This window comes from Miscanthus floridulus, chromosome 16 (genome assembly GCF_019320115.1).
Source record: "Miscanthus floridulus cultivar M001 chromosome 16, ASM1932011v1, whole genome shotgun sequence".
Lineage (NCBI taxonomy): Eukaryota > Viridiplantae > Streptophyta > Magnoliopsida > Poales > Poaceae > Miscanthus > Miscanthus floridulus.
The window spans coordinates 89,138,404-89,282,582 of NC_089595.1; the positions used below are offsets into that span (position 1 = coordinate 89,138,404).

Below are 144,179 nucleotides of genomic sequence, written 5' to 3' on the forward strand. Positions count from 1 at the left end.
CCATAATCAAATGGCCTTGTTGAGAGGAAGAATAGAACACTCATTGATATGGCAAGGTCTATGTTTAGTGAGTTCAATGTGAGTCAATCTTTTTAGGCCGAAGCTATCAACACGGCTTTCTATTGTAGCAACTGCCTCTATTGTCACCCATTAAAAGAGAAGACACCATATGAGCTCATGAATGATAGAAAGTCCAACATTATATATTTTTGGGTCTTTGGTTGCAAATGCTATATCTTGAAGAAAAGCACTAGATTGGGCAAGTTTGATAAGAAATATGATGAAAGATTCCTACTTGGATACTCAACTACTAGCAAAGCATATAGAGTTTGAAATTTGGATAGTAGTACTCTTGAGAAAGTTCATGATGTTGAATTTGATGAAACCAAGGGTTCTCAAGATAAGAATGAGAACTTAGAAGATGTTAGAGGCATTCAACTTTCAAAAGCCATGAAGAACATGAATGTTGGTGAATTGAGGCCTTGGCAAATGAATGATGATGAAGATGATCAAGTGCAAGTGCTCTCTAACATAAATTTACAAGATGATACAAATCAAGCTAGTACAAATGGCTCTCATGACAATGAATAAAATCAAGTGGCTAGCACATCATCTCAACCCAATGATCAAGCAAGTGCAAGCAATCAAGTTCCAATACTCTAACCAACCAATATTGCAAGGGATCATCCATTGGACACTATCATTGGTGATATTTCAAGAGGTGTGCAAACTAGATCAAGATTGGCTTTATTTTGTGAGTATTTCTCATTTGTGTCATCCATTAAACCAAAGAAGATAGATGAAGCATTGAAGAATATTGATTGAGTGAATGCTATGCATGAAGAATTGAATAACTTCACAAGAAATCAAGTATAGGAATTAGTAGAGAGACCAAAGAGACACAATGTGATTGGAACCAAATGGGTCTTTAGAAATAAGCAAGATCAAGATGGGATAGTAGTAAGGAACAAAGCAAGATTGGTAGCATAAGAATATACACAAGTTGAAGGTCTTAACTTTCGAGAAACATATGCCCCGGTTGCTAGATTGTAAGCAATTAGAATCTTATTAGCCTATACTTGTGCCCATAACATCAAGCTCTATCAAATAGATGTTAAGAGTGTATTTCTCAATGGTTACATTAATGAAGAAGTATATGTTGAGCAACCTTCTGATTTTGAAGATGACAAGAAGCTCGACCATATGTACAAGTTGAAGAAGGCATTATATGGCTTGAAGTAAGCACCTAGAGTATGGTATGAGAGATTGAGGGACTTCCTACTCTCTAAAGTGTTCATAATGGGCAAGGTTGACACCACTCTTTTCACCAAGAAGATTGTTAAAGACTTATTTGTGTTGCAAATCTATGTGATGACATCATATTTGGATCAACCAATCAAGACTTTTATGAAGAATTTAGAAAGAGTATGGCTAATGAGTTTGAAATGTCCATGATTGGAGAGTTAAGTTACTTTCTTGGTCTTTAAATCAAGCAATTGAAGAATGGTATATTCGTGAGTCAAGGCAAGTATATCAAAGACATGCTCAAGAAGTTTAGCATGAGTGATAGCAAAGCCATTAGCACATCAATAGGGACAACTGGCAATGTGGATAGTGATGCAAGTGGCAATATGGTGGATTAAAAATTGTATTGGTCTATGATTGGAAGCCTACTCTATGTGACCGCATCAAGGCCGGATGTCATGTTTAGTGTATGCATGTATGCAAGATTTCAAGCCTCACCAAGAGAAAGTCATTTGAAGACTATAAAAAGAATATTGAGGTACTTGAAGCATACACAAAATATTGGTTTTTGGTATCCCAAAGGAGCAAAGTTGGAACTAGTTGGTTACTCTAACTCAGATTATACGGGATGTAAGGTTGAAAGAAAGAGCACCTCGGGCACATGTCAATTGTTGGAAAGATCACTTATTTTATGGTCATCAAAGAAGCAAAATAGTGTTGCTTTATCAACCGCCGAAGCCGAATACATATCCACCGGTAGTTGTTGTGTACAAATACTTTAGATGAAGGCAACCTTGAGTGACTTTGGAATCAAGTTCAAGACAGTGACATTGCTATGTGACAATGAGAGTGCAATCAAATTAACCAACAATCTGGTTCAACATGCAAGAACAAAGCACATTGATGTCCGCCACCATTTCATAAGAGATCATCAACAAAAAGGGAACATTTGCATTAAGAATGTAGGCACCGAAGATCAATTTGCTGATATATTCACCAAGCTATTGGATGAGAAAAGGTTTAGCAAGCTAAGGAATGAGTTGAACATATTGAATTTCTCAAATATGTGTTGATGCACCCCCCCCACTTATATGACATGCCTCTCCTTCGAGCAATCTAAGGTAAAAGTTGATTGGCATGGAATATATCCTTGCTAAGGACATGTTTAGTGCATCTAGTCATCTTTCACTTTTAATAGGCTCATTCATGAAAATCAAAAGATTTTGATGTTTGTATGGTACCACTATTGTTTATATGCTTAATTTGGTCTAGTGGTAGCATATGATATGTTTGTGGGCTTGTAAACCTAGTGTTTGATTTAGAAAATGAGCTATAAGTGTTTAACTCAACATGGTACAAGATAACCCTTATTTGGAGGTGTGAAGAAGCTTGTCCTTAGATTAAACTGAGTTAAATATCTTTGACAAATGTTCTAGATTAAACCAAATTTGAGAAAATGGTCCTCACCCTATTGATTGACATTGATAATCTCAACCTATCTATATTTTGAACCTTTGTGGTCATTGATGACAAAGGAGGAGAAATGGTGTACAAAGATAGTGAAAAGACAACAAAGGGGGAGAGAAACAAAGATATAAGTGATAGAGAGAGATAAGGAGAGATATAACAAAGGAAGGGGATCAATTAAAATTTTAAGCACACAAGTAGGGGGAGCAAGCTCATGATCTTGTATGGTGCATTTGAATATGCATTTCATATATTTGTTTGCATGACACAAGTTTTAAATTTCAAAATCCATGCTTATGTGGTGTATGCTAGTTGTATGTTTGAATGATAAAATGAAAAACTAGCATGCATAGATTAAGAAACTAGACTTATGTTCATTTTATGAAAACTAGACCCTTGCTTCTAATATTGATCTCATGGGGTATTCTAGTTTTTGTGTATGTCTAGTTACTAATGGTGCTAAGGATGGTATATTGGTGCACTCCGATTGGTATCACGCTTCAAAGGTCCATGTCTTATACCTTAGCATCATTTAGTAGACATTATCTCCTATATTTCCTATCTAAGCATATGTGCAAGATACAATCTAAACTCTTAGCACATATGTAGGGCGTGCAATTGCTACCATTTGGGGTTCATAAAACTTGTCCATATCCTTTTACACATGGTAAATATGCTTGGGCAAGCAACATGAATTCAATTAAATTTCAATTCATATATTTATGAAAGGGTTGTCATTAATTACCAAAAAGAGGGAGATTGAAAGCTCTAGTTTGGTTTTGGTGAATTGATGAAACCCTATGTGCTAACCTAGTTTATCAAAGTGATTATGAGATAGGTGGCACATTTCAAGTGGTGAAGCAAATGAAGATCATGACATGATGATGGTGATGCCATGGTGATGATCAAGTGCTTGGACTTGGAAAAGAAGAAAGAGAAAAATAAAAAGCTTAAGGCAAATGTGAAATTGATAGGAGTTTTTCGGTTTAGTGATCGAGACACTTAGCGAGTGTTATCATATTTAGGATCGATAGCCGTACTATTAAGAGGGGTGAAACTCATATTGAAATGCGGTTATCAAAGTGCCACTAGATGCTCTAATTCATTGCATATGCATTTAGAATCTAGTGGAAAGCTAACACCCTTAAAAATATTTGTGAAAATATGCTAACACACGTGCACAAGGTGATACACTTGGTGGTCGGCACATTTGAGAAGGGTGGAGAAGTTGGTGAATTGAAGGGGGTGTTTTTCACTGTCAAACAGTGACCGAACACTCAGTTTGATGTGACCGGACTTAGGGTTCCAGCGTCTGGTCAATTATAAAATAAGGTGGTGCTCTCGGGCTCGATTTGCCCTATGACCGAACTCGGAGAAGAAAAGTGACCACACTCTGGCTGAACACTGTTCAACATCCGGTCCTGCTAACATGGCGATGCGTAGAGAAGAGGAGGAGGAGCAGACGCACCGGCGCGTCCGGTCATGGTGGACCGGACGTGTCTAGTCAAGAAAAACTGGCTCTAGTGCCTTACTAGAAATGACCGGACTCCAGTGGTGAAGCGTCCTGTCACTTTAAGCAGTGCATCCAGTCACAATTTAACACGTGGCATGAAGTAGACTAGCCGTTGAGATCAGGCGTTTAGCATTTGAAACTAATGACACATGGCGATCATTAGGCGACCAGACGCAGGGGTCCAGCGCGTCTGGTTAGCCCGAATTTTAGAGTACTGAGGGGCCAACGACTCTATTTCATTGGGGGCTCTATTTAAGGCGTGTGGCCAGCTCTAGCTCACTCTATTGGCCATTTGCATTGACATAGCAACCTTGTGAGCTTAGCCAAAGCCCTTACACTCATCTCCATCATTGATTCATCATCTTTGTCAGATTAGAAGAGAATCCAAATGCATTGCTTGAGTGTTTGCATCTAGAGACACTTGATATTCGTGTTTCGTTGCGGGTTTAACTTGTTACTTTTGGTGGTTGCCGCCACACTAGACGGCTTGGAGCAGCGAGGATCATCGAGCAAAGGTTGGTGATTGTCTCTGGCTCCGATCGTGGTGATTGTAAGTGGTTCTTGACCTTTCCCCGGTGGAGAGCCAAAAGGTACTCTAGTAAATTGCTCGTGGCTTATGTGATCCTCATCCTGTGTTGGTTGTGCGGCACCCTATTGAGGGTTTGGTGTGTGATACCAATTAGCGCGTAAACCTCTAAGTGAGTGAATCACCACAACAGGGACTAGTTTGTTGGCAAGCAACTGAATCTCAGAGGAAAAATCATTGTGCTTTGATTGTCTCCTTGGTATTCATTGATTGATCACTTGTCACGGTGGTATATTTCTCTACTACTCTCTTGTATTTCATTGTATATTCATTTGTATAGAGCTTGTGGTAGTCAAGACTAGATAGTGTAGTACTTAATTGTATCACTCTTGCTAGATTGATCACATAGGTGTAAATTAGAGACAGCCTTGTTGTGATATACTAGAGATCATATAAAATAGAATTGGATAGGTGGTTTGCAACCCTAAGTAAAAATGCTAGCGTAAAATTCGCTTCGCCATCTTATTGACTAATCATTTGTCTTAGTGTTATTGTAGAAATTTTTAATAGGCTATTCACCCCCTCTAGCCATTAAGACCTTTCAGCGGGCCGCTGTGCGTGCGTGCTGAGTCGCGCGGGCCGCGCGTGTGGCCCACGCGGAGAGATTCGCTTTTCGTTTTCATAAGGAATTAGAAATAGTTTTCTAATTTAATTTCTGAGCTAATCTTTGGTAATTAATATAAATTCGTGTAGTTGTCCAAAAATTACAAAACAAATTTTGTTAGGTTCCTAAAATTATGGTCTATCTATTGGTGTATTTAGTTCATACTTATATGTGTTGATATTAGGAGCTATTAAATTATTTGAGGATGCTTAATAATATTAAGCTAATTATTGTAGGAATTTTTGCGGTAAATTGGTGATAGCTTTAGTCCTAAATTTTTTATGGTAGCTTCATTATATTATTATGTGCTCACTGAAATTTTTGTAGCTTTAGAATAGAATAAGCATTAGGGTAGTTAAATGCTCTTTGTTTTATTATACATTAAATCATCAATAGAAATAAAGATATATCCTTCATTTGTAAAGCTAGGTGTTTATTAGTTGAACCCAATACTTTGCTTCGTAAAGATGATAGTTAGCTTAGTACCTTGGTCATTAGATCTAGCTTAGTAGCTTAGTATGCGTATTCTTAGTCTAAGAGTTGCTATTGCCTAAATGCTAAGTGTTGCATCATCATCGCATGCATGTAGAGAACGAGTTGGCGGAGATCGTGACCACCGGCGATCACGAGTTCGAGGATATCATCGAGGAGTACAAGGAGAAGATTCTCGTACAGGAGGAGGTCTCAGAGCCACCATTGACTGACTCAGCTGACACCGCACCTGCCCAAGGCAAGCCTCGATGCATAACCTCTATTTTATAATTCACCGTATATATATGTGCTATACATTTATGTTACAGGAATTTTATAAAAACTACATGCATAGATATATATGTCCTATGAGTCTTACTAGTGCAGGTTCGAGTAGATGCTATACTTAGGTCATCGATAGCGTGAGTAACCTGCCGTTGCTCACAATAGGGGATTATTATTACTCTTATAATAAAATGATGAAAGGAAAAATAAAGACCGGGCAGGGATATGGTATGTATATTGGTGGGTGTAACAGGTTGTGTCCCGCGGTCAACGGGGCTTAGCTTGGTTACATTGTTTTTCCTGTTCGTGTCGATTAAGGACCGTCCGTTGCTGTGGATGGTAGTCAGGTCACAGACTTATTATCCTGAGCACATACTTGCTTATGGGAGCGGGAAGGCTTGTTACGCTCTTATCGTGGGTTCCGACTCTTTTCGGACCGACTGATTGAAGGCGGGGAAAGGTAGAGGTCTAAGCACCATACTGAGACCGGGTCTCAAGTGTTGAGGTATGGAGTCCAAGTTTAGACGGGGACATAGACCCTGTGACAGGAATGGAATGGGTTGGCCTTGTTTGTGCCAGGGGTACAAACGGGGCGTGTGTTTTAGGGTACTCAGCTGAGATACATTGGTTCGCAAATCGCCGTTTCCGTAAGACGGTACGACTTGGCTATGGTCTAACACTGTAGTAAAAATTGAAAGATGAAAGATGGTGAAATGGTTCTGATTGTTTAACCCTTGCTTGAGAGTAGAACAGGTGCTTACCTAGAATGGTTAGCTAATGAAGTAATAATGACTGCTAATTAAACTTGATCTTAAGGACGTACTTCTAGTAATGCTTTTCGCAAACAAAAAGAAAACAGCAAACCCACTTTACCTATCATATCCTTGAGAGTCGGAAAACTATTCCCACTAATCGGGTAAGTCTTGCGAGTACATTGTGTACTCAGGGTTTATTTTACCTCTGTTGCAGGTGCAGCTTGAGGAGTAGCTCTTGTGTGGAGGATTCTTCTGGTGGGCACAGACGGATCCTTGTATCATTTCCGCTAGATGTTTTTTTTCATTCCGCTGTTTAATTATCGCACTCTAAATTCTGGTATTATAATAAATAATTTCTAAGAACTCTTGTTGTATGAAATGTACTAAGTATTGTAAGCTCGTACTCATTATTGGATTCTGGATATAAAACGTGAATGGTTTCGAGTTCTCCCTTGGGATATGCTCGACGGAATTGTTCGATGTAGCTCACTTTCGAGGTACTTAGTATCTAGTGGAAGACGAACGTCTCCAAAAACGTGTTATTTTGGACGGTTCTGCCACACACACATATATATATATATATATATATATATATATATATATATATATATATATATATATATATATATATATATATATATATATATATATATATGTGTGGACCCATCACTTCCCGTAAAAAATGTTCAAAGAGAACCTTTAAGATTAGGAATCTCTAAGATAAGATAGTTATGTTTTTTTCCTCCTGACTGTCTTGTTAGTTCTTAGTCTACTCTACCCTTGTGATCCTATATCGTCGAATCTATCTTTGCATCAAGTTGCTCCACTACATCAACTAAGATTGACATCCACAAGGCTTGATCGCCGGACCGAGTAACAACGATGTCGGTGCTATTGATACCGATCTCGCTTAATAAAGGTAATAATATTGTGTCATGAGTTATTTTGTTTATTTATTTATATAAAAATTAAAACAAGCATGCTTAATTTGTTCAAGTACACGTATGTTACCGCATAGTTATATTTTTGAAATTTAATTTTGCGAGCCCATAATATTCCGACATCACTTTTGTCGGGCATCCGGCACCGGTCGATGAGCTGGAGCGGTTCGAGTTCGATGGATCAGACAGAACAAACGGTGGCGGCGCCGTACGCGTGATGGCGAGGATACCAGCGCAGCCCAGTGAATATGCCGGATACTACCACTCGCGACGGGTCAGCAGCAGCGTACGATTTCCATGGCTCTGGCTCGTGGAACGCAGACGAGAGGATCTTATACCTCGCGGCGTGCTTGGCTCAACGCCTCAACTTCAACCGAGAGAGCAGCAGCCATCCATGGTCCTCCATACGCGAACGGCGAACCGCAAAGCAAGTCTCGGTTTCCTTCTTTATCAGCCCGCTTGCACTGTTGCCTTATTGGGCGCTTCAATTCGTCGTTCGCACAACCGCACGACGACGGTACGGAGTACGTCCTAAAATTGTCTTCTAAATACAGTGCAGTAGCATATAAAAGCGCACGTACAAACGAAAGACCTTAGGCAATTCCATCCACGTATGCTTCGTCGCATTGGGTGTCTCATGCGCGTACGCAGTACGATCACATGGGTGCGTGGCACGTACGTATACGGTATACGGCCATTCAAGTCAGAAGCTAGGCCTAGGGGGCTGACTGGTTGGCATGCAAGCACCAGCTCAGCATCAGCGGCTGCAGCGTTGGCGTGATGGCCAGCGGTGCAGCGGAGCCTGGCTCCGTGGAAACGAGAATGGATTCCGTTCTCTCCGGGCCTGGCTCGCAGGAGCGCGGGTGCGTCTGGTAGCGGCTACGTACCTGCTGGGTACAACAAACCTATACCCGTGCCTGCGAAGAAAATATATGCCCGTTAAAAAAGCCATGCCCGCAGACGGGTACAGATCTTCTCCCATACCCGTGCCCGAGCGGGTAGCGGGTACCCGCGGGTGGGTTGCTCGTGCCCGACAAACTGCAGGCTTCGTTGCCGTCGTAGGGTAGACGAGGCACCGATTTTTCACTGCCTGCTGTGGATCCGAGGGCTGTAGGAGCACTGGGCGCAGGTGTAGTTGACCCTTGCTTGCCGGCATCCTTGGCGACGGGGATCTCGGCCTCCGGATCAGCAGTCGCAGGAGGGTTAAGAGGAAGAGGAAGAATTGAAGCTAGTTGCTGCCATGGCCGACTACAAGGCACAAGCTAGTTGCTGCTTGTTAGCGGAGGAGCGGAGCTTGGGAGAGTCGCGACTAGCGAGTTTGGGAGTTGGGTCGGCGACATCTGACTCGGGTGCTCGGGCGCTCGCGTTTTGCAGCGGCGGCCGCCTGGTGGACTGGGGAAAGGGACAGCACGTGAGGTGCTCTAGGGTTCCAATCCAATTTATACATGTTGTATCCTGGGCTGAATTATAAAACATGGGCTAGAATACACAAGACAGTACAGAGCGGTGTAAAATTTACCCATGGGTTTGCGGGTATGAGTACGTACCCGAACCCGCAAACCCGATGGGTAAGAGTTTTTTCCCATTAACAAACCCATAGGTATGAATATTGACCCATGCCCATGCCATAATAGAGTAAAAACCCATCGTGTTGCGGGTACCCATTGCCATCTTTACTCGGTGCGAGAGAGGGTCAGTGCACCTAAAGAACAGGCAACCAATCAAAGATTCCTTGCAACCTGGCCTCGGTGAGCGCGTGAACCAATCACCAAAGCATGCTTCTGCGCAGCCTGGCTCTCGCGAGAAGACTGGAATGAAAAGCGTGCCATGCATAAATGATGACCCAGCGTGAGTTGCTGCTTCAGTTAGTAGTCGCAAATCGCACAATAGTCTGATGTCTCGCACATAAATGATGAGAGTATGGGACAACCGGCATCTACAGACTGTACTGCTAGTATCTATCAGTCGCCACTCCACTCCAGTTAAAAACCGAGGCTTCCATCCAGTACTGTGCCACGGGACATCTCATCTGATAAGCTAAACGCCGAAGAGGAAAAAGGACCACTTCCGCCCATCAGGAGCTATAGCTAGCAATGCGAAACACGTACGCAGTCTTGTTAAGTAGCTAGGCTCCACCGTGGTCCATTGGCACGATCGAACCTATCTTCAGTAGCTTGCATTGTCCTTTTCCTCGTGATCAATCAAAAGGTGACAAAAAGGAAGCCTCTCATATGTACAGCATCACTAGCTGGGTTCATGAACCAATGCAAGTGCGTGGCCCATGGCGATCGTACGTACGTGTTACGTGTCCATGCCGCGGATTAATTGAAGCTCGTGCACTAAAGAGTTTATTATTCCGTGCGTGAGGATGATTGATACATATAAACTTTTGCGAAACATTTCAGAGAGGCCATGTTCAGGTTCAGGTTCAGCACCGGATTTGTTGCACCCCTCGTGGTTTTATCTGACGAAACCATGGGCATAAGCATAACTCCCTCAGTCTTTCCTGTAGTCTCATCGATCCTTCGTCATACACGATACGGGGCAGAACAAACGAGGCTGACCATGCCAAGTTGCCAACCGGCCCAACCCTTCTAATTGTGTGCTTCCGAAACCACGTGGTGCGCCTAACCCTTTTCTGTTTCCACCCGGTCGGGGCGGATCTCGAGTGAAGCACGAGCATCCCCCCAGTCTTGGTAATAACTGCCCAGCACTGCGATCGCGACGGCGAAAGGGACCGACCCGAGACAGTGTAAGTTCACACAAGCATAAACGGATACAGGTCACATGGAAACTTTCCACAGTTCGTTTTTGTGTTTCGGACAAACACAATAGGAGTTCGATCTCCACACTCGGGAGTCGCTTTTTCCGTACGTAAAGGTGCTGCACGTATGACATGATGGAAGCCAGAACGTACGCGCCGTGCGGCGAGGCAGTTACGAACTCACGCCGACGCCGACGCCGACTCGCATACGGAGCACCGCACTGTCCGCGCAGGCCTAAAAACAACCGACGGATCTGACCCCCACCTTGCGCGGTCGCTACGTTCCTGAATCCTGACGAGGCGAGCGCTGCCTGCCCTGCCAGCGCTTTCCCTGGCAGACCGTGGCGCACGCTTCGACGATCCGACGCGATCGCACAGCCTCGCCGCGGGCGGGGCGGGGCTGGGCCTCGGCCCTCGGGCGACTTCGGAGTGCAGACACCTCCTCGCTCGCGCGCGGGCGCGGCGGTTGCCAAGGGCAGGCAGACTGTGCCGAGACAGAGACCGAGCGGGCAGGGCAGTGCGATCGCGAACCAAACCACCACCGGTTTCAGTTGCTATTTCCCGGCCTTTTCTCCCCTTCACTCACTAACCTTGCCTTCCTCTAGTCTCCCGCCGCGGGGTTGCTATTCTTAGCCTGACGCGCCTAGCGACGGGCGCGCGGTTAAGCGAGCCCGGGACGCACACGGTTCCATGGCCGCGGCCGCGACGACGACGTCCACGGCAACCACCACCTGCTCGTCCTCGTCCACCACCACCACCAGCCCCGGCCCGCACCGCAGGCGCCAGCACAACGACATCGAGCGCGACGACGACTCTTCCTGCTCCTGCTCCTGCCGCGGCACCGCCGGCGCCGACCACCACTTCCTCCACCACGCCTGCGCGCACGACGACGCCGAGTGCGGCGGCCTCCACGGGCACGGCGCCGCCGCCGCCGCCACGCCCTGCAGCAGCGGGACGAGGGCGCTGCTGTTGGCGCGGAGGAAGCGAGCGGCGTGGGCCGTCGCGGCAGCAGGCGCGGCGCCGCCCCGGACGGCCTGGATGAGGGGCGTCGTGCTCTGCCTCCTCGGCCTCGTCGCGGTCATCGGGTTCCTGGGCTCGCACCTGGGCGGCGGCGGACGACGCGCGGCCACGGGCGGCGATGGCGCCGACGGCGGCGGCGGGAGGCTCTTGCACAGGGTGGAGGTGGCCGCCGACGCCGACGTCATGGAGTGGACGGAGGAGAACTTGACGGCCCTTGCGCGCCGCTCGCCTGAGCCGCCGGTGAGTACGTGCGCACCTTACCCTCGCTGTGCCGTTGATCGCTCGCTCGCCGCCCGCCGACTTGTTTTATTACAGCGATCATGCATCAAGCCATGTCAACTTAGTACGCGCGCACCCGTTTTCTCTTTGGGCAATAACCACTCGTGCACGTACTCTGGCCATTAATTGATGCATTACATGCTCCATTTGTGCACCGAAAATAATCAAATTCGGACTTTGATTCGTTGGTCCGGCGCCGTCGACGGAACGTCGTCGGCAGTCCTTCGAAGAAGAAAACAAGGTAACAGACACACATGAGTTAGACAGGTTCAGGTCGTCAGTATAACGTAATACCCTACTCTTTTAGTTTGGTTTGTATTAGCTATCGTATGATATTGTGTGAGTTTAAATGGTTCCCTGTCCGCTTTATATAGTCCGGGAAGCAGAGTTACAAGTCGGTTAGATCTAAGAGATAATCGGAAAGTAATAACTGATTACAGGAATCTCAGGATCATACATATCCTAACAGATCTCGTAGTATCTTCAGGATATCTTCCCGATGTCTTGCGGAGGGCGCCGAGCAGAGTCGTGCCTCGCAAGGCTTCGTCTTGTGGGTTGGACCACCCCTAGGGGCGCAGCCCACGTGGTCTGTCGTGGGTATCTGGGTCGTACACCCCACAGCTAGTCCCCGAGCGCCTTGTACCCGTTGTGCAACGCCGTCTTGAGCTCGTCCAAGCAGGTGCGAATAAAGTCGAGCAGTCAGACTCATGGTCCAACCACCATGATGAGTTGCCGAGCAGTGTGACCTGTCGTCGTGCAGTGTGAACCGTCGTCGAGCAGCGTGACCTGTCGCCGAGCAGTGTGACCCGAGTACAGCTTGCCATAAGGGTGTAAGGAGCTCAAGTTCAGAATCAAAAATTTCTTCGCAGTGGATCAAGTGTGCCCACATAGAGTCCGACCACAGTAGTAGGAGTCAATCTTCTTCTATAGGCATGTAGTCTTCGAGAAAAAATCTCGCACATTCACTGCTAGGTGAAGTGTGTCCACTTAGTCTCCGAGCCTGATAGTAGATGATGTAGTCATGTGGTGTCAGGGTCAGAAAGTAGAAGAATAGTATAAAACCAGCCGAGCAGGCAGTCAGTCCCCGGGCGTGGCCCAAAAAGAGACAAAGCACATTCACCACAAGGTGAAGTGTGGCCACTTAGTCTCCGAGCCTGACAGTAGGTGACGCAGTCACGTGGTGCCAGGGTCAAAAATAAAAAAACAATCAAAGACTAGCCGAGCAGGCAGCCAGTCCCCGAGCTGCAAATAGAGATATCGGAGGAATCAAACTGTGAAGAAAAAACCGGGGTAATGGCTGTACAGTGTCGGTTACTGAGCCTCAATAAATGGCGGAGAAGTCAGCGATTATTCGGCGAGTAGCAACTGATAGCGGCGATAAATGGGTGACGCGGGCTGTGGTTGCACAAGAGCCCACGTTACGGCCCACCTTGCTGTTACGAAGGATTCGGAGAGGAGCAAATCGCGGGAATGGTTTCCCAAAAACCCTCGACTGCGAAAAGGCGGGGAAAATGCTTTATAACTACGCCGCCGCCACCTGGGCTCCCACCTTTGTCACTTCGTCTTTCTCCAAAGCTCTCACATTTCTAGATTCGCATCCACAGTAACCTCCGCTACCAAACCCTAATCGATTCCGAGGGATGGCGCCGAAGAAGGGAAACACCAAATCGAAGAAGACGAGCCCAAAGAAAGCGGGAACCGAAGCACGGCATGACGAAGAGTGGGTGGCGTCGCGTACGGGAGAAGCGGAGTTGAACAGACTGGTGGAAGTCAGCGTTCTCCCTGACCGCGTAACCGTCGGATGGCGGCTAGCCCTTGGTGAGCCCTTCCCAATGCCTAACACAGATGAAGTTGTAGTCTTTGAAGATTATTTTTAGCGTGGGTTGGGATTTCCTGTTCATCCATTCCTTAGAGATTTGATGGAGTTTTGGGTGGTCAGTTTGTGCAATCTCCACCCAAATACCATATTGCACATCTCAATCTTTATCCATTTCTACGAGTCATTTCTGGGGGTTCTGCCGCATTTCAACCTCTTCAGACACCTATTCTGGTTGAAGAAGAAAGGCGGCGGTGGCTCTAAGGTGGTCGGTGGCGTCTACTTGCAGCTCTGGGATGGAATGGCCAACGAGTATATCAACGTACCGCTGAGCACTTCTCTGAAAGGGTGAAATTCCAAATGGTTCTACATGAAACAGAGCCACCCTGCAATCCGCTGCGACGTCCACCAAATCTCGGAGAACCAGGAGCTGGTCAGAGAAACCGAACAATGCTAAAATGGAACAAGTGACGGAGCTCCTCGACCTAATTAGAGGCGTGGAAATTAGAGGCGAACTGGTGGCAGCAAGCTTCATAGTGCGCCGCGTCCAGCCCTGCAAGGAGAGGGCCCACCCAGGTTTTGACCACAGAGGTGATGACGATGGGACCCGGGATAGGCCGGAACGTCTGATGAAGAAGGATGTCATGGGGCGGGCCGTAGAGCTATTCGCTTCCAACATTTCATTCGTCTGGCCAAAGCAAACGAGAGCCTTCAATTGCTCATATCCACCCTCGGAGGTAATCATCTTGATTTGTATTCCCAAGACTTTTAATCATGAAACATCGACCAGCTATGAACTGATTTACTTATGCAAAGATCCATTCACAGGAGAGAGCGGTGTACTTCTCCGGTGTTCTGAGGGTTGATTGGGTGAGGGGAGTAGATGTCCGACGATCAGCTCGTTCTGAAGAAGATGCGGTTAGCACCTCATCAGAATCCGGAGGCGCTGACTCTGTTCGGATAGAGACTTTTCCCCTGGTGACGGAGAAAGTACGGGGAAAGAGGGCAGCGGCAGACGAGCCGACCCAAAAGAAGAAAAAATGGCAGCTGCCGCTCCCCGCAAACTGGGTGGCATCTCGCTTGGTGGCGACCAGACCACTCGACCACGAAGGACCATGGTGCTCGAGTGGTCTGATGACGACGAAGATCCAGTTGCTCCTCCTTCGAGCACCCAAGCACCTCCAAGCAGTAGACACATGGAGGAGCAACCAAGGGGAAGCAAAGAAGTCCCCGAGCATTAGGCGACAGAGGCTCCCGCTGGGCAGGCAACGAGAGTCCCCGAGCAGCAGATGGAGCAAAGGTCGACTATGGAGGAGGCGAGACCTTTACCCCAGGATAAGGAGGTCAACCCCACAGCAGCGCCTAGGGGCTCGGGCAGGCATCGTTGATTCAAAAAATTGCATCGTCAGGTTAGTATTCTCGTGTTGGAGTTACTATGCTGTCTTGTCTTAGCTGTTTTGTCGCTTGACCAAATGATCTGATGAAGTGCAAGGCAAACGGAGGACCCAGACCTATCCGAGCAACCTCGGGCTGATTCCAGAGCAGAGGTAACGCCGTTAGCTCCCATGCCGGGGTCCCCGAGTGCTCGACAGCTAGCGGAAGATTTAACCACTGCTGTGGGAGGACTTGGACATGGCGAGAGGTCGACGCTGGCAGGGAACGAGTCAGCGACAATACCTGAAGCGATGGTGGTTGCTGCCGGAGCCAGCGAAACACCAGAGTCTGGGTCGACCGAACCGATGGCCCCCTCCGAGCTAAAGGCTCCCCCAGAGGCGTCATGGGGCGTGGTCAGGCCCTTTGTTCAGCCATAGAGCCCCCCGACAGTTTCTCCCGCTGCTACAGAAGAAGAGGACGAGGTGGAGGAGATCGTTCACGCTGAACCCCCAAACCCAATCCGTCTGAATCCTCCATAGGCACGGTGAGGAGGTGGTGGTTGTGGAAGAAGAGGACACCCCCAAGGAGATAAGGAGGCTAAAATCCACCCTCGCTAGAGTAGTAAAACAAATCGAGGTTAGTATTGAATCCGGATCATTCGTTGTTGACGTTGGAGATCGAATACCATTATTATCCTTGTGAATTTCAGGGAATAAATCGGACTACCGAGCAGCGGCATCAGTTAATAAAGAGGATGGAGCCTCTCACTGAGGAGAATCAAAAACTCAAAGAGGCGATAAAACTCTCAGAGAAACACACTCATAGGGCCCGCGCGTGAGCGAGACCTTGCTGAATCCAATGTGCGGGACTTGGAGCACCAAAAGGGAGTCCTATCTGAACAGCTGACGATTGCAAAAGAACAACTACAAAGCAAGTCCGAGCAGCTGGACACTGCCTCCACACAACTGAAGGATGCTGTCGAGCATTTGGAACAGCTGCAGAAAATCTCCGAACAGAAGAAAGGTACATGTGATCGATGAAAGTGCTCTATAGAGTTGAATACGCTTACTTTTGGTGCTGACTGTTGTACTTGTAGAATAAGATGTAGAGCTCGGCCAGCTGCGCCAGGCCCTCGAGCAACTCCAAGAGGAGAAGGTGAAGGAGACAGGGCGAGCTAGCAAGCTAGCCGAGGAGCTAAACGGCGAGTATTCCCTGGTAGGAGTTACCACTGAAGTAACTTCCTCGCATGATGGAACTTTGTAATGCTTGCAGATTACCGTTAGAGGGTCAAGGCACAATTTGATGTGCTAGAGCAGGATGCCCGGACCCAAAGGGACAAGTTTGACACCGTGGTTGCCGAAATCAAACCAGTGCTCGACTACGTTGAACTAGAAGTGGCTTCTCAGCCCGACGGCAGGCCGCTGCGCCCGGACATCATCATCGAAAGGTGCAAGACGGCGTGGGAGAGCTTCAAGGGCTTCAACCATGATGTCGTTATTACCGCCGCTACCCACACCCTTGCTGTGGTTCGGTCCCACTATCCAGCCACTGACCTTCAGGCGATAGGGGGCGGGTTCGTAGAAGGACTAAACGAAGCGGAGACCTAGGAGCTCGAGGATGAGGTGGAGGAAGCAGCGAAGAAGTTGGCAAGCGATATAGACTTGTTCGGCAAAATGGACGGCGATGGCGAGGCACAATGATCCGCCTGGCGGATATCACCTGTAATTTCTGGATAGTGTAGTGAAAACACGCGAAGGCGTAAAAAACACTTAAATATTATAAGGTGCATGTGTATGCGGTTAGATTGTACTTCGGCGAAAAAAATCTTCGTAGGTTTAACCACGTAATGTAAGTAGAGTCCGAGCAGTTGGCTCGCTATTGACCCATATGGCCTCGGCTAGCCCGTAGTCTATGGTGTCGAGCGCGGAGCCCGTGCACGCGTAAGAGGAACAAACATGACCAAGGAACTGTAGTTGTCCGCCCATGACGCAAGGCACGGAGCCCGTAGCACGCATAGGGAGAAATAAAAAACTAGGTCTTCTCCATAGAGAAAAGAACGGGACGTGTGCTGCACGTCGGTTATCAAGATAACTTGGAGATACAGGTAATATAAACGACGTCCGAGCAATGCATTCTATGCTGAACTCTCGGCCTTGGCTAACCCATAGTCCATAATATCGAACGTGGAGCCCATAGACATGTAGGACAAACAGGCGTGACCAAGGAACCCTAGCCGACCATCCATATCGCAGAGCGTGGAGCCCATAGCATGTATAGGGAGAGATCAGAGACTGGGTCTTCTCCGAAGAGAACAGAAAAGAAATTATGTTGCTCACCGATCAGCGAAATATCTTGGAGGTTTGGAGAAAAGTGTTCAGCGATTTGGAGAAAAAATGTGGCGAAATTCATTGGTGATTTAGAGGAGACGTGCTCGGCGATTTTGGAGAAATCGTGTTCGCCGATTTTGGAGAAAACGTGTTCGGCGATTTTGGAGAAATCTTTCGGTGATTTTGGAGAAAACGGGTTCGGCGATTTTGGAGGAAACGTGTTCAGCGATTTTGGAGAAATCTTTCGGTGATTTTGGAGAAAATGGGTTCGGCAATTTTGGAGAAAACGTGTTCGGCGATTTTGGAGAAATCTTTCGACGATTTTGGAGAAAACGGTTCGGCGATATCGCCGGAGATTTGGAGGAACGTGGTTGGTGCAGTTATGGCGATTACATATTGGAGTTCGTTATGAAGTAGCATAGAGCTCGGTGACCGTGATTTGATATTAAACCACAATAGAGACAAAATGGAGACAAGTTATGGAGACCAAAACTTTATTCAATATAAAAGTGGAGAGTATATATCTAGAGCGTTTCAAGGATAGAAATATATAAGGTGTTCGATGTGCCACGAGTTGGGAACATCGACTCCTTCTAAGTCACTAAGGCGATAAGACCCTGGTCGGGTAACCTCTCTGACGACATAAGGCCCTTCCCAAGGGGAAGAGAGCTTGTGCATCCCTTCAGTTTTTTGTTTTCTACGGAGAACGAGATCACTGACAGCAAATGAACGACCTTTGACGTTTTAGTTGTAGTACTTCTGCAAGCCTTCCAGATATTTAGCTGTGCGGATGCAGGTGATTAGGCGTTCTTTCTCGGCCCTATCGACGTCCTCTGACCGAACAGCTACGGCCTGCTCTTCATCATACTTTTCCACCCTAGGTGCTCGGAAGGCAATGTCCGCTGGTAGTATGGCTTCTGAGCTGTAGACCAAGAAGTATGGAGTCACGCCAGTGCTGTGACTAGCTTGAGTATGCAGTCCCCAGACTACAGCTGGAAGCTCCTTGAGCCATCTGGCCGGGTGCTTTTCTTCTTTCTGATATAGTCATTTTTTGAGGGCATCAAGGATCATGCCGTTCGCCCGTTTGACTTGGCCGTTGGCTCTTGGATGGGCAATGGAGACATATTTAATGGAGATGCAATGGTCTTCGTAGAAGTCCTAGAAGTGATGACCAGTAAATGTAGTTTTGAGGTCGGTGATGATGCTATTTGGGAGGCTAAATCTATGGATGATATCTTCGAAGAGCTCGACTGCTTTCTTCGCAGTAGCCAAGACAAGCAGTTTATATTCAATCCACTTGGAGAACTTGTTGATGGCGACATATATGTACCGGAAACCACCTGGTGCTGGTTTGAAGGGCCCGATCATGTCCAGCCCCCAGCATGCGAAGGGCCAGGAAGCTGGGATGGTTTGTAGCTCTTACGCCGGCATGTGTATTTGCTTAGCGAAGAATTGGCATCCTTCACAATGTCGAACGAGGTCTTCTGCATCAGTGACGGCTGTGGGCCAATAAAAACCAGCTCGGAAAGCCTTGTCGACTAGTGTTCTTGAGGCCACGTGGTTGCCGCAGAAGTAGCTTTACTCCCTCCTCTTGGGTGATGCATTTCTGCAATATTCCTTCCTTGGCACTTTTCCTCATCAAGTTGTCGTCCACCAGCACGTAATGCTTGCTTCGACGAATTAGGCATTTGGTTTCAGTCTTGTCGGCGGGTACCTCGGCGCTGGTGAGGTACTTGATGAATTGCTCCCTCCAATTGGCGGCCGACGAAGCTACTGTAAGCACCAGTTTCTCGGTGGGGGGAACTTCCTGAACTTCCTTATCTTCTTTGATGGATGGCACCAGGAGATCCTGAACGAAGACCCCCAGCGGGATCGCGGCGCGAGAAGAGCCCAACTTGGATAAGTGATCGGCGAGTTGATTTTGGTCGCGTACCACATGATGGTACTTGATGCCGTAGAATTTTCCTTCAAGCTTCCTGATTTCGGTGCAACATGCGTACATCTTCTCGTTGGAGCAGACCAGTCTTTGTTAAGCTGGTTAATAACCAGCGTAGAATCCCCGTACACCATGAGGCGTTTGACGCCGAGCTCAATGGCTATACAGAGTCCGTGAAGACATGCTTCATATTCAGCGACGTTGTTAGAGGACGAAAAGTGTATCCAGAGAACGTATCGGAGCTTATCCTTGCTCGGCGTAATGAATAGAATGCCCGCTCCAGCACCGTTGATGTTAAGAGCGCCGTTGAAGTACATCACCCAATGCTCGGGGCAAGGGACAGTGATAGGTTCTTGAATCTCTGTCCACTTAGCGATGAAATCAGCGAGCGCCTATGACTTGATGGTAGGCCTGCTTCTAAATTCGATGGAGTAAGTACCGAGCTCAATAGCCCACTTGATGATGCGGCCGTTAGCCTCCTTGTTGCAAAGAATGTCCCCCAGGGGGAACTCAGTGACCACGGCGATCTTGTAGTAGTCGAAGTAGTGTCGGAGCTTGCGCGACGTAATCAGGATTGCATATAATAGCTTTTGTACCTGAGGATAACGAGTTTTGGGCTCATTAAGTACCTCGCTTATAAAGTACACCGGACGTTGCACCTTGTAGGCGTGCCCGGCTTCCTCATGTTCGACGACAATAGCTGTGCTGACGACGCGGGAAGTGGCGGCGATGTAGATCAGCAGAGTTTCATCTGGTCGTGGAGCTGTCATGATCGGAGGCTTTGTTAAAAATAACTTGAGTTGCTCGAAAGCTATGTCTGCTTCCTCTGACCAAGAGAAGCGTTTAGAGGCCTTGAGGAGCTTGAAGAAAGGCAGCCCTTTTTCGCTGAGGTGTGATATGAAGCGGCTTAAGGCGGCCATGCAGCCTGTAAGCTTCTATATATCCTTGACACATGTCGGCCGTTTCATATTGGTGATGGCAGAGACCTTATCAGGGTTAGGTTCGATGCCTCGAGCACTGACAATGTAGCCCAGCAGTATACCGGATGGAACTCCAAAGATGCACTTTGAAGGGTTCAACTTCCATCGGTACTTGTTCAAGTTGGTGAAAGTTTCCTCAAGGTCAGCGATAAGATTGTCGGTGGCTTTGGTCTTGACGACCACATCATCGATGTAGGCTTCGATGTTGTGGCCAATCTGTTGGTCAAGGCACGTCTAGATAGCCCTTTGATAGGTTGCTCCGGTGTTCTTGAGTCCAAAGGACATGGTTGTGTAGCAGTAAGCACCGAAGGGCGTGATGAATGATGTCTTGATCTGATCTTCTTCCTTCAGGGAAATCTGGTGATAGCCGGAGTAACAGTCAAGGAAGGAGAGGAATTCGTAGCTAGCGGAGTCTACAACCTCGTCTATCCGAGGCAACCCGAAGGGGTCTTTAGGGCAGTGTTTGTTAAGATCAGTATAATCAACACACATTCTCCATTCTTTATTCTTTTTTCAAACAAGAATAGGGTTTGCTAACCAATCTGGATGATACACTTCTTTTATGAATCCGGTAGCTAAGAGCCATTTTATTTCTACCCTAATAGCCTCCTTCTTGTCTAGCGCAAATTGGCGGAGTTTCTGCTTGGTCAGTTTGGTGGTCGGCGAGACATTCAAGGAGTGCTCGGTCTTCTCCCATGGTACCCCCGGCATGTCTGTAGGTCTCCAAGCAAACACATCGGCGTTGGCACATAGAAAGGAGATGAGCGCGCTTTCCTATTTGGGATCAAGGTGAGCCCCAATCTTCACAGTCTTGGAGGGATCGTCGAGGCCGAGGCCGACCTCCTTGACTTCCTTTGACTTACCAGAGGCATGGGTAGGCTCCAGCTCTGGGATCTCCATGTCTTTGGTAGGCACCGACTTAGCTTTGGTGACCACGCTAGCCATATGAATGGAGAGGTCGGTAGCTTCGGCGAGGGTGAGACTCTCTGTCTCACAAGCGTAGGCGATGGTGAGGTTGGCTCACAGAGCCAAGACTCCAGCAGGCGAAGGCATCTTCAGCACCAGATAGGCGTAGTGCGGCACAACCATGAACTTGGCCAGAGCTGGCCGACCAAGTATGGCGTGGTAGGCGGTGTCAAAGTCAGCGACGTAGAAGTTGATATGTTCGACATGGTAGTTGCTTGCCGTGCCGAACTGAACTGGTAGGGTAATCTCTCTAGGCGGTTTGGAGGCCCTGCCTGGCACCACACTCCAAAAGGTGGAGTCGGAAGGTGTGAGATCTGACAAACTGAGACCCAGCTCTTTTAGGGCTCTGGCGAAGAGGAGATTCAGAGCGCTCCCACCGTCAACGAGCACTTTTCTGAAGAGCACCTTCTGTATGGTTGCATCGAGGACGAGGGGAAAACGCCCTGTGTAGGAAATATCCGCCCACTCGTCGGCCCTGCTGAAGGTGATGGGGACCTCGAACCATGGGCGATAGATGGGGTTAGTGGTGGCGTCTTTCGTAGTGACGGAGAGCACCCGCCATGCTATGAGCTTCCGCTCTCTTCTGCTCTCAGTGGAGGTGAGGCCCCCGAAGATGGTGGCGACCACCTTATCATGGTCCTAAAAGGCATTGTTGTTGCCTCTAGGTGGTCGGCGACCTCCAGCTCCATCGTTGGCGTCGTCGTTAAGCCTCTTGTCCTGGAACTCCTTAGCCAAACTAATGCAGTCCTTCATCTTGTGTTTGGCGTTCTTATGAAGAGGGCACGGGCCATCGAGGATCTTTTGATATTGTTCATCGTAGTTGTGCTTGGCATGAGGTTGACTGACGGTGGTGATTTTGGCCAGGCTTGGGTCCTCCTATCCGATCACGGCCGCTGTCGCGATGGTAGCTGCGGTCGTCGAGGCGGCAGTCGCTGTGGTGCCGGTCGTCGGGGCGGTCGTCGTAGTGGTGAGACGGGCGATGAGTGCCTGCATTCTCATTGAAGCGCACCTCGTCTTCCTCAGTGTCGGCATACTGATTGGTCGTAGTTATCATTTCGCCGATGCCAGTGGGCGGCTTGCGGTTGAATTTGGAGCGAAGCTCGCGATGGTGGAGTCCTTGGATAAAGGCGGTGATGACCTCAGCTTTCGTGATGTTGGGAATAGAGTTCATCATCTCGGAGAAACGTCGGATGTAGCTACGGAGGAGCTCGGATGGCTTTTGGTTGATACAGCTGAGATCATGCTTGGTGCCGGGTCGAGTACACGTGGCCATATAGTTGTCAGTGAAGACTTTCTTCAGCTCTTCCTAGGATCCGATGGAGTGTGGCGCAAGGCTGGTAAACCAGCTCATGGCGGGTGGCGTGAGCATGACAGGGAGATAATTCGCCATGCCGCTGGTATCTCCTCTGGCGGCGCGGACAGCAGTGGCGTAAGCCTGCAGCCACTATGTCGGATTCATTCTTCCTTCATAGGGCTCGACCCCAGTGATCTTAAAACCGCGGGGCCACCGAAGTGTTCGGAGTGCCCTTGTGAAAGCTAGAGGCCCCTCAGGGTTGTCGACACCGTCGTCTGCAGCGTTGCGGTCAGGGATAGGCTCGAGGGCTAAGTCTGGGTTGCCGTAGTCCTGCTCGTACTCCTGGCGACGACGCACTTCATCTTCGTGGCGACCGAAGCAACGTTGCTCGATACGCCGTCGCATATCCCGGAGGTTGCTGAGGTGCACTCGAGCGTCCTGTTCGACCTCCTGGTCATGTTGGCGATGGTGTTCGGCGCGATGACCCCTGGCTCCCCCCTAGAGAGGTAGCGACTGGTCGGCGAAATGACTTTGACTGGGGCGGCGATTGGATCTCGGCGTAGTTGATCGGTGAATCGTGCTCGTAGAGCACGAAGGTATTTGATCCTCGCGAATCTCATTGACCTAACAGTGAGCCGCTTTAAGCATGGCGATGATCTTGGCGAGCTCGGGCATTTGAGGGAAACGAGCGAGCTCATTGGCGGCTACTGCCAGATTGGCGCTTGGAGTCTTGAAGACGTCGTGGCCGTCAACGCGGAGAAATTCTTCATCGAGGTCGCAGTGGAGCGGGAGCGGTCTTCCTTGTGAATCGAGCCGATTATTCCGAGCAGCCTCGGCCCTCGCAATGGCTGCCTCGTTTTCTCGGCGCTGCGCGCAGTTGACGTTCCGGTTCTCCCGAGCAACGCGCTCCTCCACGATTTCGCCATTCCGAGGAGGGCTGTCGATGCTGACGTTGAAGATCGCACCACCCCAGAAGGGTGGAAGGAAAAGTTGCTCGGAGAAGGTTTCGGCGAGGGTCTCCGTAGAGCCCTGAGACTTGGAGTCCGGAGTTTCTTTCGGGATGGTCTAGAGGGGCACCCCGGGGCTCCGGCCTAAGTGTAGCATGTTTACGGCTGGCGGAAGCTGGACGGCGACCTGGTCGACGAGTAGATGGGCGCACTCCACCTGGTCGGCGAGTTTGCCCCTCAGGGTGTGTTGGTAAGCGGCGGCGGCGTTGGTGAACCCGAAGGGTGAGGCCGTAACCCCTAGATTTTCCCGAGTAGCCTCTGATAGATCTGGATCGGAGAGTGGTCGGCGCTGAACCAGAGTGTCCAGAGCCGACTCGGCGATGGAGAGACAACCGACGAGCTTCAGTCCGACCCGATCGATGGATTCGATCAGATCGTCATTGTTGATCTGCCTCCTCTGGTAGCGAGGAAGCGGACGGCGAGTTGTTGCTGAAGGAGACCTCGGAATCGGCTCCGAGATCGGATCTGCAGTTGCAGGTGCGGGGGTGGTCGGCGCAGAACCAATCTGTCCCGGCTCGAGGAGCTCTCCGACTCCGTTAGCGTTGATGACCCATGAGATGGATCCGACCGTGAAGATCTGGTCGGGCTACGGAAGGGACGAAGAGCTTGCGGAAAAAGTCATCTTGTTCGACAAGGAAACAACACACACACCCCTACCTGGCGCGCCAACCGTCGACAGAATATCGTCGGTAGTCCATTGAGGGGTATCCCGCGATGGTAGATTTGTCGGTAGAGGTGCGCGTAATCAGGAACCAGATGGTGACACAAGGCGCAGAGACATCGATTTATACAGGTTCGGGCCGTCTGATCGACGTAATACCCTACGTCTGTGTCTTTGGTGTATTGTTTTGATCTGGACGACCAAGTAGCTTGTCCGCTAGGGGACCCCTGCCTCTCCTTATATACTCTGGAGGGACAGGTTACAAGGAAAATAGTCTTTTTGGTACTATACAATATCTTGCGGTGCACGCCGAGCAGCGCCGTGCACGCCTTGATCTTGTGGGCTGGACCATCTCTGATGGTGCGGCCTATATCTTGTCTTGTGGATACCGGAGGCCATACCCCCACGGTCGGAGTTTCATGGTTCCCATTTTGGGACGTACGGAGTATCATAATTCGTCGCTATTGGAATCAGCTTCAGGCTTCCAGTAAGTCAAAATTGGCATAAAACCAGAAATACGAAAAAAATGAGGTGCCCAAAAGTTTTTTAAACGTGGTGCCAAAATGTTTAATGTTTGCGAGAAATGTGAAACATGGTGAGTTCTAAACAGAAAGCACAACTGCTTGACAGCTTGAGAGAAATGATATAGGGAGATGTTTCTTCCATTCTCTGAAAAAGAGAGGAGCTTTTGGATCACTGCTCGTCGCGGTATGAAGTATTCATATGGGAGAAAATGATTGGTGATAAGGACAGCGATTCATTCCACCAGTATTTGTTGCTAGCCTGAGTCACTGGAACCACAAGAACACGCGGTACATGACGTGAGTTCCAGAGTTAGCTGTTTATCTCTGTGCTTTTGTGTTTTCTCGAAAATGGTTTTCGTGTTCTTTGTTGTATTTCACCGTCATTACATGCGAGATACATCACTATATTTCTTCACATCTGGTCGTTTTTTTAGCTATTGAGGTCCAGTTGGACCTGAAAAAGAAATGTTTAGAGCGCATTGGGTTGGTGTCATCGAGGTTGCTTTCCATTGTAATTGTCAAACTTTCAAGTAAGAAAACAAAGAAGGGTTAAGCGGATAAGTAACAGATATTTTAGCCAACTCCATTTAATTTCTTATTTAAAGAAAAGAATTATTCCTAACCTTCCACTAAAAGTTTTGTGGAATTTGTTATTTTGCCATGTTAAACCGCTATCACGGCGTCCTTAAAAATTCAGCGTGCTGATAATATTGGGAAATCAGAATTTGCAATATTATACATAACATCATCGTGGAAAGATGAATTAAAATCCAATGAGGCCCAAAGGTGTGGCTTTGCAATACTCGTCTTGTAAAGTGGTGACTTAATTTGGTAGGGACAACAAGCTTCAGTTCAGGAAAGTTTTGGTACCCTGCCAGAGTCCGCCAGAAAAGCTATCTAGTGTTCGTATTCAGCCAAAAATTCACATGCACGATTCATAAAAGCAAGACATTCATTCAGATTCCATGCCATGCTCACCTTGACTTCACTTTTTATGTTATAATAAGAACTAGATGTGATTGATGTACTGAAGTTCCCTTTCGAACACGGACAGATACCTGAGATATGGATGAAACCAGACAGTGAGGGTTACAGCCAGTGCATTGAACGGCCGAAGAATCACCGCAGTAATTTCCTCCGGTCCATCTTTTGCTTTTGTTTCCTTTCAGCTTCAGATTCAACTACACTTTCTTAATCAGGACATGCTTGCTTCAGGGAAAAACAATGCAACTGTCGGTTACCTGATCGTTGATGCAAACGGTGGCCTGAACCAGATGAGAATGGGAGTACGTATACATTTGTGCTAATGTCATGGCAATGTCTTTCAGCTAACTCTCATTAATTCCGTCACAATTATTCTTACAGATAAGTGATATGGTTGCAGTGGCGAAGATCATGAACGCATCGCTGGTGATCCCTACTCTGGATCACCAGTCATTCTGGACTGACCCAAGGTCAGTAACTCTTATCTAGCTGCTCTGAAATGAATCGACCTGAAGAAGAAACTGCAAGTAGTCAGACTGACGATTAGTATTTTTGATGATATATATATATATATATATATATATATATAGTGATTTCAAAGACATATTCGACGTCGATCACTTCAAGGAGTCATTGAAGGAAGACATTGTGATCGTGGATTCCCTCCCACCAGATTACAGAAGGGTGAAGCCGTACGTGAGAGCACCCACCTCCTGGTCCAGGGTACGAGTCAACACTTGTTGGTTCTACTGGATTGCTTAGAGAAATTTCAGGCGTGTGATGAGTAAGAGTAACTGAATACTGAATAGGCTGATGGATCGTCAGCTCCGTTTTCCAGGCTTCCTTCTACAGAGACTTTGCCAAAATCCTGAGGAAGTTCAAAGTGGTGAGGTTTACGCACACGGATTCGCGGATCGTGAACAATGGCCTCACTCCTTCTCTGCAAAAACTTCGGTGCCGCGCGAATTACAAGGCGCTCCAGTACAGGAAGGAGATCGAAGAGCTCGGCAACACTCTGGTTGATCGCCTGAGAAATGGGTCCGAGCATTACATCGCGCTTCACCTGAGGTACGTAGCTGAAACTTCACTTTCAGCGTTCATTCAGTGATCGGCTGATCACGCGATTTTAAATTTTCATCGAAGAGATTATTATCCGCAGCTGCAGATCAATCAATGAATGAACTTCCATTGATTTGACTTAATCGTCAGGTACGAGAAGGACATGCTGGCCTTCACCGGGTGCAACCACAACCTGACGCTGCATGAGGCAGCGGAGCTGACGGACATGCGGTTCAAGGTGCGGCACTGGAAGGAGAAGGACATCAACAGCGAGGAGAAGCGGCTGCAGGGCGGGTGCCCCATGACGCCCCGCGAGGCGGCCGTGTTCCTCAAGGCCATGGGGTACCCCTCCAACACCAAGATCTACATCGTGGCCGGCGAGATCTACGGGGCGCACAGCCTGGACGCGCTCAAGGCCGAGTACCCCAACATCCACACGCACTACAGCCTCGCCACGGTGGACGAGCTGGAGCCGCTGGAACTGTACCAGAACAGGCTCGCCGCCGTGGACTACATCGTGGCCCTGCAGAGCGATGTGTTCTTGTACACGTACGACGGCAACATGGCAAGGGCCGTGCAAGGGCACAGGAGATTTGAAGGCTTCAGAAAAATCATAAACCCTGACAGGTCCGGCCTTTCTTTTCCCTAGAATATATAGTTTGGAATGCAGAAATTTGCCTGAAGATAGTACAATCCCCACAATCTCGCCAAATTTACACGTTTCAGAGACGACGTTAGATCTTGATTCTAGAACCTGATGAAACATTTTTCTTTTGTTTGTAGGCTGAAGTTTGTGGAGCTTATTGACAAGCTGGATGAAGGTTCTATGTCCTGGAGTGAGTTCCAGATTGTGGTGAGGAAGCACCATGAGAATAGACTCGGAGGTCCGTATGAGAGATTGCGAGGTGCAAGTCCAAGGCAGGAGGAATACTTCTACTCAAATCCGATGCCCGGGTGCCTCTGCAAAATGGTTGAGAGGAGTAGATGATATGGATTCAAAAAGTAGATGATATGGATTTATCTGGATTCAATTGAAATTGTTCAGTCTTAGAAACATACCGACAGCATCAGCAGCTGGAGCATGGATGGAGATGAACCTTCCTCCGCATGGCAGGGATCACCCCGGTGAGGGAGAGCTAGCAAACTGACTGATACTAGCAATTTCGATTATTTTCCTAGGCTGACAGACAACACATGCAGCTGACTAGCTGAGGTCTGGAGAGGGCAGAGTGCAGAATGTGAGAAGTGCATTGTCAAAGAGTTGTAAAAAAGCAAGGAATGCAGGTGCAAGTAATAGGACGAGTCTGAATGGAAAAATGTTTCACAGTGGCTGCTGTTTGTAGTTCTTGGTATTTCCGATTAATTCGGTTTAGAAGGTACCATACCTTTGGATGGATTCATCATTACCTCTTCTTCTTAAGAATAATGTATAATGCTCTCTTTGTAGGCCTCTTGAACCAGATGTGTACATAGTAAAGAATGAACAACTGATAGTTTTGGAGTAGTTTAGTTCCCACGAAAAATCCATGTAATCCTATCTAAGAACCTGTTGACATATCGCCATCAATTACAAAGGCAACAGAGTGTACAGCAGCAGAAAATATTCCCAAATTTCACAAGAGTATACCACCTCAACCTCTTCTTCTTCCTCTAGTATACCACCTCCTTTGTAAGATGCTCCGGTCGCTTATATCAGAGTCATTTAATCCCCACCACCAGCAGTAGTAGCCATGGTGACTGACGAGCAGCTAGCTATGCTCTTGGTTGCTTTGGAGAGCAAGCGGAAGACACGACGTGGTTCGTGAGTGCCTGGCCACGGTGCAGCGGGTGGCGAAATCCGCATCCACGATCAACGCTGCCACCGACCATGACCTCACTGGATCAGCCTCCGGCAAGCTGGCAACCATGACCACGGCATCCTCATTGGCTTCCTCCACCTCTACGCTAGCACCAGAAGCAACCATCACCAACCCTGTTGCAGCACCCGAGCTTTCTCTGATGGCGCACACCAAGTGTTCGATGCCAGGTTCCTACAATGCTACTCGCGTTCTGGTGTCTGCGGCAACATCCTCGGCACTGTCAACGGTTTCTTTGGAGTACACTCCTTGCCAGGCAGTTGCTCGGATCATCCCCATCGCCACCATCGACTACCAGACTGTCACACGTTCCAGGTGTTGGACGCCAGACAGTGTCAAGCAAGAGGTTGCGTCACTTTGCAACCAACCTACCTGTCATGATGCCTGCAAAAGTATTTGATGCTGTGCCATGTTCCAACGAAGCCAGTCTCCACTCCACTACTTCTGAAATACTGCCTTCTAGATAGCAAGAGCAAAATGGTCAGTACATGCTTACTGCAGAGCCACTATACTTGTTTGAGGAAATTGCTTTGCAGGATTTTCGCACACTTAGTAGAGCTAGGATAAAATTGTTCATGTTACTTGGTTGTTGCAGAGGTGTCGAGAACTCGAGATGCCTATGCTACAGCCATGTCTGGCGCCTGCGCAAATGAAAGTTCTGGCAAGGGAGGTAGAGATACACTATAACCAAGGGCCAGTTTGGATGCCAAATTTTTTTGCAAAACGTTACTGTAGCGTTTTCATTGTTATTTGGCAATTAGTGTCCAATCATAGTCTAATTAGGCTTAAAAGATTCGTCTCGTGGATTTCGTCTAAACTGTGTAATTAATTTTATTTTTTATTTATATTTAATGCTTCATGCATGCGTCCAAAGATTTGATGTGACGGAGAATCTTGAAAAATTTGGTGTTTCTGGGTGGAACTAAACAGGGCCCAATGCCATGGCCATCATTATTCATCTATCTTGCACAAGTGTAGTTACTTGTTCGTTGGTTGGTTTCTGAGCTGATAAATCCGGCTGATGCTGGTTTGGTGTGAGAGAAAAATACTGTATCATAGCTGATAAGCTCTGGCTCAAGCGAAGAGGCTGAGCCATTATTGGTAGTTTGGTACTACTAGCTCCACCAAGATTTTTTTTATTTTTAACATATTTTTTAAATTATTTTTAAAACTGACACTGTTTAATTTTTTTTTCAAAACTAACACTTTTGGACGCGTCTGTTTGCACGGCGCGGCAAAACAACTCTGTCACGTCATGCATGGCAGCACGACAAGGGTGCGTACGTGGCAACGTCCCGCCCTGCTGGTCGCTGACGTGGCAGGCCTTGCCGTGCCACCGATCAAGGCCCGGCTGTGACGTGCCACCCGTCAGGGCGCGGCAGAGCTAAATAGAGGCCCGTGGCCCAGTCCCTTTCCTTCCTCTCTATTTCACTCCGCGCTGCACAATAGCCGCCTCCATGCCGCCCAGCCCCACCGCCGCGCCTCCCAGCCCGCACCGCTGCGCCATCTACCGCGCCATTGCCTCCCGGCTCCCCCACGACCGGCCGCCGAATTTCCCTCCCTTGCCGCCCCCTCCCTACCTTCCCCGAAGCTCCTCCTCGGCCTTGTCAAGGTAATGAAGCTCCTCCTCGGCCTTTACGGTGGATCGAAGGATTTGAATGAGTAATTAGGGTATGAAGGAAAATATGAGTTCGTTAGAACGTTGGATTGAAGGATTATGATTAGGATTGCCAATGTTAAGGTTAATTGGTTAGTTAGAATTATGATTACCATGTATTCTAAGGTCAATTTTTATATGAATTTTGCTTGTTTGAGTTTGCATCTCAACTTTTATATGTGAATAAATATATGGACACACTGTTGATGTACTCAATTTTATTTTTTACTGAACAAAGTATAGTTTTTAAATAGTTTTCATGTTTGCATCTAAGATAGAGTTTGCACCGTTTTGTTAGATGCAAGAAATATATCGGGAGGAGTTTTGGCGAAAACAGGGTCGTCCTCGAGAAAACTGATCCACCAGTACAAGTCTCCTGCAAGGCTCAGGCCCTCTTCAATATTGCAGTAGATGCCATAGTAGGAAATGGTGAGAAAATTCGATTCTAGACAGATAGATGGTTAAACGGTCACACCTTGACTGAGTTGGCCCCCAACCTGTTTAATGTTGTCCCCAAACGTACAGCCAAGAGACGTACTATTGCTCAGGCACTCCAGAACAGAAAATGGGTAGATGACATCAGGGGAGCTCGCACTGTACCAGCCCTCATCGAGTACCTGCAGCTCTGGGACTTGGTGGATGGAATTTTTCTGCAGCAACAGGTTCCAGATCAATTTACTTGGAAGCTAGCCCAATCTGGTTTATACACAAGTAAATCAGCTTATGCTGCCTTCTTTGTGGGAGCCATCAGGTTTGGTCCTTGGAGAAGAATTTGGAAAAGCTGGGCGCCTCCTCGTTGCAAATTTTTATCTGGTTGGTTTTCCACAATCGGTGTTGGACGGCCGATCGCCTTGCGAAGAGGGGATTGCCCCAGCCTGAGGCTTGCCCTTTGTGTGATCAAGCTGAGGAGACTATTCATCATATCCTGGTTGGTTGTGTATTCACTCGTCAATTATGGGCTCGAATCTTCCAATACTTGGGTCTCAGTTCTCTATCGCCAGAACCTACAGCATCTCGTTTCTCTAAATGGTGGTGGAAGGCAATATCGTCAGTGCCCAAGGCAGAACGGAAGGGTCTCAACTCCCTGATAATTTTGATAGCCTGGGAGGTGTGGAAGCACCGTAACTCATGTGTGTTTGAAAATGCCACGCCAAGCATCTAGGAGGTTCTTAGGGCTGTCAGCACTGAGAGCAATCTTTGGTGCAGGGCTGGAGCAAGAAAGCTCCAGGAACTCTTGGTCAGGGAGCCGGCCGTGGGGGTATAAGGCAGGTGGTTTTTGTCTGGTCGACAAGAATTTAGTTTGTGGCGCGCCTGTTTTAGTTAAGTGAATGGGTGTGTGTTGGTGGTGTTTTGTACTTGAGTAGGGTCTATTTAGACTCGTGTATTTTATTTCTACCTTAATGAAATAACGCGCTGCTCTCCTGCGTAGTTCGAAAAAAAAGATGCCTCATCCCTCCTGACCTCCCTGTCCCTAACTGTGACTGTGGTTTCCCGACCGACGTGTTTCAATCGAGACATCCAGACACAGCGACGCGTTGCTTCTACACATGCAGTTGTTTTAATGTAAGTAATTATTTCCGCTATCTTTTTTCTCCATTTGTGTAAGTAGGCTACTAATATTTTGTTGGAATCTTGTTGTGTAGGCCCATGAGAGGTGCTTTTTCTTTCAGTGGATCGACGGTGCAGACAAGTTTGACCCTATGTACCTCCTTTTTGACGATTGGTGTAGAGGGAGACATCCACGTGAGCACTTTAAGCGATGGGGTCCACCCCCCCTAACCCCCACCAATGACAGCTAAGGAGAAGCACCTAGCCATAGTTAGACGACTCGAGGAACCTCCTATGTGCGAATGCGGAGATCGAGCTGTGATAAACCCTGAGAATATATTTGAGTTTGTGTGTCTGAACAAACACGAAGTAAGTAGAAAGTGTATCTGTTTAAATGTTTATCTCTATATGTGTGCGTGTACTAATGTATTCTCTTGTAGCGTTATGGATTTGTGAAGTGTCGTTTCAATGAGTGGCTCTACGGTCCTAAGAATTAATGGCTAGAGCCACCAAAGGCAAAGGAAAAGAAAAAAGAAAGGTTAATTTACAAAGCATCTCCAGTCAAGTGCGAATGTGGTGTTACCCGACGTGTTGGGAAATAGGAAGATGCCTAAGAAGTGCCATAGCCACACCCTAGCATACCTCTCGATCCTCTGCTCTAGAGCATTTGGGTGCAGCGGTGCCCCGAAGTTTTCTATTATCCAGCTCAAACTGACACCGAATGTTTTCCTGAAATATTTTACAAACATTAAATTAGAGCTGACACCGGATGTTACATGAGAGCTGAGGGGACAAAAACAAACATTAAACTAGACAAAGACAATACGCATCATAAAAGTTATGTACTACACCCTCCATGTAAATAGCAAAATAATTTGCAGAATATGTGCTGGTGTCAAAATGGTAAATGTTTGGAATGTAGAAATTCTTACTTTGCTCTCTTAGCATCCTTGTCCTCGGGTGGTCTTCTGCCACAAAACTGCTCCACCAAGTCCATCCAATGATCATTATCAAGGATCCTAGTCACTAGAAGACCCCCCAACCGCAGACACAGAATCATCTTCATGTCCTGCATCGTGATAGTCAACTCGCCGCACGAAAGGTGGAAGGTGTGGGTCTCTGGCCTCCACCTGTTGTTTTTTAATTCAATACAAAAAGTTTTTTTAATTCAAACAATGAGACAAATCAATGCTTTGTACTATCACAAACGTGTATCAAATCATACCTATCGATAGTAGCAGTGAGAAGTGCAGGGTCGAGGATCGATAGCCCAGTGTTGAAGACCCAGACGATCTCAAGGAAGCCGACACGCTGTATGTACGGCTGGTATCGCTCATCCTAGCAGTGTGGCTAGTGCATGCATAGTCTAAGAGGTACCAAGTCCTCCTGAAGCTCCGACACATGCTTGGCTCGGTGGTCCTTGTCGTAGTGCACCTCAAGAATGGGGTACTATGGATGATGATCCCCCATCCTGGTTCAAATTTGAAATGGATATGTTAGAACAAACATTAAGAGTACTATAATATGATGGAACATTAGTGCATAAAAACAAAGTAAATGTAAAAGGAATAAACTATTATGCAAAATTAGAGAATAAACATATATCATAATAAACATAGCTCCAAGGTTCCAATGTACTAACATAGTAGTTTTAAATAGCATAGCAAACAATTAACATTAATATAATAAAATGTATGCTATATGCACCTACTGCCCTTGTCTTCTATGCCTGTTAGCCTTGTGACCAGGTTCTTTGCAAACAGAGCAAATATTCCTGCCACGGGTCTCGTTGAAGTCTCCCCCCCTCCATACATGTCTTCATCGTACCCTCTCATAGCGTCCATGTTCCCCTTGAGTCGCTACTTCTTCCTCCTACCCTTGCCTACCTTTATTAGATCCGGATGCGACACATAGTCATAACCATGATAAGGTGGCCACTGTGTCGGGTCAAGGTATGGCTCGAAGCTCCTCTCCCAAATACTAACAATGGATTATATGGATGCCTGGAATGGCAAGGAGATGGTGGATTCATCACTTGAGCAAGTATGTGTTTTCATTCAAAAATTTTCTTATTGCAACTCCTATTTTGTCTGTAAATATGCTTGCTCAGTTTTGCTCTCCTTTCTTTTTTTCATTATCTCTCTGCCTAGTAGTCGGTGCTAGAGTACAGGAAGCATGCTGCTGCGCTACTCCTTCTATCAGCACGTAATATGGTTAAGCTAGATGACTTTATGAAGAAGTATGATGCTGAGGAGACCTGATCAAGTTGATGCTATGTACCTTAGGAGGTGTCAGGAGAACGATGTGCATTAAAACACTAGAATTCTTGTAAATATGGAGTGGAGTCCTATTATGCTATGTGGCAATATGTGAATGCTTATGATCTTAGGTCATCATACCCTAGAAACATCCTGGCATGATGTTGATCTACTTTTGGTAGCAATTAAAGTCTGCTAGTGTTGCAATGTTGTGTGACGTGAACATCTTTCTAAAAATATTGGTTAGTTCTTTAGCTTGTGTTGCAATATTTCTTTTTCTATTGGTCCATGCTTATCAATGTTTGTCCATTTTTGCAACAATGTTGACCATATGCACGATCTAGTAGTCAACCTTTACTTTTGCATATTCACAATTTCATATGTAACAGTAGTGAGGCTCGGCTGTTTTATTAGAGCATTTTAGATGTAACAGTAGTCAACCTTTGCTGTTGCATGGCCACATTTTTCAGATGTAAAACTCCGTTGTTTCATTAGAGCATTTCAGATGTAACAGTAGTGAATTTATGCTGTTTCATTAGAGGATTTTAGATGTAACAGTAGTGAGACTCGACTGTTTCATTAGAGCATTTCATATGTAAGTGAATTTTTATTGTTTCGTGACCACATTTTTTAGATATAATAGTAGTGAGACTCGGCTATTTCATTAGAGCATTTTAGATGTAATAGTAGTGAAATTATGCTATTTCATGACCACATTTTTTAGATGTAACATATGATTCAGGTACTTGCAACATATGATTCAGGTACTTGCAATAGACCGCTACTTCCAATTCAACATGGTCGATTACTATGGCAGAACCGCTCAAAATAGCACGCTTGCGAAGGCGCTTGTCTTCCACCAGACACTAAGCACCTCGAAAGTGAGCTACATCGGATGGTTCCATCGAGCACACCCCAAGGGAGAACTCGAACAGTCCATGTTTTTCTACAGGATCTAATAATGAGAACGAGTTTATAATACTTAGTCCATTTCATACAACAAGAGTTCTCAGAAATACATTATTACAATACCAAGTTCAGAGTGCGGAATTTAAACAGCGGAATGGAAATAAACTTCTAATGATAAGATACGAGGATATGTCTATGCCCACCAGAAGAATCCTCCACACAACAGCTACTCCTCAAGCTACACCTGCAATAGGGGTAAATAAACCCTGAGTACACAATGTACTCGCATGACTTACCTGACTAGTGGGAATAATTTCCTGACTCCAAAGGATATGATAAGCTTTATGGTTTGTTGGGTTTCCTTTTTGCGAAAAGCCTTACTAGTAGTAAAACCTTATGTATATTTCTTATTAGCAATCATGATTAGTTCATTATCTAACCATTCTATGTAAGCATCGGTTTTACTTTCAAGCAAGAGTTGAGCAATCAGATCTATTTCACCATCTTTTATCTTCCAGTTCTTACTATGGTGCTAGATCATAGATAAGTCATACCGTATTATATGGCGATTCATGAATCAATGTAGCCCAGCTGGGTACCTTGAAACACATGCCCCGCTTGTACCCCAGGCACAAGCAGGACCAACCCACCACTCTCCTATCGAGGAATCTAGGTCCATGTCCAAACTTGGACTCCAAGCCCCCACACCTGAGTCCTAGACTCAGTGTGGTGCTTAGACCTCCACCATCCCCACCTTCAATCAGTCGGTCCAGAAAGAGCCAGAACCCATGACAAGATGCAACGAGCCTTCCCTTCTCCCATAAACAAGTATGTGCTCAGGATAATAAGTCTACGACCTGACTAAAATCTGATGCAACGACCGGTCCTTAACCGACACAGACAGGGAAAATAGTGTAACCAAGCTATGTCCTGTTGGCCACGAGACACAACCTCTTACACCCACTAATACCCATACCATATCCCTGCCTGGTCTCCATTTTCTTTCACCATTTTATCATGAGAGTGATAATAAAATCACCTATTGTGAGTAATGGCAGGTTACTCATGCTACTGAAAAACCTAAGCATAGCAGCTACTCGACCTAAGCTAGTAGGACTCATAGGTAGGTATCTATGCATATGGTTTCAACAATAAGCATGTAACGTAAATGCACGTCACATATATATATTTAGTGATTATTCAAAATAAGGGTTATGCACCGAGGCTTGCCATGGGTAGGCGAGGTGTCAGCTCAGTCAGTCAGTGGTGGCTCAAGGACCTCCTCCTGCATGAGGATCTCCTCTCCTCGATCGCCTCCTCAGACTTGTGATCTCTGATGGTCACGATCTCCGCCAACTCGTTCTTTACATACATGCGATGATGATACAACACTTAGTATTACGACAACAACTCTTAAAATAACAATACATATACCATGCTACTAAGCTAACTCTAATGACTAAGATACTAAGCTAACTATCATCTTCATCAAGTAAAGTGTTGGGTTCAACTAACAAACACCTAGCTTTACAAATGAAGGATATATGTCTATTTCTACTAATGATTTAATGTATATTTAAAACAAAGAGCATTTAACTACCCTTATGCTAAGTCTATTCTAAAGCTACAAAAATTATTCTAAGAGGTACCAAGTCCTCCTGAAGCTCCGACACACGCTTGGCTCGGTGGTCCTTGTCATAGTGCACCTCAAGAATGGGGTACTGCGGATGATGATCCCCCATCCTGGTTCAAATTTGAAATGGATATGTTAGAACAAACATTAAGAGTATTATAATATGATAGAACATTAGTGCATAAAAACAAAGTAAATGTAAAAGGAATAAACTATTATGCAAAATTAGAGAATAAACATATATCATAATAAACATAGCTCCAAGGTTCCAATGTACTAACATAGTAGTTTTAAATAGCATAGCAAACAATTAACATTAATATAATAAAATGTATGCTATATGCACCTACTGCCCTTGTCTTCTATGCCTGTTAGCCTTGTGACCAGGTTCTTTGCAAATAGAGCAAATATTCCTGCCATGGGTCTCGTTGAAGTCTCCCCCTCCATACATGTCTTCGTCGTACCCTCTCATAGCGTCCATGTTCCCCTTGAGTTGCTACTTCTTCCTCCTACCCTTGCCTACCTTTATTAGATCCGAATGCGACACGTAGTCATAACCATGATAAGGTGGCCACTGTGTCAGGTCAAGGTATGGCTCGAAGCTCCTCTCCCAAATACTAACGGTGTTCGAACGGAGATACAAGGGTGACATATATGGTAGATCCTCATAGTTATACCCGCGAACCCTACATGTCATGATCATATGAGAGCAAGGGGCATGCATGATCCGAGGGACATTGCAACCACACTCTACTTTTTCAAGATCAACTCGGTAGTTTTATCCACCATAATGTTCACCGCTCAAGCTTGTGCCACCCTTTCCTCGTACACTAAAGATATGGCGGCAGGGTCCATACGGCTCGGCGGTGTGCTGCTTGGCCAATTCCTTGGCCTCCTTCAAATGTTCTGCTCCGGCCTTTCCAAAATGCCCCTTCTCAGCTATATTCCTCTGCGCAAGTTTCCACCTCTTGACAAAATATTTGTTGCACTTATGAAAGGAGAACTCAACAATTTTAGACACAGGCAACGATAGAACTCTGATGAATACACGATTGAAAGACTCCAAGGAATTAGTGGTCATGATGCCATACCTAAACCCCCCTCATCATATGCTAATGCCCACTGAGCCTTCTGTTCCATTTGCGCCTCTAACCAGGCCTTTCCCGCTTCATTTAGCATCTTGTCTAGTTCTCTCTTTGTCTCTTTGAACTGGTGCTCTGTACGTACACAACATAGAGCCTTTACCTTGTCACATACCTCCTTCTTCCTCTAATGCCGCCAAAAATTAGCGGCAAAGTGTCTCATGCACCATCTGTGCACTAGATGCGAGAACCCATTTATATGCTCAGCTGCAGCATTAAGAAGCCCTGGGTGACGGTCCAAGATCAAACATATAGTGCGAGATGGGCCAAGCACATGTACACGTAGAAGCCGCATGAACTATGACCATGATTCATTGTTCTCTCCCTCTGCCAAAGCAAAAGCCATGGGTACTATCTGGTCCTCAGGATCAACAACAATAGCCATCATTAAGGTGCCCCTATACTTTCCTGTCAGGAAAGTGCCATCAAGTACGACTGGCTGACAAAACTAGAATGCATGTTCCGTTTGCGCGAATGACCAGAACACACGATAGAGGACATGCCTCAACGGGTCCCAAAAATACATCCCTTCGGTGTCCACAAACCATTTCAAGCCAGGGTTGTAGTAATGCATTGCACATAAGACGCGGGGCACCCTATTGTACGCTTCCTCCCAACTACCCCAACGAATCGTCAGGGCACCCTATTGTACCATTCCGATTCTTCTTCCATATCCTCAAACATACCATCTTCTCTCCTAACACTTCCTCCATAGAAAACTCTAACACAACAATCCATCTACAAAAGCGTTTCAGAAACTTCATTAGGTCATCAAAATCGTCATGCGTACTAACTAACCGACTATGCCTATACTAACTAACTATACTAACTAATCTAATATTAATACCTATACCAACAATTCTAACTAACAATACTAACTAACTACACTAAACACACTAATATTAATACATATACTTACTATACTAAGTAACTTTACTAATTATACATATCTAGCTAACTGCAAAACTATACATAACTTATATTTACTAACTTCACTAAATATCTTTGCTAACGAATTATATAAATATCTATCCAGTCAAACTAAATTTGAATCCTAACCCTAACAAAAAAAATTGACAGAGATGCAGAAGAGCATTACCTCGACAAAGATTATGGGTCACCACAATCCACCAATGGAAATGAGATGGCCACCGACAGCAATGGCCGGTCGGCAGCGGCCTACTTCTGGAGCGTGGCGGCAACGGTCAGCCGGCCGACGGCAATCCCCCTTCTGGAGGACGATGATGGGGATGGGCGGTGCGCGGCAGTGGGGAGATGGAGGGGTGGCGGTGGAAGTAAGGGAGGCAACGAGATAGGGGCAGATGGAGATGGAGTCAGGGAGGACTGGTACACGGCGGTGGGCACGATGGGGGCGTGGCGCCCAGGGTCGCGACGGGTGGGAGCGCCGGGTGGGGCACGGCGGGCGTGGTGGCCGTGGGCTCGCTGGGTAGGCAGGGCCATGGCAGGGCGTGGTGTGGCATGTCGGGCGCGGGTGCGCTGGGCGAGGCGTGGTGGCAGCGCGGCGACGCTGGGTGGGGGTGGCGGGGCACGCTGGGCGGGGCGCGGCGTGGTGGTGGCCAAGTGAGACAAAGAGAGAGAGAAAGGGAAGTGAGGCCGGGTACAAGGGGCTACCACACCGTGATGTGTGGTACGGTAGCCCCGCGCGCGTGATGCATGGCGCGGTAGACCTGCCGTGCCGTGACGGGTGGCCAAGTGAGGCGCGGCAGCGTGAATTAGCCACGCCGTGCAAACAGGCGCGTCCAAAAGTGTTAGTTTTGAAAAAAATAAACAATGTCCGTTTTAAAAATAGTTTAAAAATGTGTTAAAAATAAAAAAATCCCCACCAATCAGTTCATGGATGGAGTCCTGCTTCCACAATGAGAAGATCTGGAAGCGCATGGAGCTTGGGCTGGGGCTGGGTCTACTTAAAAATGCAAAACAAATTGATGGTTGCTACAAGGGAGAGGCAGTTGTTGCATGCCCAATTAACAGGTCAATTCTCAAGTTGCAACAAACATTGTTGTTGTCACAAATAGCTAAACAAGGAGATATGACAACAAAGGGTCTAGAGATGATGCTACTATCACAACCAGTATACCAAGACTTCTACCGGGCAGAAAAAAAATTTAAGACTGGTTCTTTAACTTGACAAAAGGTGTCACCTAAGTCCCTCTACTCTTGAAATGTTATTTCTAGGTCATGAACTTGACTTTGGGTATCATCTAGGTCCAAACGGGTCTTAACATGCTCTGTACACTGATGTGGCACGCTGACTATGCATTGACGTGGCCCCTACATGTAAGGCCGGGCCTTCAACTTGGCAAGGGGTGTCACCTAGATCCATCTACTCTCTAATGTTATTTCTGGGTCCATAAACTTGGCTTTGGGTATCATCTAGGTCCAAACAGGTCCTAACCCGCTCTGCACGCTGACGTGGTACGATGGCTTTGCATCGACGTGACCCCTACATGTGGGACCCACATGTCAGGTGGAATATATTTTTGTTTTATTTTTTCTTGTCACCTTTTTTTCATGGACTCAGAAATAGCATTTAAAAGTAGAGAGATCTAGGTGACACCTCTTGCCAATATTAGCAAAATTTGTATCACCAAATAAGTTTATTAGGAAAATATATTCAGAGATCTATCAATGATACTAATTATGTACAATAAATAGTCATATTTTGTTATATATTTAGTCAAAGTTAAAGATAGTTGACTCCTTGGGAAACGAGAATGACTCTTTTTATGGGACGGGGGAGTACATGATAAGGGAGAATAGAAAAAGAAAAAAATAAATAAATAAAGAAATTAAAAAATCTACTATATCATCAGAATTTATTTAACAAATATCTGGAAATCTTCCCATTCAGCCCCGTTTGTTAATTCGAAACATTTTGGATTCTTAGCGAGAATTAGTAGAATCGCTGCCAATCGAGTTTAGATTAAAAATGTTTCACTCAAGAATCACTAGAAACATTTCTCGTTTTTATGCCTAGCTTGGAGAGACGCCTTCTTTCACATTAGCAACAATAATTTTTTAGTTAGTTCTTCTTAAGTGAAATAAGTTAAAATATGTTGTATTTAAGTTGTTCTTTGCCCACAAAAGTTTTGAATTTTTAAAGAATATTTGTATTTATATGTTTTTTTGTAAAAAAATTATTTTTTATCAGAATCCAGCCTAGCATCCAAATAGTTTTACAAGGTGATTCTGATTCATCACCAGAAACATTTCTCGAAAGAATGAAGATATGAAACGTTTCTACAAAAATTTGTATCCCTACCAAACGCACCCTCATTTGACACCGAAATCATTTCAGAATTGATTCTTACCTTGTCTGCACCTTGCTCCCTATCAAAATCACTCCTTCGAAGATTCAAGAAGTGAAACTATAGCCCTAAACAAAATAGCTTCAGCTACATCAATAAATCTACTTGTGGAATGGAAATGCTTGATGTAAGGCATCCAGCCGAAGCGCAGCCGTCCAGACGCCTCCTCGCTAGGCCTGCAGCCTCCTTGGTGGGCTTTCGGACAGGCGGCCCAGACAACCTCATGCAATGGCATCAGTTGTTCCCCACTCGTGACGAGTTTCTGAATTGGCATTTCCCCTCACCCGACCACGGTCGCGTCCGCGTCCACCTCGCCGTGGAATCCCCCATCGCGTCATAAGGTGCTTCCACTACACCATCCGCCCACCACGCTGGCCTCCACCGCGCCACCCGCCTCTAGCACACCGCCAGCCTCTAGCGCGTTGCCCTCCTCCACCGCACCGCCTGCCTTTCCCGCTCATCGTATGCCCCCACTACGGTGTCTGCCTACCGTGCCCGGTCCACCATGCTGCTCCACTCTGCCCCAACCTTCGCTGATCACCTCCATAGTCCCATTCTCCCACTGTGACTACCTGCATCACACGACCCGCCTTCATAGAGATTGCGACGGTTGCCTGTCACCCCAACCCTAGCGGTGCAGGTACGATGCCGGTTGCCTACCTCCCGCCCACTCCTCCTTCTCTACCACAACCAAACACCAGTTCCGAGTGATGCATACAAGATCCGGCCGAGATGTGTTGCCCACTACGGGTGACTCGCCTAGTAGCACCGACGAGGAGGCAGATGTTGGGCGGGGATGTGGTCATAGGCATCTGGCAGTGAGGAAGGTCCCCAACAGCAGGGCATGAGGGGGTCTAACAGTGAGCAAGGTCCCCAACAACAAGGCAGGATAAGCATCTTGGAGCAAAGGATGGAGCAACATCTCTATGAAGAAATCTATAATGAAGAAGGTCCTAAACCAGGAAGGTATGACGTCGAACATGTAGCTCCTGGGTACCTGAAGCATCTCATATGGACATTTTTAGAATTCATAAATGTAATACATAGGATGATAGTGTTTTCAATGTATGTTGGTGGTGCTTGCAACGCAGTAGATGCATATGTCCAATGACTGTAGATATCGAAGGAATATAATTGAAATCTTAAGATCAGACATGCCATTACTCTTTACTACATCTCCAATGGATTTTCTGTTTATCATATATAATCAAATGTACGTTGATTCCTGCTAGGGTTAGTGTTGGATAAAAACTTTGAACATGTTTCATTATACTGTCCTACGTTGTTTCACCATGATATGTCCAGTGCTTCATGCCTTCTTCACATATATTTTTTGCAACAATCAGCTATAGGGCATCTATATATTGGCATGTTTTTATTTTTTAAATGTGATGTGTTATCAGCACATCTATGCTGTCCACCTGCTTGTTGGAACATGTTGCAACTTGTGTCTACTTTTTTATACATTATTATGATCTGTGTACCCCAATTTTTGGATTTGATTTTAATATGATGTTTCTTTGTCTTTTTTACGCAGGAATTAATGCTCCCAAAACCAAAGGCAAAGGCAATGGCGACCCCTTCACAACAAGATTTTCAGTCCACAGGATCCGTGACCACGAGTTCAGTCAAGATCAGATAGGGTGGATTGAAGAGGCTGATTTTTGTGCTTTACTTGCCATGTCTGAGTTTTCCATCCCTATGAAGCTTGTTGCATGGATCATGAAGCACATTGATGTTGATTTGAGAGAGTTTAGGCTCAAACATAAAGTCATTGTATTTGACAAGCAGCTTGTTTGCAACATTCTTGGTGTGCCTAGTGGAGAAGAGCCTATTAAGCTTACTTCCACTGTCAATCAATATGAAGCATTCCAGAAGATTCGGGAGCCTTTTATGGATGGATTCAAAGGGAAGTGGCCCAAGTGCATGGAGGTGTTGACTAAACCTAAGGACAAAGACTCTTTTATGAGGGCATTCATGTTGTTTGCCTTTGGGTCTATACTCTACCCCGGAATAGATAATGCAACCACCCCACGGTACTTGTACAACTTACAGGATGTCTCTAAAATCAAATCATTTGACTGAGCTAGGCACATCCTTGATGAGTTGATGAATCAAGTCCAAAAGTACCAGACCCATGATCCTAAAGTTGAAGGTGCTACTATTTTGTTGCTACTACCTCATGTGTTGTAGTAGCTATCTATACATGTTTCATTACATGTGTTTCCATATACTGCAGCCCTGATTTCCTAAATGTCGGGCCTTCATGTTTTTTTGTAGTATGTAGATTGCGTACATGGACCACCTTGACATACCTCACAAGATCAATTATTCTATCCCACGCATTTGCCATGTCACCAACAATGACTTTAAATTCGTTGAAAGTGTTGATAGGAGTAGGCTGCAGCTTAATACATATGGGCGGCAACCTATGAGTTTTATGTTTTTTATCTTCATTCATCTTTAGTCATTACATTATTTCTTGACATAATATATCATCATTCATTGTTAGTTCCAAAAGACCAGCCTCTACCCTACCCCAGTGCCCATGACTGGTTACATTCCACCTCCACCGCTAAATCCTAAAGAAGAGGCCATGGGGCCACCCCCACCGCCAATGCCTAAAGAAGAAGAAGAGCCCGTACAGCCAAGTCTTAAGGACTGGTTGGATTGCCTAGGCACTTCCAGCCACCATCCAGTTGATACTCCTGCGGTTGCCATTGAGGTGATTTTGTCAAAACCATCTCATAATTTCCATACATGTTGCACAATGTGCGTTCATATGTTGCAGTGTAATTTTTCCCATGTTTCATTTACTCTACTTCATATGTTGCTGTGTCATTTGCTACATGTGTCAGTGACCCTATTTTATATTTGTGCAAATATATATGTATATATATGTTTGCAATTTCCTATGTTTGACATTGCATATATTATTTTATTGTAGTCCCTTCCTGAAGAATACCAAGTTCTATTGGCTTAGCATAATTCTTTGGTGGAGAAAGATTTTGATGAGCTTGTGCAAGCAATGAAAGAGCAAGGAAATGTGATCATGGCAAAGCATGGTGCTAAGTTGGCTTCTAAGTTGATCCATCTGAACAAACATCTAAATGATGTTGCTGATTTGGCAAGTAAGATGAGCCAGCTAAAGAAACCTTTCAATGACAACACCAATGTGCATCCTCCACAAGATCCAACAGCTTCACCTACTGAGTCACCCAAAAAACCATCTAGCCCACTAGAGAGTACATGACATGTAAGTACTTCTAGTGCACCAATCCCACCAGAGGACAGAACAAATGAACCAACTCCTTCCCCTCCACCAATCCGACCAGAGGAGAGTACAAAAGGTCCAATTCCTTCCCCTCCACTAGTCCCACTAGAGTAGAGCACAAAAGGTCCAGTTCCTTCCTCTCCACCAATCCCACCAGAGGAGAGTACAAAAGGACCAATTGCTTCCCCTCCACCAATCCCACCAGAGGAGAGTAAAAGTGGTCCAATTCCTTGCAAGCCATCAGTCCCTTCATATGTACATGATATTCCTTCATTTGACCTATTCAAACCTGATGAACCAGATGAAAGGTCCTTGTTTGGTTTTGGTAATTGGGTAACAACTTAGGTGGACTAATTGTGTTTATATGAGATGCACAGGTGATTAGTCCACAGGTACATGTGTGTGAGCAACATATGCCATGAAGGTGAAAATGGCTTGGAGATGTTGCAAAGCTCACACATGTGATGATGAAGGAGCTTAAATGCACATGAGACATGACATTGAGTCATGTGATCAAGGTGGAGAAGATTAAGACAAGACTTGGCTTGATGGACCGGTTGCAAGTGTGAAGGGCAAGTCAAAGGCTTTGGAGTGATGGACCGCGTGGCGGTGAAGCTTGAGCAAGACTTGGTGCCGATGGATGAAGGCAACGGTGAAAAGCAAGTGATGTCAAGATCGATGAACCAATATGATCATGTGATGATATGAAGTGGATCATATCATTGTTGATCATGTTGGTGCATGTGTTGCATCAACATTGGAGGGGATGGAATGGAATGCGCAAGGCAAAGGTATAACCTAGGGCATTTCATTTCACCGGTCATAGGTGTGTAGAGAAGTTTGTGACCGAGTTTAGGATAGATGGCCGTACTATCAAGAGGGGCAAACTTGTTTGCATATCGGTCATCTAGTGCCACTCGAGTGATCTAACTTTGCATCATCGCTAGGATCGAGTGACGTGGCAAGTTGAGTGGCTAACATCCTTTGGGAAATGATTGTGAAAATGCTAACACACATACACATGGTGGTGTACACATGGTGGTGTTGGCACATTTACAAAGGAGAAGAAGTTGGAGTTGATGTGGATCAACTTGGTGAAGAAACTCCACCGGCGGAGTGTCCGCCCATAGAGTGCGGACAGTCTGACGGTGCCACCGGCGCCCTACACAGAAAAGACAGGGTCTCACAGAGTGGACTGGACGCTGGTCACGTGGTGACCAGACACTGGGGTCCTGCATCCGGTCAGTGGTGGCTGATAGAGTGCTGCATCGGTCGAGTGACCGGACGCTGGGGCTACGTCCGATCGAAGGCGACCGGACACGTCCGATCACGGTCGGTGCCTTACTGGAAACGACCGAACACTGGAGGCTCAGCGTCTGGTCAGTTGTTGATTCTACGTCCGGTCAAGGCAAATGATCGTTGGAATTGGGACACGTGGCTATCTGCGGACGACCGGACGCCGAGGTCTAGCGTCCGGTCAACATGACCGGAGCGTCCGGTCGTCCCGAATCTTGCCCAGTGAAGGGGTAACGGCAAGTTTAGCCCATGGGGCTATAAATAGAAGTGTGCCTCAGCCATGGCAAGTGCTAAGCACCTTGGGGGACTTTGTGTCCATGCTTGAGAGTGCTTGGGTGCCCTCCATCTCACACATACTTGATAGTGATCATCCGATTATGTGAGAGAACGATTCTAGTGCGATTGCATCGTGAGGTAGCATCGAGTGGCACTAGGTGATCGAGTTGCAAGCCGGTGGTGCTTGTTACTCTTGGAGGTTGCCACCTCCTAGATGGCTTGGTGGTGGTCTCCGTGGAAGCCCGCACACTACAAGAAACCTATTAATACATGATGGTTCAATTCCGTCACCGATCGCTAAATAACCGTCACAAAATAGCATCCATGATGGTTTTAGGTATTGTCATGTATTGAGCGTCATGGATTGATGTGCATGACAGTTATTTGAAAACCATCATAGATTAACACAATCCATGACGGTTATAGACCATCATAGCTCAGCCCGAGACCCACTTAGCCCAACCCAAGCCCAATGTTTGTGATAGAATATAACCGTCATAGATTGAATAGCCACATCATCATTTATACAATGACGTGGATGTTGACATCACAACCAATTGCCACGTATTTAGCACATCAATAGTATAATAACATTCATCACAAGATACACCAATCATACAATAGACATTTATTTATTCATATAATAATGAATAGATGTATACAATGGTAATAATGAGTTGATGTATATAATGGATTCAGCATATACAAACTTATAGGCTAAAAAATACAATATACATGATAGAAAAAATAATAAACTTTCATGTACTTCATCCTTCGACGTGATGCATTGCGTTGAACGCGATGACAGCCGTGGACATATGACTTATCCACAACAATAAACGATCTTGCCAACCTGCAGGATATTTGGCATACTTGTGAAGCTCGCAGCAAGACCACCGATGGGACAAAAATCATACAAACAAGAATGATGGCACCAGGGAAAATTTGTGCTATTGAGCAGCAACAAAAAAGATCATCCATTATAGCTTCCACTATTAAATAAATGAAATTAACTAGTTAAAGAAAAAATGGTCGGACAAAGAGTATCCCCTCTAACAAATAATTCTTCTAGACTTCCCATTTCTACAAATATGACATGAATGATATGAGATTGCAGCTTTATTTTATTCAGTCCATCACGTTTCTTAAATATTATATTGCCATCATTGGACTAACAAAAAACCATCGTTGGACTACCTTAATTGCACTCTTTCAGTCGCTCAGACCATTCATTAGGAAAAAAAATTACCTCAACACTATCTCACAATGCAACAACAGATAATGATCTAAGAGTAACAAATGCTGGTTTGGAATGAACAAATTGATATGTTCAATTTGATGGGTGTGCATAATTTTTATCTCAATGGAAGAACCAATCCCAATAGCGATTACTTTTGCTCTACCAACTACAACAATGGTGTCCTAGGAAAACATACAAGTCTTAGAGCTGGCAGAAAGATAAATGCAGAGGTAGCTAACTAACCTAGAACCAACAAGTAAACCACTGAACCAACAAATAACTAAAATAACCCATCTACATCTAGAAAGGTAGAGTTGATAGTGACCCTATAGGTTTTCAGTTTGAAAAATACATACAGCAAGGAACTGATCTCCCTGCTGCAGACCTGCTTCTAGAACTAACAAGCTGCAGAACAAAATACAAATCAATGTGGTCAGGAGCAACTACTATTGTCAATTGGCAAAGGAAAAACAGCACATAAATGCTACAGACCAGAGATAAAGCTTGAATAATCACACAAGCAAGGAACTGATCATTAGCTAATGATTACATGAGAATTAATTCACCGTTTCACCTTGTAGCTTGAACATGACATTTCACCTATGTGAATCCACACTACCCTACATCATGAGATAAAAATGCTGCTGCTCAAACCTGCAGAAAAAAGAGCTAAGCTATGTAGTGCTAAATTGCTGCTTATGCTGCCCAACAGTGGTCTAGCTGATGGCTTCAGTTGCTCTGAATTGCAGAGGTAAAATATCATGGAGGCAGTACATACCTTTCTACTCTGTAGGCTGCATCTTGGACCTTCCTATGCAATGTCGCTTCCTTCTTTCTAGAGAGTAGAAATTATCATCAATAAAATAACTACAGATTAATATGTGTGTACTATACAAACAGTACAAAAAATTAATTCTACTTCCAAGAGAGTGGCCTCAGAAATTAATCACAGTCACACCAATGTCTCTACAGCAATCACAATCTCTGAAAAACTTAAACTATAGTCCTAGCTTGAACATATGTTGATTGGTAATAATTTAATAAAAAACACTAGACACATTCAGATTTGAACGCCACACATCACAGGTATAAGTAAATCTATTAGTGAATCTGCTATCCCATTGCTATCACATTATGACTATCATTACAAATCTGAAGGCCTTTTGTTCTCCTCTCTTTTTTTATACATGTAAATCAGCTCTCTTCCCTGTTCTCATGTAAGCATGAGTAAAACAATATGTTCCATCTAGGTTGGTTTGAAATATACTTAGATGGTTTTGTTATAACCTTGTGTAGGTAGCATTCTAATTTAATCATTCTAACAGTTCATGTGGCTTTGTTTTCAAAGAATACAGTTAAGAATTGAGAGTGCAGCCGGTGGTGTGTAAGCTCGAAACTTTATCTTGAAAGCATACAGGTCATTGTCTTTCCAAATTCTAGCCGCCAGCTGATTTCAAGTACAAAAATTTAAGATAATATGCTGCTACTGAAACTAAGGGAAGAAAATGATAAATCTGTACTTGATATTTGCTTGCAAGCAAATTAAATGGCACTACATAAGAAAGAGTCAAATGCAATTAGTAGTGAATAAGCACAAAAAAAGGAAGGGGCAGTATTGGTATTTGGTAATAAAGTTATACTAATCTGCAGTCCATTGCTCATGTATTAAGAAAATGTAAAGATCCCATGTGCAGTTAGTCTACAGGTCTATAGTTTACACAAGAGCAGAAGAAACAGAGCTCATGAAATCTAATTAGTACAGATCAAAGTAGCAGGGAATATTCATATGAATTCAGTGTGGGACATGTATATGCATTTGCTCAGAATTCAGTAATGTGGAACCTGTATATGCATTGGCTCAGAATTTAATTACAAGTTGAGAGCTGCACCTTTACTGAATGTTGATGTCGACCTGCTTGTTTCCCTACAAACTGTCAATCAGCACTCTTTGCAATTCTACAAATGGTTTGTTCTGAAAGAATGTACAAAGTAAATCTGCTAAGAAATAAATAGATAGCAAAAAAAAGAATTAAACAGATAGCAAAGTAAATCAGCACTCCTTGCAATGCTACAAAGTCAAGATATGAACAAAGAATTAAAGATATAGCAGAACAACATGTGGCTCTTAACACAGGCCCAGATTGATCAAATATAACACAGAAATCAAATAGAAAGAGAACAAACCTGTTCTTGATTTTCTTTGACAGGGTTTCCATGTCATGCTGCTGCCCAAGCCATGCCTGCTTCCTCCAAGCACATATGAGCATGTAAGTACAATTGTCAATAGGTTCATACACCAACTGAACTTAAATCTATTTAGGTGACATGAAGATATGCTACAGGCTATTTATTTTCTTTAGCTACTATAAGACTAGACAAATCTGGCTCGTTTTTAGCTTAGAAACAGTACAAATATCAATAAGCAAGTAAGACAACATTTGAACAAAGCACTCTGTTCTCTTCTATGGTAAACTATCTACTGATCTACTCTTTCTTTCTGTCCTCACTACTAAACACAAGTAATGAAACAAAACAACTGAACAAGTAGTTCTGCATTTTCAGAAATCAATAGAGAATATTGTTAGTAACTACATAATTATTTTGTAGGTGGAGTCTGACAAAATACTATGAACATACTACTACCTCCTGTCACATTCATTTGACCTTCAGGTAGAGCTTACAAGCACGGTTGTTACAATGTAGTTAGAATGTCTAGCTTCTCTATCCCCTATGATCTCTATTAAATTGAAGCCTCACCATCTATTACTCTATGTATTGCCTATTGATATTTTGTAAGAATAAGGATCTTCATCAACCAAGACTCAAGATCCAGAACCTACCAAGACGCCAGATCTAGAACATCGGTTCCTCGAGCAGGCTGAGCATTGCAGGTAAAGAATTGAGTTCCAAAGAGGCACACACAGTAGATGGATGAGGAGGGAAGCGGATGGGTGGGCACTTACGCTGATGTCATCAATCTCCTTGCTAGACCTCTTGCTGAACCAGTAGCACCACGCGCCACCCAATTTGCAGCCCCACGCCACAGCGTCACCGCTTCTCCGTGCCACCGTAGCATTGCGCCACCTCTGCTCCGTGCCGCCGCAACCTAGCTCGCTATTCCGCATCACCACTACTCCACGACGCCAGCAGCCACCGTGCCGCCGTAGCCCCACACTACTACTGCTCCGTTTCGGGAGTTTGAGGAGAGAGAGGACGCAGTGGCCGGGTGGTGGTAAGTGAAGTTAAGCGACTCATGGAGGATCGGGAGGTAGGAGACAGAGGGAGAAGTATCGACTGCGGATGGAAGGACTGAGAAGTGTGCGGCTGTGGGAGACCGGGAGGAGTATTGGGCTAGGGTTTGCCTTTGTTCTTATACTCCAACGCTGGTAGTGGGCTGGAATGGGCCTTAGTAACCGGTAGTGGTACGTGTTCAATTACTTAGTGACGTTCTTATAATTCATCACGAAGAATCCATCATGGATTAAAGGATTTCTTGTAGTGGCAAGAAGCTTGTGCGGCGCTCTGGAGAAGTGCTTTGTGAGGGGTATTGTGCTCGCCCCGTGGGAGCCACGAAGAGCAACTCTAGTTGAGCATGTCATTGAGCTACCCTCACTTTCGGGGTAGGTTCTTGCGGCGCCCGACATGCGGGCTTAGTGGGTGATGCTAATTAGCCACTGAACCACCAAGTGAGCGGTCGACACAACGGGGACTAGCGTGTTGGCAAACATGTGAACCTCGGGAGAAAAATCATCGTGTTAACCTTTTCTTCCCGTTGGTTTGCTTCCCTTTACACAAGCTTGCAATTACTTTTACATATATTAAGCTTGTGTAGTTGCTCTTATAATTAGATAGCTTGTGTAGCTTGCTAATTACCTTCTTGCTTGTGTAGCATAGAAGTAGCTCCCTTGCGTGGCTAATTTGGTTTTAGTAACCTTGTTAGTCACATTGCTTAGTTTGTGTAGCTAAGTATTTGCGCTCTCTAATTAGGCATTGATTGCCTTGTTATTGAGCATTGCTAGTAAGCTTAGTTTGCTTTGTGCTTTTGCTTACTAGCATAGGTAGGAGCTCCCTCATAGCTTAAAGTACTAGTGGCATAGGTTTGTGTGACCTTGCTCCTATAATTGATTAGGAGACCTCTAGCTATCCCGGCACCTTTGTTGCATAATTGTTATCTTTGCAAGGTGCTAGTGAACATATATAGAAGGGTATAGTCTTGGCTAGACCGATAGTTTTAATTCCACATTTGTATCGGTTAGCCGACGTGATTAAGTTTTAGAAAAGACTATTCACCCCCCCTCTAGTCCGCCATCTTGACCTTTTACCAGAGTTCAAAGATATCTATTAGGAAAGATCCAAAAGCCCTACGCCTATTGGTAAACACTCTGATTTTTTCATCCATCTCATTTTATGTGTTCAAATATGGCTTCTTTGTTTGGCACATCCTTTTTCCCCTTTTTGTCTTATATTCTTTTGTAGTCCCATTGTAATAATTTTGCTAATCTGTTTCATTAGCACCACCTCATGTGTTGCAGTAGCTATCTATATATGTTTCAGTACATATGTTTCCATATACTTTAGTCCTGATTTTCTATTGTTTTATTGGTACTACCTGATGTGTTGCAGTAGCTATCCATATATGTTTCAGTACATATGTTTTCATATACTTTAGCCCTGATTTTCTACTATTTCATTGGTATTACCTCATGTGTTGTAGTAGCTATCTATATATGTTTCAGTACATATGTTTCCATATACTTCAGCCCTGATTTTTTGTCCAAGGGACACCACCATTGAGGCTTCCAAGGACAGACAAACAGGCTCAAGCATAATTGAAAAAAGGAATAGAAAAAAAGAGGAAAATAATTTATGTTGGCCTTGGGCTAAAGCAAAAAAGACCCAAGGGTGATGATGATGATACCAAAGAAATTTGGAACAAGTTTTTGGCTAAAAGAGCTTTTGATTAGGGATTCAAGATAGAGGGTGAAAGCCAACCATGAGTTTACCCACTCCCAACCCCCCTACCTTTTTTCACTTTTACTTGTCCTACACTTATGCCCTGTTTAATGTGCTATCAATATCTGTTGCATTAGGCTTGCTTAGTTGTTGTGAATGCATTATTCATGTGTTGAAACTAGCTTTTTTTTGTTCCATACTTCATTCATACCTATTGCATTAAGTGATCAGTTAGCCTTTGCTTGTTTGCCACCTCTGTAGTCTTCATTTTTTAAATAAAAAATTAAAACTAGCTCTACTTCATTCATATGTGTTCAAGTAGTTGTAGCCATAGCTTTATTTAATTGTTGCAAGTGTATTTTTCAACAGTTGAAACAAGCTTCTATTGGTTTAGCACTTTGCTCATCTTTCTTCTAGTAGGTTTTGATTATGTGTTCATTGTTTATTTTACATCGGTTGTGGTAATTATATCGCCTTTTCTTTTCTACAAGGCCACCTTTTATTGAGATCGATGGCTTCCACGTTACGTATGATGAGTTCTATGACTCCTTCAAGCCAAGGGGATTGGTTGATAACAATGTAATGGCCTTGTGGAGTTACCAGTTCAATCTTGACCACCTTCAATTGTATGAAGAGAAAAAACAAGAGATATAAAATTTGCTTTCCCCAATTGGCCACGGTAATGATACAATACCTGTGACTTTCCATTTCAAATTGAATTCCTGAAACTCATCTTTTATTTAGCTTTTTTTTTCTTTTTATGTGTGCTGGATAGGACTTCATGAGTGTGGATCCAGCTTCTTTTAGACATGATGGGACTTGTAAGAACATTTACACCAAGATAAATGAAAAATGGACTATCGCCAAGATGAATCTGGTATGTGAGCTATATATACATTGTTTGGTTTCAATGAAATATGATTAACGTTGTTGTCAAAGGTGCCACATTAATTTATTTAATTTTACATAACCTTACTATATAGATGTTCTTTCCGATAGTATTTGAGAACCACTGAGTGCTTCTTTGTGTTAGTATGTTCATGAAGCAAATTGCTTTCTTCGACTCTTTGAGTGCCTCCAAGGAGCGCACATGTTTGAAGCGTGCCCAAAACTTGGTAAGTGGTTTCCTTGTTGTATCCTGTGTTTCTTGGGTGTTTCAAGTAGTTTTTACTTTTAGTTGTTGCACATTCATTCCACCTTTGTTGAAATAGCTCTCGATTACCTGTTGCAACATATTTGTGGTTCTTGGTGTAAATTTCAACACATGTGTGACATATGATGTGCATATAATTTAGCTAGCAAGCTAAAAATACCAAATAAGAGGATTCTGAAAATGTAGTGTCACTTGGTGCTTTCTAATTTGTCACTGCCTCATATACATGTTGCACATTCATTTTTTAGTTGTTGAAGTAGCTCTTGATTATCTGTTGTATATGTATTCCTGAATTGTTTCATTGTTTTTTAGATTTAGAATTTTGCAGCCACAACAATTAAATATGGGGTACTCAAAGCTGACGTGTCTTATTTTGTATGGATCTACCCTACAGGATACCCAAAACAAAAGAATTTGTATGTTTTCAATTTAGCATGTCGCTCCTTGTCATTATAGCCTAATGATTATATGTTCACATTTATTATTATTCCTTTTTCTTAAAAGGTTTGACTGTAGGCTGCACACAATGGATTATATGGATGCCTGGAATGGCAAGGAGATGGTGGATTCATCACTTGAGCAAGTATGTGTTTTCATTCAAAAATTTTCTTATTGCAACTCCTATTTTGTCTGTAAATATGCTTGCTCAGTTTTGCTCTCCTTTCTTTTTTTTCATTATCTCTCTGCCTAGTAGTCGGTGCTAGAGTACAGGAAGCATGCTGCTGCGCTACTCCTTCTATCAGCATGCAATATGGTTAAGCTAGATGACTTTATGAAGAAGTATGATGCTGAGGAGACCTGATCAAGTTGATGCTATGTACCTTAGGAGGTGTCAGGAGAACGATGTGCATTAAAACACTAGAATTCTTGTAAATATGGAGTGGAGTCCTATTATGCTATGTGGCAATATGTGAATGCTTATGATCTTAGGTCATCATACCCTAGAAACATCCTGGCATGATGTTGATCTACTTTTGGTAGCAATTAAAGTCTGCTAGTGTTGCAATGTTGTGTGACGTGAACAACTTTCTAAAAATATTGGTTAGTTCTTTAGCTTGTGTTGCAATATTTCTTTTTCTATTGGTCCATGCTTATCAATGTTTGTCCATTTTTGCAACAATGTTGACCATATGCACGATCTAGTAGTCAACCTTTACTTTTGCATATTCACAATTTCATATGTAACAGTAGTGAGGCTCGGCTGTTTTATTAGAGCATTTTAGATGTAACAGTAGTCAACCTTTGCTGTTGCATGGCCACATTTTTCAGATGTAAAACTCCGCTGTTTCATTAGAGCATTTCAGATGTAACAGTAGTGAATTTATGCTGTTTCATTAGAGGATTTTAGATGTAACAGTAGTGAGACTCGACTGTTTCATTAGAGCATTTCATATGTAAGTGAATTTTTATTGTTTCGTGACCACATTTTTTAGATATAACAGTAGTGAGACTCGGCTATTTCATTAGAGCATTTTAGATGTAATAGTAGTGAAATTATGCTATTTCATGACCACATTTTTCAGATGTAACATATGATTCAGGTACTTGCAACATATGATTCAGGTACTTGCAACAGACCGCTACTTCCAATTCAACATGGTCGATTACTATGGCAGAACCGCCCAAAATAGCACGCTTGCGAAGGCGCTTGTCTTCCACCAGACACTAAGCACCTCGAAAGTGAGCTACATCGGATGGTTCCGTCGAGCACACCCCAAGGGAGAACTCGAACAGTCCATGTTTTTTCTATAGGATCTAATAATGAGAACGAGTTTATAATACTTAGTCCATTTCATACAACAAGAGTTCTCAGAAATACATTATTACAATACCAAGTTCAGAGTGCGGAATTTAAACAGCGGAATGGAAATAAACTTCTAACGATAAGATACGAGGATACATCTGTGCCCACCAGAAGAATCCTCCACACAATAGCTACTCCTCAAGCTACACCTGCAATAGGGGTAAATAAACCCTGAGTACACAATGTACTCGCATGACTTACCTGACTAGTAGGAATAATTTTCTGACTCCAAAGGATATGATAAGCTTTATGGTTTGTTGGGTTTCCTTTTTGCGAAAAGCCTTACTAGTAGTAAAACCTTATGTATATTTCTTATTAGCAGTCATGATTAGTTCATTATCTAACCATTCGAAGCCGACACGCTGTATGTACGGCTGGTATCGCTCATCCTAGCAGTGTGGCTGGTGCATGCAAAGTCTAAGAGGTACCAAGTCCTCTTGAAGCTCCGACACACGCTTGGCTCGGTGGTCCTTGTCGTAGTGCACCTCAAGAATGGGGTACTGCGGATGATGATCCCCCATCCTGGTTCAAATTTGAAATGGATATGTTAGAACAAACATTAAGAGTACTATAATATGATGGAACATTAGTGCATAAAAACAAAGTAAATGTAAAAGGAATAAACTATTATGCAAAATTAGAGAATAAACATAGCTCCAAGGTTCCAATGTACTAACATAGTAGTTTTAAATAGCATAGCAAACAATTAACATTAATATAATAAAATGTATGCTATATGCACCTACTGCCCTTGTCTTCTATGCCTATTAGCCTTGTGACTAGGTTCTTTGCAAACAGAGCAAATATTCCTGCCACGGGTCTCGTTGAAGTCTCCCCCTCCATACATGTCTTCGCCGTACCCTCTCATAGCGTCCATGTTCCCCTTGAGTCGCTACTTCTTCCTCCTACCCTTGCCTACCTTTATTAGATCCGGATGCGACACATAGTCATAACCATGATAAGGTGGCCACTGTGTTAGCTCAAGGTATGGCTCGAAGCTCCTCTCTCAAATACTAACGGTGTTCGAACGGAGATACAAGAGTGACATATATGGTAGATCCTCATAGTTATACCCACGAACCCTACAGGTAATGATCATATGAGAGCAAGGGGCATGCATGATCCGAGGGACGCTGCAACCACACTCTACTTTTTCAAGATCAACTCGGTAGTTTTATCCACCATAATGTTCACCACTCAAGCTTGTGCCACCCTTTCCTCATACACTAAAGATATGGCGGCAGGGTCCATAAGGCTTGGCGGTGTGCTGCTTGGCCAATTCCTTGGCCTCCTTCAAATGTTCTGCTTCGGCCTTTCCAAAATGCCCCTTCTCAGCTATATTCCTCTGCGCAAGTTTCCACCTCTTGACAAAATATTTGTTGCACTTATGAAAGGAGAACTCAATAATTCTAGACACAGGCAACGATCGAACTCCAATGAATACACGGTTGAAAGACTCCAAGGAATTAGTGGTCATGATGCCATACCTAAACCCCCCTCGTCATATGCTAATGCCCACTGAGCCTTCTGTTCCATTTGCGCCTCTAACCAGGCCTTTCCCGCTTCATTTAGCATCTTGTCTAGTTCTCTCTTTGTCTCCTTGAACTGGTGCTCTGTACGTACACAATATAGAGCCTTTACCTTGTCACATACCTCCTTCTTCCTCTAATGCCGCCAGAAATTAGCGGCAAAGTGTCTCATGCACCATCTGTGCACTAGATGTGAGAACCCATTTATATGCTTAGCTGTAGCATTAAGAAGCCCTGGGTGATGGTCCAATATCAAACATATAGTGTGAGATGGGCCAAGCACATATACACGTAGAAGCCGCATGAACTATGACCATGATTCATTGTTCTCTCCCTCTGCCAAAGCAAAAGCCATGGGTACTATCTGGTCCTCAGGATCAACAACAATAGCCATCATTAAGGTGCCCCTATACTTTCCTGTTAGGAAAGTGCCATCAACAAGTACGACTGACCGACAAAACTAGAATGCATGTTCCGTTTGCGTGAATGACCAGAACACACGATAGAGGACATGCCTCAACGGGTCCCAAAAATACATCCCTTCGATTGTGGCAGAACCTCCTAAGAAATTGGGCCCACATGCACCTATCGTTGTCTCAATAGACCTTTGATAGCATACATGAGTTCCCAACAACTCAACAGGTCTATCGGGTGTCCTCGGGAAACCCGAATCATCCACGATTCTCTTTTCAAACAGGATCCTGATCATAGACATTGTAGATTGCAATAGTTTATTCAAATATATACATCAGAGTAAAAGATAGCGGAAGTCTTAAGATAACATAGTTTACAAACCAGTTGTTTTCAAACTTACAATACCATAAGTGTCATACAACCATAGTAGCGAGATAATATTACATTAACTTATTTATCAAACAGTCTAGTGCCTTGTCCAAAGGCCATTCATCACTCCTCATCGTCATTGACTTCAAACACAGACATGCAGCAGGGACCAAAACAAGCCTACGCATGCGACTCACCTGCAACAAGGGTTAACAAACCCTGAGTACAAAGGTACTCAACAAGACTAACCCGACGTAAGGAGTGTAAGACTTTTAGAGATGTAGGGTTTGGGGCAAGGTAAGGATGTAGCAAAATTCAAAGTACTTTGCCAAAAGCTTACTATTCTTATCCTATTTTCAAGTTTTACCCCAAGTCCTTTTAGTTCATTATCTCAAACTAAATGTACATTTCCCATATTCCATTCCTTCTCATTCCATTCTTTTCTCAAATTTTAGTAATTCACCAGTCCTACATTGCTTCTGTAATGAATCGAGTCTCCATATCCACGGAGCACCGACAATTCGAATTGATTCAAGTCCCAGCTGGGGATTCCTTATCACACGACATATGTAGAACTTAATCTTGCATATATCAACCTCGCTACCGGATCCTCCCATACTAAGCTGTCTCCACGCCACCCGAGAGCACAGCACACCTCCAATCCGGCCACATTCTAGCCACGAGGGTACACGCTACTCCCGCCATCTCTCCACTCCTAGTGCGTGAGCATTCATCTTAGTATCGGATTAGCCGAAGTAGGCTTACCGGAGTATGTGACCAGTACTACAAAGTGTCTCGTTCAGAAGATCCACAATGAGTGGCCTTTAAGCGACATAGTCGGCAACATTACCTAACATTCAAGATAAGTCACCCGACTAGTCTCTAGTTCCTTCTATCTTCTTTCTTTCTTTGGCCAGTATGCCATCTTTGATTGTATCGAAACTTTTACTTTGAAAGCCTCCCATAAAGCATACTAAGCATTCTACGCCTTTGTAAATGAAATCATCTTCAAGGATGGTAAACAATTAACAAGGTAGGCAATGCATCAAGTAGGTAACATTTGAATAAGTCAACTTAATGCAATAGGTAACATAGGTGATAAACTTTTCAAAGTAATCAAGGTAAAGGTTTAATGCATAAACCGGGGCTTGCCTTCGTTGACGATCTCAGGTTCCAGATCAGTATCACGATTATCGAATCCCGTGACAACCGGGGATTCTTTCAGAACTTGTTCAACTAGAATCGTTTCACTCTCGGGTTCTACACGAAACGATAACATATGCTTTAACATGATGATAATGTAAACATGATGCTTTCATGGTACATGAAATGTAAAAACACCCCATAAATGATTTTATTTCACGGTACAGTTGCAAGCCAACAAAACCAACTTGTAATCCTACCATCAAGAACCACACATGTGACTTGACCAAATGGACCTTGAAACCCTACTAGTCACAAAACATGACCAAAACAAGATCCAACACTAATCAAACACTTAGGGTTTGTCTTTATTTATTTTTGAATTAATTTGGAATTAACCCCAAAAATAAACTTGTTCCAAATGACCTAAAAATTTTATGTAAGCTTCCTCATGACAAATTAGTGTACCAAAACAAATTTCATAATTTTTGGAATTATACAGTGACCTACAAAAATCATGGAAATTGCATTTATCAATTAACGGACTGAATATTTGAACATAAAAATTTTATTCAAATTTCAAGTTTCAAATTTTTAAACCATACTAGAACATGTACAGAAGCCACACACAAAATTTCAGAATTTTTGGAGTTATGAAGAATTTCCTACAAATTCCCAAGGTTTCAGCACTATTCATAAATTCAGAAAATACAAAATTGCACTGTTCTTCTTCCTCACTCGCACTGACAGCCAGGCCCCGCTGTCAGTGACTCAAAGAAGACGCACGGCGGCGCTGTCAGTTCCGATCAGCAAAACACGCCGGCGGTGAAGCTCTGGCAAAGCAGACCGCACCTACATGACCTACTCCTTCCCCCGAACCGATCTCAGCTATCAGAAAGGAAAAAGGTGCACTGGAGACACCTCCACGCCGGGCATGGCAGACTGGGCACGACGGTGTACGGCGTAGCCACGGTGACGCTGCAGTAGGGACTAAAGTTAAACGATCTTCACATTCAGGAGCTCACCGTGATCACGTAGGTAGAGTCGGTGAAGACGGAGATGTACTGGATCGACGGGACCACGGTGAGACCGAGGATGGCGGAGCTCCGGTCGGCTCTGAAGAAGACGAAGTCGCGCGGTGGTGCTGACAGGCTAGAGGCGAGGCGAGCAGGTCAGGAATGAGCGGCAGGGCGAGGCGGAGCTTCTAGCCAAAGCAATTGGCCCTAGATACTATGGCGAGGACGAATTGCACGAGTGCGGGTAGGACACCGGCGGCGAGCAGTCGATGGGAAAACTCCGAAATGACGACGGCGTGCTCCTATTTATAGCAAGAAGGAGGGCGTGCGGTGCTGACAGCACACGGGCGAACTCACCACGGAGGTATGGGCGTGTCACTGTGCGTGAAAGCGGCGAAGAAGGTCGACGACAAGCAGCTCGGTGGCGGTGGCGTCCTGTTCCGGTTGGATTTTGAATTTTGAAATAATTACAGAACTGCCACTGCGTCCATTTTTTCAAATTACTCACAAATTTTCTAAAGAAGTTGAAAATCTCCAAAAATGAAAGTTGTTCAATTTTTCAAACTCTACAACTTTGCTTTTAGAAATATTTTCAAATTCTGCCTCCATTTCAAAATTTGAATTTAGGGTGCATTTGAGCATTTGAATCATTTCAAAATTACTCTAAATTTTATATGTAAACTTGAAAAACTTTGAATACCAGAGTTGATCTACATAAAATAATCTCCAACTTTGCTTTTTGTCTCAACCCCAAATTCCACATGGATTTTGAATTAGCCAAAAGGGGCAAAAAAGACTTTTATAAATTGAATTTGAATTCAAATTTGATTTGTCTTCCTTTTACTTAAATTTTGATTTTTGACCAGTAACATGGCCCATTAGGGTTATTTGAGTCAAATGACACATGACCTCACATGATCACATGAATTTTGACCCTTGTAGTCATGATCTTTATTTAGGGTTTTGAATCGCATCACATGAAATAACAACATTATGAAATAAAGCTTATTAGTGAATGCATTCAAAATTTTCTACTTTATGAATGTTTTGTAATGCATATGATGACATGTCAAATTTTAGTGCTAGGTCAAAACACCAGAGGTGTTACATCGGTGTCCACAAACCATTTCAAGCCAGGGTTGTAGTAATGCATTGCACATAAGACGCGGGGCACCCTGTTGTACGCTTCCTCCCAACTACCCCAACGAATCGCCAGGGCAATTTGCTTAGCACGTCAAGCCTTTTCGTACTTCACATCATATTTAATGAATCTAGATATGAACTATTGTAAAGAAGACACCGAAATGTTGTTATTGTCATCAACGAGCCCCAATATACAACGGGCAAGGTAATGTGCAGTGAGCTGCTAATACTTTTCCTTCCCCCTATTTGTTAGGCAAGTGTGGGGTTCGACTACTTTACTTATCCTCCACTTGCCATCACTCTGTCTCTTTCATGCATTTAACCTCCATATACAACCGTTTTTACATATCATGTGGTACCTCAACTCCTTGTCTGAATGAGTGATGTTGTACGGCCTATGGTGATACACAACATAGTTCTGAAGGAAGAGCTTCATCTCTAACATTGTATTGAATATCATCCCCTTCCTAAGGATTTCTTTCTCATGGTCATACAATGATTTCCTACACATCTAGAGACTGGTGTCATAAACTACCATATTCATCATGCTAATGTCCCTATAGTTCGGAACATCCCTAAAAGGTACGTTCATCAACCTTAGTTGTTCAAGCTCAGTCGTTGTGTAAGGTGGTGGTGGAACATGCTGTTGCGCTTCGCTAATTCTGCCCCATGAATCATAGGGGGTATCATCTGCTGGCAAATCTATGACTAGTCTACCCTAAGCCTGGATAGCATGCAAAACCTCAGTTGGTACTGGTAATGGCATACCATGAATAGGTACTGGCATAGCATGTCTACCTCCCTGGTCATCATCTGAATCGTCCGAATCACTGCTAACTACATCACCGATCCTGTCCTCCTCTTGCTCCTCCACTTCCAGTTTAAACTCGTTCGAAGTCATTGCTTATACAGCCTACTTGACTTGAATGAAATTGCTCCTACGTCAACTGATCATCCAAATCCATGTTACCCTGAGTTACTTCCCCTTCGACCCCCAATTCTTGCTCATTGCCTCCAACACCGTCAATGGACGGCCCGCCCAGGACACCCTACATCCTATACCCATTCTCCACCACCACCTCAGCCATGGGCACATTGGAACCTTGGAGCACCCTATTGTAGTAGGACCAGTGAGCAAGGTCACACAAGGGTATCAGTACATAGTGTGGCCTAGTCTTCCTAGTATCAAACCTCCCCTTAAGTGTGAAATTACCACCAAACTTTGCATTCAAATAGACATAAAGGTCATTGAAGCTAGGAGGTTCATCAAACCATTCCAATTCTTCTTCCATATCCTCAAACATACCATCTTCTCTCCTAACACTTCCTCCATAGAAAACTCTAACACAACAATCCATCTACAAAAGCGTTTCAGAAACTTCATTAGGTCATCGAAATCGTCATGCATACTAACTAACCGACTATGCCTATACTAACTAACTATACTAACTAATCAAATATTAATACCTATACCAACAATTCTAACTAACAATACTAACTACACTAAACACACTAATATTAATACATATACTTACTATACTAAGTAACTTTACTAATTATACATATCTAGCTAACTACAAAACTATACATAACTTATATTTACTAACTTCACTAAATATCTTTGCTAACTAATTGTATAAATATCTATCCAGTCAAACTAAATTTGAATCCTAACCCTAACAAAAAAATTGACAGAGATGCAGAAGAGCATTACCTTGACAAAGATTATGGGTCACCACAATCCACCAATGGAAAGGAGATGGCCACCAGCGGCAATGGCCGGTCAGCAGTGGCCTACTTCTAGAGCGCGGCAGCAATGGTCAACCGGCCGACAGCAATCCCCCTTCTAGAGGACGATGATGGGGATGGGCGGTGCGCGGCAGTGGGGAGATGGAGGGGTGGTGGTGGAAGTAAGGGAGGCAACGAGATAGGGGGAGATGGAGATGGAGTCAGGGAGGACTGGCACATGGCGGTGGGTGCGACGGTGGCGTGGCGCTGGGGGTCGTGACGGGCGGGAGCACCGGGTGGGGCGCGGCGGATGTGGTGGCCATGGGATCACTGGGCAGGCGGGGCCGCGGCATGGTGGTGGCTAAATGAGATAGAGAAAGAGAGAGAGAAAGGGAAGTGAGGCCGGGTACAAGGGGCTACTGCACCGTGATGCGTGGTGCGGCAGCCCCACGCGCGTGATGCATGGCGCGGTAGGCCTGCCGTGTTGTGATGGGTGGTGCATTAGACCTGCCATGTCAGTAGTCGCTGCAGCCATTGACTACCCCCTGCCGTGCCTCCATGCATGGCGCGGCAGCGTGAATTAGCCACGCCGTGCAAACAGGCGCGTCCAAAAGTGTTAGTTTTGAAAAAAATAAATAGTGTCAGTTTTAAAAATAGTTTTAAAATGTGTTAAAAATAAAAAAAATCCCCACCAATCAGTTCATGGATGGAGTCCTGCTTCCACAATGAGAAGATCTGGAAGTGCATGGAGCTTGGGCTAGGGCTGGGTCTACTTAAAAATGCAAAACAAATTGATGGTTGCTACAAGGGAGAGGCAGTTGTTGCATGCCCAATTAATAGGTCAATTCTCAAGTGGCAACAAACATTGTTGTTGTCACAAATAGCTAAACAAGGAGATATGACAACAAAGGGTCTAGAGATGATGCTACTATCACAACCAGTATACCAAGACTTCTACCAGGCAGAAAAAAAATTTAAGACTAGTTCTTTAACTTGACAAAAGGTGTCACCTAAGTCCCTCTACTCTTGAAATGTTATTTCTAGGTCATGAACTTGACTTTGGGTATCATCTAGGTCCAAACGGGTCTTAACATGCTCTGTACACTGATGTGGCACGCTGACTGTGCATTGACGTGGCCCCTACATGTAAGGCTGGGCCTTCAACTTGGCAAAGGGTGTCACCTAGATCCATCTACTCTCTAATGTTATTTCTGGGTCCATAAACTTGGCTTTGGGTATCATCTAGGTCCAAACAGGTCCTAACCCGCTCTGCACGTTGACGTGGTACAATGGCTTTGCATCGATGTGACCCCTACATGTGGGACCCACATGTCAGGTGGAATATATTTTTGTTTTATTTTTTCTTGTCACCTTTTTTTCACGGACTTAGAAATAGCATTTAAAAGTAGAGAGATCTAGGTGACACCTTTTGCCAATATTAGCAAAATTTGTATCACCAAATAAGTTTATTAGGAAAATATATTCAGAGATCTATCAATGATACTAATTATGTACAATAAATAGTCATATTTTGTTATATATTTAGTCAAAGTTAAAGATAGTTGACTCCTTGGGAAATGAGAATGACTCTTTTTATGGGACGGGGGAGTACATGATAAGGGAGAATAGAAAAAGGAAAAAAATAAATAAAGAAATTAAAAAATCTACTATACCATGAGAATTTATTTAACAAATATCTAGAAATCTTCCCATTCAGCCCCGTTTGTTAATTCAAAACATTTTGGATTCTTAGCAAGAATTAGTAGAATCGCTGCCAATCGAGTTTAGATTAAAAATGTTTCACTCAAGAATCACTAGAAACATTTCTCGTTTTTATGCCTAGCTTGGAGAGACGCCTTCTTTCACATTAGCAACAATAATTTTTTAGTTAGTTCTTCTTAAGTGAAATAAGTTAAAAATATGTTGTATTTAAGTTGTTCTTTGCCCACAAAAGTTTTGAATTTTTAAAGAATATTTGTATTTATATGTTTTTTTGTAAAAAAATTATTTTTTATCAGAATCCAGCCTAGCATCCAAATAGTTTTACAAGGTGATTTTGATTCATCACCAGAAACATTTCTCGAAAGAATGAAGATATGAAACGTTTCTACAAAAATTTGTATCCCTACCAAACGCACCCTCATTTGACACCGAAATCATTTCAGAATTGATTCTTACCTTGTCTACACCTTGCTCCCTATCAAAATCACTCCTTCGAAGATTCAAGAAGTGAAACTATAGCCCTAAACAAAACAGCTTCAGCTACATCAATAAATCTACTTGTGGAATGGAAATGCTTGATGTAAGGCATCCGGCCGAAGCGCAGCCGTCCAGACGCCTCCTCGCTAGGCCTGCAGCCTCCTTGGTGGGCTTTCAGACGGGCGGCCCAGACAACCTCATGCAATGGCATCAGTTGTTCCCCACTCGTGACGAGTTTCTGAATTGGCATTTCCCCTCACCCGACCACGGTCGCGTCCGCGTCCACCTCGCCGTGGAATCCCCCATCGCGTCATAAGGTGCTTCCACTACACCATCCGCCCACCACGCTGGCCTCCACCGCGCCACCCACCTCTAGCACACCGCCAGCCTCTAGCGCGTTGCCCTCCTCCACCGCACCGCCTGCCTTTCCCGCTCACCGTACGCCCCCACTACGGTGTCTGCCTACCGTGCTCCACTCTGCCCCGACCTTCACTGATCACCTCCATAGTCCCATTCTCCCACCGTGACTACCTGCATCACATGACCCGCCTTCATAGGGATTGCGACGGTTGCCTGTCACCCCAACCCTAGCGGTGTAGGTACGATGTCGGTTGCCTACCTCCCACCCACTCCTCCTTCTCTACCACAACCAAACACCAGTTCCGAGTGATGCATACAAGATCTGGCCGAGATGTGTCGCCCACCAGGGGTGACTCGCCTAGTAGCACCGATGAGGAGGCAGATGTTGGGCGGGGATGTGGTCGCAGGCATCTGGCAGTGAGGAAGGTCCCCAACAGTAGGGCATGAGGGGGTCTGACAGTGAGCATGGTCCCCAACAACAAGGCAGGACAAGCATCTTGGAGCAAAGGATGGAGCAACATCTCTATGAAGAAATCTCTAATGAAGAAGGTCCTGAACCAGGAAGGTATGACATCGAACATGTAGCTCCTGGGTACCTGAAGCATCTCATATGGACATTTTCAGAATTCATAAATGTAATACATAAGATGATAGTGTTTTCAATGTATGTTGGTGGTGCTTGCAACGCAGTAGATGCATATGTCCAATGACTGTAGATATCGAAGGAATATAATTGAAATCTTAAGATCAGACATGCCATTACTCTTTACTACATCTCCAATGGATTTTCTGTTTATCATATATAATCAAATGTATGTTGATTCCTGGTAGGGTTAGTGTTGGATAAAAACTTTGAACATGTTTCATTATGTTGTCCTAGGTTGTTTCACCATGAAATGTCCCGTGCTTCATGCCTTCTTCATATATATTTTTTGCAACAATCAGCTATAGGGCATCTATATATTGGCATGTTTTTATTTTTTAAATGTGATGTGTTATCAGCGCATCTATGCTGTCCACCTGCGTGTTGGAACATGTTGCAACTTGTGTCTACTTTTTATGCGTTATTATGATCTGTGTACCCCAATTTTTGGATTTCATTTTAATATGATGTTTCTGTCTTTTTTACGCAGGAATTAATGCTCCCAAAACCAAAGGCAAAGGCAATGGCGACCCCTTCACAACAAGATTTTCAGTCCACAGGATCTGTGACCATGAGTTCAGTCAAGATCAGATAGGGTGGATTGAAGAGGCTGATTTTTGTGCTTTACTTGCCATGTCTGAGTTTTCCATCCCTATGAAGCTTGTTGCATGGATCATGAAGCACATTGATGTTGATTTGAGAGAGTTTAGGCTCAAACATAAAGTCATTGTATTTGACAAGCAGCTTGTTTGCAACATTCTTGGTGTGCCTAGTGGAGAAGAGCCTATTAAGCTTACTTCCACTGTCAATCAATATGAAGCATTCCAGAAGATTCAGGAGCCTTTTATGGATGGATTCAAAGGGAAGTGGCCCAAGTGCATGGAGGTGTTGACTAAACCTAAGGACAAAGACTCTTTTATGAGGGCATTCATGTTGTTTTCCTTTGGGTCTATACTCTACCCCGGAATAGATAATGCAACCACCCCACGGTACTTGTACAACTTACAGGATGTCTCTAAAATCAAATCATTTGACTGAGCTAGGCACATCCTTGATGAGTTGAGGAATCAAGTCCAAAAGTACTAGACCCATGATCCTGAAGTTAAAGGTGCTACCACAAGCCCCTACCTTGGCTCCTGCCTTGCTATTTTGGCAGTATGTTCATTTTTTCCTTTTGTCTTATATTCTTTTCTGTAGTCCCATTGCAATAACTTTGCTAATCTGTTTCATTGGTACCACCTCATGTGTTGTAGTAACTATCTATATATATATTTCAGTACATAAGTTTCCATATACTTTAGCCATGATTTTCTACTATTTCATTGGTACTACCTCATGTGTTGCAATAGCTATCTATATTTGGGTCAGTACATATGTTTCCATATACTTCAGTTTCATTGCTACTATCTCATGTGTTGCAGTAGCTATCTATGTATGTTTTAGTACATGTGCTACCATATACTTCAACCCTAATTTTCTACTATTTTGTTGCTACTACCTCATGTGTTGTAGTAGCTATCTATACATGTTTCATTACATGTGTTTTCATATACTGCAGCCCCGATTTCCTAAATGTCGGGCCTTCATGTTTTTTTTGTAGTATGTAGATTGCGTACATGGACCACCTTGACATACCTCACAAGATCAATTATTCTATCCCACGCATTTGCCATGTCACCAACAACGACTTTAAATTCATTGAAAGTGTTGATAGGAGTAGGCTGCAGCTTAATACATATGGGCGGCAACCTATGAGTTTTATGTTTTTTATCTTCATTCATCTTTAGTCATTACATTATTTCTTGACATAATATATCATCATTCATTGTTAGTTCCAAAAGACCAGCCTCTACCCTACCCCGGTGCCCATGACTGGTTACATTCCACCTCCACCGCCAAATCCTAAAGAAGAGGCCATGGGGCCACCCCCACCGCCAATGCCTAAAGAAGAAGAAGAGCCCGTGCAGCCAAGTCTTAAGGACTAGCTGGATTGCCTAGGCACTTCCAGCCACCATCTAGTTGATACTCCTGCGGTTGCCATTGAGGTGATTTTGTCAAAACCATCTCATAATTTCCATACATGTTGCACAATGTGCGTTCATATGTTGCAGTGTAATTTTTCCCATGTTTCATTTACTCTACTTCATATGTTGCTGTGTCATTTGCTACATGTGTCAGTGACCCTATTTTATATTTGTGCAAATATATATGTATATATATGTTTGCAATTTCCTATGTTTGACATTGCATATATTATTTTATTGTAGTCCCTTCCTGAAGAATACCAAGTTCTATTGGCTCAACATAATTCTTTAGTGGAGAAAGATTTTGATGAGCTTGTGCAAGCAATGAAAGAGCAAGGAAATGTGATCATGGCAAAGCATGGTGCTAAGTTGGCTTCTAAGTTGATCCATCTGAACAAACATCTGAATGATGTTGCTGATTTGGCAAGTAAGATGAGCCAGCTGAAGAAACCTTTCAATGACAACACCAATGTGCATCCTCCACCAGATCCAACAGCTTCACCTGCTGAGTCACCCAAAAAACCATCTAGCCCACTAGAGAGTACATGACATGTAAGTACTTCTAGTGCACCAATCCCTCCAGAGGATAGAACAAATGAACCAACTCCTTCCTCTCCACCAATCTAACCAGAGGAGAATACAAAAGGTCCAATTCCTTCCCCTCCACCAGGCCCACCAGAGGAGAGCACAAAAGGTCTAGTTCCTTCCTCTCCACCAATCCCACCAGAGGAGAGTACAAAAGGACCAATTGCTTCCCCTCCACCAATCCGACCAGAGGAGAGTAAAAGTGGTCCAATTCCTTGCAAGCCATCAGTCCCTTCATATGTACACGATATTCCTTCATTTGACCTATTCAAACCTGATGAACCAGAGTTCGAAGATATCTATGGAGAAAGATCTAGAAGCCCTATGCCTATTGGTAAACACTCTGATTGTTTCATCCATCTCATTCTATGTGTTCAAATATGGCTTCTTTGTTTGGCACATCCTTTTTCCCCTTTTTGTCTTATATTCTTTTATAGTCCCATTGTAATAATTTTGCTAATCTGTTTCATTAGCACCACCTCATGTGTTGCAGTAGCTATCTATATATGTTTTTTCTCTAGGATCTAATAATGAGAACGAGTTTATAATAGTTAGTCCATTTCATACAACAAGAGTTCTCAGAAATACATTATTACAATACCAAGTTCAGAGTGCGGAATTTAAACAGCGGAATGGAAATAAACTTCTAATGATAAGATACGAGGATACGTCTATGCCCTCCAGAAGAATCCTCCACACAATAGCTACTCCTCAAGCTACACCTACAATAGGGGTAAATAAACCCTAAGTACACAATGTACTCGCATGACTTACCTGACTAGTGGGAATAATTTCCTGACTCCAAAGGATATGATAAGCTTTATGGTTTGTTGGGTTTCCTTTTTGCGAAAAGCCTTACTAGTAGTAAAACCTTATGTATATTTCTTAATAGCAGTCATGATTAGTTTATTATCTAACCATTCTATGTAAGCATCGGTATTACTTTCAAGCAAGAGTTGAGCAATTAGATCTATTTCACCACATTTTATCTTCCAGTTCTTACTACGGTGCTAGATCATAGATAAGTCATACCGTATTACATGGCGATTCATGAATCAATGTAGCCCAGCTAGGTACCTTGAAACACATGCCCCGCTTGTACCCCAGGCACAAGCAGGACCAACCCACCACTCTCCTATCGAGGGGTCTAGGTCCCTGTCCAAACTTGGACTCCAAGCCCCCACACCTGAGTCCTAGACTCAGTGTGGTGCTTAGACCTCCACCATTCCCACCTTCAATCAGTCGGTCTAGAAAGAGCCAGAACCCACGACAAGATGCAACGAGCCTTCCCTTCTTCCATAAACAAGTATGTGCTCAGGGTAATAAGTCTATGACCTGACTAGAATCCGATGCAACGACCGGTCCTTAACCGACACAGATAGGGAAAATAGTGTAACCAAGCTATGTCCTGTTGGCCGCGGGACACAACCTCTTACACCCACTAATACCCATACCATATCCCTGCCTGGTCTCCATTTTCTTTCACCATTTTATCATGAGAGTGATAATAAAATCACCTATTGTGAGTAATGGCAGGTTACTCATGCTACTGAAAAACCTAAGCATAGCAGCTACTCGACCTAAGCTAGTAGGACTCATAGGTAGGTATCTATGCATATGGTTTCAACAATAAGCATGTAACGTAAATGCACGTCATATATATATATATATAGTGATTATTCAAAATAAGGGTTATGCACCGAGGCTTGCCATGGGTAGGCGCGGTGTCAGCTCAGTTAGTCAGTGGCGGCTCTAGGACCTCCTCCTGCATGAGGATCTCCTCCTTGTACTCCTCGATCGCCTCCTCAGACTTGTGATCTCTGATGGTCACGATCTCCGCCAACTCGTTCTTTACATACATCCGATGATGATACAACACTTAGTATTACGACAACAACTCTTAAAATAACAATACATATACCATGCTACTAAGCTAACTCTAATGACTAAGATACTAAGCTAACTATCATCTTCATCAAGTAAAGTGTTGGGTTCAACTAACAAACACCTAGCTTTACAAATGAAGGATATGTCTCTATTTCTACTAATGATTTAATGTATATTTGAAACAAAGAGCATTTAACTACCCTTATGCTAAGTCTATTCTAAAGCTACAAAAATTATAGTGAGCACATAATAATACCATGAACCTACTACAAAATTTTCAAAGCTAAAGATATCACCATTTTGCCATAAAAATTCCTACAATATTTAACCTAATAATATTAGGCACTCTCAAATGATTTAATAGCTCCTTGTATCAACAAGTATATATATGAACTAAATACACTAACAGATAGAGCATAATTTTAGAAACCTAACAAAATTTGTTTCATAATTTTTTGGACACCTACATGATTTTATATGATTTACCAAAGATCAATTCAGAAATGTAATTAGAAAACCATTTAACTAATTCGCTTAAAAAGAAAAGGCGATGAGCCCAGCGCGGCCCACACGCGACGCAACGCGCGCGCGCGTGATGGCCCACATGCACGACCCATGCGAGGTGGCCCACGGAGGGGGAATCCTACGCACGCTGGCATATTAGCAAAAATGCCCCTAGACTATGAGCAAAACAACCCACAGTCCACGTTACTATTTCTACAAACAGTGACTTTGCAACGAAACCCTCATAACTTTCTCCTCTTTACAACGGCAAGACCCCTGGCCTTCCCCGCATGCTCCGGCACATTGAGCGGTGGCACTAGCGCTTGCGCCGGACACATAGGACCCACGCTGACCTATCTACGAGGTCAACGCTCACCTAAGGTTTGACACGAGATGATGGGCGGCGGTTGCATGAGCTGGGACATCGTAGAAGGACCTCTCCATGATGGCGGGCACCCTGCGGCAAAGGCGACAGCATTCTAGTGAGCCACAGCAACAACAAGGTAGTAGGGTAGTGGGTGAGCAACGACAACTCACCAGTGATCTTACCGAGAAGCCGGCTCAGCTGAAGACAACCCAAGCGAGGCTGGCCACGTGCGCGCTGCAAGGTGAACGACGGACCGCAAAGGCACAGCCATGTTAGCGGTAAGGAGGTGGCACTAGAGCTGCAACTAGCATGCGCACGATGAAGAGGGAGCCAAGGCAAACTAGTGGTGCAGAGGAATTGGCGTGGGGTGAAGTTGTGGAGGCTGGCCATGACACGGGCGGTGACAGGGCCTTAATGGCATGGCGGCGGGCAAAGGTCCAAAATTAGAGCTCAGTGTGACGCGAGTCATGGCGGGGTGGGTCGGCTAGAGAGGGGGTGTGAAGGCAGAGACACGAGCACAGGGAATTGATGAGAGGTGCTCGCTCACTGGCTTCACCATGACGTGACGCGACGGTGGCAAAAACAGAGGGAGAAAGAGGGAAAGAGAGAGACGATGCGACAGGTGGGCTAGGCTCATCCACGCCTTGGCGGGACACGAGCGGTGGGACCAAGAGACCCACGATCTAGCACTATGGACAACACGCGCCCATGACCGACCAGCGTGGCCCGCGTGCCGTAGTGCCATAAATAGCATGACAATGGTGGCTCGCCCATGTGCACACGGCAGAGGTGACATGCACAGGGCCGGTAACAGCGCAGAGGTGCAGCGGATCAATGCGGATGTGACAACGATGCTATGGCAGTGGTAGCGTCATGACGCAAGTAGTGCCGACAGTGTGGACGCGACGGCAGCGTAGCGTGGCCGCGGTGGTACCCAAGACGGTAGCGTGAGGCAGAGCAGCTGGGCATGAGGTCAGCGGCTCGCTGTGGCCGGCCTCAGCCAAGCCCAGGCGGCTTGACCGGCCAAGTGCGGCGGCATGGTTGACCGTGGGACATGGCCATGTGCATGGCATGAGAAAGCTGCACGATGACCGCGCACCCGGCGCCAACCAACCCGAGACAGTGACACGCATGAATTTTAAAACGTTCAACACGACCAAACGATTACTTTAGGACCTAAACCATCTTTACCATGCTCAAGATGGCATATGAGACTACTAAATCGAGCTATAACACCTCATCACTCCTTAACCCAATCTCTTGCAATAATTTGCTAAACACGGCAATGTTTAGCTGTTAACATACTTAAAATTTTCCTAAGTTTTTGAGCTGAGTCTTATTTCAAATTACATTTCTAGGCTAATAGAAATATTACTTAGCAATATTATTTTTTAACAGCAAGTATTTCATTGTCATCTACATAGTTTGTACTTCAAACTTTATTTAAATATCACATACATGTTCTATAGCATTTTTGCTTAATAAAAATTGGTTTTAAACCCTAAGTGATATAACGTGACTATCGAATCAACTTTCATTTTGCATTTCTATCAATTGTTTCAAGTTACAGAAATTGATCTACACACTCTATTACATGCATTAACACATAAACATGATGCTCATGACATGTTTTAGTAAATGATTTACGGTGTAACATCGAGGGTGTTACAATTACAGTCTCAGAAAATGTCATAACAAAACATCAATGTGCTTTTTGCCATACTTCACCACATGTAGTTGTCTTTTGCTACGGCTAGTCTTTAGGGTACATCCACTCAAACTTTGATACATCACATTTGAGAACACCACTTGCAAGAGCAGCAATTAATTGTATTGTAAAATGCTATAAATTAAATTAAAAATGATCTAGTGCTATGACCTAATTATGAACAAGAACCCAAACTAAAGCTTCAACTCTGTTTCTTTTATTGCTTTCAGTATCTCTTGTGCTGTTTGCATGTATTTGCATGTTTGGACGCTATGCCTGTCTTCATGGCAATAGGAGCATGGGGGAGGTTTCTTACTTTCCTTCTTCTTCTTTGATTTACTCTTCTTTATAGATTTCTCCCTCACTTGTTGCATAATGCTCTTCTTCCTTTCCACTTTATCCTTTGGCCTTCCTTTTGGATCATTGGCAGGAAGGTTGTTCACCATGGTTGTGTTGACCGTCCTTTGTTCTTGGCATTCATCTACTTCCATACTTGCTACACTTCTGGCTGCCTTAACATCTTTTCAAACCTTGTCTATCCCTTGTGAAGTAATTTTATACTTGTCAGGAGCAAAACAAGCATCTGCTGCTAGCCCACTTATTTTTCTACATAGTGCATTATATCTGAGCTTGTTGGTTGTAGGAACACCAAAACAAGTTTTAGGTGACAAGAGGTTTTCACTGATCTTTATGGTTTCTTCCTCTGATCATCTTCTAAGCAAGTATTTCTCTAGAATTTGTTCTACATCGTAGCTGGTGAATACTTTTAGAATATGGGGACATAAAAGTCCATCTTGCTCAAACATATTATAGGTGCATGAATATGCTGTTGCATTATCTTGGACTAAAACGTTGTAGGTTTTCCATGTTAGCTGACTGCATCTGCGCACTTGTTTCAATATCTCTATGGAAACACCTTCACCCTCTATAGTGACCTACCCCTTCTTGCATGATGTTGAGTCATGTAACAGCTCCTAGAATCTAAAGAAAACACTCCTAGTGTAGAAGTGAGCAGCTTGCTTCTCAAATGCATATCTCCCCCAAAGCGGTGGTTCTAAAATCTCAACCTTGTAGCCTTCAAGATTCTTTTTCTCAATCCTTATGTCCATGATGTACTCATATTGTGTTACAAATTATAGCACTGAATCTTTTGGATGCACTAGCTTCTTGAAGAGTGAATTCATACTTTCTGACCTTCCTATAGTGCTTGTTAAAGGGAAGAATGATTTCCTGAAGTATGTTGGTGCCCATATTGTCCTAGCAACTGACATGTTCTAAAATGCCTCATTCTTATGCAGGTTGTACTTCTCCTCCAAGCTATGCCACATGAGCTCAAATTCTTCTGGTGTTTTAGTATAATTAATGCAAGAATCAAACTCATTAGCAAATTCTTCACTAGAGTTGATCAGCCAACCAAGTTTCTCACAAGCCTTGCTCACTACATGAAATTTGCAGCATCTATGTATAGCATTAGGGAACACCAGCGCTATTGTAGTCTTCATGGCCTTATCTTGGTCGGTCATTATATTTCTTGGTTCAAGCCCACCCATTGCTTCTTTCAAGGTTTGGAATACCTAGACAAATGATTCAATTGTTTCATCCGGAAGCAAGGCACAACCAAGCAATATGCTCTGCATATGGTTGTTCACACCAACTATGGGCACAAATGGCATGTTGTACCTATTAACACAAAAGGTTGTGTCAAAAAAGATACAATCCTTGAAAGTCTTGTGTAAGGAAAATGGACCCTAGGCCCATTTACTTTGGATTTTGGTGTTTGATGGCCAACACAACCAAATTGGACTAATGGATTTGCAAGTAATTGTTTTGTATTTCAATAGGATGCACAATGTGACTTGGACGAAGGCGATGTGATGATCCGATGATCACCACCTCAAGAAAGACATGTGAAGATGCATAGAAGACATACAAGGTCAAGCAAAGTCCAAGCATAAAGATTGGAACCAAGCTGGATGCAAGATCACAAAGAAATGAGCCCGGCAGAAGTGACTGGACGTGGCCCTATGAGTGATCGGACGCGTCCGATCAGGTGCCAGGCAACAGCAGGCATTAGCGGCTATGACCGGATAGTCACCGAACGCTGAGCGAAGCAGTGACCGGACGCACCGATGACACTGTTCATCATCATGATAGTGTTTTCAGTGTGACCGAGCGTAGCAAACTAGATGACTGGACGCACGAAGTGCAGCATCTGATCGAGTCCAGAGAGGTTTCAGAGTGGCGCCAGTGTGACCGAACGCATCTGGTCGATGATGACTGGACTCTGAGCCGAGTCCGATCAACATGCGTGCTCCAACGGTTGGGACGACCGAACACGTCTGGTCAGGATGTGATCAACGTCTGGTCAGCAGGAGAAAGCTAGGTTTCATCCCCAATGGCTACTTCTCGGTGGGGCTTATAAATAGACCCCCAACCGGCCATTTGAGTAGTGTGGAGTTGAGGAAACATATCAAGGGTGTTGATACACCATTTTAGTGATCTCCACTTTGCATAGTGTTTAGTGATTCATTAGGTGATTAGTGTAGGTGCTTTGCGAAGTGCTTAGGTTGATTAGACCACCGCTTATGCGCTTGCTCTAGGTTTAGGCCTAGTGTTTAGTGAGGTTTGCATACCTCTTACCATGCGATGCTTACGCACACCATTGTTGTACATTGGAGGGGCTTGTAATCTTGTGAGATCACACCAACCGCATTTGTGGTGTGGGCGCCACCGTGTACCGGTGGGAACAAGGCCCATGGTGGTTCAGCTGGAAGCTTGATAGTGAAGACGATGGGGAGCGGTCCGGAAAAGGCTTGTTGGAAGGCACACCAGAGACCCACTTGCATGTGGGGAAGGCTCGAGGCTATCCACGGAGTTACCCGACCGGGAGCTTGGCCCTTGCGAGGGGCTTCAACGAGAACTAGGGGGAAGCTTGCGCTCTTCTTGATACCTCGGTAAAAATACTAGAGTCGTCGATGGACATTTGCATATCTCTACCTTACTCTTTAGCTTACGCATTTACATTGTTTGTATAACTCCTTTTGCGGTAGAGATAGTAACACACTAGCAAAAACGTAGTTGCACATTTAGATAGTTTATCTTTTTGCATAGGTTTTGCTAAGGTTAGCAAAAGAGGCCATAGTTTAGAGTTAGATTTTTAAGTTACCTAATTCACCACCCCCTCTTAGGCATCACGGTCCCCTTTCAATTGGTATCAGAGTCGGTTGGCTCAATTTAGACCTTTGGCTTCACCGCCATTGAGCCGATGCTATTTAGAGTGGTTGCGATGGATACCTCTAGGCCTCCGCACTTTGACGGCACTAATTTCCCCTACTATAAAGCTAGAATGGCTTGTCACCTTGAGGCGATAGATTTGGGTGTTTGGAGAGTCACTCGTGAAGGGATGAAACCCATTAAGAATCTCGATAATCCCACAAAGAGTGAAAAAAAAAGAAATTCATTTCAATACTAGAGCTAAAAATTGCTTGTTTAAATCTTTTAGCATGGATGTGTTTAACCAAGTGTTCACTTTAAATATGACACATGAAATTTGGTTAAAACTCCAAGAGCATGACGGCACAACTAATGTCCGTGAGCAAAAACATTGTCTAGCTAAACAAAATTATGATTCCTTTAAAATGAATGATGATGAGCTTGTTCGTGATATGTATTCTCGATTGAATCTAATTATCAATGAGCTCCATTCAGTAGGATTAACAAACCTAGATGATGCGAACATTGTCAGGAAGATCATCTCCATGCTACCACAAAAGAAATATGCAAGCATCATCACCATCCTTCACAACATGGAGGACTTGAGCACCATGACCCCGGCCATAGTCATTGGCAAGATAGTGGCATTTGAAATGTCACGCAAGATGGGTCAAGAAGAAGCCTCTTCATCAAGCAAAGGCAAAGCTCTCGCATGTAGTGAGAAAAAAAATGAAGGGCAAGCAAGTTGATACAAGCTCAAGCTCAAGCTCCTCAAGTGAAGAAGAAGATGAAGATGATGATGATGATGATTCAAGTGATGATGATCAATCTTCCTCCTCCACCTCTGAACTTGATGAAGAATCAATCAAACTTATCAACAAGGTGGAGAAAATGATCCAAAGGCTCAATGTCAAGGGTGTGCCCATCCAAATTCAAGATTTCATCTTCACCAATCAAAGAAATGAGCAAAGAAAGAAATGATGCTATAGATGCGGCGAGTTGGGGCACTTTGTGGAAGTTTATCCAAACAAGTCTACACCCAAGACAAAGAAGAAGGCATGCAAGGACAAAGCCCTCACATCAATAAGGTCATGGGATGATTCTTCAAGTGAAGAAGAAGATCATCACAAGAGGCGAGGGCACAAGCACTCATCATCAAGCACCTCACGTGTGTGCCTTATGGCATGAGGTAACAAAAAGCCTATCCCTAGTGATAGTGACAATGATAGTGATGATGAGCTACCTTCTTATGATGAAATTGTGTAAGAAAATCTTAACTTTGCTAAAGTTTGCACTAGTCAACAAAAGAAGCTTGAAAAATTAAAAGAAAAACTAGATAGCTCACAACAAGCTTATGCTACTTTGCTTGAACAATATGAAACTTTTGCCAATCTTAATCTAGAGCTATCTACTAAAATTGAGCAACTTGAGACTAGTGCAAACACAAATAATTGTACAATCAATGATGAGCAACTTATAAAGAAAAATGAAAAAATAAAGAAAAAGTTAGCTAGCTCACAAGATGCTTATAAAAGTTTGCTTGCTAAAATAGAAACTATGTGCAAATATTGTGATGAGCTAACTAATAAAGTTGCTAATCTTGAAGCCGTTGGTACTACCCCACCGAGGCACCTAAAAAGGAAGGTTCTATTTTTGACATGCCTAAAAAGGATGCCTCTACTTCTTGTAATAATTTATGTTTAGACTCATCCTTGTGCAACCAAGTTTGTGTTAAGAAAATTGTTGTAGAAACATGCACACAAGAGGTCGCAAAGGAGAATGAGCAACTCAAGCAAGAAGTGGCTCGCCTCACCAAGGACTTGACTCAAGTGAAAGGCAAGACGAAGCAAGCCTAACTTCATCAAGATAACACCGTTAAGGAAGTGAAGAAGCTTGATGAAGGACAAACCGTGGTTTGCTACGTATGCCACAAGGAAGGCTGCAAGTCCTATGAGTGCAAGGTGAAGAATGGGGGAGGAGCTAAGAAGAAAGAGAGAAACAAAAAGCAAACAAGCAAGCTCTCCAACACCTACACCAACAAGGTGGACAAAAAGGCCTCCACACCTTATCTCTTGAAGAAGAAGAAAAATGATAAGGTGGTGGCCATCAAGGTGAACAAGCAAGCCAACAATGGGGCCAGATGCATTTGGGTGTCAATGGAGATTATTTTCAACATGAAGAGCACCAAGAAAATTTGGATCCCGAAAGGGAGTGAGAAGTCCGATGGACTTCGAGGAATTTGGAGACTTGGCAAAGTATGGGTGCATTTCATGGGGTGCATCACATTGGATCATGTCAATTGCCAAGTGGGGTAGTGAACACTATGAACCCAAATTCCCCTCCTCATGTTGGATAACTAGATTTAATTTCTTGCAATCTTAATTAGCATCTAGTTACTTTTTATGCCTATGTTTGTATTTGTATGCTTAAATATTTTGTCTTGCATACACTAGGTATATCTTATGGTAGGCTTGCTCGGTTTCACTCTTAACCCTTGGAGCAAACCTACATGGTTTAAATTGTTTAGGAGCACGGCACATAGCTTGTTTTATAATTGTTCATCTAATATGTGCCAAAGTCCAAATTGTAGATAATTTCTCCCGAATATTACTTTCGAAAATAATTCTCACATTCATGTGATGTCATATTTTAAGTGGTATTTTTTATTCCAAAATCAATGTGCATGTCTCCTACAAGTATTCCATACTTGTGTGCACAAATTTAGGGGGAGGTTACTCTACAAATTGGATGCCTTGAGACTAACACCTTTTCAAGCTTATCATGTGTGCAGTAGTCTTATTACAAGGAAAATGGAGTCCCTAGAGTCTGAGCCGAGTCCGATCAACGCGCGCACTCTAACGGTCGGGACGACCAGACGCGTCCGGTCAAGACATGATTAGCGTCCGGTGAGTAGTAGAAAGCTGGGTTTCGTCCTCAATGGCTACTTTCTCAGTTAGGCTTATAAATAGACATCCTAATCGGCTATTTGAGTAGTGTGGAGCTGAGGAAACATATCAAGGGTGTTGATACACCATTTTAGTGATCTCCACTTACATAGTGCTTAGTGATTCATTAGGTGATTAGCGTAGGTGCTTTATGAAGTGCTTAGGTTGATTAGACCACCGCTTATGCGCTTGCTCTAGGTTTAGGCCTAGTGTTTAGTGAGGTTTACATACCTCTTACCACTCGGTGCTTACGCGCACCATTGTTGTATATCAGAGGGGCTTGTAATCTTGCGAGATCACACCAACCGTGTTTGTGGTGTGGCCGCCACCGTGTACCAGAGGGAATAAGGCCCACGGTGGTTTGGCTGGAAGCTTGATAGTGAAGACGGCGAGGAGCGGTCCGGGAAAGGCTTGCCAAAAGGCACACCGGAGACCCACTTGTGCGTGAGGAAGGCCCGGGGCTATCCACGGAGTTACCCGATCAGGAGCTTGGTCCTTACGAGGGATTCCTTGCGAGGGGCTCCAACGAGGACTAGGGGGAAGCTTGCGTGCTTCTTGATACCTCGGTAAAAATACCGGAGTCATCGATGGGAGTTTACATATCTCTACCTTACTCTTTAGCTTCCGTATTTATATTGTTTGCATAACTCCTTTTATGGTAGAGATAGCAACACACTAGCAAAACCATAGTTGCACATTTAGATAGTTTATCTTTTTGCATAAGTTTTGCTAAGGTTAGCAAAAGAGGCCATAGTTTAGAGTTAGATTTTTAAGTTGCCTAATTCACCCCCCTATTAGGCGTCATGGTCCCCTTTCATCTTGTACACCTCCGTTGTCCTTCCATCCACCCAAAACAGCCCCTTAACAACATTGTCACTATCAATCTTCACTGCATAAAAAAGGTTGGACTCTCAGACTACTGCTTCTGGAAATACTCCAATGTTGACTCCATATCTCTTAAATGAACTCCCTTCCTCATGTGACTCCTCAAGTTTGAAATATCCTTGCTGTTGTATGACAAGTTCCCAATCCCACCATAGAAATAAGAAGGCACAGCCATGATTTGCATGGTGCTAATGTTCCTATGGTGGAGTGTCTTCATAAGCTTATAATTTGCAAACGAAATGCGCCGATGGGACCTTAGTTGTTTCCTTCTTCCAATCTGCTTCACCAAGGGATGTGTGTGTTCTACTTTCGTCACAACCACTCTCTATTTACCATCCCGTAGACCAACTACCATATGTGTCTTGCAATCGTATTTCTTGACAGTGCTGCACTTCTTTGACGCTGTGGTCAGTACAGCCGAAGAACTCTTCTTCTTTGAGGCCTTAGCTTGTGCTACATCTTTGGTCAAGCTCTTCCTCTTTGAGGCCTTAGCTTTTGATACATCATTGGTTGCCGTGCTAGTTAAAGTGTTGTCCTCCTGCTCACTATCTGTCCTTATGGCATGTGTGCACTCAAATTCCTTTCTAATAAGCTCCTTAGGGCCTGTTTGGAATGCAGGAATAAAAAAGACGGGAATAGGAAAAACGCAGGAATGGGGTGAGTGTGTAGTGGTAAAACAGAGGAAAGAAAAAAATGGGAAATAACTAGAAGAGGTGTTTGGAACGCAGGAATTCATAACATAGGAAAAACGCTGGAAGTAACATTATTTTTTGTTTCTCTTCTCTTATTGTCTCGGTCTTCGTGAATCCATTGGTTTGGACTGGATGTTTTGTTTCCCGTGAAATGAATGGAGGTAGGAAACTTTCCTTTGTTTTACAGTTGAAGTTTCCTTCATTCCAAACAACATTTCTAGAAACCTTTCTAAAGGAATGGATTCCTATGAATTTCCTTTGAAATTCCTTTGATCCAAACAAGGCCTCAGTAACAGTATTGTTCTTTGATGATGCAACCCGGATACTGAAACCCATTTTGAATGCATAAGCATTGTAACTCTCCTCGCTTCTTCAACACTGTCAAATTCCATCCCACAAATGGCACAACAGGCTGTGAACACACAACATCTTCTTCTTCATGGTAAACTTCTTCTTCAGATGACACATCCACATCAATATAGCCTTACACATCGGTGGCATTGTTGGAGACACTCTGATTGATATCAATTTTACCTTGGCCCTACAAAACAATGTTGCAAAAGTTTTAAGCATGACACATATGCACCCTCTTAAAGGAAACTAATAAAACAATGCTTGATGTAGTAAAAAGATCTTACTTCAGCAACAATTTCACGTGATGTATGGATAATTGTGTGACTGCAATTGTTATTGTTCGAGCTTGCGGCATTTTGTGGCAGTCCAACAAATGTTTGCTGTTGCATGCTAGCACTATTTACATCCTGCACATACCCCATGTTGCAAACTGCATAAGTAGATGTTTCACGTGCTATAATTCTATGTTTCCTTGGTACAAACATGAAGACAAACAATCATGGACTAGATCAAATGAACACAGTAAATACATCATAAATTCGAGATCATCCTATTTACACCCCATGTTGCAAACTACATAAGTAGATGTTTTACGTTCTATAATACTCTGTTGCAAGCATAGGTCGGAAGAAGCTGGAAATCGTAGATCTTACCTCAGCCACACCATGAACAGATATGGGAATGCTCCTGGAATTGGTACCTACGAGATCTCCATCTAATCGACGAACTGGTAATCTGCTGCTCGAAGCAACAAATCCGTCGAATCGTTTGCAACGATTGGGGGTGGGCGGTGTGCATAGGAATGATTCTCTGGGGGAAACTTGATTTGTTGCAGTAGGTGAGACATTGGGGATCGATTGTTGCAATGATTGTCGAGCGGTGCACGGCGCGGAAGAAGCCGTGCTTGAGCGGCGTACGCGGCGCGGAAGAAGCCGCGCTCGAGCGGCGCGCGCGGCAGGGAAGAAACGCGATCCACCGGAGCAGCACGTGACAGGAAGAAAGGGAAGCGAAATTTCTAGGCCATTCGGTACACGGGTTGTATGCTAGGCTTGCGTCCACGGAACCGTCCGTCCGGGCGCCAGCGCTCCCGCTTGTGGAACCAAAACTAAAAGATCTGCTCCAAAACTCCAAATCCTTAAAATGTTCAATGTCTATTGCCATGGCAAATTTATATGAGGAAGTTTCTTGTGAGCCATTAAAAAAATCGTAATTCTCTACGAGTCACTGAAAAAGTTCGACGGACTTTAGCGTCACTGTTCTAACTTTTTTTTTTGTCCTCCATGCCACTGTCGTTAGATTGAGCTTTAACGGTGTCAAACTGCAGGTGTGAAAAGTAAAAAAATACCCTTAGGTCTAAATATGCCATTAATTTTTTTAGTATCTTAACGACTTCAAATAAAAAAAACTCAAAACTAGAAAATTATAGATCTCGTCGATATCTATAATTTTCATATAAAATTATCTTTATTTAATTCTGTAAAAAAGATATGATTTTTGTGAAATTAAATAAAAATAATTTTTATTTAAAAATTATAGATCTCGACGAGATCTACAACTTTCTAATTTTGAGTTTTTTAATTTAAAGTCATGATCAAAATAAATTAATGACATATTTAAATCTAAAAGTATTTTTTGACTTTTTACACCTACCGAGCTGTACGGAGGGGGAAAAAATAGAACACGCTGAAGTCCGCCAAACTTTAAGAAATTGTAATCTTTTATAATGGGTTACAGGGAATTCGCTCAATTTCTATACACAATCTTAAGGGCATGTTTGGTTCCAAATAAGTCACCTACTTATAAGTTAAAAAGTAAAATAAATGACTTATTTTGGCAAACACCATCAACTTATAAGTCACCCCTACTTATAAGTTTTAAGTTGGTTCACCCTAGCTTAAAACTTATAAGTCATCCTTTTTCGCGTAGGGCCCATATATTTAATGAGCTTATAAGTCATTTACAACTAAACATATATGACTTATAAATCACTAATTTTTAATGAAAGCAAACAAGCCCTGAACCCCAGGAGTTGCGTGCAGCCTTTTCTTCTCTCCCGTTCATCCTGCGTGCGCGCGCTCTCTCTCTCTCTCGTGGGCCGTGGCGTGGAGTGGGTGACCGCCGCCGCCCCCGTGCTCTCTCTCTCTCTCGTTGCGACGAGTGGGCGACCGCAGCCCGCCGCCGCCTACGCCAGGTGCCCAGGTCGCCCTTCGGCAGTTCGGTAGCGACGAGCATCCACCAGGTATGCTCACCTCTTCTCTTTCCTTCCTGCCGTGTGAAACTGAGCCCCCAAACCCTAATTTAAGCTATTTGTCCATTAGTATTTGAACTTGATCTAATTACAAGCTTATATATGCACTCCATACGAAAAAATGTACCTTTTTGCAAAAATCATCGGGGTGTGTAAATTCATTTACTGGGTCCACTCCTAGTAGCGAAGGAATTTCATCAAGACCAAACGGCCCTTGTCGAGCCTAGTTATTGAACGATTAATTAGTTTTTTTTTGTCTCCAATATATTTGGGGAATTTAGCATCAGCGATTATTGAGTCTTGGCTACTCTGGGCTCTATATGCACACTGAGGTTGTGAGGGGACCAAATTGGAGCCCAGTGAAATGATTAGTAAGTTTTTCCCTGTCATTATGTATAATTAAATTTATGCTCATGGTTGAACCATTTTGGATGACTTCAGATTTGTACATGAGTGTGATCTTCCCATTGTGAAGTCAGAGGCAATCAAGTATGGCTTCAAGGGCAATCATTAGGAGAAGGAAGTATTTCTTGGATCACATTAACACACCTGTCATTTCATCGTCCGCCTTCTCTACCTTCCAACATGGAAGACTCGGTTTGGAGGTTGAGCCAAGAACAGAACAGCGATTTCTCGAGCATAGTTCTGGGGATTTCAAATGTGAGAAGAAGCAACACAGTATGAATTTGATAAAAAAGGATCTACTAGGTCTTGGTAATGGGTTTCGGCAACGTCCAGCTTATGTGATTTCTCTTTCTCATGGTGGAATTGGAAAGAATGAATTTGGGTTGCCTTTGAGCTTGGGAGCTAGATCTTTGCTGCAGTCAGTCCGCACAGCATCAACTGCAACTGCAGGGCAGCCTAAGATGGATACAGATGATGAACAGAGTGAGGACCAGAAGCAGAATAAACAGAAAAAGGAGGCATCCCCAGAAGAATGTGATCAGGCTGTGGAAGGCCTAAGCACTGCAAAAGCTAAGGCTAAAGCTAAGCAGGTACAAGAATCTCTGAAGGTTGACCAATCAGTTATACAGAAGTTTTGGGCGAGAATTCTGGGTGTGGGTCCTGCTCTCCGTGCTGTTGCTTCAATGAGCAGGTCTCAATTCCTTTTCTTTCCTACCTGAATGCATGATTATATAAGATGAATGATTGGTCTGTTTCTTCTATAACTTATGAGACAATTTTTTGTTTGTTTGTTAAGGGCTGATTGGGCTGCAAAGCTTAAGCATTGGAAGGATGAATTTGTTTCTACACTGCAGCATTACTGGTTAGGGACAAAACTACTCTGGGCAGATGTTAGGATCTCATCAAGATTGCTGGTGAAACTTGCTGGTGGGAAGAGCCTTTCAAGGAGAGAGAGGCAACAGCTGACACGGACAACAGCAGATATCTTCAGGCTGGTCCCGTTTGCTGTGTTCATCATTGTTCCATTCATGGAATTCTTACTGCCAGTCTTCCTCAAGTTGTTTCCAAACATGCTTCCATCAACTTTCCAGGACAAAATGAAAGAAGAGGTATGTTCTTGACTATTTGTAAGTTGCAACTACCTGAAATTATGTTGCTTATTAGTTGCCATGTGTCTCAGCAAGTGAAATACTACTGTATGCTTAAGTCACGAACCATATCTAATAAACTATTAATTTCGATTCATTAGCATACCCTATTGGTGCCATTTGTATGGGAACCACAAGCACTATCATAGTGCAATCTGATTGGCTCACGGGTGCTTTTTTTTCCTGTACAGGAGGCATTAAAAAGGAAATTGAAAGCAAGAATGGAGTATGCAAAATTTTTGCAAGATACCGCAAAAGAAATGGCAAAGGAAGTTCAGACATCTCGTAGCGGAGAAACAAAACAGACAGCTGAAGATCTGGACGAATTTTTGAATAAGGTATAAGTTTCTTTGTGTGCTCTGTTGTCTCTGGAATAACTATGCATAGTGAACTACTTTCTCTATTATTGGTTGGATAATGTGCCTTGAGATCAGGTTAGGAGAGGTGAACGTGTCTCTAATGATGAAATCTTGAATTTCGCAAAGCTATTCAATGATGAACTTACTCTGGATAACATGAGCAGGTTAGATATTCCTATTCCTTTAGTAACTGTATAAATTCATATTCACAATTACACTAGTGACTAAACAGTTGGTTAGCACTATCCTGCAGACCACGCTTGGTTAATATGTGCAAATATATGGGTATCCGGCCTTTTGGTACAGACCACTACTTGAGGTTCATGCTTCGCAAAAAACTGCAAGAGTAAGTATTTAAATGAAGAGGTTAACTGAATGCTTATGCATTCTTATCTGCATATGCCAATATAACAAAATTGGTTAATTTTGTATATCAAACAGTGATGGGAACTTGTGGTTGATACTATCTTATAGACAGCTCACCTAATCAATTATCAAAATGGAAAGTTTTGTTTCTAGTTAGTTGGACTACTGATAGGAAAATTCATGCATTACTTTCAAGAAAAGACTTTGCAATGGGCAGTGTTTCTGTGGCCATGTAAACTTAGCAGACATTTGGTACCATCTTCATTTTGTTTATGTTTAACTCTCCATGCCCCGGTGTTTTTTTGTAGGACTTTAGGTTCAACACCTAGATTTGTTTTCTGTCTATATAAAGAAGTTCATGATTTCTTCTTTCTTCAGTTTAGTTGGTAGTTGTTTTTCTGTCTGTTTTGTTGGTTTTTTAGCTTCATCGAGTTCGAACTTAAAATGCTGGTGCGAAATATCTGCTTGTTTTGTTAATATTCCTTATCGTTTCAGCATTAAGAATGATGATAAGCTGATTCAAGCTGAGGGAGTTGAATCTCTCTCTGAAGAAGAGCTCCGGCAAGCCTGCCGGGAACGTGGTCATCTAGGCCTGCTGTCAACTGAAGAGATGCGCCAACAGGTTTATTGCATTATGATGTGCACATGATCTAGTGTTGTATGGCCTTGAGTAATTTGCTTATATTTACTTGTTCTTGTTTGTTTATACCTTTATGCTATCCATTCATATCACAGTTATTTGAGCCATCAGTTCTTGTTCCACACTACAAAACACACTTATCTTTTTGAGACAGATTTTCAGCACTTCTCCATTATTGCCCACCATTTAATATACCCTTCATTTAATTGCAACAACACATGCATAGTTAATTATTTCTGATGTACCTAGCCATCCCAGCAACTATGAATTTGGTCCTTTTTAACATGTTCATGCCTTAGCACACTGTGTCAAGAATTGGAATGGTACTATGATATGGAATAACACATGATATGGAATGGAGTGTTATTCATGTTGATCTAGATCACTGTTTTATCAAAGAATGCATGTTTTCTCTCTTTCTTTTTGGCTAACTTTAAGGACCTCTATAAGCTGCTCAGGGCCATGTTTGCTTCTCTTAGCGGCTGTTTTCTCGTTCTTTTCTCGTCTCTTCTCTCTATTAAATGAAATGTTATGTTTTAGAGTTTGTTTGCTCCAAAAGGCTATTTGTAAAATATGTCCCAGGTCTGATGTACTGTTGAAGGAAAGTACAACCAGCCCCAGCTTCGACTTTGAGTTAAACACATCTGACTATCTGAGTTGTATTGCTTGGCTTTTGTTTTTTTAACCATAAGTGTAACTCAATGATACTAAAATCTGGTGTATATAGCAGCTGTGTAGAATTTTAGATGCATGATAAACTGTACCAATAAATTTCATTTTGCACCCAGCTCCGAGACTGGTTGGACCTCTCACTTAATCATGCTGTGCCATCTTCACTTCTCATACTTTCAAGGTAAGTTTGGTTGATATTTCCTTCTAGTGTTATTACCGCTCGTGCTTGCATTCTTATATTTGGTAATGCTTTTAGAGCCTTTACTGTGTCTGGGAGAATGAAGCCTGAGGAGGCTGTTGTAGCAACACTATCTTCTCTACCAGATGAAGTTGTGGATACAGTTGGGACAGTATTGCCATCTGAAGATTCGGTTTCTGAGAGGAGGAGAAAATTAGAATTCCTTGAGATGCAGGAAGAACTTATCAAGGTGATATTGAACTGTAGACGGAAACATGTTCTTTTTCTTAGCTTCCTGTTATCATTATATTTGAGTAGGTCTTCTGTGGGAGTAGTGCTGTGTATCTGATAGAGAACTTCCATCCACTGAATGTGCACCTCCTAGTTTTGTTATTTAAGTTTCATCCAGTCCAGAAAGACACATTTATCTTAAGTAGTTAAGCCATAGATTAGTATTTTCTGACAACCCAACTTTATATGCACCCTGGATATTCTGATATTTTGAAATGCCAACATCATATACTGATGTTTTGCTGTGACTTTGCTGAATCACATGCTTGAATTTCTTAGGATTTCCTGTTTGTATTTTCTCTTCTGACAAAGTTACAAAGGCAAATTTCAATAGACTGATATTGGGCCCAATCCCTTCTGATTGGCAAATGAACTAAAGCTTATTTGAAGGGATTGGGCCTAATCCCACTATATCCAAACAAGCCATTAATATGCCTCAGTGGCTCAGTCCATGGTTTATGCTATTTCACGGGTCAAGTGGAACTTGTTCATTAGAAGAACTAATTTGAAAACGTTTTTATAATAGAACTCAGTTTTGATGTCTCAGTGTATGGTTTATACATTCCTTGCTCTCGATCTATTAAGCTCACCTAAACTCCTTTGAGATTCATCTTAGATTTAATGTAGAGTGTTCTTATCTTTTCTCAATAAAATGGCTGAAGGCTTGTTCAGACAAACAATTCCACATGTGGATTGGAGCGGGTGTGTGTGTGTGTTTTATCTGAGCAAGCCCTGAATGGGATCTGTTAATGCAGCTTGCTTAAAAAAATCTAGGATATGAATCCATATTTGTTTATCGTTATATAATCATTTTTATTATGTTGCAAATCTGTGTTGTTGATGTTCTGCGTATAAAAACCATTCAGGAGGAAGAGAAAAAGAAAGAGAAAGAAGAAAAGGTAAAACAAAAGAAAGAAGAGGAGGCAAAGATGAAAGAACCAGACACTGCTGAAGAAGATTTAGCTTTGAAGGAAATGACTGATGCTACTGCTAGGGAAGAAGAGCTGAGAAAAGCAAAAGAACATGACAAGGAAAAGCTCTGTAATATCAGCCGTGCATTGGCTGTGCTCGCATCTGCCTCTGTATGATCCTAGTCTATGTGTATTCTTTTATTAGTAAATGTACATATGGACACTAATAGCACCATTATTCTAGAACAATTGTCTGTCTGACATTTTTCCAACTTCGATCTCTACAATGCAGTCTGTTAGCAAGGAGCGTCAAGAGTTCCTGAGCCTTGTCAATAAAGAGGTATAGTGTGAAGTGTGATTAAAGCAACAATTATTCATGCATTCACCTTTCAGTTATAACAAATAATGCATCATGGAGGTTTAATAGGATTTAGCTGTCCAAATGTTCCAATGCAGATAGAGCTATATAACTCCATGCTCGAAAAAGAGGGTACTGAAGGTGAAGAAGAAGCTAAAAAAGCATATATAGCTGCTAGGGAAGAGCCAGACCATGATGCTGAGGTCGCTGCAGAAGAAAAGGTCTCGTCAGCGCTGATTGAGAAGGTAAGAAATCCTCTTAATGTGTGTTATAGCCATAGTTAAAATTTACAAATATCACCTTTGATGTGTTTTCTAAGGTAAGTGTTATTGGATATTTCCCTTAAAAACTATAAATAGATGTCTGAAAAGTTTAGAGATAAGACTGCAAACTTTTGCTTGACTTACAGACAGTTCTACCAATAGTCCAATATCAAATGATTGTAACTTTGGCCTATTATTGATGATACTTAACAGTTACTACCCTTTGTTTTTAAATTTCAAGGATGTCGAATGTCTGTGCATCTTAAAAAGCTGATCAAAATTTCCCAATAGAGCTGTTGTATTTTTTTTAATCTTTAGTTGGTAGCTACTTAGAGATAATAATCATATCAAATGGGTCTAGTTGGTAAGGATACCAAACTCTCTGGCTGTGTCGACATTCTAGTAGAATGCTACAAAAAGAAACATGCACCACTTGATTCTGGTGATGTGAGCCAATTAATTTATACTGTAAACCGCTGACGAAGAGGTATATAATAACATAAACGGTTCAAACTTGAATCCACTTCACATAAATTTATACTCTAGTGTAGTTATCGATGGTATTTTTGCATATTCTCCATATACTGCCGTCATCTTCATGCTTGAGGAAAATCCTGGACATGCATCAACTAAGATTTAAGTTGGTCATTTACTCTGTCTTTTTGTAGGTTTTATAACTTAATCTATGTGCTCACTTAAAATAAGCCTATAACAAACTAAAGTGGAGGGAGTATGGGTATCTAATCTCACTAGCAAAGCTAAAGCCTTAAAGGATATCTAGTTTCATAAATGATTTCTGCATTTAACCCTCACAAGGAGGAGGCGCAAACTACCAGTGGTATTGGTTATTTACGATTAAGAGATTGATTATTCACTTGCACATATGTTTTACACTTTTACTGCATTCAGGTTGATGCTATGCTTCAAGAATTAGAAAAGGAGATTGATGATGTGGATGCACAAATTGGAAACCGTTGGCAACTTCTTGATAGGTATGGTGCTTCTATGTTGAAAGTTGTTTAATGTTGCATAATAGTCAGCCAGTCCATTTTTTAGCTCTTAAGTACCCACTTATCTGGATTCGCAATATTGTTTTGTACATTTTTCAGTCGCAGTAGGTTGTTACCCTGTTGCCCCTTAGCAGCACATTTGTTTGGCCACCTATTTCTGTAATTTACCCAACCATCTCCATTGAATCAATATTCCTGTTTGGTCCATGTGGAAGTCACCGTCATAGCTGTGTTGTTTCATATTGCTGAAGCCTGAATAAGATATGCGAGACATTGTTTATCAAGCAGAACTGTCATTTAGGGTTGGGTAAAAAAATGAAATCAAACGATCGAGACTTTGGGTTATGGTTCTTAGATCGGTTCCTGCCTTTAGGGAACTGAATTTTTTCATAGATCTCAGTCTGATTGCTTGGTTACCTGAATGGCCATTTGACCCATCCCACCCCAGCACTGTACCCTAGTCCCCACTATTAAATCCCCACTCCGGCTCCCAGTCCCAGAATACTAGTCCTAGCCACCAATACCCCAAGTGCGCACAACCAGCAGCACCAAGGCACCAAGCGTGGCATGTGAACCATACAACATAGCTGGCTGATGGTCTGTGCGATGCACATGGCTCCACCTCTGGCCCACGATACACGTGGCTTTGTGCTGCTTCCTCCATACACGGTTCTCTTTTGCTCCCCCCATAGCTATGCCCCAAAGGATATACGAAAGGGAGATTGGGAGATGATTTGTTGATTTGGATGGAAGAAAAGGGGTAAATGAGGCTGGAATGGGGGTTAGTGTTGATTTGGGATGAGAGAGTGAACTTGAAGACGAGGCTAGGATGGGGTTTGGTGTTGATTTGGATGAACAAGTGCTCCTGTTTTCCTCAGTGCTCTTGGGGAAGAAGTGCTCATGCTTTGTGCTGATGTACCTACAAGTGCTGAGTTCGGTCAGCTTCAGTCTGAACAGGATACCTAACCATTCCCTGTTTTCCTGGCAAACACCTCGGTTCTCATTTTGCAAAGGCCTTACTTTTAAAAAACTGAATTACCGGAACCAAGTTGCCGGTTGGGATCCTACACCCAGCCTACAGTCAGTCCCAATAATAAACTTATGCCTATGAGTGCTTCTCCTGTACGAGGTGGAAACCTTGGTGTTTACACGTTTTGACCAAAATCATCTTGCACATGTGTCATCGGCATGTTGATCTAATTCGCCGTTCATGTGCAGGGACCTCGATGGTAAGGTGACTCCTGAGGAGGTGGCCGCCGCCGCAGCCTATCTGAAGGACACCATCGGGAAGGAAGGCGTGCAAGAGCTCATCAGCAACCTTTCGAAGGACAAAGGTCCGTTCACACCCCTGACACCTGTACACTCTGTTCACTCTAGCTTTGTAGCAAATGCCCAATTTTCTCATTATTTTCTGTCTTTTTCTATTTGTGTGCCTACAGAAGGAAAGATCCTCGTGGAAGATATTGTGAGGCTAGCATCGCGAGCAGAGGAACACAACGATGGCGAAGAGGAAGCACGGCAGTAGGTGGAAACAGGCCGAGTATCTAGATGATGGGTGGACTATTATTTCTGGAAGGAAACTATGAACATCTCAGTTACTCATGGCTGCCCCTTGTTAATCAAAAGGAAGTACAGCCGTTTTTGGTGCCCCTAGGCAGAGACCCCGGTAGAATGACTCGTTGCTGTAAAGATGGTGTGACATGCATATAAGTTATACGGTACTCGACAGAGTTGTGGTTCGGAAGGTTGTTCGCAACCGAAATTTTGGCTGGTTGCTGTGGAAGTGGAAATACAGTTCGGTTGGTCTTAAGCTACCCTCAATTCTGAAAATATTTAGTCTAGTCTTGAATCTTAAAATAGCTGGTGTCTAATGGACATAGATTAGGATGTTTATTAGTGTGTTATAGTTTTAATCCCTTGGTATTCCTTGGGTACATATGAAATATTTCTATGCCGTTAGTTCGTCTATAACGTGACGTGGGACATTCAAACATGTCACTGACACCAATAGCAGAGTCTAGTGTACGAAGACACGAAGCACCGCTGAAAGGATGTAATTTTAGATTTAGTCAAAGTAACCAACTTAAATTTGATTGAGTTTATAAATAATTTATTTATTAACATTTAAATCTACAAATAGATACATTTTATGAAAAATATAAGAATACTTATTTAGTGTGATAAGTATTAATGTTTTTTAAACAAAATGACTGAGCACTCTCCTAAGCCACTTGCCTTTTTTTTTTTTTTTGAGCAAATCCTAAGTCACTTGCGATTGAGCCAAACTATTCCAAAGATGAAGGCTTGAAAGGCCCATGTTGAATTTCTTGCCGAATAAAAGCCCAATGGTCCTGGCCCGCCAGGATGTTAGGGTTAGGATTTAGGTCTCGGCAGGGCGTGCCAACTCCAAAAACCACAAAGCTGCCGGTTTGCCTGTCCCTCGTCCAGTCGCCGCAGTCGGCGGCGGCGGTCCTCGAGCTCGGCCACAGTACGGTAATCCTCAATCCTGCTAGAAAATTGGATCCATAGTCTCAGAAGGATTGAATCCAGTCTCTGTTTCTGGTGCACCTTTCCGTTTTAATCATTCATCGGTTTTTTGCGCTGATGGAATCAACTTTTTCGAATTCTTCCATTTGTTTTCCTGGAAATAGCATCAATGATGTTACATCCATATTTACTCATCCTTGCACTATGAGCTGCGCGATGAAGAAATCAATGGGGAAAGTTGCCTGAGATGCTATCGTGTTTTCTCTTCATTTGTTTTTCTTTTTCTTATGGTGTGTTTGTGGATTGCTTACACCCATATTTACTCATCCTTGCACTAATGAGCTGCGCGGTGAAGAAATCACTGGGGAATGATGTGTGAGATGCTATCATGTTTTTTCTTCGAGTCTGGATCGATGATGCACCTTTTTTTCTGCGTTATCTTTCTGCAGCCTTTAAGGTGCTGAAGAATACATTACCTTCTGAGATCCATGGCAAAATTCACTCTGCATCAGTTTTCGGGGCCATTTGGCAGCGTTACTTGTGCAGCTTCTCCGGGAGAATCACTCCTCAGTCAAACAGATTCTCGTGGGAGCGGAGAAGAATCACTCCTGGCTCCATTTAGAGCTAAGAGCATCAACCTCTACCATAATCACTCTAAAATTAGTTCTCATGCGCTCCCCACCAGAATGAACTGAGAGTGAGAGACTCTGTGGTTCGTGAGTCGTGACCATAACTTGTCACGCCACAGCTGTACCATAGATTTTTTAGGCAGCTGTTTGGTTGAGACAACTCACGGTGGATCTCACTGAGTGTTTGATTGAGACTACTCACGGTGGATCTCACTAAGGGCACGTTCGGTTAAGCTAAAACCTAGCCAGGAATAATTGCAATTGACGAAGCCTATTCAAATTAGAATACGAAACCAGCCTGGATTATTTCCAGGGAGCCTTTCCCCTTCAACCGAACGGGCCATAAGTGTTTGATTGAGACAACTGGAACTGGTATGAAATGGTTCCATCTTCCATCCTGTGTTTTGGTTAGGGACGGATTGATGCTAAACCTAACACAACCGGGTGGGAGACTAACTAATCAAATACTAAAAGATTTTGCATAAGTGAAGCTATATGAGTTCGACTTCCTAACAGTATTGCTATCTATCAACCGGTTAATTTAGGAGCTTCAACTGATTTTTGGGCCATTCGTTTGCCGTCCGCCGATGGCCCAGGCCGTCCGATGCGTCCGGCTTTGTTAGATGTATGCATCCATCATTGATGCATGTGTAGTACGTGGCGAAAGTGGAGCAGCGGCCGCCATGCCTGCTAGCTGGGCGCGTGCACGCAGGAGATCGACGATCCAGGATAAGTCGCATGCAGTTAGCTGTTGCGTGATCCGATCCAGGACACGTCTTATGCAGTTCATCATGGACCCTTCTCGCTATAGAAAAATTTGTAAATTTGTAAGTTTGTGAACAATTTGATGATATTTATGAATATTTATGAATATATATATATATATATATATATATAGGACTACTATCCTGTAGCTGGCTACAGAATAACTTATTCTGTAGCCACTTTGAGTTATGATAATTACTATGTTAATTTACGAGATTATAGTAACTCCTTACTAAGTGGTTTAATATAACGTTATGGTAAATATCCCCATGTGTTATAGTAACTCAACTATCGTAAATATGTATTGACATTATGGTAAATTAGTATATAAAATTATAGTAAATGGAGGTGGCTACAGAATAACTTATTTTGTAGCCGGCTACTGAATAGCCTCTCCCTATATATATATATATATATATATATATATATATATATATATATATATATATATATATATATATATATATATATATATATATATATATATATATATATATATATATATTCTCTGATATTTGGAATCTATAGAAAAAATTTGTAATTTTTTTAAAAAAAATGATATATATTTGTGCTATTTCCAAATTATACTGAAAAAATCATTGTAAGTATAGTAATAAGATAGTGTAAATATAGTTAGAAGACGGCATAAGTGCATAAGAAAAATTCAGTTGACAAGAGGGACTAAAACAACTAAATGTTACCCAGACATATCCCTTCCTAATTAAAAAAAAAATCATAACAATTATTTACTGAAGTTAGGAAATGAAGCAGAAAGCGTCATTATGAAGGGACAGCTTTTAGACAAATTCTAAGACAGTACATCATCATAAATCGATGCAGTCTGATTATGTATGTAAATCATCATAAATCGATGCAGTCTTTTGATTAACTAAACTAAAGACAGTATATGATTGGTTTTACAACAAGATTGATTTTATTACCTGCCTTTTATTTGAAAAAAAAAATTACCAAATACAGTATTGGACTGTTGGCAATCAGCATGGGAAAAATATGTACCATAAAACTCATTTCTTCATGAAAACATGGAAACTCGTTTGGAATATGCATTTTGGTTGCTCGAAAAAAATTTGGAAGGTAATTTTAAACCAATTTGAATCAGAATTTTGAGTATATGGAGAGGAGCTTTAGTATCATGCAAACATGGATAATTTGAATGTGATTATGTGCGTGCATGGAGGATATAGGATATGAGATCGTCAAAATTTAATGGATATGGATTATCCACACATTTTATACATATTATTATTTGATGTTTTAAATAGGATATTCAATAATTTCTTCTCCTAATTAAAACCAAAAGAATTCAGGATAAAAAAGTTTGTTAGTCTTTTATGTTCTAATTTTGAATTTAGAACTTGATGGTTGTTATTACCTTTTGCTAGTAACTTATCATTTGTGGGCGTGCATATCTCGTTCAGTGTTAATTGAGTCAATGCGATAGCCAGCCACATCATCATAGACTGCGATACAATACTATTACTCCATCTGGCCCTAAATAAGTTACTGGAGAGATTTTTTTTCTAATTTTGCCAAAAATTAAGATTAAAAACTCTAGGAGATGCTCTTACTACTCAGACCATCTCTAAGAGTTTCCAAAACGCTTGCAAAACCGAGCTCCCCAGCGCGCAAACATACGCACAATTGCGCCTCGGCGTATCCTCACTTGCTTGAGCGCGAGTGCTAGAGGAAAAGGACGAAAGACAAGGTTTGAGGTGAGAAAATCGCAAGAGAGAAAGAACTGGTGGAAGGGCTTAAACGGATATAGAAAAACATCATAAATCTAGGACCAGGTCGAGGAAAAAAAGTGCTGCAGAAAAAACTTTTTGCGACAAATTTTTTTTGAAACTTTTAAAGATATCATTCTTTATTCCTCTTAATACTTTTTAGGAGTCGCAAAACTTCATGTTTTTAGAATAAAAATATTGGGTACTCTTGAGATGCTCTCACATCCTAAATTATAAGATATTTTGACTTTTCTGGATATATAGATTTTGCTACACACTTATATATAATATACATTATGTCTAAATATATGATAAAAATAATATAGATCTAAACAATAAAATCATCTGATAATTTAAAACAGGTGGAATAGTAGAAAGTTTAGATGATGGTGAGGGGATGGAAGGTGACGGTGATGTAGCAGCCGCACGGTCTTCTTTTCTTATTTGGGAAGAAAAACGATGTCCATCGACTCCCCCTATTTGACCCCTACTTCTAATTTAGACAGTGGATGTAAAAAAAAAAAACTGATCTAACAGACCCTCCCTACTACACTGTCTATTTTTGCTGGCCCCATACCTTTCCTCCTTCACCCCCTACTGGCTTCCTACTCCACTCCCCCTACTTTTTCCCCTGTTTCTTCTCCACCTGCTTCCACCAGCGTGAATCACGACTCCACCAGCGCGACTCGCGACCTTCACCTGGCCTGCCCCCGGCGTGACTCCGACGAGCCCCAGCGCGGCCCTGGTCCTACCCTTGGCGTGACTCCAGCGAGCCCGCCCCGACGCCGCCTGATCTCTGCTCCGGCCATCAACGTGAAGAAGATGAAAGACAATGACGGGTCGATCCCACATGTCATCCTCTGTAAGGATGGATTTGGGAGATCTATTCTAGATAGTGTTGCTAGAGTAAACCACAAAATATGGGTAGTTTGAAATAGTTAGCTATCTGAACAGAGAATTAGATGATATGTTTTAGGTAGCATTGCTGGAGATTGATGAACATCTCCTATTGTCTTCTGCTAAGCAAATCAAAACAAATGCACAATCCTTGTGCCATCGAGTGTGAAATTATATTATATTTTAGGTGCAATATCTGTACATTGGTCAATGCCTATGGGCCAACATACTAACTTACTATTGTATTATTTGTAATAAAAGGTTAAACTTTTGACTGCCACAGGCGCTTGCGTGCTTCAACTCAATTGATTTGGTAGCACCTTTCGCCGAAAATCTGATAACGTGTTCCTGCGAGCTCGGTGGTGTGCGTAAAATCGGAGCAAGCCAGCCCGATCTGTACCTTAGCCCATCGGAGAGACGGAGACCATGCAGCGACTGGTGACAAAAAGGCCCGACCGCACGTCCATACGGCTGCGTTGGTTTTTTCAGTGAGGCTTCACTAAAATAGTGCACCCTGATGGACCGAGCCGTCGTCCGCTAATAACCTGGTGAAGCGAATGCGACGACACGGCAGTGTGGCAGACTGCAAAGTGCCGATCACTAAAATAGTTCGCGCCAGATTTTAATAGAACCTATCACAATCGCCTCCCGTGCGACGTGTGCGACGTGTCGAGCCGATAGACGTCCTTTTCCCGTGAAACACAATCGGAGATACGGTGGATCACCGGCACTCTACGAAAGGATGTACTGAGAAATCTAGGGCACCTGCAGTCAGGGAGACAGAGGGGCCGGGCACGGCAGGCAGTGTGTTGCGGTTCAGAGTTCAGACCATCGCTAGACAGCGTGCCGCGTCGTCTCGGCTTGTCACACTCAGACGTGAGAGATGACTCGCGCGTGCGTGACTGTTATATAAACTCACAGCTCCTTCACCGACTCATCAGCATTCAGCACACACCAAGTACGACTCTCCAGCTAGCCTGTGCCTTTTGGCTATTCAGATTGCTGATCTCAGGCAAAGCATAGCCCGCGTCAATGGCTTCCTCCGCCGCTTTCGCCGTTCTCCTCGTCCTCGCCGTCGCTGTGCAGTCCGCTCGTGGTACGTATATCCCTGCTGCCGCTGCCACGTTAAACGGTTAAAGCCGTTTCCTTTGTTTTGCTTATCAATGGTGGATGCATGGTGCAGGTGGTCAGCTGGCGTGCGAGGAGCTGCCGCCGGACGTGTGCGCGTTCGCGGTGTCGTCAGGCGGGAGGCGGTGCGTGCTGGAGCGCACGCCCGAGGGCGTGCACCGGTGCCAGACGTCGGCGGTGGGCGGCGCGCGGGGCCTGGCCGAGTGGGTAGAGACCGACGCCTGCGTGCGTGCCTGCGGGGTCGACCGCGCCGCGCTGGGCCTCCCCGTCGCCAGCGCCACGGCCGAGGACCGCCGCTCCTTCCGGGCGCTCTGCTCGTCGGCGTGCCGGGACGGGTGCCCCAACGTCGTCGACCTCTACGCCACCGTCGCCGCGGCTGAAGGTGCGTGCACGCGCGCGCCCGCCGTATATACGATCTGATCACTACAGAGAATCGAATATGCATGCTTGCCATCCATGTCTTGCATTGATCAATTAACGGTTTAATCTCTTCCCGGAGTTGACGATTTTCTAACGTACGGTACGAAACTGATGATGGGTGTAGGTATGTCGCTGCCGGCGCTGTGCGAGGCGCAAAAGCAGGCTGGGAACCGCCGCATGATGACTGGGATGGCTCCGCTCGGTGCTCCGGTCGCCGCCCCGGTCGCCGCTCCAGAGGCTGCGCCAGCTCCTTGTGAAGAATGATGTACTCACGATTTTTACTGCAGCGTGAATATATAGTTGATGCACAGTGTTGGGGATACTACCCGTATGCAGTGTCATACTGCATACGTAGTACGTGTATCCGAGATAGTTTGCATTGTTTTTTGTATGAAATAAAGCTGTACGAGAAATATTTGTCGTCCCATTATCGATCTTCAATTGGTTCTGTGCACTCAGATCTTCCTAATTTTCCTATTGCAAGTGTTAAACTGTTTCTTCCTTGCCAAAAAAAAACACTAATGCTCCTGTGAGGTTCCGGGCCTGCGCAGCGGGCCCAACATCAACGGGCCTGTGGCCTCTCCAACCGATTCCGCTCCCCAACTCATCTATCTGCGTTGTCCAGAATATTTTTCCACTCCCGACCATCCCTTGTCGCACCCCATCCCGTGACGCCCGCCCCAATCACGCGCTGCATCACGCGGGGCGTCCACCGCCGCGTCGCATCCACCTCGCCCATCGCGGCCATGGCGTGCACTGTGCCACCACCAACCCGGCGCCATCAAGAGGAGGTCGCGCCACCGGAACCACGGTTCCCCACCAGGTTGGCCATGGCCGCGCGGGAGAACAATATGTTTCAAGTATTACAGGCGTTTCAGACTTTTTGTTTTAAGTGTTTTATCTGGATGTTGCAAAAGTAGATCTTTGATGTTGCAATGATAAAATACGCATGTTGCGAGCCTATATTTCAAGTGTTTTAGACGTATGTTACAAATATTTTATCTAGATGTTTTAAAAGTAGATCTTGATGTTGCACATGTTGTAATGGCTACACACATGTTTCAAGAGCATGTTTCAAATGTTTTATCTGTTTTAAATGTTTTGTCTGGATGTTTTAAAAGTAGATCGGGTGTTGCAGACCGCCATCTGCCTACTGCTGCTGCTGCTGAGGTGCCGCCATGGTTCGCGTGTGGGTACCTGAGGTCGGCAGACACCTTTGCTCCGCACATCCGCAGTCGGAGTAGGTGGGCGCGGGGTCACAATTCTGCCATGTGGGCACGGGATGGGCGTTGGCTGTTTTTTCGCCGTGCGGGCAAGGGATGGGCACGAGTAGCCCTGGGCAAATTTAACCGAAAACCGAGAACCGAACCGAAAGAACCGGAACCAAAAAATTCGGTTCCTTATTCGGTTCCTGATATTGAGGAACCGAAATAACCGAAGAAAATTCGGTTCCTACTCTTGGTTAACCAAATTAACCGAAAGAACCGAATTACATGAATTATACTTCACTTACTTGTATTTTGTAGGATTATGTTTGGTTTATGTGTAGTGTTTTATATTTGAACTTGTGTTGCTATATTGCTATTGTTTTCTTATATATTATTATTATTAAAAATGAATATAGTGTTGCATAAATTTGTCTTAGAACAAGTATATTTATTATTGTCTTGAGGTCTTCTGGAAAAATTCGGTTAGTTCGGTTAGAACTGGAACCGAACCGAAATGATCGAGAACCGAAATGCTCGGTTCCTAAATTTTTTTGGAACCGATCGGTTCCTGTTTTCTCGGAACCGAATTTTATCAATAACCGAGGGAACCGAACCGAGAACCGAACGCCCACCCTGAGGCACGAGGCTCGGTTCCGCCGTGTAGGCGCAAGGCGCTGTTCCAGACTCTGGATGGGAATGAGACGTGGCGCGTGAGATGTGATGCAGGCATAGGGAGCCGGAGCTGCATTCGGACACAGACCTAGTGCCAGAACCGGAAAAAAAAAGATTCACTGTACGCATCTCCGTCACCGTCACCGTCACCGTCACCGTCACCGTCACGGAGAGCCCCGTGGGCGCTCGGCCCATGTTTCTCTTGGGCTTTAGCCTGTAAATACCAGTCAGTCCAAAACAGTAGTTAACGGGCTAGACTCCTGTCGGCCCGACTTGGCCCAACTGCAGCCCCGCCAGTTCGCCACCGACTCCAATTCCTCCTCGACCTCAAAACTCCCCGAAGCCCGAACACAACCCCATCTCCGTAGGCCCGTAGGGTATAAAACAAAACCGCTCCGCGCAAGGACGCCGCCTCCGTTCCGCAAACCGCAGTCCGTCCGTCCCCCGCCAATCCCTCCGCCCAAGCACGCCGCCTCCGGTTCTCCTCCGCAGCTCCGATCGTCTGCTGTAATGGCGTTTGCTGCTGGAGACGCCTCCCGATTCGTCGGTAAGCCGCAGCTCGCTCTCTTTAGTTCGTTCCAATCTGTCCTGTCTTTTCCTCGCGTTCCGCCCATGTCCGGCATTGCGTGCTAGCCGGACAGGGCCGTGTTAGTTCGATGCTTAGATGTTTCCAGGCTTTGATACGTGTTTGCACCGCTTCTTTGACAATTTCTTGCTGGTCCTGCAGGGATTGGTATCTGTCCGGACTCGAGCGCGACCTGCCTCAGCTCATTCATAAGGTAAACGATGCTCTTCCCCACCTCTGTTTTCCAATTGCTTGGACAAATCAGCAATCTCGCCTGTGTAACTTGTGGATGCTAGGCTGGAGCGAACTCCCTCCCTGGCGCAACTGCTGTTAAGGTTTGCCGGCGGCAGAACAAGGCTCGCAATGGCCAAGGTATTTCTTGAAATATTGTCTATCCTTTAGGCTCGGTAGGCTACGCATATTCCGTTGTACCAATCTGTTATAATCTATGAGTGTTGTACAAGCCGTCTTGGCTATATTAACATCTAACAAGATCTCTAGGCGGTATCTCGTTCCGATCCACTCAATCTCACATGTTAATCAAAGCCAAATTCCTAACGCTCCGCAGACGCAACCTGGGAGAGGATGTCGCGGGAGAGAGAAGATAGCAGGTAGTTGAGGACCTGCTGATCTTTAGCCATGCACACCTCAAAGTTAGGATTGGGCGTGGGTGGAGTAGCCTTCTTGTCGTCACCTTTCGGTGGAGGAAGGAACGACGGTGGGGGCTGCGCCATCGGGCTGATGTAGTCTGTGAGTTGGGCACCCCGCAGCGCCGAGAGCACCTGGGCGCGCCACATCTAGTGGTTGTTCTTGTAGTGTTTCTCGCTCACGGCAATGAAGTTTAGCGAGGGTGCAGCAGATGCCGTGGAGGATGATGGGAGTGTCATGGATCAGTTCCGTTAGGAATATGGCTCTGATTACCATGTGAGATTTAGTGGAACAAGATACCTCCTAGAGGTCTCCTTACGTGTTTCGTCTCATGATTTCTCACCCAACTGTGCAATTAGTTTTTTTTTCATCTACATTTAGTATTCCATACATGTGCCGCAAGATTCGATGTGACGGGTACTGTGCAAAAAATTTTGGAATCTAAACAGGCCCTTAATATTGCCAAGACGGCTTGTACAACACTCAAAGATTACAACAGATTGGTACAAGGGAATATGCGTAGCCTACAAGCTACACTACCGGAAACTGGCGATTTGCCGAGTGCCGAGGCTTTGCCGAGTGTATTTTATCGGGCACTCGGCAAAGACCGTGTTTGCCGAGTGCCAAATAAAATACACTCGGCAAACAAAAACACACGGCAAAATGCATCTTTGCCGAGTGTTTTTTTCTGGCACTCGGCAAAGATGTATTTTGCCGAGTGCCTTTGTTTTGGCACTCGGCAAAGAAGCTTTTTGCCGTGTGCATTTTTTTTGCCCTCGGCAAATCATTTTTTCGAAGCAATTTTTGAGACCCTAAATGAATTCAAATGAAAAACTTTTCAACTACAAAGTTGTATAACTTCTCAAGATCTACAAAGTTTATTTTGGTCATTTCTTCATTTGACAAAGCGACAATAACGTTGTTCATAAAATCTACATCTCGCATATTAGTTTCATGAAAGTAGAAGATACATATATAAGATTTGTGAACAATGTTACTACCACTATGTCGGATGAACAAATGACCAAAATAAACTTTGTAGATCTTGATAAGTTATGAAATTTTGTAGTTGGCAACATTTTGATTTGAAACATCTTGTCATGCAAAAACGACGTTTGAATTTGAAAATTTTAAAATTTGAATTTTTCAAACGACCTCGGATGAAAAAACTTCCTAAATGAAAATTGTAGATCTCCAAAAGTTATGAAACTATGTAGTTGACAACTTTTTGATTTGAAATCATCTTATCATGCAAAACTATGTTTGAATCTCTCAAATTTAAAATTCAAATTTTTCAAACGACCTCGGATGGAAAAACTTACTAAATGAAAATTGTAGATCTCAAAAAGTTATGAAACTTTGTAGTTGACCACTTTTTTATTTGAATTCATTTAGGGCCTCAAACAAGCAATTTACTCTCAGTTTGCCGAGTGCTTTTTTTCTAGCACTCGGCAAAGCCGTATTTTGCCGAGTGCCTATGTTTTGGCACTCGGCAAAGAGGTATTTTGCCGTGTGTATTTTTTTGGCCCTCGGCAAATCAGTTTTTCGAATCAATTTTTGAGGCCCTAAATGAATTCAAATGAAAAACTTTTCAACTACAAAGTTGTATAACTTCTCAAGATCTACAAAGTTTATTTTGGTCATTTATTTATTTGACAAAGCGACAATAACGTTGTTCATAAAATATACATCTCTCATATTAATTTCATGAAAATAGAAGAGATATATATGATTTGTGAACAATGTTACTACCACTATGTCGGATGAACAAATGACCAAAATAAACTTTGTAGATCTTGAGAAGTTATGAAATTTTGTAGTTGGCAACATTTTGATTTGAAATCATTTTTCATGCAAAAACGACGTTTGAATTTGAAAATTTTAAAATTTGAATTTTTCAAACGACCTCGGATGAAAAAACTTCCTAAATGAAAATTGTAGATCTCCAAAAGTTATGAAACTATGTAGTTGACAACTTTTTGATTTGAAATCATCTTATCATGCAAAACTACGTTTGAATCTCTCAAATTTAAAATTCAAATTTTTCAAACGACCTCGGATGGAAAAACTTACTAAATGAAAATTGTAGATCTCAAAAAGTTATGAAACTTTGTAGTTGACCACTTTTTGATTTGAATTCATTTAGGGCCTCAAATAAGCAATTTACACTCGGTTTAGTATAATATATTAGGAACTGAAACGGAATCTAGACACAAGTGACAGTGTGGTGTAGTGGTAGAGGAGGTTTGTGCGCAGCGAGAGGTCTTGGGTTCGAATTCCGTCGGCCGCGTAGCCGTGAAATTTACGCGAAAAAAGCCGGAGATGGATGGGCGCTGACCGGTTGGGGCCTCCACCAATTAAAAAAAATTTCCATTTTTTTTGGGTAAAAATTCCCATTTTTTCGGGTTTTTTCGGGTTTTTTTTCGGTTCCAACTTTGCCGAGTGTCGGCACTCGGCAAAGGCTTTGCCGAGTGCCCGATAAAAGACACTCGGCAAAGACGTCTTTGCCGACTCTTTTTTTGCCGAGTGCTCTTTGCCGAGTGCAGCACTCGGCAAAGCCTTTGCCGAGTGCAAATTGGGCTTTGCCGAGTGCCCCTGGCACTCGGCAAATTCACTGAGTCCCGTAGTGCTAGATATCTACTGAGCCTAACCGACTCAAACTAATCCATCGTCTAACATTATTTACTTGTTAGATCATTATTCCATGTACCTGCAATGTAGCACACACTATTCGCACCACCAATTTTGTGTTCACATTCTTAATTTTATCATTCCTCAAATACCTGTCGTATGAAAACATGTTACTTTTTTTACACTTTCCAGTGTTCCAATCAATCTGCCTTTGGAATTCCTCCTTGCTTGGTAAAATTAATCGCCTCTAGTTCCCCCTATAAAAAAGGTTAGTTGTCTATGGTTAAATTAAATAGTCTTAGCTGTAAAAATAATATCAGCTGGCACTTGGGACATGCCCGAGAAATAACTGAAATTAATTAATTGGCCTCATGTTTTGGGCAATCTTGTTCTTTTCACTTAGGTGAACATTAAAAGGGCCTTATTTTCTATGAAGCATCGGCCAACCATTTTATGCAAAAAGGCTATTAAATTGCATGATTAAAAATATTTTTCTATGTGTAGTGCTCCATGATTATTGCTGTTTTTCATGAACTTAGCTGTACAACTAAAGGGCTTGTAATAGGAAACTTTAGCAATTTAATCTATTATTATTTTGCAGCTCGATCTATTGACAGAATAATAGCCATTTTTTTTTGCTGCAATGATAACCCCTATATGTTTGTGGAAAAAAAATGAAGCTATCAGGTGTTCAATGGCAACTGGAAAAGCACAAGGTGCAATTTCCCTGCTAATAGCGGCGATCAAAACAAGGGTGGATTGGGTGGCAAATTAAATAAGGTCGTTTTAGCTTATAGTCGTAGTCTGGATGCATCTGTCATTGTCCCATGCATGGCTCAGGTATAGATATTCCTTATTTTAATTTGGCTTTACCAAGCTTGAAGTCTATATTGATCTAACTTGTGCATGATGTATTTTTATTTACTAATTATTAAGGGAGAACTATGGTTGTGAAGTCGTCTGCTTCACCGCTGATGTTGTCCAGGTATCTAGAACTTGACCTATTCTCAGTTGTACTGTCCCATTTTAAACCGTGTGATGTGATGTCATCCCAACATATCTCTCTTTCTTTCCCTTTCTTTCTTAGTACTCCCTCCATTCCAAAATGTAGGACCGTTTTAGTTTTGTACAAGTCAAACTTCTTTAACTTCAATCAAGTTTATTTGAAAATATATTAACATATACAATACTAAATAAATGCACAATCAATATATACATTTCATGGTAGATTTCATGAAACAAATTTGATGTAGTAGAAGTTGGTGCATTTGTCTAAAACTTTGTCAAAATCTGAAAGGTTGACTTAGGGCAAAACTAAAATGACCAGGGGTAGTTGTTTTCTTGCATGTTTTTCTGCTGGTTGCATTTCTGTCAGGCCTTTCAAACAAACAATGATTTACTCACCTCTTGTCTTTGCATTGTTGTAACTTTCTAATATTGTAACTCTTATAATCTAGTCTTCTATTGATATATTTTGTTTGGTTGTCGATATGTAAATAGTTAGCATTATAGTTTGGGTTTTCTAATTCTAGCTAACAATTTGTTTAATACATATGCTGAATTCATGTTAGGGTGCCATTTAATTGGAAGGATTGGATAAGAAGGCAAAAGCTAGTGGTGCATGCCAGCTTGTTGTGAAGGACCTGAAAGAAGAATTTGTTAGTGAATATATATATACCCCTATCTGCGCGCTGGTGCAGTCTATGAAAGAAAGTATCTGCTTGATACTTCAATGGCTAGGCCTGTTATTGCTAAGGTAAAGTTGCTATCATAATAAAAAAAATTACATTGCTATCATAATAAAAAAATTTACATAGTCGCATAAAAATCGCATTTTTTACATATAATATAATCACCAAGAATGTGCATCGTTTCTTGAAAGTAGATATTGCTCATTTTTCTTGAGATCTAATTGACATTATGGATTACAGTGTATTGTTTAAAAGTGTGCAAATGCACATGTTGGAAGAAATATTATTTGTATTATGATTACTACGACATTGAAATCACTGATGTAACTTGATGTGACTTTTAGTAGCCATTCACTCTTCTGTAGAATTTCATGTCTGTTTCAGTACAGCATGATGTGCTTATATGCATAGACTTGTCAATTTTTCTTTAATACCTTTTTATTTCTTATTATTTGCTCCTTAAAACTTTCGGCTACAAGGTTACAAGCTTATGGATTACTATTTTTGCTTTTGTCGATTGATCCGCTAGTCTGCAGAGAAGGTGGCTCTTATTTGTCATTGGAATGATCTGTTCAGTTAATCTATTGTTAATCATGTGGACATAATGCAGTAGAGCTAGTAGCAGAACAAGAATTATCCCGCGGGCAGGGCGCATCAACACTTGTAACACATAAGAAACATAGGGACGACTCAAACGGGAAAAAAAAGATAAACGAGCAAACATTATTTGAGCTCTCTATCACACATATGGTGTGTTGTGCGATAATAATAATCAACAATGCAGTAAAGTTGTGTTTAATTGGCATCGCCCACTAGTTTGCCATCTGTAGCTGCGCGAGGGTTCTAGGGCTACAGCCGCAGCCGCCGCTCCCTCCTACAACCTCAGATCGGTACGAGGGAGACCGCAGCAGCATACCAACCTGGTATCGGCCATGTCGATCCCGCTGCCCTCCACCACCGTGCCCCCGCTCTCCGCGGCGGACCCGCTAGGCACCACCGCACCGCTGTCCGCGGTCTCCATGTCGGCCAGGGGGCCGCAATCCTCGCTGCAGATGGTCGTGGGTGCGTCGTCCTCCGCCGTGGGCGTCATGACGAACGAGCAGTTGACGGCGGCTATCCTTGACCTCGGTAAGATGGTGGCCGGGATTCATGGGTTCCTGCTGGGGCCGCAGCCGAACCCGCCGCCGCCGCCGCCCCCAGCGTCTTCGACCGCCCTGTACTCCTACGGGATGCCACACGACGACACGGCGACCACCACCTCACCAGCGCCATCGGTTCTCCCCGCTAGTGTGCCGATCCAGGACATCAAATTCCCTCACTCGCCGTCCCCGATACCGGCGTGGCTCATGGGCGCCTCGCCGCCGGTCTACTCCACCACGCCGGCGCGTACGTCGATCCCGCAGGCGCCCCACATCACCACGAGTTTTGGCCATGGGGGCGCTCCGGCATCGGGCACCCTCAACGGCGGCGTCGATGGGGCCCTCTTCCACGGCTCCAGCCTCTGGCCGGCCCCGGCGTCCGACGCGGCTCCATCGGTGGCCGCCCCCGCGGCTGAGTTCCAACCGAAGGGCTACAAGCTGGACTTCACCACGTACGATGGCTCCGTGGATCCGCTGAACTGGCTGACACACTGTGAGCAATTCTTCTAGGGCCAGCGCACACCGGTGGCACAGCGGATGTGGATGGCCTCGTACCACCTCACCGGCGTCGCTCAAACGTGGTTCTATGCCCTCTTGCTGGACGAGGGTATGCCCTCCTGGGAGCGCTTCAAGGAGTTGTGCCGCCTTCGTTTCGGGCCACCCATCTATGGCTCGCGGTTGGCCGAGTTGGGTCGGCTGCCGTTCCACTCCACGGTCCAGGAGTTCGCGGACCGCTTCTAGATGATCCTCGCACACTCCCGGGACATCTCCACGTGCCAGAAGGCGGAGCTCTTCGTCGGCGGTCTCCCGGAACACATTTGGGTGGACGTCGCGATGCGCGCCCCGCCCGACCTCCAGTCGGCGATGTTCCTAGCCTACGCCTTTGAGAGCCGCGCCATGGCCACGGCAGCCCTGCAGCAGTCGCCGCAGCAGCACGGCGCTCGTCCACCGCCACAGCCGGCCCTTCCTCCACGCCCTCAGGGGGCGGCCGCGGGCCCTGCCGGCGCACCGGGCGTCCCAGCACCGGCCGCAGCGGGCACGGCACCTGCTGCCCTGGGCACAGCGGCACCGGCCTGGTCGTTCCGCCGTCTCTCGCCGGCTGAGATGCAAGAGCGCCACCACCAAGGCCTCTGCTACAACTATGATGAACAGTATGTGCGTGGGCACATCTGCCCCCGCCTGTTCTACCTGGAGGCGGACGACTTCATCGACGACAACGGGGCGCCAGCGGAGGACGCTGTGGCCGCGGCCTTGCTTGAGGAGCCGCACGTTGACGGGGCCGCCCACGCTCACGCTCTTGTGGTTTCTATGCACGCTCTTGTAGGGATCAGGACCTACCACACGATGCTTCTTCCGGTGATGATCAAGGGCGAGCACCTCCTCACCTTGTTGGACACCGGCTCCACCCACACCTTCCTCTAGGGCGTGGCCATGCGCCGCCTTGGGCTTGCTCCACAGGGGGGCGACCAGTGCTGTGTCACGGTCGCCAGCGGTGAGTGCGTGCCATGCGAGGGGATCGCCCGTGATGTCCCCATCATCATCAGTGGGGCGCCCTTCTCCATCACCTACGTCGGGCTCACGCTAGGCTGTTTTGACTTCATCCTGGGCGTTGACTTCCTCGGCACGTTGGGCCCCCTTACCTAGGACTCTGAGGGGCTCACCGTGTCCTTCTAGCAGGACGGCCGCCGCGTCACGTGGTAGTGTGTGGGCGCCCCGGGCGCGCCCTCCCAGCAGCATTCGTTGGCCGTGGTCACCACGGACCCGCAACAACCACTGCTGGACGAGTTTCCACTTCAGCACAGCGCCGTCTTCGACACGCCGCGCGGTCTCCCTCCGACCTGCCCCTACGACCACCACATCCACCTGTTATCGGGGATCGCTCTGGTAGCTGTGCGGCCTTACCGATACCCGTAGCTGCAGAAGGACGAGCTCGAGCAGCAGTGCACTGCCATGTTGGAGCAGGGCATCATCTACCCCAGTACCTCTCTATTTTCTACACTGGTGCTACTAGTCAAGAAGGTGGACGGGTCGTGGCGCTTTTGCATCGACTACCGGGCGCTCAACGACCGCACGTCCAAGGACAAGTTCCCGATCCCGGTGGTTGATGAGCTCCTCGACGAGCTCCATGGAGCGAAGTTCTTCACCAAGCTCGACCTCCGCTCCGGGTACCACCAGGTGCAGATGCGCTCGGCGGACATCGAGAAGACCGCCTTCCGCACGCACCACGGCCACTTCGAGTTCCTGGTGATGCCGTTTGGGCTCTCCAACGCCCCGGCAACTTTCTAGGCATTGATGAACGATGTGCTCCGCCCGTTTCTACGTAGGTTTGTGCTGGTTTTCTTTGACGACATTCTCATTTACAGCTCGTCGTGGTCCGAGCACCTCCAGCACATGGGCCTCGTCTTCACCGCCTTGCGAGCACACGGTCTCTTTTAAAGAGGTCGAAGTGCTCCTTCGGGGCCCTCTCCGTCGCCTACCTCGGCCACGTCATCTTCGCCGACGGCGTCGCTATGGACAGCGACAAGGTGGCCACGGTCGCTTCTTGGCCAACTCCACGCTCCCCGCGGGGTGTGCGCGGCTTCCTAGGGCTCGCTGGCTACTACCGGAAGTTCATCCGTGACTTCGGCTCCATTGCGGCGCCCCTCACGTGTCTCCTACGGAAGGAGGCGTTCGTCTGGACAGCTGAGGTGGACGAGGCTTTCGATGCCCTCAAGTGGGCGCTCTCGTCGGCGCCGGTCCTGCAGATGCCTGACTTCGAGCGCCAGTTTGTGGTCGACTGCGATGCCTCCGGCGCCGGGTTTGGCGCCGTTCTGCACTAGGGGGCGGGACCCCTAGCCTTCTTCGGTCGACTGTTTGCCGCCCGCCATGTCAAATTGGCGGCGTACGAGCGCGAGCTCATTGGGCTGGTGCAAGCAGTCCGCCACTAGCGCCCATACTTGTGGGGGCGTCGGTTCCTCATCTGCACCGACCACTACAACCTGAAGTTCCTCCTGGACCAGCGGCTTTCCACCGTGCCCCAGCACCAGTGGATCGGCAAGCTGTTCGGGTTCGACTTCACCGTCGAGTACCATTTCGGGTGGCTCAACTCGGCGGCCGACGCGCTGTCCCGCCACGATGAGGAGGCTACGTCGCTGTGTGCCCTGTCCGGGCCATCCTTCGACCTCTACGCCGACATCCGCCGGGCCACCGCGACCGACTCGGTCGCGCGTGACCTGCTGCAGCAGCTGGCGGCTGGCTCCCTGGACGCGTCGTGGGTAGCCGGGGATGGTTTCCTCCTCCACGGCAAGCGCATCTACGTTCCGACCCTCGATGACCTGCGTCACCAGGTGGTGGCCCTTGCACACTCGGCTGGGCATGAGGGGGTCCAGAAAACCCTTGTGCGCCTCCGAGGTGATTTCTACGTCCCCAACGATCGCCAGCTGGTGCACGACTTCGTCCGCTCCTGCGACGTGTGCCAGCGAAACAAGATGCCGACCACTCAGCCGGCCGGCCTGCTTCAGCCCCTGGACATCCTGTCCTAGGTGTGGGCTGATATCTCCATGGACTTCATCGAGGGTCTTCCAAAGGTGCACGGCAAGTCGGTGATTCTGACGGTGGTGGATCGCTTCTCGAAGTACGCCCATTTCATCGCCCTCAGCCATCCCTACACCGCCGCCTCGGTCGCCCGCGCCTTCTTCGAGGGGATTGTGCGCCTGCACGGCTTCCCCAACTCCATCGTCAGCGACCGCGACCCGGTATTCACCAGCAATCTATGGCGTGACCTCTTCAAGTGTGCAGGTGTGAAGCAGCGACTTAGCACGGTGTTCCACCCCCAGACCGACGGCTAGTCGGAGGTCGTCAACAAGGTGATCGCGATGTACTTGTGCTGTGCGACCGGTGATCAGCCGCGCTCGTGGGTCGACTGGCTCTCCTGGGCGGAGTACTGCTACGCCACCTCATACCACTCTGCGCTCCGGGCAACGCCGTTCGAGGTGGTGTACGGGCGCCCCCACCCTCCCTTATTCCGCACCAAGAGGGGGCGGCCCAGACAGAGGCGGTGGACGCCATGCTGCGGGACCGGGACGCGTTCCTGGATGAGGTTCACGAGCGTCTTCTCCAAGCGCAGCAGTACGCCAAGTGGTACTACGAAGAGCACCATCATGAGGTGGAGTTTGACGTGGGAGCATGGGTGCTGCTCCGCCTGCTGCACCGACCCACCCATGCTCTCGCCTTGCCATCGAAGGGCAAGCTGCACCCACTCTACGCTGAGCCGTTCCAGATCATCGAGCGCATTGGCCCTGTGGCCTACCGCCTCCACCTTCCCGCGAGGTGCGCCTGCATGACGTCTTCCATGTGGGACTGTTGAAGCCCTACAACTACACCGGCTCTCCACCTTCAGGTCCAGCCGTGCTGCCCCCGGTCCAGGATGGGCGGCTGTTGTCGGCGCCCGAGCAGGTGCTGCATGCCCAGCCGCGACGGGGTGCTTGGCGCCTACTAGTCAAGTGGCAAGGTCTTCCGGAAGATGATGCGACATGGGAGCCACTGGAGGACTTCAAGGCTCTCTACCCCGATGTCCAGCTCGAGGACGAGCTGTTTGCCGAGGCGGGGAGAGATGTTATGACCGGGTTGCAGTACTCCAGGCGCCGGCCCAATAGTGGCTAATAAGCCATATTTATTAATTTTGGGATTTATTTTTATATAATTAGCAGATGACTTGAGGGGTTAATTAGCAAAAGGATATTTAGTTCTACAAATACTTTGTATCAGGATTATTGAGACTAAGCAGAAACAATCTATTGTTTCCGGCTTTCCCTGGGAGCCGGGAGTTCCTAACCCTAGCCGCCTTTACTGTTCACACGTGAACAGTGCCGCCACCTGTAGCTGCGCGAGGGTTCTAGGGCTACAGCTACAGCCGCCGCTCCCTCGCTGCAGCCACGGCACCACATCGCCGCTGGTCGACGTTCAAGCCTCGCCCTCCAATCGTTCACTCCTACAACCTCAGATCGGTACGAGGGAGACCGCAGCAGCATACCAGAAATGCAATGATCAAGTAACAGTACTGTTAGCTTGAATGTTAATATGTGAGTTCATCTTGTAATGTTACCCTTTTTCTGCAGGTTCGCTTTGAGCTTACATTTTATGCTTTGAATCCTGAACTTAAAGTGGTGGCACCTTGGAGGGAGTGGGACATCACAGGACGTGAGGACGCTATTGAGTAGGCAAAGAAACATAATGTGCCAGTTCCAGTTTCAAAGAAATCAATATACAGCAGAGATCGAAACTTGTGGCACCTTAGTCATGAGGTACATTTTGTTGTTTATTGCTTCTAGTTTTCTCCATTTTTTTTTGTGATTTCTCTTTTTTTACATGTATACATGTACACCACAATTTTACACGATGGTTACATTCCAAACTTCTAATCTAATATGCATGTTGTCATATTAATACACTACCGGAATCCAAAGATTTGTCGAGTGTCAGATTCTTTGCCGAGTGTATTTTATCGGACACTCGGCAAACCATCTCTTTGCCGAGTGCCAAACTAAAAACACTCGGCAAAGATTCTTACACTCGGCAAACTCTCTGTTTGTCGAGTGCCTTACTAAAAAACACTCGGCAAACATTCTGACACTCGGCAATTCTACTGAAAAACACTCGACAAACTCTGGCACTCAGCAAATATGGGAAAAAACACTCAGCAAATTACGGCACTCGGCAAACATCGCGCCACGTGTCCCTCCATTGCCCTTTTGCCGAGTGTCCGTTGGGCAACACTTGGCAAACAATTTATTTATTTTTTCTCATTTGACCTTGAAACTTTTTTTGTACTCAACAAACAATATAGCATAATCCATGTTAAAATTTAGCATTTTTTTGGATCTGTTTGCTAGTTTTAATTTATTAAATGCATTCTAGGAATTTAATTGATTTACGTCAAATTTGATCTATAAGTGCATGAAATAATAGAATAAAATGGGTAGAAAAATCATATTCATTTTGTCAAGTCTATTTTTTGGCCTTACCGAAGAAATGAAAAGAAATTTGAAACATCTAGGTGCCAACACTCGACCATCGACATGTAGCTTATTGGTTTTTTAATTATAAAAAATTCAAATGAAGTCTGAAAAACATAGGACTTGCCATTGTATCGTGATATGATACGTAGAGGCTATGGTAAAAAATTGAGAAGATTTTAGAAAAGTTGTAACGTACATTGCTTAGAAACCGAAGCATCTCTAAGGAAGAATTGTTGTATCTAGAGAGAATGAAACAAGTTTGAAGGCGAAGTGACGGTTCAATCATCATTTGACCTTAAAACTTTTTCTATATATTAGATTGAGCTCAAACTTTCTGAGCTTGCTATTTTTCCCCTCCTATGAAAAGAGAAAAATAAATAAAAAATAAAAAATAGGAGGTTTGCCGAGTGTCAAACAAAAACACTCGCCAAATAGGGGGTTTACCGAGTGTCACAACCAAAACACTCGGCAAACAGAGAGGTTTGCCGAGTGTCCAAAAAACAACCCTCGGCAAAGAAAAAAATGACCCACACCTAAAATCTCCCACCCGCCCCTCCCCTCCCTCACGACGCACACACCCCCTCCCCCCCTCCCAGCTCGCTCCCTCCCATCCTCTCCCGCGTGCGGCCGGCCCCCTCCCCTCCTCTCGCCGGCAGCCGGCCCCTCCCCTCCCTCTCTTCCCCGACGCCGGCCCCTCCCCTCCGGATCCGGCGCCGCCGCCTCCCTCCCTCCCTCCCTCTCCTTCCCCGGCGCCTCCCTTCCTCCCTCCCTCCTGGATTTCCCTGGATCCGGCCGCCGCGCCGCCCCTTCCCTCTAGATCTGTCCCCGTCGCCTCCCTCCCTCCCTCCTCCCTCTGGATCCGGCGCCGTGGCATGGGTGGTGGTGGAGGTGGTGGCATGGATGGAGGCGGAGGCATGGGTGGCTGTGGTGCGGCCCTGTGCGTGGCTATGTGTAACGATGGCGCTTATGCACGCGACCTCGAGTGCGCATGACCGGGAGACGTCCCGAGGTCGCATGACGGCGGTCAGCTGTCCTAACGCGCACGGCGGTGACGGCCAGGCCTATGGCCGTCGGTGAGATTCTTTATTGTAGTCTTAGGTTTAGAGTTCGACAGATTTAGAATTTGGTCATTTTTATTAGGGTTTATAATTTTGTCCAAATCCAGCCGTCGGCGCCTCCCTCCTCCACACGGAAGGGCACCATGTTGGCCTCAGCGTGGTTGCCGCCGGCGGGCGAGGAGAGGTAGGACACGGTGCCCGTCCATTAGGTACCACCACCGCCCTACGCCGAGCTTCCCATGTCTTCTTCGGGCCCATTGCCGGTGATGGAAACCCACCACACCAGGCATGCCTGCTCCTTCTCTTCCCTTCCTGTTGTGCCAAATTGAGCACCGGAACCCTAACTTGAGCTATTTAGCTATTTGTATTCAGATCTGATGTAATCACAAGTGTGTACATGTATTATGCCTACTAACTTTGATATTTATTTTATCACCCATGTCAATTGGGTCTATGGTTTAGTGATCTCTCGTTAGCTTTGTATCTTGCTACATGTATCATTGACTTATTGTCAGTTCTACTACTTATATTTTTGTCTTAGTCCATATTGTTTTAGGTCATCTATTTACCCTCCTATAGAGTTGCAGAACACTGGAATTCGTCAAATAAAAACTAAACTTTAGATGGAAACTCTGCCATGATTTTTTGTTCTTACGTGATTTTTGTGCGGCACTCCTCGACTGATGCTTCTAGGATCCTGCAGCGTTTGCTTGCGGCTCTGATGGATATGTGAGAAGGTAAATTTAAAAACGGCCACAATTCGTTTCTGGATCGTATCTTGAAGTCGCATGCTTGAGTCAAAACGTAGAGCTGATGTCCTTCTCTATATATGTCACTATGATCCAAATGTTTAGTTTTTTAGATTTCAGCATCAATAATCAGCTAGAACTGTCATAGTTTTTAGTCTATTCATTTGCGACTCGTGCTTGTTTGTAAGACTTCCAAATCCTGATACATTTTACTATTGTATGGGGCTGAGATAGTAAGAGCCTCTTTTCAGTGCTTTGTAATTTTGCTTATTTGTACTCACTATTTAACTATGAGTTGCTCATTTTGTCTCTCACTATAACCGAAGTATAACAAGGCCATATTGCTAGCGCACACTATGTCAGAATAGCACTTCACTGCCAGTTCAAAATACTCCATCACTGTCGGATTTTGAACCGGCACAACCATATCGGCGGTGATGAGGGTAAGCTATCACTGTCGGTTCCTATAAACCGGCAGTGTTCTTCAACTTCACTGTCGGTTCTTTACACAACCGGCAGTGTTCATTTCCACCAATACTGTCGGTTCATAAGACTACCCGGTAGAGTTCAGTTCCAACAATACTATCGGTTTGTGTTTCAACAGACAGTATTGTAGTAAGAATCACTGCCGGTTTGTGACAAGAACCGGCAGTGATGGCTAAGCCAACTCCGCCGATTTGTGGCTCGAGCCGGTAGTGCAATCACTGCCGGTTTTGTTGCTAACCGACAGTGATGTTTACGACAACACTGCCGGTTTTCTGATAACCGATAATGATGTCACGTTCGCATTTTATTATTTTATAATTGATTTTAATTTATATTTTTTTTGTAGAATCAGGTTTCACTTTATATACGCTACGTAGACGATAGGTCCATCAATATTAAACATTACAAATGTTACAGTTACAATTCAAATGTTCTTATCCAGATCTCGATCCCTCAAAATAAAAAAGAAATGTTCTTAGACTTCATAGATTGTGCAATGCTTCTCGGACTTCTTACAATAATCTGGCAAGCCGCTCTGGGCCATACTGGTCCTTGTACTTCACGGATTATGCAATGGAAAATACTCCATCTTTTTCCAATACCTCGGCTAAGATGAATTTTGCTAGCTCCGATTGCAGTGCGACGATCTCCATGTCTAACAGCCTTTCGTGGTTATATTTCTTGCGCTGTCGTTCAAAAAAGATGATATCCAAAAAGGAACAGTAAATCATTTTGTTGAATTATTAACAGACATCAATGAAATGTGGATTATAAACACCAACTTATCGGCTTCTTCCGATTTCCCGCCGATATAGCAAAGCATTGCCCATATTACATAAAACCCGCATTCATTGTTTCCCACCGGCTGTGATAGGTACTTCCCCTCTATTTTGACAACCTTGAATGGGACCGGTGTCCCACCAATATATCTTCTTCGGACACTGAGCAACATTAAAGGAAGAAACATTAGAAAGCGGTATGTGTGATTAAAAAATAATATGTTATTAGGACCGCTTACTAATTCAGCACTGTCACCAGTGCATCCAGATGATGAAATAGTTTTTTCTTCGAGTCCCACACCTCGATCATATTTTTGGCAAGATTAACACTAATGAAGACGAAATGGTTGCTGCAATCATAGAATCCTAATTATTGAAAAATCTTAACGAAAAAAGAAGCATAAAATTAAAAGCTGAGAACACATACTCGCCGTTGTAGGCTAGAAGTATGTGGGTTTTATTCTTCATCGTGAATTTGTCAAAAACATCAATCAATCTTTGTTTTAGGTCTTCCATGTCACATCCATGGAGGCCTAGACATGTCCTCTCATTGACTCGCAAGGGATCCAAGAAGCCTATATAATCCCATTTGCTTTTTAGAATGCAAAATTTTGTTATACACCTATATAAAATCATGGAAAGTGCTCAAAAGTTAATAATTTATGTCTCGAGAGAGTAGTTAATTATAATATCATGCGTGTAGGGTACTTACATAGTCCACAACATCAACATTTGAACATCGAGAGAGCATTTCTGGTATAGCTGGAACAAGCACTCCCACTCGACATCGAACTTCTCTTCTTCAGGAAAATGGAAAACATGTGGCGAATAGATAATAACCTCAAAACCAAAGTCATCCATCTCTGTTGCTTGAGCCATGTAATATTCATGTAACTGGCACATATATGTTGTCAGATTTTTATACTCATGATCGGGAACCAAAAGATTGCCCCTTTCATACTTCATTGCCGATGTTCCCGTCCCTTGTACATCATAATAGATGTTCGCGACCTCTTCCATGGTTAATCCTGGGTTGTCTTCGACGTACTTCTGTATGTTCCTTAAATCTTTATTGTGTATTTCTTCGTCTCTTGTTGTAGCGTATTTATTCTGTGTTTGCCTTTCAAATTCGGATTTCAATAAAAACAAAGGTAGTGAGGCACAGAGATTGAAGAAACTAACACAATCTTCCTTCGAGATGTGTGCTGTAAATTTTTCTTTTATCAAGGTGGTAACGCTGCCACTTAACGACCTTTTTCTTTTTTGTTGGTCCACTTTGGGAGCATTAGCGACCGAATCCAAGGACCTTTTCTATGACTGCGAGGATGTCCTTGATCTTGTTTTGGGCTGAGGTGGAGGAATAGGAGGAGGAGGATGACGACGAGAATTATATTTTCCTGGCGCTGATGAAGATGGAGGAAGAGGAGGAGTCTCTTTTCTCAGGGCTGATGAAGATGGAGTCGGATAAGGAGGAATAGAAGGAGACCTCTATCTTCTCGGGGGTGATGGCTCTAGATGAGGAGGGGAGTGATCTCTGTTGGGAGATGGTGAGTGATCATCGCGGGTGGGCAAAGACTCGCAGTCGTCCTCATCGTCAGAGGACAATTGATGGTCAAGCTTAATGAAGCACTTGCGCCAGGCCAATTGAGAGCCCTTGTTTTGACCAAGTTTTGGCATGTCTTCCGCTACGAGGTACTCAATGGGTATCTTGTTATACTTATCAAGTATTTTGTCAATGGTGACGCGAGCATACCCCTGTGAAATTGGGCGGCCATTAATTGTCCCCTCTGCCGTAGGCCAGGCCTGGTCAAGCGTCACCTTGTCCTTTGTCCATTCCTGATGGATGTACAACTTGACATTGACGGGTTCGGTGATGCCATCCACCGGATGAGACACATTCATCTCTTCTTTGTCGAGCGGGGTCGATCCGCAGCTGCTGCGACCCCTAAACTGTGGGCTAAAGGCAGTAGGAGTAGGGTTTTGTGGTACTCCTAAGCCCTTGGACTGCAAAATTTGCTCGACTCGCGCTTTAACAGTCGCCTCAATCCATGCTTCCATTCTGTCTTCCATCTCTTTTTGTCATCTCTAATACTTTGCCTCCTGTTCCGCTCTACCCCTCGAGTGGCTTCGATAAGTGTTAGATTCTTGGGGGAATGCTAGTTTTCAAGGAACAACACCGGTTCCTCTAGTGCGACCAGGGTGCTCGTTGGTTCCGAGTGCTTGGGTGAGCACGTCTTTCTTCCTGTTAGAAGTGTGAGTCCCTTGCCTCACCTCCTTAGTTACCTGGGAGATCCTCTAGATGAGTTCGCTCATGGGTTGATTTGTGGAGCTAAAGCTCCCGTCCTCGGCGTGTCGTACATTCCTCCCCATACAGTATATTACCGATCTGGGCTCCCAATCGGCGGTCTCAACCTAAACGCCTTCCTCAGCAAGGCGATCCATCTTTTAAAGTTTTGCTTCAAATTCTGGCATCTTTTTGGCGTAGCCATGAGAGCCAAGATGATGAGGATTCATCGCTTTCTGCGAGTTCTCCTTATTCTTCCTGCTCAGTTCTAAGTACTCCTCGAATAACCTATATTCCTTGAAATCCTACCAAAAGTCCTTCTGCTTGCTAAACTATCCACCATCGAAATCTTGCTCTTTATTTTGGAGGACAAAATTCTTGTACAATGTCCCCTTAAAATTCTTGAAGCATGTCCCCATGATTTCTTTTACTTTTTTCTTGACTAACTCCCTGTCATACTCCATTGGGAAAGTTAAATACTCTAGGATCTTGACATCCCATATGTAATTCTTCTCACTTTCAGGAACCCTCCATGGGTCATCATCTTTCCCAATCCACTTCCTGTACCTAATCGGGATGAAGTCCCTAACAAGTAACCCTAGTATATTCTTGTATTTGGTCAAAGCTATAGGTGGTGAGAGTGGCTCACCGAATTCATCGAACTCAATAATGTGCCAGTGTGCATTCCTACCAATAGGAATCTTTAACATGCCTCGCTTGGATCTGGCCTTCCTGCTACCCGAACCCTCTGGCTCCTCGGGCGGCGGAGGCTCCTGCTAGAGACACTAAGTAAGCTATGACCCTCTCAATTAATTAGCGTGTGTGGCTACATAGTCACATGATACCAAAGTTACCTGGCCATCTGATGTAGACTAGGCCCGATCTTCCGAAAGGTATGATAGCGTTGATTGGTGGAGACTCAACGTTCACGATCTAGGCTTCGAACCAAGATTGGTTTAGACTCCCACAACCGTTACACCACTGCTCCATTGGTTATCAACCACGCAAACACGATTGACCTCGCCGAGAAGGCTTTCCTGCAAGTGAATCGAGAACACAAGCAAGAACGGGATGAACGCAATCTAAAATTGCAAATAAATATGAGGCTTATGATAACGAGAAGGAGTTCAAGTCTTTATTCGAAAGGACTAATCACCACAGGCGAACAAGATCAAGAACTGGGGCCCTGGTTCACACCAAGCGGCCTTGGCGGCGACAATTGCAGCAAAACGACGTATGTTTCACGAGGAAATCAAGAACTAAACAAAACCCAAACCCTAAGGAGAGCGACGGCTGCTATTTATAGAGTCTTGGGCGTCACCCCCCTGGACGCGCCCCCTAATGGGCCCAAACACGATACACGGTCCAACGGACCAAAAGACGGTGTCGCAACACCCTGATAGATTCTGGATGCTGCCTTGTTTCGACGATTCCCGTTGATTCCGAAGGTCTTTTGACATGAAACCACTTGGGTTGACTTCCTTATCAAATTAGCTTTCCAACCAAATATGGATCGTCAAAATCGGAGTCCGGATGCGTCCTGGGTGACCAGTTTAAGGTAGACTGGTCCTAGAGGCCGAGATGGACTTGAACTTGATTTGGGCCTCCACCTTGGTGACTCGAACCGGATGAGCTTCGGGCCTCCTTCATGCTTAGGACACCCTCGCTGATCTCCTTGGTCTCCAAATGGTTCTCCAAGCATGGTCATATGTATGGATGTCATGTCCTCATCATCCTTCCTTTCTTGACGAAAAGCCATCCTCGGCGCGATTTTGTTTGAAGTCGATCCTGCACAACATGAGGACAAACAAGGTTTCCAAAATAATGGGAATGGACAATGTTATGAGAAAGAATATGACCACATGTCCAGGTTTGTAGCATGTCTTGTCCTATAGACATGTCGTCTGCTTGATTAAAATACACATGATTTTTGCCAATACTATTCCGCAAAAGATTAGTACTAACAAGAAATATATGCTCCCTTTCTTTGGATTCCACTTGTGTTTGAAAAGCAAAACTAGAGGAATATGGCATAATAATAGTGTTGATTTTACTGTCCTCTAGTTGATCATTAATTTGCACAACAAAAGGAGAATTTAGATTTGTATAAATGTAAACTCGTTGTATCAAATATTGCCCTTGGTTGTTATATTTACCAAAAACATGATATGTATGTCTAGAGAACCATGGCAAATCAGCATATGCATAAAGTTTCTCCTCTAAAGAACTAAGATTACACGGAACATCAAATTCAATGTAACCCAAAGTATTTAAAGAAGACAACAATTTCAGCTCATCAACTTCACTAGCATTATGAATAACAAGTCTCATTTTCAGCACAAATATAGCGTGATCATTCATCAATGATTGCATGGGTATAACATAAATATCATCATGCAAGTCATCTTCATCACAAGAAACATCAAGCAAATCATCTTGTGACAAAGGTAAATCAAACGAATGCTCCACTAAAATTTGCTCTATAATAGCATGGTTGGTGGAAAAATTTAGCACATCAAGAGAACTCTCATCTTCTGTGAGTTTAGCATCATGGGCATTACCTTTGCGCTCATGTTCAGCAGGAGTAATAGTTGATGGTTCTAAATTTTCACATGAGGCTACGAGCTTCTCATTTTCTATCACATCATCCTCGTTTTTTTCTACATTGTCCTGCAAAAGGTTAGGCATAGCAGGAGGAATAACAACATACTCTTCCTCTAAATGGTGCACCTCATCATATGAAGTCAAAACAGGAGGTGGATTAACAAAGATTTCTTGCATAAGAAGTTTTATATCATTCCAAGTTTGAGGCTTATCAGAAGGATCTAAAGACTCCCGCCAAGATAAAGCAGAATGTCGCAAAACACTAACTGCATTTTTTACCTTCGTCCTTGGACACATAAAGCGAGTAGGAAATATGTTATCTATGGCAATTTCCCACTCCATGTACTCATCAGCACCTATACCATCATAAGTCGGTGGATATGAACAACCTATCATTGTTAGAAGATAGCAAAAGACAACACAAAAGTATTATCCCTACCAACTACTTAGGTTGTGGACAAGGAAAAACAAGGCACTCAACTCTCAAGCGTCTTACCACGGTCTTACAAGTGTTCTTACCAAAGCAACAGGCGGTGCAATCGGTCGGTGACTGTGATACCGTTGTAGCTTGAGTGTAACAGTTGCAAGGCAAACCTATACTTGGTTAGAAGAAAGTGGAGCTTGGATAGGCACAATATAGTAGCAAGGAATAGCAAAATTCGCAACTAAATAACAAAGCTGAATAAGTATCCCAAGTACTTGTCTTAGTTGCTGGACTACTCACGTTCCAAGTACCAGATGTATCAAGTGATGTGAACAGCAAAAATATGATTAGGAACAAGGTAGAAATCAGCACACGTAAACACAGCTCAAATGGCGCTCTCTATGTGCTCCTCTAGATATTGTTTCTCTTTTGCCCCTCTCTTTTTTCTCTATTTTTGGGCTATCGTTGTTTTTTTGGGAAATTTTGACTTTTTCTTTTTTATTTTTTTGATATTTTTTCTTCACTTAGGAGCACAAAAGAAGTAACCACAGAAAATATGAGCTTAAACAAGTAAAAGACGTGGCCTGTGGAATTTTTAGAAGACGTGCTCGAAATCGACAAAGACCTTATGACCACGAAAAGAGGATCTTGTGACCACTTTTGGACTAAAATAAAAATCTCCGACCTCGACAAAGCGGGGATGGATGGATCCAAAAATTTTTTGATCGATTTTGATGTATGGAACGTCGAAATCTGAGTTCGTATGCGAAACTAGACTAGTTTTAAGAACGGACTCAGAATTAGAGGACAAAACGGGAACAATGCGCTCAAAATTGGTCACGACAGCAATGATTTGATGGAAACAGTGAAGACAAGTGTAGGAAATTAGATGGCGTAGACTAGGGTTTGATGTATACAAACGAAACTCAACAAGACTTGGAGATGTTCACGGATTATGATGAAAACAATGGGGAAAACACAAACTGGACTAAAACGATCTAAAACCAGCAACCAGAACTTGACCTAGGGCACAAACTCAACAACACGAAACAAAGACGAAGTTGCACGGCACAATGAGGCTATAGGACAGGGAATATGTGATGATGTATATTTTTTTGGCTTTTTGTGGACTATAGGTAATGCAAAAACAGTAACAATCTAAAGGGGGGAAACAAAGTTATACCTAACGGGCAACAAGGTCTCTGATACCACTTGATGTAGACTAGGCCCATCTTCCGAAAGGTATGATAGCGTCGATTGGTGGAGACTCGACATTCACAATCTAGGCTTCGAACCAAGACTGATTTAGACCCCCACAACCGTTACACCACTGCTCTGTTGGTTATCAACCACGCAAACGCGATTAACCTCGCCGAGAAGGCTTTCCTGCAAGCGAATCGAGAACACAAGCAAGAACGGGATGAACGCAATCTAAAATTGCAAATAAATATGAGGCTTATGATAACGAGAAGGAGTTCAAGTCTTTACTCGAAAGGACTAATCACCACAGGCGAACAAGATCAAGAACTGGGGTCCTGGTTCACAGCAAGCGGCCTTGGCGGCGACAGTTGCAGCAAAACGACGTCTGTTTCACGAGGAAATCAAGAACTAAACAAAACCCAAACCCTAAGGAGAGTGATGGCTGCTATTTATAGAGTCTTGGGTGTCACCCCCCTGGACGCGCCCCCTAATGGGCCCAAACACGATACACGGTCCAACGGACCAAAAGACGGTGTCGCAGCACCCTGACAGATTCTGGATACTGATTTGTTTCGATGATTCCCATTGATTCTGAAAGGTCTTTTGACATGAAACCACTTGGGTTGGCTTCCTTATCAAATTAGCTTTCCAACCATATATGGATCGTCGAAATCAGAGTCCGGATGCGTCCTGGGTGTCTAGTTTAAGGCAGACTGGTACTAGAGGCCGAGATGGACTTGAACTTGATTTGGGCCTCCACCTTGGTGACTCGAACCGGATGAGCTTCGGGCCTCCTTCATGCTGAGGACACCCTCGCTAATCTCCTTGGTCTCCATATGGTTCTCCAAGCATGGTCATATGTATGGATGTCATGTCCTCATCACCATCTTGGTCATTTTGACCTAGATCGAGTAGGCCGGACGAGGTCCATGGCTGCTCGTTCTCACCGTCCTGATTGACACCATCACCATTTGTCGGATCATGCGGCTCTCCCATCCTAGCGATATCAGCTGCTTCTTGTTGCTGATCTGTTCTTCGGCGATGGGGTAACAGGCGACGATGAGTCATGGTTGTGACACAATCGTGGTTAGTTTTGGCTACGGACAACTACTAATAGCATATGTTTATATATATATATATATAATATGTTTAATACAAAGTCTAATAATAAGTCCACAAACAACAAAGTCCACCTACTATTCTACGAAACTAAGCCCACATCAACTTCTAAATAAGAAAAACAATGACCATATCCATAAATAAAAGCATGACATCTTTCTAAGACCAAGGAGCAATTCTCCTAATCTTCACATCTCCGGCGGGTGGCTTCTCTTCAATATCCAATGCCAGCGGATGGCCATGGTTTGGAAGGTAGGCCCGATGACTATAGTAGGCCCTCAAAGCTTCAGCTTCTTTGTTATACTTTTTGTGTAAATTACCAGGGTAGCGATTGACTTGAGCATAGCATTCTTCCCAGGTTTGATAAATCCCAGGGATGTGACCAACATGCACTACATACCATGCCATGGTTGCCTATACATTTAAGTAAATTAGGCATGTGGTAAGTGGTAATAGTAACTCACTGAACTAGGGAAGCTTAAGAGTAAGAACATTGTTCGGCAATACATTGTCAGTATTGCTCATGTGCAAGATGAATAACCAAACTCTTCATTGCTCCCAACAGTCATATTATACCGATTGGTTTATGAATTTTGGAGGAAGCTGAAATTGACCTATATAGTCATATCTTAATAAAATCCACTTATTCAGGTGTCACCTATCTATGTCATGTTTTACATTGCCATTAGTATCTAAAAAAACCTCTCATTGATGCATTGGTAATCCACACACTATGATTGTATCAAGATCACACAATACATCATCATCAGTAATCATCTAAAATCTACTAAAAAATACTATCTTAGTAAGGATGCCAGAAAGCTCATAAAAACCAAGAAATGCTCTCCAAAGTCACAAGACAGTTCTTTATTTTTCGTTCCCTGAACTAACGGTGCAAACATTGAGGGATGACTCAAATGTTTGGTTAGTGTACTAAGGCATGACAGTCGTGACGAGTTTGGTCAGCGTCCGAGCCCTGGCCAGACAGCTTAATCTAGTCCTAGACATTTAAAATCGGATGCCTGGGATTCTTGCCTGAACAAACAGACATACCCTAACAGCATCATCAATGTGGGCATACACTATCAACTATCTTAAAAACTATAATACACATAGGAGTGGATGTATTAGAACTAATTTTTCCAAACACAGTGTATATTTGTCACTTTCTTCTTGTCCCAACCACTCCATATTATGCCATCTTGTGACTCGGTCACTTTACTCATCCCGTGCTCTCGAGAAAATGCAAGCTAAGCCACAACGTATAGCTTCATATGTGTTTCTATGATTTGTTAGGTGAGGCACCGACTTCTTCTGCAAGCTACTCTACTAGCAATCCACGAAGCCACCAAGGTCCCTGCTTTTTTCCTTTACCTGGCATCTAAGCCTACGTGGTCTAAGGAGACCACTAATACTCACGAAAGATGGATTTGAGATGACCATGATTATACGTGTGATGTGGGTGATATAAAAAATCAGCTATGTTACTAGCCATAGGTGGTGGAAGGTAGGAACCAGGAGGGAGAAGCGCTACTATGAGGTGCTAACACCATGGGGCATTTCATCAAACACACAGCGGGCAGTGAGCCACGCACTCACCGTGAGGGAGGGAAACCCGCTGTCAGCGCGCTCCTGAAGACCTCGGTGGTGGGAGTGCTCCTGAACGCACTCACCGAGAAGGAGAAGGGGCACGGCCAGAGTAGTGGACGACGAACGAGGGCACAGACGGTGCGGTGCTCCGGCTTGGGTCGATGGACGACGTGGGGTGGTGCTCTGGCGTGGGTGGTGCTCCAGCGCGGGGTGGTGCTCCGGCAGCACGGGGAGAGGGGTTGGTGCAGGGTTGAAATGAATTTGGATAATTTCAACCCATGCCTCTTTTATACCAGTATCTCATCACTGCCGGTTGTAAGTCAAAACCAACAGTGATGGGGGTACATCACTGCCGAGTCACTCCCCAAACCGATAGTGATGGGTGTACATCACTGCCGGCTCATTCCCCAAACCGGCAGTGATGTGGTTTAGCAGTTAGGTGTTAAGTAGGATAACTTTCTATTTTTTTCTTACTCCTCCGACTGTCTCAACGGTTAAGACCCTTCAACCAAGCCCCTGAGACCCGTGTTCGAGTCCCAGGCGACCCAATTTTTTTTTAATTATTTAATTACTTCGGACAATAGCTCATCATTGTCGGTTCTCATTATAAACCGACAGTGATGAGGGTACATCACTGCCGATCATTCCCCAAACCGACAGTGATGTGGTGTAGCAGTTTTTTTGAAAAAATGTAGCAGTTACGTGTTAAGTAGGATAACTTTTTATTTTTTTTCTGAACACCTCCGACTGGCTTAACGGTTAACACCCCTCAACCTAGCCCCCGAGACCCGTGTTTGAGTCCCAGACAGACCATATTTTTTTGTTCAATTTTATAAATTATTTAATTAATTCAGGAAATAGCTCATCACTGCCGGTTCGCATTATAAACCAACAATGATGAGGGTACATCATTGCCGGTTCATTCCCCAAACCGGTAGTGATGTTGTGTAGCAGTTTTTTTTAAAAATGTAGCATTGTACTGTGTTTTTTTATATACTGAATAAATAGAAGCATATGTATTCCTATGTCGAAATGGCTTGAAATTTTTTTGGCAAGCTTGTACACCCAAATTAAGACCCCACACAGGATCTGAGGTTTTTCTGATCATTTTTTATTTATTATATTTTTCTCTGTTTGGAATGAGACAAAAGAGGGTGAATTTCATCTTGGACCCATAGATTTTGTCATCCACCTCCACAAAATTCTTATCCCCAGGGCACATTAGAGCCTGTGTAAAAGTTTGGCACTATTTTGGATCTTTTCGTGGGTAGACTCAGTTCAACCTATAATTAAACGGTGTCGTCGCGTGGAAATTTAATTAAACCTCATAAAGTAGCAAACCATCTCCGGAAAATCCCAAACTTGGTGTTTTCTTCACACGTGGCACGTGCAAGTAGAAGAAAAAGTTCGAGATGAATATGACACCGGAATGTCTATGAACCACAGAAACATTGATAACCTATGTGTATAGCCATGGTTCCATGAAAAGGCACATGTACCTCTGTGAAGTATGTATACTCCGCCTATGTTGAAATGACTTGAAATTTTTTTGGCAAGTGTGTACACCCAAATTAAGACCCCACACATGATCTGAGGTTTTTCTGATCATTTTTTATTTATTATATTTTTCTCTATGCCGAATGAGACAAAAGAGGGTGAATTTCATCTTGGACCCAATAGATTTTGTCATCCACCTCCACAAAATTCTTATCCCTAGGGCACATTAGAGCCTGTGTAAAAGTTTGGCACCATTCCGAATCTTTTCGTGGATAGACTCAGTTCAACCTATAATTAAATGGTGTCGTCGCGCAGAAATTCAATTAAACCTCAGAAAGTAGTAAACCATCTCCGGAAAATCCTAAACTTGGTGTTTCCTTCACACGTGGCACATGCAAGCCTAAGAAAAAGTTTGACACAAAAATGACACCGAAATGTATATTTCTGGTTGCCCAACAAATGTTACATGAATTACATGCATGACAATAATTAAACACACAAAGCCGTACAAATTAAAATTAGAATCCAATTAAACTATGACCTTGAAAACAACCTAATAAACATTAATTACTATTGGAATCACTGCGGGGTTCGATCGGGCCACGCACACTAACATGCCTCTGTAGCCATATATAGTAATTGATGTCACAGATTATGTATCCGCTTGTATCGATGAAGTCCAATGCCCGTATGAGTGCACTCTCTCGTGCCTCACAATACCGAAAGAATGGTTGGCCATAGATGTAACCTACTGATCGACCACTGCCCCTGTTAGTAATCCTTATGCAGTACTGGTGTCCTTCTACAGTGAGCTGCCCGAGGTTACCATTGTAGAAGTCCCAATCGTACCCAAGTTGCTCCGTAGCTTGGTCTAGAACGGTCCATAAGCCACATGCAGCATAGGTAAGGTCCTAGAACACAATTTGCATGCAGAGAAAAAGAAACAAAATTACAGAATGTTATTACAATAATAAACAACAAATAACCACGACTCAGGTATAAGTGACCATTTTACCACATCCGCACGGTTGTAGCTCCCAAACCATTCGCTTGCTTGCGGGACGGGGATATCACCAGCATTTAAAGCAAGTGCCTTGAAGTGCGAGAAATCAGGCACATCATAGCAAACACATCGAAGTGCCTCTAAACAGATGTGCACGACACTAAATTGGGCGCTTATCATGTCCGAGCTCTGTCTTCCCATCTCGTTTATATGGTTTCGATGATTTGCACCCCTCAAAGGAATGAAAAAACTGAGTTCACACGTCCATAGCCGACCACTTGCATTAGATGTCGTGTTCTCGACGATGTCTGAGATAAAGAACCAGCTAAGTGTTGTTCGCAGCCAATCTATTAGGGATATAGTCTGCGACATATATGTATGCAACAATGATATTAAACTAATTATACTTATTTGTTAGCATAAAAAACAAAAGATGTTGGAAAATATTTCATACAATAGCTGAAACAGGGAACTATGGAATAACCACATTAGGAGCAAATGGCTCATCGCCAGGGTGGAAACCTGGTTCTTGTGTTGGGGGAGGTCCGTTGTTCATACCACCTGATCGATAAAATGCCAAAAAAATATGAACATAAAATATATGCACAAAAAATTCTTTCAAGTAAAATATGGCAACATAATTAAATATAGATCGAATGCAAGGAATAAGAATATATATAAATGTAGAATGCAAAGAAACATGAATATAAATATAGATCAAATGAATATAGATAGAATATTAGAGAAGACAACATATCAATACCATTGAAAAATACAGGAGCCATGACCAAATCACGTAGAGAGAGAGAGTGGATTTCTTGAGAAGTGAGAGTGAAACGTGAGAAATGAGACTCTGAGAGTTTGTGGGTGGGTGGGATCGATGTATGTGGCCGGCGGTTTGTTTTATATAGGGGGCATGGACATCACTGCCGGGTTTTAAGTAGAACCGACAGTGAAAGTTAATATCACTGTCGGTTTGTAAGTAGAACCGACAGTGAAGGTGCATATATGTAAAGTATATATTTATTTAGATAGTACAGTGGGAAAGTTTTAACAACAATGATATATTTATTTAGATAGTAATTAAATACATCAAAGAATAACAAAAATATTAGAAATAAATTACATATATGATAACAAAGACCTTACACTAAAATTCCATATACGATAACAAAGACCTATTTGCGTACAGGTCAATGTTGCAATCAATGTGTATCAACACATTATAATGTAACCACCTCAGTAGCATTCTTCTAGCACCACAACTAGGGTCAAATAGCAGCACCGAGGTGGTCTACGAGCTATACCGGCTGGAGATGATAAGGTGGCATCAATGAATCCACCTTGTCTGTACATGGCCTTTTTCAGATTCGCACCACAGCGGATGGATCTGTGAACCACGTGGCATCTCCAATCTTTGGCGTTGCTCTATCTTTAGTAGCATTCTTCTAGTACCTCTTGTGTGCACCATTTTGGTGGACTACGACGCATAACGATATCTGTGGTTTGTTGTGAGAGGAAAACATTGTATCATGGCTGATAAGGCCTGGCTAAAACCAATATGCATGGAGAGGCTAGCTCATGGCCGAGGGTCATTTTATAGGGGCTAGCAGTCGTGGTACATTTTTATTTCTGAACTAAAGTTGTCGGGGTAGGTGGGAGCAGTGTTCCAACTATTGTGGTCAGTGGGAGCACTGTTGGCATGTGAGGAGCATCTACACATCACTGTAGATGCTCCTACAGGCATTCCCATTCACATCTCTAGAAGCACATACATCAATGATCAATGAAGGTTGGAGCTACTACACCTTTGCTCAATGCCTACTGTGGGCTGGGCTCCTTCGAGTATTGCGAGCTGGGACTACAAACTGGTTGGGGACTAGTGGCGCCGAGGAGTTGTGGATTCCTCACTACTAGTAGTAGCTCGAAAGAGAATGGCCACCCTAGTGTCCTTCTATCAGAAATCTAGACATATATATTTATATTTATATTTAGCTAGTGTTTAAATTCAGAGAGTAAAGTTTAGAAATGTGATGTCCGGTGTCTAATCGAGTGTTTGAATAGTAATAAGGTCAGTCTCAATGGTAGTTTTAAATAACTTTCATTCTTATTAATTGCTATGATACGTCGACATATTTGCTGAGTTGGCAGAGTATTAACGAGGAGGAGAGAGGAGATGAGAGTTTCATCAGGATCAAACATCTTTCGCGGTTATGTGCATAATGATTATATAGTTAACAATAATCTAACTATCTTTATGTGCATCAACAATGAGGGCCTCATTGTGATCAAGCCGTATGTAAGTAGGTTCATCACCCTCTTGGAGGATAGGTAGGGGTACGTTCGCCCCGAATGGAGGCATTTCCTGATAGCACCTATAGTCTTCTTCGTCCATCACTCCATCGACACCGACAATTTTCCTTTTCCCTTCCAGGACTACTTTTAGCCTTCCTTTTGTCTTGTTGTCCCTTGTATAGAAGACTTGCATAACATCTCTTGCAAGGACGAAGGGGTCGTCTCTGTATGCAATCTTAGTGAGATCAACGGTAGTGAACCCTTGGCTGTCAGTGTTGCTTTCCTCGAGCTAGACCCACTGGCAGCAAAAAAGAGCTACCTTCAACAGACCATAGGCTAGCTCCCATATCTCCTCTATGAAACCATAGTATGTCGCCTGCACATTGCTGTTTTCGTCGTGAGCATCAAAACGGACACCACAATTTTGGTATGTGCTCTTTCCATCTTGCTTTTTTGTGTAAAATGTGAATCCATTGATCTCATACCCTTGGTACTTAAGATATGTACTTGAAGGTCCCTTAGCTAAGGCATCCAGTTGATTACCCAACTTTATTCCAATCAAGCAATGTCGCAACCAGTTGACAAATTCCTCTTTATGTTTTATATCTAGCCAAACCTATGACCTGCTTGGATACAGAGTTTGCAGCAATTGCCTATGCTCGTTAATGTATGGCATCACACCCTCGGCTTGCTAGAGAACAGCGAACTATGCCTGTCTAAAAGAAACAGGGTCGTCTACTATAACAGATTTCTCCCCAATCGTTCTTTTGCCACGTAGTCTTCCCTCATGACGAGATTCTAGAACTCCGACCCTTTTGATGTCTAGATAATATGTGTAGAACTCAATGGCCTCCTCCGTTGACCATCCTTCAACCATGCCCCCTTCTGGCCTAAATCTATTCCTAACATACCTCCTGAAAATTTTCATCAATCTTTCGAAAGGGAACATCTGATGTAGGTACATTGGGCCAAGGGCTCTAATTTGGTCAACAAGATGAATGAGCAGATGCAATAAGATATCAAAGTAAGTTGGCGAGAAATGCATCTCAAGTCTAATGAGAGTTTTGGCTATGTCCCGCTGCAGCTGCTCTAGCGTGGACATATCAATGACCTTTTTTGAGATCGCGTTGAAGAACAAGCAAAGCTTTATGATTGGGGCGTGGACCTTTGGGGGGAGGATACCACGCAGGGCAACAGGGAGCAGCTGAGTCATAATGAGATGACAGTCATGGGCCTACAAAGGGCCATAGTTGAACTTGAGTTCTCTCATATTCACTAGCCTCTTCGGGTTCGCACAGTAGCCCATTAGGACTTTGAGTTCATTGAAGAAAGAAATAAGCACACACTTTTCTTCCTTTTTCAAGGTCCATGACGCAACAGGAAGTTCGAACTGGCCATTCTCTAGTTCCACGGGATACAGCTCCTTCCTGATTCTGAAGTGTTGCATGTTCAGGCATGTGGCTAGTGAATCCTTCGATGTCCCCTCGGTATCCATCAAGGTGTTAAGAGTGTTAGCACACACATTTTTAGTGATGTGCATGGGATCAAGACAGTGGCATACACTCAGAAATGGCCAGTGAGGTAGTTTCCAGAAAACTGATTTTTTCTTCCAAACGCTCCCATCAGGCGCTGCTACTGCATTGTCCCCCTTCCCAAGGATAACCTCCAGTTTGTTGAGTTCTCGAAGTATCGTAGGCCCGTCTTGATATTTTGGAGCTAAGTGTTTCTCAATAGTACCGTTGAAATCTTTTATGTTCCTACAGTAAGGGTGATCTTTAGGTAGGAACCTATGGTGTCCCATATAAACTATCTTTGAGTTATTTGACAGATTTACCGCATCGGTGTCATCTAAGCACTCGGCACATCCAGTATAGCCTTTTGTCTTCTCTCCGGACAACGAACCTCGACCTGGCAGGTCGGTGATTGTAGCCATAAGTACTCCCTTGATCATGACATGTTCCTTTTTGTACTCATCCCAAACATCCGGCACACCCTTTTCAAACATCTCCACTAGTTCATCGATCACTGGTTCCAGAAATACATCGACGTCATTTCCAGGTTGTCTTGGCCCTTGGATTAGTAGTGGTATATGGATGTACGACCGCTTCATATAGACCCAAGGTGGAAGATTGTATATACAGAGCATCACTGGCCAGGTGCTATGATTGCTTCTAACCTGGTCGAAAGGATTCATCCCATCTGTGCTCAAAGCAAGCCAAAGGTGCCTTACCTCTCCACCGATGTCCTTATAGAACAAAGTATTGACAGTCCTCCAGTCATGCCCATCGGCGGGGTGCCTCATCATTGTATCTTTCTTACGCTCTTTGTCATGCCAGCGCAACAGCATGGCTGACTTTGCACATGCAAATAGTCTATGCACTCGGGGAGCTATAGAGAAATACTAAACGACCTTTACGGGACCTCCTTTGGTCTTGGTACCCTCATCTGACGGCCCTTCCTTATACCATAGAGCTTCACACTTGGGGCACTTGTCCAAGTCTTTGTATTTTTTTCATGGTACAATATGTAATCATTGGAACACGCATGGATTTTTTCAACCTCGAGGCCGATAGGGCAGATCATTTGTTTGGCCAAGTATGTCTTTTCTGGCAACTCATTTTTTTCTGGGAGCATTTTCCTTATTATACCTAACAACTGATCGAAGCCTTTATCGCTCAATCCGTTTATCGATTTGAACTCTAACAGCATGATGTCGGCTTTCAGTTTGCTCATTGGATAATCCCTATACAATGGTGTTTTGCCATCTTGTCTCATTTTCTCTAGCTTTCTCAGCTATCTTTCACTAAGACATCCGATCTCTACATTACGTAGCAGCTGAGAAATACCATCGTTATCCTCGGTGTCGTCAGCTAGTGTGTTCCTAAACACATTATTAACTGTGGTCATAGGTTCCATGTTAACACCGGGTTCCTCATCAGCATCATAGATGGCTACATTAGGCATGTCCACATCATCATCGTTTTCCTGCAGAACATTCACACCAACCTCGCCATGCATAGTCCATATCGTATAGTTTGGCATGAACCCCCTAGTAATCAAGTGCGATCGTATAGACTCAATTTGACGAAAGTTCCTTTGATTCTTGCAATCTTTGCATGGGCAGAAGACAATGTTCCCATTCCCAGCATGGGCTTTGGCATTGGTGATAAACTGGCTGACGCCATGCATGTACCGTTTGTCCGTTCGGGACAGATGCATCTACTCACGTTCCATCTCTACACAAAAAAATACTGAGATAGTAATTACAAAGAATTAATAAGAAATCGATCTTCATGAACAACAATTGTAGCTTGAAAGTACCTTTTTTAGAAAACATTATTGTACACTAATTATTGAAAAATTAAAATTGGCAGCCCCGTCCCTATAAATTAAAAATAGTAGTAAAAACAATTATTGCACAATATTGAAGAACAACTATTCTACTCTACTTCTAAGAACTAATTATAGCATCACATACTAACAATGATGATCTTGACCACCATGGAATAATTAGCTAGGAATTTAAATATGTTTATCGACACCAACCGTTTGGATGATGGATTCACCACAATTTGAGCCTTGCACAAATATCTAATTGGAAAAGTGCTATCTAAAATGGAGAAAGAACTAGAATGAGAATCAAGCAATGTAGCCATCAAAACGAAGCTAATTAAGCAACAAAATCAAAGGATTGGATGTTTGTTACTAACCTTAAAGCAAAAAGATCAAGCCATTCTTCAAAATCCAAGCGCTAGCTTCACGGTGAAGAGCAGCCGCAACAATAGAGGGAAGGGCCCAAATACGCGCCTCTGTTCTCGGGATGAAAGAGAGGAGAAAGAAGAGGACGACTGCAGCCTTTTTGTGCTGTAGACTTATCACCGTCGGTTCTTGGCTAGAACCGACAGTGATAGAGCCAAATCACTGCTGGTTTGTGGCTTGAACTGACAGTGATAAGTGGCCACAAAAACACCGTCAGTTCAAGCCACAAACCGGCAGTGATATGGTGCTTCACTGCCGGTTTTAGCCCAACCCAATCATTTTCTCATTTTCAAGCTCATAACCGACAGTAAAGGTACATCACTGCCGGTTCTCATAAATCCAGCAGTGATGATGTCGGTAGTGATGTCCAAATCTAGCGTTGTGGCAAAGGTGAATATCTTTTTCCAATGTTTTATCTTCTTTTGAATCTTACCGTACTCAGTAGACTGAATCTCAATTCACCTTTTTTACATACTGGGCCCAATTACTTGGAAGCTTTCACGATGAAACAGCCAAAGCATGGTGATTGGTAATGGCCTTCTCAGTTTACTTTGGAACTTCTCAAATACATGTTTAGCTTGCATATGCCACATTCTTATGTAAATTTGTTTATTTGCTCGGAATTTACGTTTTGAAATTCCATTGATTGAGATTTTGTCAGCACATACTTATTCTTTAATCAATGGTTGTCACTTTAATTGGGCCAATGCTAGCTTACAACAGCAATAGGTGTATACCCTGTATTCGGTAGAGTATATCATAGTGTAATAAGATTTGCTTCTTTTTTGCAATGTTTTAGTGACTGATACCATTTTTGTCCTACCGCTTGTATTTCTAATTTTATGATTAGTGATTATATGCTCATTGCAATTATACCCTGGATCATTAGTATTCATTATGTTGGCAAAATTAGCTACCTAGCCTATAACTCTGTACAACATGTATATCATTTCAGTGGCCTTGTTACCATTGATTTTGTACTAGCTTGCAGAAAAGCTATTTTTCTAGGCAGCTTGTAAGATATTTCTTTTTAAGTTTGGATAAGATTAAATTTTCTCTTGAGTTGTGAAGCAGGTGCACAAATATGCTGAGAAAAAAATTATTTTTTTTCTTTGGAAAATAGGTTTGCAAGAGTGTAGTTCCCAAAAACACTCGGCAAACAATAATGGTATGCTGAGAAAAAATTATTATTTTTTCTTTGGAAAATAGGTTTGTCGAGTGTAATTCCCAAAAACACTCAGCAAACAAAAGAATTGTATGCTGGGATTTTTTTTTGAAAAATAGGTTTGCCGAGTGTAATTTCAAAAAACACTCGGCAAACAATAATCCTTTGCCGAGTGTATTTTAGAAAAATACTCGGCAAACCACTTTTTTTTGCTGAGTGTCAAATTTGACACTCGGCAAACCATTTACCGAGTGCGCGATAAAAAACACTCGATAAATAGCTGTTTGCCGACACTGTAGATGCCGTGTGCTTTTTGCCGAGTGTTTTTTTGTCTTTGCCGAGTGCCTGTAGTTACTGTTTCCGGTAGTGATATTAATATCAATATTATCCATTAGTGTTCTGCATCTTTGCCTCGTTGATGCCTTTAACTGAAAACCACATGATTTATCTTTGATGCGAGATGAAGTGAATTGTTCTCTGTTCATTGCAGGTAAAAGCTATGTGTTTGGTAGATTGGACCGGTGCTTGAAGGTGAGCTTGTTGGAGGAGCACGTGGGTGAACCGATCTCATTGGAGGAGAGGTCCAGCGAGAGGATCTCAGAGAGGAATTGCTTGAGCGGGGAGGTGAGAGGAGGCCCATGGACGGGGAGTCGGGGAGGCCCTCTGGTCGGGAGCAGCCCACGGCCTGTGGCACACGCGGAGAGTGGGGGGAAGCACTCTTCCTCTGGAGCTGTCTAGAAGCAAATCGTTTGGCTGCTCGTTCAAAATAGGGCCTATGGAGACCCTCGCAGAGGATGGATATAATTATTACTAGAAACACGTGCGCGGCAAACACGGGCGCGGCACTAGAAACACGTGCGCGGCAAACACGGGCGCGGCATTGCCGCGCCCAGCTTGGTGCCCAGCCCATTGGAATTTTTTATATATGTCGTTGATGCTTTACTTTTGTAAAGGGTACTCTAATTTTCTGGCTATCTTTAAACGCACCAATTTGTTGCATCGGCTGATACAATTGGATTATAGTAAAAAGTAGAGATTGTTAACAGGGATATTTCTTCTTCCTTTATTCGGAGTGAATTAGTTCGCATATGTTTCATCAGTAAGAGTATTTTGGAAGTATGGATTTCACTGAGATTCTTATGTTTTTTTCTGAACTGAGTGAACTTTGCTTTGAATGGGATCCAAGTGAAAGCACTCAACAAGCAGAGTTTGCCATCTCATTCACTGCTCGCTGAACAAACTGAGATAGTATGGTCTTGTCGTCAGTGAAAGAGATCTGAACGTGGAATGAATAGTTACTGCAAAGGACTGGAGTGAAATCCAAAGATAATCTCGAATATACAGCGATGAGTCATAAAAAGGTTGCCTCTATTTACGTAGCTAGCAGTGAAGATGTCCTTTCTTGTTTTCATATCTCTAAGAAAGTTGTTGACATTTTTGGAGAATGTCTTGAGTACTAATATGTATTTTCCAGAAACAGTTTATGCAAGAAAAGGCAGGACACATATACCAATATACCTTCTCCAGTTGAATATATTGCTTACAAGAGTTGGGGTAGTTTCACATCTTCCATCTAAAGTTACTAGCTTATGATGCTTGAAAATGAAAACAAAAATATTTGTGGTGTTCATCTCTACCGATTCAAAAAAAAAAGGTTGCACCACAAGAGCATCCTACATGTATTCCCACTTTAAGAATGGTGAGGCTATGCATTTAATTATTTTGAGTAGATCAAATAATGAACCAGCATGCTAAGTTTTCTCATAACAATGTTTGCTTCAGCAAGTATAACTGTCTGAGACAGTTGCATAAGAAAAAACAAGTGTTAACTTGCATAGTACTTTATATATCTTGAGAAAACGTGTTGCTACTCTGACACGAATGCAAGTGTTGCTTCAGAAAGGTATTTTTACAATATTACTACCTTTATTGACTCCTGTAGAATTGAATTGGAAAGATAAAGTTTATAGTGCAATCAATGTATTTCTTCTAAATATAATTGAAAGACAGTAGTCATTCATGCGAACATTTCTATATTACTGTTGTGTAAAATATAATTGGAAGGAAATAGTAAACTAAATAAATCTTGCGTAAACCAATAATATCCTTGGAACTATTACTGTTGCCTGCTTAGATTTTTGAACCAGTTTAATCTTGTATCGCACAAAGAAAAACGTGTATGCATTCTCAACAACATTCTAAGTACTAATAGCCCCATAAAACATATATTTCAGTTTTTGAGCAAGCATCGATGAATGAAGTTTAGTAAAGAAAGTTGAATGTCACAGTTGATAAAACATTCTGCGCTGCAGAACTTATCCAAGTCACAGCGCTCTGAAGTCATTTCATCGAACAATCTAGTGGCGTAGCGAAGCAGCTGCAGCAGGAAAGGGGACAAGGCGACAATGGAATTGGTGGAGGTCTTTGCCGACGATGGCAATCGAGCGCGGAGGCGAGGTGAATCTGGGCGGCCATTGGCCCGCGCCTTACCTCCGCCGTGGTTGCCCCGGTCGAAGAAGACCTCGACGCCCTGGCCGTGGATGCGGACGAGCACCTTGTGCGGGTCGACCTCGCCGCTGAGCGAGGTGATGCGGAAGACATAGTGGGTCATGGCGCCCTTGATCGACGAGCGCGCTAGGGTCCATCTCGCTGCCCCAGAGATCGTCGGCGAGGCGGTGCACGTAATTCGGGATCCAGTCGATGCTGGTGCTCCGCTCCAGCGTGGGCGCGGGAGCCGCGGCCTCCGCGCGCGGTGGCTGGTCGATGACGTCCATCGGCGGCGCGCGGAGGAGGAAGGAGGCGGTGGCGACCTGGTGAGTCGCGCGCTGGGTGGCCCGAGGCAAAGGCGACGAGTTTTTGGGTCGCGAGACTTCGTGAGGTTTCGGGTCCGTTTCGAAGCGGGTAGGACCCGGACCGATTGCATCGAACGGCCCTTGTCGCGAGCTTCCTCGATCCAACCGTTACCGGGCTAACGGGCGACATGGCCCTATTGGGCGCCCTCGGTTTGGTAGCAGGACTCTTTTTAAGAGATTGCATGGAGTCCTTCGGAGTTGAGACCAGAACCCATCCAAGTAGGGTTTACCTGGAATCTGATATGATTAGTATAATTTGGGATGTTTTCCTATGATGAATCTTGAGATATTTAACAATGTGAGACTGTAAGATGTTGAGATAGCATTTTGAGGTCATGGTAAGAAAATGAAAAAAAAAAGTTAAGCATTTTATGTAAGATCCAAGTAAGTTATATGGTGGGTCTCTACTATAGTGCCTGCCTTAGTAGTTCAGGAACCTAGGCACTAGCTATCATGAGGTTATGAAAGATAGGGGTTAGTGGAGGTAACATAAGGGCAGTATAGTTTTTAAGTGGTCATGTGAGACTGTTTTTTTAGATGAAGAAAGTAAGCTTTATTTGAAATGTCATGTCAGACTGTAACACATACACGTTGGCGTAATACAAATTCTTGCTAAGAAAATATACATTCCTGTTACACTATTAACTGGTTTTGCTAATTTTCATCTTCCTGGAGAAACTTTCTTGATAAACAGTCTCACGTATGTATCACGCCTGTAGTAGACTAACATTGAGCTTAATCCGTTCAGGTATCTGGAGATTGGCATCGTCGCAGGCGTTCCTGTTTCCATCAACGGACCATCCCTCTCCCCCGCATCCCTCCTTGCAGAGCTCAACGAAATCGGTAGGAAGCATGGCATTGGGCGAAAGGATGACAACGGGAAAGTACCCGTCGGGTATCGCCGGAATGTTCTCTTCTCCGTTACGGAGAATTCATCCCGTCTCCGTCCCCGTTAACCGTCTCGGGTATAGATTCTTGCCCATCTCCGTACCCGTCAGGCATCGGTCGGGTAACAGATACCCGACGGGTACTGCATACCCGATAAACAAGGACACTTGGGGTCGCAGCTTTGCAATCGGAGACGTTTCTTCTTCACCCGGGTATAAGTGTCGGAGTCTCGGAGATGCCGAGAAGAAGGAGCGAGGTTGCGAGGAGGACGGGCAAAGGTGGCAGAGAGACCGAACTGAGGAAGCGAGGGGCACGAGCGCTCATGAGGCAGGCGTGCTTGTGCTGCTGACGGAGATGGTGAGGAAAAATTGAACTAGGGTTCCTAGAACACAAAAACTATATATATGATTGTTCAGATTTGGGCCAAAATACCTATGTTGAGCTTCTTTAGGCCTAATACTCGCATGATAGCTCAAATTGTCGGGTTCCCCAATGGATAACGGGGACGGGTAAACAGGGAACGTTCCCGTATCCGCTATATCCGTCGGGGATGGATTCTTGCCCATTTAGATGCTCGCGGGTAAAGATATGATCACATCCACGTTTCCTAATGGATCAAATACCCGTCAGGTATCAGGTATCGGGGCCGTTGCCATCTTTAATTAGGCACATCGACATGGTGAACCGCCTGGTGGGCATGAAGTCCAGCGGCGTCTACAAGACCGCAGGTGGCACCCTCATGGCCACAGCGGTGCACGAGCTGGAGGCCCTGACGCTAGATCGAGAGACCACACAGTGGAAGACATGGTGGCCCTCAAGTGCGCCGAGCTGGTGTACGCGGGCCGCTGGTTCAACCCGCTCCGACAGTCCTTCAGCCTGATCGGCTGGGAGCGGCTGGCCAGCCCTCTCACATAAATATTGTTTACACGAACCAGCCAGCAGTACTTCTCTCTCACATAAAGGAACGAGCAACGATACAAACCAGCCAACCGAACAGGCTTCTCGGAGACGCTCGCCGCGACGACCACCAGCTCTGTGACCCTGAAGCTATACACGGGCTCGGCGAGCGTCGCGTCCCGGAAGAGCCCGTTCAGCCTGTACAGGGAGGACATCTCGTCGTTTGAGAACGGGGAGATCTACAACCAGACTGACGCCGACGGGTTCATCAGGCTCTATGCTGGAGGAGGGCATCTGAGTTCTCTTCTGACTTGTCTGTTGTGTTTGATTCAGAAATAAAATCCGTTGTTGGAAAATTGTTCAACAGCCTGTTCGGTTGGCTGGATCGTATCGTTGCTGGTTGATGAATAAATACTGTTGGCTAGTTTGTGTGAGAGAAAAATACTGTTTCGACTAGAAATTTACGATCGCTTACACCATGCCACAGCCAAAACTAAGAGTGCGAAGTTGGTCCCGGTCCGGATGTGGCCTGCATCGCCGATCATGGTACGAACCTGCGTGATCTTGCCCCCGATTCTCGTGTTCCCCCTCCATAATGAGCACTGTTTGATCTTCCGTGGCATCGGGTTCGTAAATGCGAGGCACACTTTGCGCTGCTACTTCCATGGCGCTGGTAATTGACGCTGCCTCTGTCTCTGTGGTGCCACTGAACCGCAGCGCTTACCATTCGGGGGTATTATTACCAGCACTATTCTGCCAGGTACTTTTTATCAAATCACTGGATGGCATCAATACGTGGCAGGATCGTATCTCCCATCTGAAAAACATGTCAGGATCCCCAAACATACAAGGTATCCTGAAATACAAAGTAGTATCCATCAATTTTTAAGACCAAATAAAAAGTAAGAGGAACTTGCGTGTCACAAATTAGTTAGTTAGATTGTCAACTTTCTTAATTTTTTTAGTAGCTAGTAGTTTAAAAAAGACATGCATGTTATTAATTTCGGTTACCAATTACATTTATCTAAAAAACATGCATAGCTGTATGTATGGATGTGTTTAAAAAGCAGCAGACATGTATGTTTACGTATGAAGTTAAGATATTTATAATACGTTATAATTTAGGATAAATTTGGAACCTTTGATACTTTGTATTTCAGGACGGTTGGAATATTAGCTATCTTTCAGAAAACACAAAATGAATTTAAGTGACTAGACAGTTTTTTTATCATCATGAAAATATACAATTTTAGGTTTCGTCCTAGTTCAACTATCATAAATTTAACTAAGTTTATAGAAAGTATTATCAACATGTATTACTCATGTATGTATGCTGTCATGAATCTAATGACACTTGTATTGATAAAGTAAAAATACATAGGATAATGGGGGTGTTTAGCTGAGTTGCAGCAGCTGCTGCTACAATAACATGTAAGAGGAGAAAAAGTTGCAGGTGCAGCAACAGAGCCAATAAGCCACTCCCTCCGTCCTAAAATAGATGTCTTTTTTTAGGATTCAAATTTTGTCCCAAAATACTTGACCTTCTTACTTCCTAATACACATTTCTCTTTTTTCAATACATCTTTCTCTTTTACCGGTACGTTTCTATCTCTGCTCCTTGCGGGATATTTTGGTCTTTTACCTTCTGCGTTGGTCTCCGTGAGAGATTCTAAAACATCATGAAATAATATAGGACAGGTGGAGTAGATATTTTGTTGGATTCTAACTGAGCTTAGCCTAACCTTAAATAAATCAAATAAATTGCAAGGTCTGTAATAAAAACTAGTGCATTAAAAGATAAATTCAGTATAAAAATGATAGAAGATTGATTTACCTTAAATATGTGACTATTATATGTACCTGTTGTTAGTTCAAGAAAATACGGAAGGCCAGTTGCACGCCCAAACACGGCCATACAACAACGTGAGTTATGTTTGCCATGGGTCTACGTTTTGCAACTCTAAACTCCCACATTGAGTATATGTTTGCCACTTATAAAGTGAGAATAAGAGACGAAAGGTGAAAAAGAAGTGATGAACGCACGAGAGAGAGTAAAACACCGAAGAAAGAAGTTTACCATTTTAAGCACTAGGTACAGATATAGATTTAGTCGTATATGTATCAATTATCAAATCCTTTAACGCAATAGCACTATTCTAATTTCTAAACGTACAGAGTGAGTAAATAGCTGCAACATTGCAGCCACTAAATAGCTGCAAGTACGACCACCATCAGTGGTACGTAGTGGCTGAAGTTAACATTTATGGAGATGCAGAGGTTTTTATCTGAGCCTATTGTGGCCCTTGATCTGACGGTGCAGATCGCACGGCCATGAGTAATACATTGTCAGATTCTACGAGCTGTTTTGGGATCTCTATGAACTTACCTGAGTATTTAATTTCACCGTATCATAGTCTTTGAAACCAAAACCATCTCCAGATTGATAACTTGCATCGAGTTCGCTAACCTTTGACCGAAGATGTGAAGAAGAGTGCCTCTGAAGCCTCCAAAAGTAGCTGGATCATAAAGGATGGGTCTAAGCAGCTGTTTAAAGGCAAGTTGGGACTGGTTGATGCTATCAGGCCAGTACAGTATGTGCTTATCCTTTGTTAATGCCAGAATGGGAGGAGGTTGCCACCTAAACTTTGGCCTCCAGAGACCGGTGATACCACCGCCTGTTCGCTAGTTGGTTTCTGGGCTGATAAGTCCGACTGGTGCTGGTTTATTGTGAAATGAAAACACTGTTGACTGGCTCATAAGCCCTGGCTGAAACCAACAAGCTAATATGCTAAGTCACTCCAAAGGGTATGTGTGTTGCTTTGGTTCAACAAAAGTCATACCCCTTCCATCCAGGCATCTTTCTTGTCTAGTATACTAGTATAAGGATAGGAGTGTCTTGTACAAGCAAGCCCCAGCCTCAGTCACTCCAAAGGGTGGTGGGTCAATGGCTGGTGGGACCAAACGTGTCCATCCATTGACCCCACATGGAGACAACGCAGCAACCATGAGAGATAGGTACTGTGCGCTTTGTTTGTGATTAGGATATCTGGATCTGTGGTAGTAGTTGACGTTGCATTTCGGCGGTTGAGCCTCAATTATGGTCCTAGATTCTGCCTAGTACCAAGTTTGGCGTGTACTTGTGCTCACCAGCTTCGTGTCATGGAGAACAACCAACTCATACTGATGTGCTAGTATTTCGGATCCTTTCCTTTGAGCCTGGTATCTTGGATTTGTTGGGAACGTACTATTATCTAAGAGTTTGCGAGCATTATCAGCTCACACAGAAAAAAGTAGGAGCACTCTCGGTGCTTGCTCGGCTGGCAATGAGCCTATCAAATCGACACAGTGCGGCCTAAATCGCTGAGGTGGCCATGCTTAGTGGCAGCTACCCTGCAAATGCAGCTTACCGGAGAGCAGAGAGGCAGAGTCACATTGGCCTGACTACAGCTACGTGCCGCTTGCTACCAGCAAGGCTGCAAAAACCGATTAGTCTTGTTCTCGAACGAGACGACAGTTAGCCCCGTTCGGCTGGTAGAATTTTGGCTAAAATTGACTAAAAATACTGTTCTGGCTGAATTGGTGTAAGAAAAAAATATTGTTCCAACAAAAAAAAGAAGCCGAACAAACCGAATATGAAATAAGTCGAACGGACCTTAACCGGGAAATGCAGGTTAACACGTGTGTTAGCGATCGTTCAGGCACCGCACCATCCTTTTCGCCATTGGATCTTGCATTGACCGATGGGGTCGGATCGGAGCCGGTTTGCTGGAACGAAAGCCTGCGGGGAGATGAATCATGGTTTTGTGCAACCATCGCCAGTTCGGCATCATCGATGTGGCGGAGCGCAGACCGCAGAGCAAATGCTGGCGGGCGATGCGACTCCAGACCCAGGGGGACACAGTGATGCGCCGAGTAAGATCACGACCGCTAAAGCTATTTCCAGCAACCACACCTAAAACATAGGATCCATTCAACTTTTGAATAGCGCTACAGTCACAGGGTTCAATACCCATTCAACGTCATCTCTAACAACCGGACCTAAAAAAGAATTATTTCTACAAATAGATTTTCAGAAGAGAGGATACTTATATTTGGGTTGTGCCTCTCAGACAACCTAAAATAGATCTTCCGTATAGGTATGGAGACTGATTTTAAGTCTCCTGCTATCTGTTTTGAATTTAGGTACCCATATGGATCAACTATTGAAGACAATCTAAGGGCACAGCTGAGCCAACTTAAAAGGATTTGTTTGGTTGTTAGCCACATTTTAACACGCTTAAGGTTAAGCGTTCGTCACACTATGGCTTGCCACGTTCTGCGGTAAAAATTGACTAGCTTTTCTAGACCTAAAGGGTTACTACATGGTCAATTTTCTTGCACAAAAGTACAGCAAGATTAATCTTAATAGCTATTGGCTTGACAGGAACTAGCTTAACTACTACGGCAACTGAAGAAAAGTTTCACATGTTCTCGAAAGGAATTATGGATCGAAGCTCTGGGAGCCTACGGCGATGCAATAGCTACGCTATCTAAGTACTACCTGGAATCGTCACATCTTATCGTACGTGACTGTCGGATCGGCTACAATTTCGATTGTGCCTCGATGCCCGCCTGCGTCTGCGTCTGTGTCTGTGTGCCAGGCCATCATCGTTTCTTCACGAGAGTAGCGCATGGAGGAGCATTTCACTGATTTTTCTGCAGGGCGTGCCGAGAATACCTCATGTCGCATCATGTCGCGCTTCAGAAGCCCGGATGGGAAGGAGATGTACCCGGCCACAGCCTTCACAGAGCTGGCGCGTGCTCCCATTGGTGAAACGCTGCAGCCAGCAGAGTGAGAGCGCTGCTCAGCGCTGGTAATTTTTGCCAGTATTTAAGTAGGGCCTGGTTTAGATCGAAAAAAATTTCAAACCCGATGAATAGTAATACTTTCGTCTTATTTGATAAATATTGTCTAATCGTGGACCAACTAAGCTCAAAAGATTCATCTCGTGATTTCCAACTAAATTGTGCAATTAGTTATTTTTTTACCTATATTTAATACTCCATGCATGCGTCCAAAAATTAATGTGATGGAAAGAAAGTGAAAAAACTTGGAATTTTGGAGTGATCTAAACAAGGCCTAGAGTTGTGATGGCGATAGGCAGTCAAAATAAAGCTGCGGTATTT

General features: G+C 44.1%; 3 protein-coding genes, 1 long non-coding RNA gene, 2 other non-coding genes and 1 pseudogene across 9 annotated transcripts; 5 read left to right on the forward strand and 2 right to left on the reverse strand.

Annotated features, from left to right (window-relative positions):
* The first annotated feature begins 10,991 nt into the window (after nucleotides 1-10,991).
* Nucleotides 10,992-27,923, forward strand: LOC136513017 (O-fucosyltransferase 19-like). Its single transcript, XM_066507017.1, has 8 exons — nucleotides 10,992-11,891; nucleotides 25,870-25,942; nucleotides 26,031-26,101; nucleotides 26,181-26,269; nucleotides 26,390-26,522; nucleotides 26,638-26,867; nucleotides 27,009-27,485; nucleotides 27,642-27,923. Exons 1-8 carry the CDS (start codon nucleotides 11,322-11,324, stop codon nucleotides 27,844-27,846), a joined length of 1,848 nt encoding a protein of 615 aa, XP_066363114.1. The 5' UTR covers nucleotides 10,992-11,321; the 3' UTR covers nucleotides 27,847-27,923.
* A 19,698-nt stretch (nucleotides 27,924-47,621) lies between these two features.
* Nucleotides 47,622-50,334, reverse strand: LOC136510029 (uncharacterized). 2 transcript variants are annotated; one of them, XR_010772594.1, is made up of 5 exons: nucleotides 50,240-50,334; nucleotides 49,461-49,516; nucleotides 49,166-49,248; nucleotides 48,055-48,111; nucleotides 47,622-47,896 (listed from the first exon to the last, which is right to left on the reverse strand). It is a non-coding gene; the product is annotated as an uncharacterized lncRNA (long non-coding RNA). The 2 variants fall into 2 exon arrangements; XR_010772595.1 differs by having other exon boundaries at nucleotides 49,166-49,271.
* A 22,665-nt stretch (nucleotides 50,335-72,999) lies between these two features.
* LOC136510992 (protein FAR1-RELATED SEQUENCE 5-like) lies at nucleotides 73,000-80,932 on the reverse strand (annotated as a pseudogene).
* Nucleotides 80,933-82,922: 1,990 nt separating this feature from the next.
* On the forward strand, nucleotides 82,923-91,557 carry LOC136511654 (uncharacterized). Its single transcript, XM_066505700.1, has 15 exons — nucleotides 82,923-83,133; nucleotides 83,584-84,238; nucleotides 84,344-84,656; nucleotides 84,887-85,033; nucleotides 85,130-85,218; nucleotides 85,308-85,400; nucleotides 85,916-86,042; nucleotides 86,849-86,913; nucleotides 86,989-87,160; nucleotides 88,068-88,283; nucleotides 88,405-88,452; nucleotides 88,569-88,715; nucleotides 89,643-89,725; nucleotides 90,962-91,077; nucleotides 91,183-91,557. The coding sequence occupies exons 2-15, from the start codon at nucleotides 83,634-83,636 to the stop codon at nucleotides 91,266-91,268; spliced, it is 2,307 nt and encodes a 768-aa protein (XP_066361797.1). The 5' UTR covers nucleotides 82,923-83,133; nucleotides 83,584-83,633; the 3' UTR covers nucleotides 91,269-91,557.
* Nucleotides 91,558-92,166: 609 nt separating this feature from the next.
* On the forward strand, nucleotides 92,167-98,113 carry LOC136514026 (uncharacterized). 3 transcript variants are annotated; one of them, XM_066508006.1, is made up of 4 exons: nucleotides 92,181-92,236; nucleotides 97,265-97,362; nucleotides 97,450-97,776; nucleotides 97,939-98,113. In XM_066508006.1, exons 2-4 carry the CDS (start codon nucleotides 97,299-97,301, stop codon nucleotides 98,076-98,078), a joined length of 531 nt encoding a protein of 176 aa, XP_066364103.1. In that variant the 5' UTR covers nucleotides 92,181-92,236; nucleotides 97,265-97,298; the 3' UTR covers nucleotides 98,079-98,113. The 3 variants fall into 3 exon arrangements, 1 of the variants encoding a protein (XP_066364103.1); XR_010773501.1 differs by lacking the exons at nucleotides 97,265-97,362; nucleotides 97,450-97,776; nucleotides 97,939-98,113 and adding an exon at nucleotides 92,680-93,691 and having other exon boundaries at nucleotides 92,167-92,236; XR_010773500.1 differs by lacking the exons at nucleotides 97,265-97,362; nucleotides 97,450-97,776; nucleotides 97,939-98,113 and adding an exon at nucleotides 93,405-93,691 and having other exon boundaries at nucleotides 92,167-92,236.
* Nucleotides 92,391-92,483, forward strand: LOC136514671 (small nucleolar RNA snoR26). The gene has a single exon (XR_010773812.1). It is a non-coding gene; the product is annotated as a small nucleolar RNA snoR26 (small nucleolar RNA).
* LOC136514674 (small nucleolar RNA snoR27) lies at nucleotides 92,635-92,721 on the forward strand. The gene has a single exon (XR_010773815.1). It is a non-coding gene; the product is annotated as a small nucleolar RNA snoR27 (small nucleolar RNA).
* Nucleotides 98,114-144,179: the final 46,066 nt, after the last annotated feature.

Coding starts and splice junctions, on each gene's coding strand:
- LOC136513017 (XM_066507017.1), top strand. CDS start 11,322: ATGGCCGCGGCCGCGACGACGACGTCCACGGCAACCACCACCTGCTCG. Junction 11,892..25,869: donor GCCGCTCGCCTGAGCCGCCG/GTGAGTACGTGC, acceptor GAACACGGACAG/ATACCTGAGATATGGATGAA. Junction 27,486..27,641: donor AAAATCATAAACCCTGACAG/GTCCGGCCTTTC, acceptor TTTTGTTTGTAG/GCTGAAGTTTGTGGAGCTTA.
- LOC136511654 (XM_066505700.1), top strand. CDS start 83,634: ATGGCTTCAAGGGCAATCATTAGGAGAAGGAAGTATTTCTTGGATCAC. Junction 88,284..88,404: donor CTGTGCTCGCATCTGCCTCT/GTATGATCCTAG, acceptor TCTACAATGCAG/TCTGTTAGCAAGGAGCGTCA. Junction 91,078..91,182: donor CAACCTTTCGAAGGACAAAG/GTCCGTTCACAC, acceptor GTGTGCCTACAG/AAGGAAAGATCCTCGTGGAA.
- LOC136514026 (XM_066508006.1), top strand. CDS start 97,299: ATGGCTTCCTCCGCCGCTTTCGCCGTTCTCCTCGTCCTCGCCGTCGCT. Junction 97,363..97,449: donor CGCTGTGCAGTCCGCTCGTG/GTACGTATATCC, acceptor TGCATGGTGCAG/GTGGTCAGCTGGCGTGCGAG. Junction 97,777..97,938: donor CACCGTCGCCGCGGCTGAAG/GTGCGTGCACGC, acceptor TGATGGGTGTAG/GTATGTCGCTGCCGGCGCTG.